The 143839-nt window shown below is 42.8% G+C and overlaps 1 protein-coding gene across 2 annotated transcripts; it reads right to left on the bottom strand.

Moving 5' to 3' along the window:
- Positions 1-39734: 39734 nt before the first annotated feature.
- ARK2N (arkadia (RNF111) N-terminal like PKA signaling regulator 2N) lies at positions 39735-125229 on the bottom strand. 2 transcript variants are annotated; one of them, XM_047827914.1, is made up of 5 exons: positions 124952-125229; positions 86915-87699; positions 65208-65390; positions 52396-52522; positions 39735-43979 (listed from the first exon to the last, which is right to left on the bottom strand). In XM_047827914.1, the coding sequence occupies exons 2-5, from the start codon at positions 87627-87629 to the stop codon at positions 43790-43792; spliced, it is 1215 nt and encodes a 404-aa protein (XP_047683870.1). In that variant the 5' UTR covers positions 87630-87699; positions 124952-125229; the 3' UTR covers positions 39735-43789. The 2 variants fall into 2 exon arrangements, with proteins under 2 accessions (XP_047683870.1, XP_047683871.1); XM_047827915.1 differs by lacking the exon at positions 65208-65390.
- Positions 125230-143839: the final 18610 nt, after the last annotated feature.

The raw sequence follows: 143839 nt of genomic DNA, 5'->3' as shown, positions 1-143839 counted from the left end.
AAATGTCAGCATCTTTCCAGCGCATGGTCCATCCTCCTTGCCATCCACAGCATCCGGCCACGTGGACACAAAGACAACTGTGCTGCCCACCCAGGCCGATGGGTTGGGTCATCCTTGGCTGTGCCTGGCTGGACTCCATCCCTTCTCAGCAAAGTAATACCCACTAGCCCATGCTTCCCTCCCTCTGAGCTCTCTGTGAAGGGTCTGCAGGTGTGGGGGCTCTGAGAGACCAGAGAGGTTGGGGCTCTGGGGCTCTGTCCCACAGGCACCTGTCTCTGCCTCCTAGCTGCAGCAATTTGAGAAGCAGCTGGTGGGGGCCTGGCCGAACTGCCAGGAGGCAGAGAGATGAAGTCAGCAGGACAGAGCCTCTGCAAGGAACGGATAGACCGGTTATAGCATAGTGACAGAGCAGGTAAAATGGCAGATTGAACATGCACATCCAGGTTTTCTCCCTTCCAAAACTCACTAAAACTAGTAAAAAGATTTTTTTTTAAAACATAAACCTACAAGGACAGAAATGACAAGAGAGGAGAGTGCAGTGACAAGTCTGGAAGTGTTGGACGGGGACAAGTGGTAACTGGACATGAGCAGGCACAAGGGAGTGAAGTCCTAAATCAGTTGGTGGGGGGCGGGGGGGGGTGCTCAGAATGGATCCAATTCCACCGCAGAGTTCTCAGTGCACTCAAGAGCTAACGCTGGGGTGCCTTTGGTAAGGGGGCTGGTAGAGATTGGGAGACCTGTGAAGAAGCAGGTCCCCCAGGCCCCTCCCCAGCTCCGCAGTGCTGGGTACCTGCCTTCTCCTTCAGGGCAGGGCTGGAGCTTTCTTCTCTGCAGAAGGTAAAGCAGAGAAGAAAGTCTGCAGGCAGGGATTCATTCTCATCCCACCTGCTCTCGGGGTCTCCTTTCCAACCCAACCCCCTCAGGACCGGCACCAGTCTCGCTCCTGAGGCAGATCAGAAGACAGCTCTCTGGGCATTTGACCATCCAAAAGGAAAGCCCTAAACGAAGACATTGACCCAGAGGTTTCCCAACAGAAGGTCCACCAAGATCACCCTACAGTGGGGACTCAAAGTGCCCCCAGTTTCCAATCAGCGTTTTGGTTCCTCCCCACTCACCACTATACTTAATTACAAGCAGACAACCAAAGGTTCCCAGACTGCCTAGAAAAACCCCTAATAAGGAATCCAGAGGCCAAATGACCTGAGGCAGCCAAAAAGAGAAAAAGAACGATTTTTAAAAGATCATTAATCTCCCCAGAGAAATAAGAGATGTTGCATCCCAAGAACAGAATTTTTTTTTTTTTAATGGCCAGAGAACAACAACAACAAAATACTTCTTGGAAATCAAAAACATGTGAACAGACATGGGAAACCCAATGGAAGCACCTGAATCTCCCATGAGTCCCCAGAAAGGAGTGCTGGGGTCGGGGTGCAGCTGGGATGTAGTGTAGGTCTGGTTCCAGGGGAGGGATCTCATCATCACTGGGAGTGCCCCTGCTACAGGCAACTGGAGGGAATCAGCTTTGCCAAGGGAGTAGTAATAGGCTATTGGGCACCAGGCAGACTGGATTCAGTGTTCCCGAGGTTTGCAGCTGCTGGGGAACACCAGCTGCTTTACATCTGGTGACCTTGGAGTCTGTGGAGATTTATAGGTCTACCTCCAGACCTCCACTGCAGAAGTAGGGGAGAGAAAGCTATTGGTCCTAAAAGAAGCTAAGCTTTGGTGTAGCTCCTCCTACCCAGACCTTGGTTTAGGTCTAGGCAACCCAGAGTTAGGTTTCCAGGGTCTTCTTAATAGTTCTGCACCACAAAGACTGAATAGCCCACTGATCTTCCAGCATAGTGGCTAAAAACAATCCCAATTCCAATGCACATCACTGGGAATTTTCAGAACACTGAGGACAGGAGAAAATCTTGTCTACTTCCAGGGAGAAAATTATGGGTCACACAGGAGGGGGTCAGTGCTTCTAATGGATTTGAGCCTCTCATCAGCCAGGCCATACTGGCAAAGAAGATAATGAAGCAAGACCCTCAGGTAGGAGAGGAGTATTTTTCAGCCATGCAAAGTCTCCAAAAATCACTAGTCCAAACCCCTTCTCAGGAAGCTATTAGAAGTTGTTCACCACTAAAACCAAAAAAGACAGATGCAGGAAACAAGAGATCCAACCAAAAGAAAAGTCAAAGGCATTTCCTGGAAAGCAATGGAGGGAGACGCTGGAGGGCAGCCAGACCAGACTGGAGCAGTCATTATCATGCCCTCTCCTGCTATACACATCGTTCACAAGATAAGGTGCATTACCAGAGCAAGAGAGTGAAAACCAAGCAAGAGAAAGCCATGAGATCCAGGCACACAGACCCCCAATTCCAGAGAGAGGCAAAGGGAATTTTAAGGATGAAAGCAAAAGAAAATCCCAAGACAACAACTGATGGGCAACCCTAGAGAAGAGCAAGTCCAAACTGAAGGAAAATGAAGGTCTCCAGGAAGGACAGCTCTGGAGAAAAAACTGAAAATGATAGATTACCTCCTATGATTGACCTTATGGATCAGTGTACTGTGTCTGATTTGTAAACACTGTACAAAGACTCACGTGTATACACTACTGTAAAGAAAGTTAAGCAAATCGAAACAACAAAGCAATTATTAACTTTGGGAAAAACAAAAACCAAAAAACCAGAAAGAAAACAATAGCATGAATTACAAAGCTCAGTTGTGAATAATTTTTGCATAGGCTTGAATGATACTGTAGACTCTGAATGTTGACTTAAGGAAAAATTGTAAATTAATCATATTGGAAGAATGGGGGAGGGGAGGAGAGAGGATATTAGTGTCAGAGCATTAAACCTCATCTATCATAATGAGCAATCAATCGATAATACCTATAATTAAGTAATTGAAAGATAGCAGCATAGGCATATTCTTTAGACATATAGAAATGGGTGAATTCCAGAAGAAATAGGTAACAGAGTTTGGTGGTTGCCTTTAAGGAAGAGAACAGGGAAAGTGGGGAAGGGTGGAACAGGAAACCACCACACTGTCATAAGCCTTTTTAGCACTGTTTGACTTTCCAAATGTGTGTATACATCATATTGGCTTTCCATATTAATTAAACAAATAAAAGTACAGCAATATTGGAAGGCTCTGACTTGGAAATTGTTCCAATGTCTGATTTGTAAACACTGCACAAAGACTCACACGTTTGCTCTTACTTAATAGCTTTGGGTCTGAGCTTCTTCCCAAGATGGTGAATATTTCCAAGATATACAATAAGCATTTGTGGAGTGAACAAATGCACCAGCAGATGAGCTAACAAGCCAGACAGCCACCAGAAGTAAAGCAGAACACACAAGAACTCATAAGATACCGGTGTCGTGTGGATGGATGCCATCTGCGAGGGGTCATGGCAAAGATGGCTGCGCACAACCAGGCAGCCTCTGGGTGAGGGATCCCCATTCTCCACAGGAGGCCTGGGGGTCCCAATCCCAGACACACATGGGACAACTAACCCCATGGCCTGGGCGCCTGTGTCCACAGGAGCTTGGGTTTTGTTAGTAGGACTCCTTTGGTAGAAAGAAATCAAGACTCACCTAAACCACCTTCAGAAAGGAAGACATAATGGTCAGAAAAAGGGACGACTGAATTGGAACAGGACAGGGCAAACTGGGAAGGTCACCAGAGTCAGCCCTGGGGACCTGCTCCTCTCTGGTGCCACTTCTCCCTCCACGTTCTTCCCTCTCCATTTCTCTCGCTTCTCTGGGAAGCCGACACCGTTGAATGTTCTGGCTAGGTCTGGGGGCATGTCCACCCTTGTGAACGCTCCTCCCCACTGCTGAGCCCAGAAACCTGACCTCTGCAGCCTCCTGGCAATAAAGCTCCAGGCAAGTGACCTAGACTCCATATTGAGGTCTCACCCACACCAGACTTGGACCAGACATGAGCACTGGAAGAAGAAAGTGCCACATGGCACAGGCATCTAGCTTTGGGACAGTGGCACCGTCTTCTCCTAGGCAGGGGCCATCCTTCCTGGGAGCTGAGCTTCAAGCCTGGTTCCCAGTTCTCCAGATGATTCTGTGTGGCTCTTGGCTTACATTCCCCCAGGGTAGACAATGGTTGAAATATTCAAGTGTAACTATTGGGGTTGAGGGTGGGGGGGAGTCCCAGGAAACACTGGTAGAAGAGGGGAAGAGAGGGAAGGAAGCTAACTCAGTATGTGCTACCGGGTGTGGTGGGCTATTTCATGGCCCCCATTCCTCCCCTCCAGTATCCAGTACCCATGCTCCCTGGGAATGTGACTTTACCATGCTTCCCATTCAGGTGGGGAGTGTATTTCTGCACCCCGTGGATCTGCCCAGGCTTGGGCCTTGTTTGGCCCAAGAGAATAGAGATAGAAGTGGCATTGAGTGAGTTCTGGAGCCTAACAAAGCCCTGCAGCTTCTGCCTGTGTCCTTTCAGAACACTGCCCTGAGACCGCCTCACAAGGAAGCTGGTCTAGCCTGCTGGAGGATGAGGGGTCACTTGGAGGGAAACTGAGGCACGCAGCCAACTGCCAGACATGTGAGAGGGGCTATCTTGGACTTTCTTTCCTGCTGAATGCAGCTGCTCGAGATGACACCTGCATTAGAGTCGCCATCCAACCCACGTGAGAAACAATTCATCATTACTGTTTTATGCCACACAAGTTTTGGATGGTTTGCTCCACAGCAATAGATAACTGTTGTATCAAGCCAGTTGCCAGTCAGGACACCTGGAGTTCAATCCTGCTGGGGAGCTCTGGGAGACAGTGGCGAACAGGCCTCAGAGTTAGCTCCGTTGAAGGAAGGGGGTGTTTTTTGACCTACACCTCATCTGTCATTGGTTCAGGCTGCTTCCAGGGACATGAACTGGCCAGCACTTCTGGTTTGCCTGGCACACAGGCCAAGCGTGCTCCCTGCGGTCAGAGATCTTGTACGGTGTCACAGTAAGTAGACTTGGCGTGTGGCAGTGAACGCAAGGGGGCCTGGGCAGGGCACTGGCAGGGCCTGCTATAGTGGGTATCCCAACGTGCTTTTCAGAAACTTCTTTTCTGATTTAATCAGCTAGAGCCAGTGTCTGATGTTGCATCCTGGAGCCCTCCTGACTGATGAATGTGTGTCTCCATTCCAGTCCTTCCTGGCTACCAGCTGACCTCATCCCTCTCTAATTCATAGTCCAAATTCTGGAGGCAGCCAAGTGGATTGGCTCTGCGCACCTCCACGGCCCCTGATGGACAGAGTTCTTCCAGCCAGATGGTCACCAAGTGACCTGCACGTGGGCCGCCTTCAGTCAGGGGCCCGCCTGGACCAGTCAGGGTTCAGTTACTTCCCTGAGCAGGGCCATTGAGTATGTGCAGGCACCATGACTGATCTGCTCCAACAAGGTGGGGACAGCCATTTGTGTCTGAATTCCTGCCCCTGCCCTATCTCACTGCAGGGACATGGCCCATTGTTCTGCAATTCAGAACTTCTGGGGCATGGAGCTCTCTGTCTACTGTGGAGGGAAAATTAAGGACTCCCTGGTGCCCAAAATACTTGCCACCACCCCCCCCCCGGCCCCTTGATGCCACTTAGAAGTAAGATGCACGTCTGCATTCCCAACTGGAACCTGAAATGCATTTTCTCACCATACCAAGACCGTCAAAGGTGACCGAGGGCAGTTAACGTTGTACTGTTAATGATAAACTTCAGGAACACTATGAGTTAAAGAGAAATTTGTGGACTGGAGTGAAAAACCAACCACCATTTATAACTTGGTTTCTATGGGAAAAATGCATTCTGAGTTTCCAAACAACTGGCTCACATGGAGATTTCTGGAACATAGCCTGGTCCCAACGTTGGGAACTGTAGGTGGCTTCTCAGTATTCTCCATTAATGTGGTCACTGTGGGTAGTTTGTAGCGGGCTCTTGTGCCAGGCTCAGAGAGCCCAGAGGAAAGCTGTGGGATACTCCGGACAACCTTGTGGAGCACCCAAACCTGTCCTTCTGAAGCTGGACAGGACCTCTGAGCTGACAGGGACAGCAGAGGGCATCTGATCCCACATGCTCCCCAGGGTCACATTCCTGACAGTCTCTGCTTACATGCTTACTGCTACACAGGGATCTTGTAGGGCCAACTGTCACTGGTCAACAGCTCTTTCTTCTATTGAGCTGAAATCTGCCCTCCCACCCCGATTCCACCACTGCAATTTCTGCTCAGCCTTCAAGCCTTTCTCAGATTTTAACGTCTCTGTGAAGCCTTCCCTAACCCCTCATCGTCCTGCACATTAGTTAGAGCACTACTAGCTGCGACAACGAACAAACCTGAAACACTGTGGAATATATCACCCCTTATCAAATAGTGAGTGTCTTAGCTCGGGCCGTTCTAACAAAATACCATAGACAAACACCTATTTCTCACAGTTCTGGGGCTACAAGGTCCTGCAATCTAGGTGCCGGCAGCTTCAGTGTCTGGTGAAGACCTGCTTTTCGGTTCCTGGATAGCCATTGTCCCGCTGTGTGCTCACATGGCAAAGAGAGATGGTCTGTCTCGGTTCTTTACTTGGAAGGCCACTAATCCCGTTCGTGAGAGCCCCACCCACCTTCATGACCTACTTACCTCCCAAAGGACCCACCTCCAGCTACCATCACTTTGGAGATCAGGGCTTCAACATATGAATATAGGGGTGGGGGACACAAACATTCAGTTCACAGCAGTGGTGCTCCTGGCTGGCAAGCAGGCAGTATTTCCCATTTGGTGATTTAGAGTCCCGGGCTCCCGTCACCCTGCCAGCCTGCCGTCGGCAGGTAGGAAGGAGAGCGGTGAGAAGTCATACCTGCTTCTTAACAGCCGACACTTCTTGTCTTGGAATTGATCCATCACTTCGACTCAGTGCCTTTGGCAAGGATTAGGCACATGGCCCCACCCAGATGAAGACAGAGGAGAGGCCGAGAAATGTCATCCATAGTTGGACAGGCATTTGTAGTGACAGCTCTAGACAGAGGAAGCAGAAGCACAAAGATAGACATGGAGTTCAATCCCTCTCTCTCTCTTTCTCTCTCTCTCTCTCTCTCTCTCTCACACACACACACACACACACACACACACACACACACACTCCAAGCCTGTCCTCAGCTGGTACATGATTCCCAGCTAATCTGCATGTGTTAAGCAATACACTGAGCTCAGTCTTATTGAAGCAAAAGACAGGACCAATCCCCCTGCCCTAAACTCATCCATGTGTCCCCTGAGGTCACAGGACACCAAGGGGGTTAGAAGGCAATGCTCAGAGAAATCCTTCCTCCAGCTGGAGACATAATGGGAATGGAAGCCCGTCTGACTGGGGCTGGGCCTCCCTGCACATGTACTGACTCAAGAGAGGCTACAGTCCCCTGTGGGCAGATGCCAGCAATATTGCCATCTGAGCAGTAGGCCTGAGGCCTAAGGCACTTTTCCGGGAAGATAGGCAACTGAAAGCAATAGCTCACATTTCTTGGGCACTTAGTACGTACCAGCATTGTTCTGAGAACTTGACACTGTAACTCAACTTTCTTTCATGCTGTTACTGAGTTCTATTATTATGCTGTATATTACAGACAGGCATGTTGAGGCACTGAAGCTGTCACTTACCCAAGGTCACAGAACTAGAATGTGGTGGAACTAAGCCACAGTCCCAAACTCCGGCTGCAGAGCCAGGTTCTAGGAACCACTGACCCTACTGCCCAGCTCCAACAGTGTAGGGGTCCCTGTCCCCAGCTCCCGGGGCTTTTGCACTTCTTTATAAAGCCAGCCCACCTCCCTTCTGTTAAGGGCAAGGTGGAGAGGGAAGGGATCATGAAGACTCCAGGCTAGAGGCTAGGATGAGTTCCTCCTTCGGTCCTCCCCACCCCCACCCCCTACCCCCTGGGTTGGGGGGGTGGGCAAGAGCCCCAGCCTGCCACCTGTCACCCCCAGCACTGCAGAGCAGCTGTGCCCAGGAGGCGGGCTCCTGACCTCGCAGCTGGGAGGCTCCAGGGGAGGGGGGGGGGGCAGGGAGGAGAGGCGGCCAGGACCCTTCGTGGACTTTTCTGCTGGGCTTGCAGCAAATCTGTTGCCCAAGCTCTTTACAGGGAGAAGTTCCCTTTCCCAGCCCGGGCCCCTACCCTCCTTCCCGCACCCCTCCACCCCCACCCCAGGATCCTCCTTCCCAGTCCTGCAGCAGCCCCAGGTGGCTGGGAGGCCAGGGCTGGGGTAAGAGACTGCAGGAGCCTAGTTCCCACTGTCCCAACGGTGGGAGGACCCCCAAGGAAGCCACCTCCCAGAGACAACTCCTCACACATGTGGTGAAAGCTGGGAACCCTTGCATTTCAGTCTCCTCTGTCAATAAGTGGAAAATAGCTTACAGGACATATCCCCATTTGGAGTCTTAGTTTCCTCATCTATTAAATGGGCTTAGTACCCTCACTCATTGCCTTCCTGGGGCTTTGCAGGGTGTCAGGTCCTTACTGAACTGGTGCCCCCGTGGCAGGCACCCTTAAAATGGTTTGCTTCTCTAACAAAAAAAAAAAAAAAAATTCCCATGGGTGATATTCTGCAGCCATGAAAATGAATGTCAAAGAAAAAATGCTTCATATCATATCTGTTGTGTCCGTTTCCATCAGATGGGGGTCCCCAAATGTGGAGCAACAAGAGGTGGAAGCTGGCAGCCTGGGGCAGGGTGTGCGGGGGTGGATTCACCCAAGGCTGAACAAAGAAGATAGAAGTTTATTGAATATACCGCAAGAGGCAAAGGATCTGTCTGCCGGAGGCCTGGATGGGCGCTGTTATTAAAAGGGGAAGGTGAGGAGGTATGTGGACAATGGAATCTTCCCTTTTTTGGTAGTTGTGCCTGGTAGCAAGCAGCCCACTGGTCAGGTAGGGCCTATGGGAATTTGGAGGCGGGTGCCTGATGGACCCGTCTGGATTCAGTCAGGTGTTCGCTGTGGGCCCTTTTGCCTTGATGAAGTTTCCATCGCTCGAGCCTGTTGTCTAAAAGTGGCCTCTACAACATCTATACCTAAAAATGAGAAGCCACCATAATGCTAATAATGTGGAATAATTATGGGGAAGTTTTAATTTTGGGGTGTGTGTGTGTGCGTGTGCTTTCAGCTTTTTAAAACCCACTTTCTATGAGTATTTGCTACCAGATCAAATTTTTTTTTCAGGTACCTAAAGCCCTAATTTTACTTGTTCATTCCCCTATCACTGAAGGCTCTTTCCAGCCCACATAATACGGTCAGTGAGAGACTCTTCATGCTAGAAGCATCTGGGGCAGTGATTTTTAACTCTTCGAAAGCCACACATCTCTTAGAGAGTCTGATGGAAGTTGTGGGCCAGTCTCAAACATGCACACACACACACACACACACACACACACACACATAGATGCAACTCTTATGTGATTTGGCAGGATGTTCTTGGACTCCATGAAGTCTGTCCCTGAACTTCAGGTTAGAAGCTTCTGATTTGACTAAATTCCCAGGCTTAAGGGGTCCCCGAGGAAATTCCCAGGCCGAGGGGTCCCCAGGCCAGGGGAGAGGCTTACTGAAGGTTACCATAGGCTAGTGGTACAGTCTGGGTTTTAAGGCCTCCCCAGTCTGGCTCCTGGCAGCCTTCCCAGCTATGGCTCCACTAGGCCCCCACACAGACAAGCTGGCCTCCACTCATGCTTGGCCTTCTCCAGGCTCTCCTCCAGCCACCGCTCTCCACCCCTCTGCTGAATGCCCAAGTCTTCTTCATCAGTTTGCAGATTGCCTTTAGCTGCGTGTAAATGACCCCCAGGTCCCCACAGGAAGAGTGGCTCAAACACCCTAGGGTATACTCTATCTGGGCAAAGTCTAAAGGTGAGCAATCCACGGCGGGTATGCTAACTCCACAGAGGCATCAGGAACACAGGCTCCTTCCACCTTTTTCGCTCTGCCATCCTCAGAGTGCAGAGTCCACGCCCAAGGTTGTCCCATGGACCAAGACATATACCAGGAAGCAGAAGGAAGGAAGGTGGAAGGAGCAATAAAGGCACACCTCCCACAAGAGTCGTTTTCCTCTGAGGAGTCTTCTAGAAAGTCCTGCATACCACCTCTGCTGCATCTCACTGATAGGGGGAGGCTCCTTGGCCACAGTCCACTGCAAAGGAGGCTGGGAAATGGAGCCTTTGCAACGAGGCCCTCTGCTCAGGGTTTGGTTACTAGGGAAGAAGGGTGGAGTGGATACTGGCCAGGCAAGCTTCAGCTTCTTCTGTGTCATGTCTACAGCCCACTGCCAACTGCCAGGGTCTCAGCTTCCTGTGCAACCTTCTGGTCTATGTCTAAGCCTGTTAGTTTCCAAGTCCCATCTCCAGATATTTTTTTTTAATTATTTTTAATGTTTATTTATTTTTGAGACAGAGAGAGACGCAGCATGAGCAGGGGAGGGTCAGAGAGAGGGAGACACAGAATCTGAAACAGGCTCCAGGCTCTGAGCTGTCAGCACAGAACCTGACGCAGGGCTCGAACTCACGAACTGTGAGATCATGACCTGAGCCGAAGTCAGACGCTTAACCGACTGAGCCACCCAGGCGCCCCTCCAGATATTATTTAAATATGTCATTGCTATCAAATTGGGGGGGGGGGGGTTGCTACATTATAAATATGACTTACTTTTGTAACAATGATACAATTCTTTTTTTAAACCAAAATCTATATTCCAGTTTGATCAGTTGGCTCGATAATATTCTTTACACCACTACAAAAAGCAAACTTACGAAGAGATCAAGACTTATTTCTGGTTCTTTTTCTCTGTAGATTGAAGGACAAACGACTGTGTTTAAAACATTACACAGATTAGGGGCGCCTGGGTGACTCGGTGGGTGAAGCGTCCAACTCTTGATTTCAACTGAGGTCATGATCTCACGGTTCGTGAGTTCAAGCCCTGCTTCAGCTCCGCACTGACAGGTGGCAGCTGCTTGGGATTCTCTCTCTGTATCTCTGCCACTCTCTCTCTCTCTCTCTCTCTCTCAAAATAAATAAATAGGGGCGCCTAGGTGGCTCAGTCAGTTGAGCGTCCGACTTCAGCCCAGGTCATGATCTCACGGTTTGTGAGTTTGAGCCCCGCATCGGGCTCTGTGCTGACAGCTCAGAGCCTGGAGACTGCTTTGGATTCTGTGTCTCCCTTTCTCTCTGTCCCTCCCCTCCTCATGCTCATGCTCTCTTTCTGTCTCTCAATACTAAATAAACTTAAAAAAAATTTTTTTAATAAATAAATAAACTTAAAAAATATTACATGGATTCCTCGTTTTTTCTTTCAGTATGGCTATTTTGCTCCTATGAAATATGGTTGAATTCATTTATTTCCATCTGAACACAACTTTAGGGGTCACTCTCATCCTTGCTGACCTAATATTCAGTTTTAAATATATAATATATTGACATAATTCTAAAAGTCAAAACTACATAAAAATGTATGCTCAGAGAAGTGTTGCTCTTATAAACCTTCCCCAGCCTCCTTCCCCCTGAGCCCCTCATGTATAACCAATTTCTTTAGTTTCCAGTCTAATCCCTTCTCCTATGCTTCTTTTGGAAATAAGCAGATATACATGTGTTTTCTTATTTTCTCTTCTTTCTCATATAAAAGATAATATGTACAGTACATGTTCCTTTTTGCATTTTTTTGCATTTTTCATTTAACAGCGTATCCTGAAAGTCACGTCGTATCAGTTCAAAGAGATCATCCTCATTGATTTCATAGATGCACAGTATTCCCCAGGGTGGGGATGTTCCCCGGTTTATTCAACCAGCCCCTTGTGCTGTGACACGTAGGCAATTTCCCACGTTTTGCAATCACAAGTTATGCTGCCATGAACCATGTGTGCTTACGTATTTCCATCCTGTTGAGGTACGTCTTCAGGGTAAGCCCCTGCAGCAGGTTACCAAGTGGAAGGGTAAATGTGTCCATGGCTTTGTTAGGTCTTGACGAGGTCTTCTCCAAGGATTGTGCCAGTTTGCACTCCCACCAGCAGCGTGCAAGATGGCCTATTTCTCCACAGCCATGCCAACAGAGAGGATTGCCAAGCAATTGAATTTTTGCCAGTCTGCTGAGTGAGAAATGGTATTTCAGGGTAGTTTTGTTTGTTTTTAAGTAGGCTCCACGCCCAGCACAGAACCCAACTGTGGGGCTTGAACTCACAAGCCTGAGATCAAAACCTGAGCTGAGATCAAGAGTCAAACACTTAACTGACCGAGCCACCCAGGCGCCCCTAGCTGTAATTTTAATTAGCATTTTTCTTCATATTTTGATATTTGAGGGCTATTTTATATTGTGTTTTATGTATGAATTTTCTTCTCATATCTTTTGTCCATTCTGTAAAGTTTTAAATGTTTTTTTCCTTCAATTTTTAAATATTCTTTCTTAATAGTAGGGATATCTCATATTATTATTATTGGGTGACATCTACTTCCTCTGCGTGAGGCACCACGCTGGGGACTAGGGATCGTATACCTAGGGCAGTGATAGTTTAGAAAAAGAGAAGAATTCCACACAATGTCCTGCGAGTTGTAATAGAAACAAGAAAAAGATGGAAGGAACTTCGGTGCCTGATGGAATCTGGGAAGACTTCACAGAGAAGGTGACTTTTAGAAAGCTATCAAAACTATAAAAACATAGAAAGGCAAACAGATACAAGTGAGGAAAGGGTAGGGGAGAGGAGGGCATGGCCTGGACTCCAGGGCCCTTTCCGGCACCTTCTGACCCCTAGACTTGGAGGTGGAGCTCTGACCGCTCCACTCATCCCTCTTCCTGGACCATCCCAGGGTCCTTCCACGGAGTCATAGTTCTGCCTGGTCAAGCTCTCCAGCTGTCATAGCTCCCCTCACTTACCTTAGATGGTTAGACTAGTGGGGGGCAGTGGGTTCTGTTCTCTCTTACCGTGGACTCAACGGCTCAGCTGTTTCAGGCACAAGTGGCCTTGTGGTCTTGTTTGTGGGCCTGAAAACGTGTGTGTGTGTGTGTGTGTGAGAGAGAGAGAGAGAGAGAGAGAGAGAGAGAATGCACAGCGCATGGGGCACATGCCCAGGAACACCCAGGAGAAATGCAATCCATTACCGAGAGGAGAGGTCGTGTTTCCCACATATGCCTACAACCTGTGGGTTTGGTTAAAATTAGCACTCGCTGTCCCTGTGCCACCTGAGACTGCCATCCCCAGCTATCTCCCCACCTGCCCAGCCAGGAAAGGAAGGGACAGAGCTCTCAGAGGCCTGGCCTCAGGGGCTCAGGGAGGGCCTCCAGGCAGACATGGGGTGTGAACTAGACTGTGAACGTTGCGGGGGAGGGGGGCGGGAATTCAAAGAAGGTGGAGGCCAGTGGGGAGTGTGAGCAACCCAAGGAGAAGACAAGGATCCCGCACCCAGCCCGGCTCACACATCCTGGAGTGTCTGTGGAGCAGCCATGGAGATGTTAGTGAAGACAGACCCAACAGGGGTAAAGAGGCGTGTGTGCGCAAGCCTGGTAACACGGGGAGGGTTACCAGGGAAGGTGCTGTGATATAGAGAGGCTTGATCACAATAGAAATCCATGTCTCAGGTTTTAGGCCAAGGCACAATCCCAAGCCTGGTCAGAGGACAGCCCTCTTTCACGTAGAGGTTCAGGTACCCAGGCCCATTCCCTTCAGTGTCTCTGCCATCCCAGCCCTAAGGCAGTGTTGTCTGCAGCTGCCTGGTGTAAGCAGACCTTGGAGGAGGTGTGCCCACTCCTCCAAAGCCCCAGCCAGAAGTGACACCCATCATCTCCCTTCATACCCTGGGAGGGGTGGCCACTTCTCCAGGTACTTGGGACCCTGAGCCCTTTTCCTTTAATAGGCCCTGCTGGAGTGAGAGACCCCAGGCCCCTCCCCAGCTGACCATGGCCTCTGCAAACCTGAGCCTGCTCTCCTGTGTCCCCGTCCTGGGATCTGCTGGCCTGGTTCTCCATGTTCTCTGGTGACCTAAACTGCAGCCTTGGGCTCTCTTTGCTGGATGAGTTTGGACCCTGACACCTCCTGTGCACATGTGTGCGTGCACACGCATACACACGTGCCGGCCTTGCCAGCTCAACAGGAAGCCCCAGCCTGCCCTCAACACTTGTCCCTAGAGAAGCCTCCAAAGGGGATCTGACACCCACAGAGCGTGAAGAATGATGCCCAGCTCCAGGTTCAGACTGAGCCCTTGGCCTCATACCCTTTCAAAGGTACTAAGAAAGGCTAATTAAGAGAGTGTGCCTGGGAAGATGGTCTCCATTGTCTCCTTGCAGATCAAGGGGTCCAAATCAGCCATCCTTGCTTCCAGAGTCCAGCCAGATCAGCCTCTGGCTTCTAGTACTCACCTCCTCCGGGGAGCCTCCTGGATTAACACTCCTACTACAACCTAACCATGCAAAGCCTCAGTGAAGGTTCATATATTTGACCACATTCGATCTGATCTGTGATCAGAGTCATTTAGGCTACGAAAACCCTCTCCCTCATTATAGTTCTCTGGAGCAGATGTACACAATTCTCCATTCTCGTTTCTTCTTTTTTCCACCTGGTTCAGGTTCCACTATTCTGTACCTGCACATGTTCAAAGTCTAAATCTCACTAGTAGGACTTGTAAATGCCACTGATACCAGTGGTCCCGACAGGCTCCTCGATGAACCATTCCCTCCATTTACCCAGAGAGATGCTTCTTTTTCTGTTTTAAACTACATTTTAAAGACAACATTGTACCTGTCCTTTGTCCTTTGTTCTGCAAGCTTTAAAATGGCTTTTGGACAAAAGGGGGGAAAAGTATGTCCTTAAGAAATTATAAATCAAGGGGCGCCTGGGTGGCGCAGTCGGTTAAGCGTCCGACTTCAGCCAGGTCACGATCTCGCGGTCCGGGAGTTCGAGCCCCGCGTCAGGCTCTGGGCTGATGGCTCAGAGCCTGGAGCCTGTTTCCGATTCTGTGTCTCCCTCTCTCTCTGCCCCTCCCCTGTTCATGCTCTGTCTCTCTCTGTCCCAAAAATAAATAAACGTTGAAAAAAAAATTAAAAAAAAAAAAGAAATTATAAATCAATGCATTTCCCATTTTTGAAAATGGAACAGGCTTAATGTTTTTACATGGAAAAATATGCATGTTAAGTAAATCCAAACTTTATTCCCAGAAAAAAACATTTAGAGGTGATTTGTAAAGAGTGTTCCTTCCCCCCCTTCCCTCTCTCCCTCCCTCCTTCTGCCTCCTTCCTTCCCTGCCTCCCTCTCCTTATCTCCCTTTTCTCCTTCCCTCTCCTTCCCTCCCCCTCCCTCCCTCTCTTCATCCTTCCCTTCCTCCCTTTCCTTCTATCTCCCTGCCTCCCTTCCTCCCCTCTCTGTTCTCCCATCTCCTGTGGGCCCCACTCCCTCATCTTTCTTCTTTTTTCCACCTGGTTCAGGTGGAACCTGAAGGGCCCCTTCCTAACAGGTTTCGTAGTTTTGACACATGTACGTTCTTGTTTGGGCCACATGTAATTTTAATTAATGTAACTGGGTTGTGTTACAGATCTCATTCTGACTTCTTTTCTCTTGGCTCTGTTTTAAGCTCCTCCATTTGGTCATATGTACATCAAATCTGTTTCTTCTGACTGCTTGCAAGGAGCCATCAGACAGACCTGAGGGGAGAGCAAGAGAATACCGCAAGCAGGACTGTTTGGGTCCAATGGCTTAAATTACCGGAAGGGGCTCAGCCAGGGCCTTCAAACTTTGGATTTGTTTGATCTAATCTTGGGCAGGGCCATCTTCTTAGCGGCACTTACCAGATGGCTGCTGTGGTGGCCCTGTGTCCCATCCAGTTAGGCTGGGATTAATTTCAGAGGTGCTGGCCTCTGTCAGGAGTGGGGGCAGCATGGGGAGATGCCTAGGGGGCATTCCACTGGAAGAGAGGGAGGGAGTGAGGGTAGGGACATCATCAGCTCCCTCATCAGCTCAGTGGGGCTCTGGGAGCTGCCTCAAAAGCACTCCCTGTGTATCCTGATCCCTGGGCTGGGGAAGTAGGAGAGCTGGGGTCAGACTTTCATCTTTGTTCCCATCCCCCCAGCTCCCAGGACCAGAGAACAAAAACTTCCAGAGAAGGAGCCCAGGGTTTGGTGCAGACAGGCTGTGGCGCTCAGCCCTTGCCCAAGCATCCTGGAGGGCCCCGCAGGCCAGAAGCCTGCCTGGTGGTGTGGGCTTCGAGGAAGGCCCTTCCCCAGTCCCCACTGCCCATTTGCCAAGAGCCTAATAGGAGTTGGAGGACAGAGTACTGAGTTCTAGTGCTGACTCTGCCTTGACTGGCTTCAGGAGGAAAAGGCTGTAGACCAAGCCTCCAGCTGAGGAAGCCCTCCCTTGTTGAATGGCTGGGCTTCTTGAACAGGCTTCCCTGGCCCTGACGGCCACAGGGGTCCTTGAGGAGGAGGCGAAGACCTCAGCCTCTCTCCAGTCTGAGCCTGAGCACTTTGTAAGAACGTTTGAAGAAAGTCACTATAGGGCATTGCCCTGAAATGAAATGCGTTCGGTCCTCAAAACCTTCATGAGAGTGAGTTTACTAGTAGTGTGAGGGCCTGAGCACCTTGGGGATTGGGGTGGCCAGAGAGGAGGGAAAGGGGAGGCCAGGGAGCCTGAGGAGAATGGCCTCCTTCACAGCAGTGCTATCCCAGGCCCCAGCCCTTCCCTGTCCTTGGCTAGTCCTGCCCACCTGTTCCTGCTGAAAAAGCAAGCTGGTCTGCAGGCTCCCTCCTTCCCAGGACAACCCTCCCCCCATCCCCCCAGCTGCCTGAAGAAGGGGCTGGGAATGGGGATACCAGAGACTATTTCCCCAAACCGGTCTCCCCAGCCCCAGACAAAAGAGGGTGGTCTGGGCTGCCGGGCTGCTGAGCCAAAAGGAGATACTGCTGGCCTGGGCTGGATTTCAGGATGAGTCCCCGGGGTTTGGCGGCTGGCCTCCAGCCTCCTCCGTGTGGAGGAGGGAAGGAAGCCTGTCACCAGCTCGGGCCTTGGATAAGGGAACACTGTCTACCTCTCCCTTCCCGCTTGGTTGATGTCAGTGTAGGAAGTAACCACGGTAGCTGACATTTCTGAGCCATATGCGTCAATTCTGTGCTAGGGGCATCACCCGCATGGTCACATCTCAGGTAAGATGCGCCCCAGTTATTTCCGTATCACAGAGAAGCAGGCAGATTCCAGGGTCAAGTGACTTGCCAGGGTCAAAAGACTAGGGTGGGTCAGGGACTCAGCCCAGGAAGTCTGGCTCCGCGCGTACAGCGGTGAGCAGACCTGGGCCTCCGTGGGCTCCTGGTTACTTTCACGAGCCCCTCTGGCCTCGTTCCCATCCTGAAATTGGGTGGGTATCAGATTTGCCTGGAAGTTTCCCAAACGTGCCTGTCCTGTCTGTCCTCCAGCTGGTATCAGAATAGGCTGGGAGAGGTGCACAGAACATGACTGGGGAGAGAACTCCCCCAGTGATTCTGATGCCGCCCCTGCCAGCCCCCAGGCCTGCCTTCCAGGAGGAAGGAGGCCCCAGGAGAGGTAGCCGAGGTCCCATTTCATGTTCTGAGGCTGTTCCAGCCCGGCCCCGCCCGTGGGTTGGACGCTCTGCCCATCTTCCAGCCTGGCGGAAGGGTGCGGACATGACCACATAATCATAGTGTCAAACATCCTCAAGAAGCATGGGGGCAGCATGGAGAAAGGATTCGGACTGCAGAGACTTATCTTCTGGCTCCTCCATTGCCCAGCCCAGAGCCACCAGACCTCACCAAGCCTGCCCTAGAGGCTGTGGTTATGTCACCTATTTTCGTGTAAATTTCAACATTCCCATCATTAAAAGAGTGTTTTTTTTTCCCCTCATGGTTTGCAGTAAGGATCAAATGTAATAACGGATGCTTTGCCTCTCTGCAGGCAGGAGGGATGATGGCAGGATTAACCAGCTCACCTCTAATACTCCTTGGAAGAAAGGCTGGTGGAAGGTCAGGGGACCAACCCTGACTGGGAGGAAAGACACAGAGGCCCAAAGACAGTGAGCGAGTCATAGAGGCGCAGGACAGGGACAGAGGGGCCTGAAGCTTATACTGCGTTTGGGGTGGGGGTGGGGGGGTGGAAGCAGGGTGAGGTGGGCAGGGACTATGTAAGAAGAATACAAGCAGAGGCGGGTATAGCTCAGGGGTAGAGCATTTGACTGAAGAAGAAGAATACAAAATGACAAACACAAAATTAGTCCAAATCTGAATATCTACAAAGAGATAAGAAAGCACAGCAAATTACAAATGTTAAAAAGCTAAGAAATACCAAATATATCACAAAGTCCAGAAAAATAACATAACACCTTAATGAATGTGGAGCCCAACCCACCTTTACTGTATTTTTCTTCTATATATTTTTTGGCTGCATACTCTTTGATTACCTCCACTTGGGACAGTTCTGTGATGTTTTTCCATAGAGAAAATGGAAGACTATTCTAGTATTTCCTCTAATACAGTTGATCCAAATTTGTTTCTCTATTATGGTTAGTTTAGAAAATGTTCCCGGTCATAAATTACTATTGCTATTGTCATGTAAATGTTTAGGATTGTTGGGAAATCCGGGAAAATTTCTATCAGTTTCTTTTTGTACGTGAGCTATGAAAATTCAAGGCATCACAAGTTTTCTTGTTCAAATCGGCGAGAAACATAAACACAAAAATTCTAATAAATTCAGTTTCATGGGACTCCCACTTTAATACAAAAGTACAGTGTGTATTATGTTAAAAAGATTAGGGGTGCCTATGTGGCTCAGTTGGTTAAGCATCTGACTCTTTTTGGCTCAGGTCATGATCTCATGGTTCATGAGATTCATGAGTCTCACATCAGTGAACTCAAGCTCTGCTTCAGGTGAGCTTGAGCCCTGCATCAGGTAAACCCTGTTCCTCTCTCTGTCTTTCTCTATCCCCCTCTTTCTCTCTCCTTCCCTCTGCCCCTCCTGGGATTCTCTCTCTTTCTCTGCCTTTTGCCCACTTGTGCCCTCTCTCTCTCTAAAAAGGGGGTTTTACAGTGGGGTTCTGTAGTAGAGGAGATAGATCGAGCAGGATGAGGGACAGTGAGTGGAAAATCATTCAGAGGAAACATCAAGGGTGAGAAGGGATTCTGGCTAAGCTGACCTCACAGGACTTGCTGAGGGCAGGCCAGGGTGATCAGACATCACCTGGGTGCTAGCAGATGATGAGGGCGACCAGATCTGCAGGCTGGGGCATTCTGGCTCAATAGACTAAGCAGGATTCTTGCTAAAATTGGACCATGCAAAGAAAAACATAGAAGCTCAAAAGTCAGGGCCCCATTGAGGCTGAGTAGAGTTCGAGCAAGGAGAGAACTTTGTCAATTATAGGATTGCAATTCCACTTTGAATAGGAATTAATAAAACCAAAAAGTTTCTAATTTTATGTATTTGATGACCAGAAGAACTCATCGTTTCAAACCTTATTTCTCCTGAATTACCCACACGTGCATAAGCCAGCTTCAGAGGACAGGCTCATATTGCAATACCACCTCGGGTCCTGTACCCACGTGTCTTGATGCTCATAGCGAGCCATTTCTACACGAACTAGAGTGTAAGTGGCTGCAAATCACATAAATAAATCCCACTTAATCCTAACTAAATGCACCTTCAACTCGACTTCCCCTTAGCTAGATCCCCAAATGCCCAGAGCCACTCCAACACCATCCATCATGAGAAGGAGTGACAGAGGGGGCTCAGAAAGGGAAGAGATAGTAGACTTAAGTAATTACATTGAAAATTATCTTACCTCTGCAAATTTTATAAAAACGTATGGCCTTGTGCCTACATTGCTAGGGCCTCCCCCAGGGCCCCATAACTCTCAAATTCACACTGACGGCAAGAGGCCAAGGAGACTGGTCGCGGGATCTAGTGTCCCAACTCCAAATTCCCAGGAAGAACTCTGAGTGGTCCAGTTTGGTCACAGTCCATCCCTGGACCAATCAACTCCAGCCTGATGGGCAGATATGTATGTCTTGTTGCAATTTAGATGGGGGTAGAGCAGTTCTGAGAGAAGGGCAAGACCGGTTCAGCACCAGCCCTACAGATTTGTACGGCTGCCCTATAGGGATGGACAGAAGTAAATGCATTCATAAAGCAGGCTGAGAAGGACCTTGCCATTCCTGGACTGTACCTTGTACCTTAATATTTTTCCATATGCTAGGAATTCCTTCCACTCCATTCTCACCCGGACCATCCTGGAACTCAAATGCCATTTCCTCTTTAGTAGTGCCTTTGACTAATTAGCTTCTAATTATGCCTAAAGGTACTAATTATACCTTTATCTAGATTCACCTTATATTGGTCTCATATAAGCACTTTCACTGGTTACAGTTGTGTCTCTCTCCCCAGTCAGACTGTCACGTTGTGAATTCCTCTAGGATGAAAACTATGTCTCGGGGCACCCGAGTAGCTCACTTATAGTGTGGAGCCTGCTTGGGATTCTCTCTCTTCCTCTTTCTGCCCCTCCCGTGCTCTTGTGAGCTCTCTCTCTCTCAAAAGAAATAAATAAACTTAAAAAAAAAAACCAACTATGTCTCATCTTGGCAGCTTCAGCTCAGAGCAGTAGGGCTGGCACATGGTCAACATTCAGGGTATACTTACTGCAATGAAGAGTTTGCAAAGTCAATAAATAAATAACTATCCATCGTCTGGGGTTCGGTTCAAGCCCTCCTCCCACCATAGTAACATTCCCTCCTGTTAACTACCAAATGTCTGTTGAGTGCCTCCTGTGTTCTCTGCCCTGTTTAGGGTGCTGAAAAAGACCCATAGTGCAACTGTGAAGCAAGCAAAGACACTCTGGAAATACCACTGGAATTTCCATTCTCACCACTCCTATTTCTGAGACTCAGAGCCTCTCACCTGGATGTGCTGGGACCCACCAACTGGCCATTTTACCTTCATCTTGTGGCATGTCCTATACCCAGCTCCCCTAAAGACCCGCTTGCCTCAGGTACACAGCACAGTGTGCCATATGGCAAGAGCTTAAGAAATGTCACACAACTAAATGAATGAATGAATGAATGAGCGAGCAAATGAATGCCAATCCCTTGAGAATCCTGTGAGTCTCCCTGTTGTAACACTGATTCTGCAGGAATGCTGCATCTTTGATTACAGTATTGTGTCCTCTTGGCCCCACAAATATGCTGTTATCTGTCAGATTATCAGTCCTGAGTTTGGGTCAGCAAATAAGGTCACTCTCATTGCTATTGCAATGGGTAAACCAACCTAAACAGTTCCTCCTGACCTTCAATTCCTCCACAATCAACCCCACCCTACATAGCTGTCTAGACGATGCTCCAACCCCCCCCCCCCCCAACTCCCTGGTCTATTGATTCAGTAAAAAAAAGTATCCTCACTCGCAAGACACATTTACTTTACTATGACATTAATTGGATTTTAAAATAAGTCAATTGTAGAAAAGTTGGAAAAATCAAAAGAGCCTAAAAGATGAAAAGCATCTCCCACAGGAGCTTTAATATTTTCTTGCCATTACTTTTCAATGAATTTATGCTTAACTGTATACTTCTAACAAAATTGAGAGCACGCTGTTTTGCAACATGCTCGTTTCCCTTGGCAGTGACTGAATGCACTTCTTTTTGCCTCCACGTCTGCACAGCCAGATACATGAATCTTTGAGTGGAAAGGAACCATAGCAGGGCAGGGGGCGTCTTCAGTCACATTCGGAGAGGAGAGGAAACAGGCTAAGAACCAGCTTGCCCTCCAACGCTCCAGGTGAATGGGAGCCCCTCCCCTCCAGGGCTGGGAGTCCGTCGGTGGGCGGAGCTACTTCCTTCCCGGGGAGCTAAGATCCACCCGCAGGGCCTCTGAGCGCTGGCTCTACTGCCTGAGCAACGTGGGCCAGCCTCCAGTCTTCCTGACAGCCTGTCCACCTGGCAAAGACTGATACAGCACAAACCCTTTTCTAGGTGCGACAGTCCTGAACTGACCATCTTAAACATCACCCAAATTCCATTCTCATCCTTCTCCTTGCTCACGCTATTAAACTGTGCCATTCGGGGAGAAGTACAGGTGTCTCTTAGTTACTTCTTTATGGTCTTTTATGTTTTCCAAGTTTTCTACCATAAGTTTATTTTACTTCCATTGTAAGAAAAAAAAATTTACTGTATGACTTCCCTGCTATCCTATTATGTTTTGCTCTTAATTTTTTTTAATGTTTATTCATTTTTGAGAGAGAGAGACAGAGAGTGAGCAGGGGAGGGGCAGAGAGAGAGGGAGACACAGAATCCAAAGCAGGCTCCAGGCCCTGAGCTGTCCACACAGAGCCTGATGGGGGCTCAAACCCACGAACCGCGAGATCATGACCTGGGCCCAGTCGGACGCTTTACCGACTGAGCTCCTCGGGCGCCCCGATTATGTTTTGCTCTTAATTAGCTGAATCCTGAAGTGCCAGCTATGTACTCTATCGGCCCATCCTCCCCACCGTGTGTGCCTCTGACACTTCAGTGACTGGACGAGAGTCCTGGGGCCTGCCAGCCGGGCCAGCTCTCCAGGGTGATGTCCAGCCACTCATCCAGCTCTTGGGGGAAAATGTTCATATCGCTATAGACCTCACTAACCAGCCACCACCCTGCTCACATTCCTCTCTCGTGTCCACATGGAAAGCATGGGAAACCTCATTCAGTGCCTTGCCAAGATATGCTGTGCTTTTCCTAACAGGCTGACAATAAATATGTTGAGTGAATGAAAAAAAAAAGAATCCTTTGGTAATTAAAGTCACTGAGAGTTTGGTTTGACGTGATTTAATGAATTAGCTCTGGAAAAGCATGGTTTTTTGTAAAGTGCTCCCAACCCATCTGTTTAATAATTCAAGAATGCTGCTGAGTGACATTAAACTTACATCCCAACAACCACGTTCCTTTCTTTTAGACAATCAGAACATTTTGCTCCCTCCCGCTGGTTAGTCCTTCCTCTCTCTTGGCTAACCCATCCTCCGAGTCCCATCTCAGGCCATTCGGGATCATTCAGTGGATTCACCTTTTCCTGAATTATAACCATTCACGACCAAGCAAATCAGCAGCAATAGTAACAGTTTCCACCTCTTAGAGCTTGCTCTGTGCCAGACGCTTTGCTAAAGGACTCTACATACTTCATCACTTATATCACTTAATCACTGTATCATATATTTGAATCTATGTAACTGAAGTTTTTTTTTTTTAATTTTTTTTTAACGTTTATTTATTTTTGAGACAGAGAGAGACAGAGCATGAACGGGGGAGGGTCAGAGAGAGAGGGAGACACAGAATTTGAAACAGGTTCCAGGCTCTGAGCAGTCAGCACAGAGCCCGAGGCGGGGCTCGAATTCACAGACCGTGAGATCCTGACCTGAGCCGAAGTCGGACGCTTAACTGACAGAGCCACCCAGGCGCCCCTATAACTGAAGTTTTAATCACTTGAGTAACAGGTACTATTGTGACCCCACTTAGCAGATGAGGAAACTGAGATCTAGAGAGGTTCAGTTGCCTGCATTGCTCACTACCCTCAGCTGGTGAACAAACCTGGGGTTTGTCTGGGTCTGAGCTCTCAGTCCTTATGGCCCCACCCCCACCCCCAGGCATTAGCATCTGTGTGACACAATTCAGTCCTCCTATTGCTTCTGGGGCTTTCATCTTGATATTTCTGGTGCCTCTTGGGCAGCACCCCATGACCCCAGGCACACAGCCTCCTTAGAGGCTAAGTGGTCTTACTTGAGCTGCCCCTGGTCCTGCCCTTCACTCGGTGCTGGCCGCTCTTTCACCTTCACCACCAGGTGCTGGGAGAAGCCGTCTCAGCAGGCCTGGGCAAGGGTGCAGACAGCGCCCCACTGTCACCACCCCTCACTGCAGGATGAAGGAGGGATCCCATCAAAGAAAGGAGAGGGATGCACCTAACCCCCTTGAGACCCCAGGGGGGTCGACACTGTGAGAAGTTTCCGCCCTCTGTTTTCGCCCACTGAACCCCCTCAGGGGCCCAGGCCCCAGCTGACAATTCTGATCGTCTAATTCTCAGATTGAATTCAGTGTTTCCCTCCCAACCCAATGAGGGAGGCTTACCCCCCATATCTTCTCGGCCAAACACTGGGCCAGGCATCCTGGGAGGGGCAGAGGCATGGAGACCCTCTTCAGCCTCCTTGGGAGCTCGTATTTCAGCTGCTACAGTACGGCTCAGCACTGATGACAGAGTGAGTAAACCGCCGTCCTTCCCAGGACAGTAGCTGTGGTCAGGACGCTTCAAGCAGGCGAGGCTTGGAGTGTGTGTGTGGAGAAGGGGGTGGATGGAAGGCAGAATTCTGAGAGATGGGAGAAAGGTGGAGGCGTGGGCAAGGCCTGGAGGGGGGAACACGCATGACACATTTGACTGCAAGGAGTGCGCCTCCCTGGATGGGCCTTCAAGGCCCTCAACCAAGCAATGGCTCCAAAATGCAAACCGCTGAGCTATTCCCAGGAAGAGTGCGCTTGTGGGGAAGGGGGCGGTGGGAAGAGGAGCAGGGAAAGGCCCCCCTCAGGACCCCTCACCCACCAGGTCTACAGAATGACAAGAAAACCTGGGGCTGGAGCTGGGTGTGAAGAGGGGGGTGCCCCAACTCAGCACACAGACCACCCACTTTGGCCCAGAATGGGACACGTCCTCACCTCCAGGTCCGTTTCACCATCTCGGTAGCCCCCCCTATTGCCCCTCTCTGCCAGGCAGGCCACCATCACTCTGACCTGCCTCAGGGTGACGCGCCCCCTCCCTGCCCACACTCCTCTAGCCATGCTGTTCTCCAGTACATTCCCCACACACATCTCCACATGGCTCCCCAGAGCCTTCAGACCCAGAGTGTGGAGGTAAAGCCCCCGTGGCTTTGTCCCCAACTCTCTAGTGTCCTCTCCTGAGATACTCTGGCTCGTGTCTGGGCCTCTAGCTCAACTTATAGCCCCATCCCAACAGTAATAAGGAACTTTTCTTGTGTTTGTTTTTTTATAAGGAACATTTCTTATATGTGTGCTTAATCCTCACAAAACCCCATGTGGATAAGGTACAGCGAGGTTAAAGGACTTGTCTGCAGCCCCACTAGAGAGTCTGGGTGCAGCATGATTCACACCCAGATGGCTTGCGTCCAGAGCCCAGCTTCTACAGCACTAGATTAAAGTCCTTTAGAACCTTCTGTGGGCACCAGCAACCCCCTCCCCCTCCACATTCCCCTCTAACCCATGTTGGCTCACAGCCCCCATTGCATTTAAAGTTTCTGCTTCTCTGACACCACCTCCAGGAAGTTTTCTCAGATGCCCCCTCCTCCGCCCTCCACCCAGGTGTGGCTTGGGGCAGTGGTTCCCCTACTTTGCTGCACCCTGGAATCATCTGGGAATCTTTTTAAAAACTTGTGATGCCTGGCTCCCACTCCCAGCCATTGTGGTGACACTGGTAGTGGGTGTCCCCAGACAACTCTCAAGTGCAGCAGTCTGGTAGTTGCTGGCAGTCATTCTCAAACTGGGTGGGCACCAGCATCACTGGGAGGGCTTATTAAAACAGATAGCCAGGGGATCCAGTGGGGTGGGGAGCACCTGGGTGGCTCAGCTGGTTAAGCGTCCAACTTCGGCTCAGGTCACGATCTCACGGTTCGTGGGTTCAAGCCCCTCATCAGGCTCTGTGCTAGGAGCCTGGAGCCCGCTTCAGGTTCTGTGTCTCCCCCCCCCCCTTTTTCCCCTCCCCCGCTCACGTTCTGTCTCTCAAAAATGAATGAACATTTTAAAAAATGTTTTTAATTAAAAAAAATAGCCGGGCCCACCTTCAGTTTCTGATTTTATACACCTGGGCTAAGGCCCAAGACTTTGCATTTCTTTGTTTGTTTATTTTTGAGAGAGATACAGCACAAGTGGGGGTGGGGGCAGAGGATCCAAGTGGGCTTTGCACCGTGGGGCTTGAACTGGAACGCCTCATGACCTGAGGCGAAGTCAGACGTTCAACCAACTGAGCCACCCGGGTGCCCTGGAGACTTTGCATTTCTAACAAGTTTCCAGAAGTTTCCAGGTTCTGTTGCTGCTGATGCTGCTGAAGCTGCCGCCGCCGGTCTGGGGACCATAATTGGCGGGCTGCTGAGCTAAGGAGTCCTCTGGGTACCCATGTGCTCCCAGAGGGCACGGCACTAATCACCACCTACGCCCTTGTCACATCTGTTGTAACCGGCTGTGTGCTTCTCAACCACCTCTGCCAGGCCCGGAGCCTTCTGCTCAGTTATCTTCAGTAACCCGTGTCAACACATGTTGGGTGACTGAATCCACCAGACGCTAAAAACATCCTTGTTTCCGCATGGATAAGGAGCTGTGATTATAACAGGAGCTGTCCTTTACTGAGCACCGAGGGGTGGAGTATGTGGTCCTGGTCACAGATGGAAAGGGCAGAGCTGGGATTCCACGCGGCAGCCTGGCTCCCAAACCCACACCTTTAACCACTGTACTGAGAGATCCTATCCTAGGGGTCCCCAAATCTCCCCCATCCCATCCCCACTCCCCAGGCTTAGCCTCCCCGTGGGTCTCAGAGTACAGATCTCCATCTATTGGTGGGTGTGAGCAGCATTTTTAAAATGACCAAATCTCCAGCAGAACTGAACAAACTAGAAATAGATCAGAGTGCACCCATGTAGTAAGGGGAAGTATTGCTTAGCAAATTATACATGTGTGCAACCCTATACTGATGTAAAAACGCATGGCCAACGTGGGTCACGGTCAAGAGTCTGCCAAACCCTAGAAATCTCCAGGCAGCAGCCAGCCCTTCACCACCAAGCCGGAGACGGAGAAGAGCTAGGCTGCCCCCTGCTGGGAGCTTCCAAAATTGCACCAGGAGCCCTAAAATCGTCCCTTTGGTGAGAGAGGGTCTGGCCCTGATTGGTGTGTGGGTTGCGGGGAGGCAGCAGCAATTTCCTCGTAACAGATAAAAATACAAAAAAGTTTGTTGATGAAATATGAATTCATTTTAACTTCCAAAATAAATACAGACCGCATGGCGAGGGACGGTACAGGCTGCGGACTGACCGACCAGCACCAAAGGAACTACGGAGGGCCACCAAACGTTTCACTGATTCTGAGCACCCAGACAAGAATCAAGACTCACATCTTTTTCTTGTTGCAGAAGTGGAGGGAATGTGGCATCCAGAACAGTAGCTACTCTGAGGCACGTATTCACAGATCCTCTTTCATTAAATCTGTTGCTCCCTCATTCTCCTTGAGAACATGGAGGCCGAAGATCACAAGGTTGACAAGCAGAGGAACAAGTCCCAGCCGCCGGGCCTTCTGACCTCTCAGCTGGCCCTCAGGAGACAAAATGAGGAGGGGGTGGGTTGGGACACTGTCCCAGTTGGGCCTTCTATACACCTCTAGCTTAACTCTGCCTTTTCGCTCCTCCCCACACTCTCCCTGGAGGAGCTAATACCTTGCAAGGTGAGTCTATGACCTCAGAGAGGGGGGCCTTCTGGTTTCTAGTGAGTAGCTGCACCAGGTTTGTGCACCCAAACCCTAGCTGCTGAATCTGTATCTTATGGGAAAAGCACATTTTCACGCAGTTCAACCAGAACCACCTTCTGTTAGAGGATGAATCTAACAGAAAGCCTTCTTGTCTGCGGTGCACCATCACGGTCTGGGTCAGGGGTGGGGAGCTTGGGGGAGTAAACAGGGGGAGGATGCGGACGATTTGCAGGGAACACATGAGGGGCAGGGAAGGGAAGAGGAAGAGGGCTCACAACATGGCTCGAGGGTAGGCACTGCATGACCCCAGGCCCGGCCACAAGCCAAACATTTGGCGTGAGGTGGTTCCGCAGAACTGAGAGAAGGGCTTCACGTCCAAGTTTGAAGCCGTGGCAGAGAGAGCCCATACAGACACAGAAACCAGGAGGCAGAGGTGACCCCAACGCTTAAATGCCCCAAGTCCACAAACCTCTCGGGAGAGAACTCTGGATCTCCGCAGGCATTCTGCAGAGGAGTGGCCGCTAATGTCTCAGGGGAGACCTGAGTGTCCACAATAGCCTCAGGAACACACCAGGCAATAAAAAGGACAGACTTCCCAAAGAGTCTCTTTCGGGAGAGCAGAGCGATACCAATCGCAATACGATCAACAACCATACATAATCTATCATCAGGGAGTCCTTAAAAAGTTCCCACCCTGCACCTCTCCCCTCACACCCCGCAGACAGCTTTTCCTAGACTTTGGAAGAACCGAAAGGCCCGGGGTTAACCCCTGGACAGTCTACACTCTCTCCCCCACAGCTGCCTGTGTAACTGCTCCCATGCCCTCCCGCGTCCAGCTTCAGAGGAAGGTTTTCCTTACCTGACCTGAGTTGGTGCGCCTGTGTTCTGGGGTTTGGCAGCACGGATGTCCAGGGGCTCTATCTACCATCAGTTGTCCCCGTCCCTATGTCTCCATGGTTCCTGATCATCAAATACAGATGACGTTTGTCTTTCCAGGATCTTTTCAAACTCTTCCTCCACTCTACTGCTCCTTCCAGCCAGTCTCAGCAGCCCTTCCTTTCGTTCACCTCCGAGCTCCTGAGGAAGGTCCGTCCTTGTCCTCACTGCCTTTCCCTCATGCCTTCCTCCACACCAACAGACTTGTGCACCTCGGCTGAGGAAACTGCCTGGACGAAGGTCCTATCTAAACTAGATAGGCAATTATTGGTCCCTCCCTCCCCTGACCGCCTGCAGCATTGGCCGGCTGGCCCTTCTAGCCCCCGTGCAACTCTGGCTGTCACCACTCCCTCCCAGTTTTCTTTCTGCTACTTCGGCTGCTCCTTTGCAATCTCCTTAGAACACTATTGACAACTGGGGCTGGGTCGTTCTTTGTTATGAGGACTTGACTTGTACATTGTTGGATGTTTAGCAGCATCCCTGACCTCTACTCACTAAATGCCTGGAGCAGCATCTGACTTCTCTCTACCCCTCCCCACCCATCATTGTGACAACCAAAACGTCCTCGGGCTTTGTCAAATGGCCCCTATGGGCAAAATGGCCCTGGCTGAAAACCACTGCCTTAAAAGGGTGCTTCTCTTCCACTGGTCACTTTAGACGTGGGTTTTCTATATAAATCTACATCTCCAATAGTCATGTGGTCACTGCCTAGAAACAAAATGTCTCTTCAGCCTGTTAAGTGCAGAGTGAACTCTAGACTCTCTTCTGGTCTTAGTTTGGATTCTCCCAGAAGCAGAGCGTGAGACAAGGACTCAGGTGCAGGTGGTTTAACTGGGAGGTGGTCTCAGGAAATAGGAATGAGGAACGGAGGACTGTGAGAGAGCAAAGGAGGAAAATCAATATGAGGTCCAACATCAAAGTCACCGTTGTGAGCAGTGGGGGCTCCCTTACACTAGGAATCTCCTGAGAGGCACAGGGAATGCCTCCCAGAATTGTCCAACCAAAAGATGTAAGGCTGGGCATTTATCCCTCGGGTAGAGCACGTGCGGTGGGGGCATCTGTCCAATGACTCCCCATCCTTCATTGTTGAGGATTGTCCCAGGGCCATTAAACTCCCCTAACTTTGGGCTGCATTTGAGCCATGCAAGCCAAACAGACCTCTGTGGCTTTGAAGAAGGCCCTAGAAAAGACATCAGGATGATGCACTCCCTGTGCTGCAATTGGGGGTGCCGTCAAAATGAGTCAAAGCTCACAAAGAACATCTCCCATGGCTGCAGCTGAAATCAGAGGGTGACAAGGAGGATGCGACGCAGGGCACCCAAATAGTCTACCCTGGTCTGCCCCTTGCACCTCTCCAACCCACTTCTGCCCCACAGTAAGTCCATTCTGTCACAGTCTTCAAGGTAGTGGCCAGCCGTGAGCTAGTGAAAGGACACAGGACAGAGGCATGAGCCACCACCCTTCACCGGTACAGCAAGTCGAGGCTGAAATTACTGCTCGTTACCTTCCTTCTCCACCACCTATTCTAGATTTTCCTGCTGGCTAGTCTAGGTTGTGTGCCTGATGGGTTGAGTCAGACCCACATCCGAGGGCTCTGGGCCCTCAGTTGACTTGGCCTTGTCAGGCGACGGTTGCTGCAAGGGCCCATTTTCTGACATAGCCAGGCTTGAGTTCCAGACCTCCTCTCACCTGATGCGAGGGGAGCACTGAGAGTGGTGGTCAAAGGGACTGAGCCCACACACCCCCCCTTGATTCCTGTGTATTCCAGCAACTGGGGACACAGCACCACAGGTCAGCTACATTCCGGTGACCGCGCCCAGCCTGGGCATCATCCTCGAGCTGGGGCCTTAGCTGAGCTTTTGCAAAGCAACCCATCATTCTATGAAGCCGGATGCTTCCCGCGATTTGGTACATGTCAGACCAGTGGGTCCCATTGTCACGCACCCAATGTTGCAGCACTTCCTTTGCCGTAAAACGGGCCTCTTGATCTGAGGTGATGTTACGAGGCAGCCCACGTAAATACATCAGGCACTCTGTAAACCCTCAGATTAACACTAGAGTAGGGAAAAAGCCCCAGAGGGAGGATTCACTCCTCCTTCCAGCATGGGGGGGGGGGGGGGGCGGCAATGTAATCAACTTCTGGCCAGCAGCTGGCTGGTCAAGGGCTCAGGGCCTGTATCAGTCAGCAGTGGCAGTGGCCAGACCGTCCCGAGAGGGAGCTCGCGCTGGTGGGCCCCTGCCTAGCCTCCGTCCGTCACCACGGCTACCCTGCGCAGGCGCTCACCATGCAAGCCCCGGGATGGCTGAGGACGTGGCTGACCTCCACAGGGCATCATGCTGTCCACCTGGTTGTCAAGTGTATCCTCTGTGGTGGGTGCTGACAAGCATGAGCGTGAACATAAAAGACCCACACATTTTGCGTCCACTCCCATAAAACAATCCGCACGCCCCTAGCTCAGGCCTCCCTTGTTTCCCTTCTTCTTAGCATTTTCTTTTCAGGCACCTGACCAACCAAATCCCTGGCCGGTGCACAAGATACATATTCTTATAAAATACACACATCTCCCACTGAACCATGTTGACTTAAGGTGTAGCGCCTGAAGTTCTGCTCATGGAGAGGGACTAACCACTAGGCACTGTCTTTCAGGGCTACCTCACCTGGGGCTTTAGTGACACCAGCAGTCTGGCTACTTCCTCCCTCGGCTGATCACAAGAAAATGCTTGGCGAGAACTGAGGGAGAGTCATCGATGCAACAGCGGGGATGCCTTGGAGGTCTGGGGAAGAGGCTCGTGCCGTGAGTCTATTTGTGCAGCTTGCTTGTGCCCCCGGGCCCTGCTAACGCCCGATCCTAGATGTTGCCACTTCCATCTTAGAGCCGACTGCTACGGGGCCTGCCTGGATTTGTGACACGAACAGTACAAAACCCAGCTCATGATGAGAAGTTCTGAGGTCTTGGCCAAATGATGTCCCGTAGTCAGGACCCAAGAGCATTCTGGCAGCTGCTTTTCAAATGGGGACTAGAAAGCATAGTCCTGTTCCCAAACCCATAGGGTCCACGATGCACCTCTCCTACTGGGGCTTGCCAGACTCCATGCTGCATCCTTACCCACCATGAATATCTCTAGCACCACTGCACTTGCTGGCCACGTGGTCCACGCAGAGTCAGATCATTCAATGGACGGACTGGAGCAGTTATTTCCCAATATGCTAGGTATTGTGTCCCAAAGCCAAAGAGGTCCATCAAGTGCTATGTCTCCTTCCTAACGGCAGAGAGTACAAAGGGCAGTAACGTGTCCTCATTTTAGAGGAGTGACATGGTACGCCCCAAAGCCTCTGCTACATTCTCCAAACTTGACCCCTTTTCTGCATTTCCCACTCAGTGTACAATAACCTGAGTCCCTCTCTTCCTTTCTTCCTCACTCACGTGCTCTGCACCCTTTAACCCTCTGTTGCCAAGTCCTAAAGAATCAACCGCTTACATTTATTTCTTCGTTCAGGTCTCGCTTCCCTGCTCTCCTTCCCACCAATTTGATGCAGCCTTCTTCATTTACCTGTTCAACTCCCACAGGAGCTTCCTAATTGAACTCCCCATTTCCAATCTCAATTCTCTTCTACCTCATTCACCCATTTTACCGCAAGGGAGAGCTGCTCTCATTCTGCCCCTCCACACAATACCTTGGTGCTCCCATCATTTCAGACATCCGTCTTTATTGCACTGATGCCTTTAAGTGCAGGCTTGTTGAGGGTAACGTGCATGTTCTACTGGTCGAGACCAATATCCAGAAGTGTCTGTGGGATGTTAGTGAGGTGTTCAAGGCTGTTCGCCGCAAGGCCACGGACCTCTGGCTTACTCCCCAGCACTCACCCCATTTCTCCCAACCAGCAGCTCATTATTAAACCACACTTGTTCTTTCTCCCTTTCACGCTTCACCTGAGCTTTGTGCCTGGAACGACACCCACCACACCCTCCACTCTACTTCCTCTGACCCCACAGTCCCTACCCGTCCTGTGAACTTAGCTCAGCTGTCACCTACAGGAGCTCTTCCCTTACTTGTTCATTCCACCCCAACACTGGCCTAGGGAGCATTCCTTCTGTTCCCACTGCACAGAGCTCTGTCTTAGCACTTGTCAGACTTCGTGACAATGATTTGTTACACCACAGCAAGTTACTTCAGAATGAGGACTGGCCTCCAGTCACCTTCATGTCTCTGGGGACTGGCGCAGTGCTTAGCATAAAGCAAGTATGTACTTAGTGTTTGCTGAACCAGGGAAATTTGCATGGTTTGGGGGTAGCAAACTGGCAGCCTACAGGCTAAATCACACCTGCAGACAAGTTCTCTTTGGCCCACACACTTCCTGGCTGAGTGAGGTCAATTAGGACTGATCCAGGTTATGGGGCTGATGACATGGAATTGGCCTCTACTCCCTTTGGCTGACCATCTGGCCAACCAGACATGTATGCAACCATGGAATTGGCCTCTACTCCCTTTGGCTGACCATCTTGGCCAACCAGACCAAGAATGCAAACGACCACAGCCCCCTAGGGTGCAGTGTCCCTTACAGCTTGAAAAGTCTATGCAACCTGTACAGAATGAGGATCAGAGCACCTGACTTACCCTGACTCACTGCTTTTTATCCCAGGCCAAAAGGACGGGAGGGGGAGGCAGGAAGAGTGGGAGAGGTGGGTGTGGGGCAGACCCACCGTACTTTTAGTTCTTCCTGTACCAACACATCTACTCAGGTTGTCTATTCACCAGGTCTGACCATGGCCACTCAAGAACATACACAAATCAGAAATGTCACATTTACATTTTAAAAACCCAGATTCCCTTTTTCTCTTGAAGAAAATCCATAGATCCGGCGACATCAAGCCTGCACTCTCATGACAAGAGATGTGGCTTTCCCCTCAAAGCACAGGCTCCTTGCTCTCGGCCACAGGCCCCACTTGTCTGGCCCAATGCACAGCTTCCATTACCAGCCCTGCTTTGTCGCCATTCTGAAGTGCTCTGAATCATCCCATACTGTTATCTTATTTGACTGCTGCCCCTCCCTGCCCCATGGTGTGCACACAAGTCCCCTCCTTTCACGGATGCAGAGGCTGAGATCCAGGGATATGGCTGATGTTGGCAGGTCACACAGCTCTTTAGCAGTGAAGGCGGGACTCAAACCCAGATCTTGGGACTTTATTTTTCACCGCCCCACGCCAGTTATCACACGCTGGAACTGTTGCTTAAGTACTTCACTTGTTTCAAGAATATGCTGAAGATTTAGCCTTGCTGCTATGACACTGTTAGTGGCCTACAGGCTTGTTTTATTTGATCTACACACTTCCTGGCTCAGTTAACCAGACAGCTGGGGCAGTGCTGACAAGACGGAGGGCCCGGCTTGGCCTTCATTCACTTACTCCTCATGACAAGCCCCTACAGCAGGTACTATTGTCCCCATTTTATGGGTGGCACAGAGAGGTCAGGTGAATGCAAGACTGATATTCTGACGATACACTGGTTTGGTTCTATCCATTGTTTAAATGCCATGCTTCAATTATATTTGGCCGACTGCCCCTGCCCTGAGCCACCTGAGTGCCTCCCCCACTGCCCTGGCCACTTTGTGGGGATCTGCAGATTAGCAATGATCCCACATGTGGCACAGCAGTCAGTGGCCATCGTACTTCCAGAGCTGACAGGCTGGTGCCTAGGCCAAAAGGATTCGGACTACTTCATGACAGTGGGTTCACGTTTAGTGTCACAAACTAATGTGCTCTGCCAAGAGCCCAAAGAGCCCACTGGTAGAATTTAGCCATCCACTATGGGGTGCAGAAGACTACTAAAGGGATGAAAGAGGACAGGTACTATCCAGCACAGCCTAAAAGCCAAGGTCCCAACACATGTTCTGCCTCAACCCCTCTAGGGAACACCAGACTCTCAGCCGAACAGTCACAGAGACTCGGAGCAGGTCACAACCAGGAGGGGTGGGGACTGCTGCAGCAGGATCTCTGGGGTCAGGGACATGTTATGGGTAGTGAGAAACTGCCCCTACCCCCCAGCTCCGGCCCTGCGGCTCACTGCCCAAAGGACGCAGCTGCGGCCACTGGGGCAGAGTGTCAGAAATGGTGTCTTAAGGTGGCCGTCAATTTTATGGTCCACGCAGGCTACCGTCCTGACCTTGCCCCAGGAGCAAGCACTCGTATTTCAGTGGGGGAACAACTGGTTTCTTTCACGATAACCTTCACCCCCTGGTGGCAGATTTGACCTACACAGAAATCTCACCAAATCTCACCAACTCGCTCCAGAGGGCAGGTCTCTCTTCCTAAAGTTGCTCTCAGGGACAGGAAAGCCTGCACTCAGTGAGAAAGCTGGGCATGCTTGCCTTTGATTCCTGTCACGTTGGTCTCCTAAGTCCCAGTTTCCTAACTGGGTTGCAACTTACCTAAATTTGCCCATTCTGGATATTTCCTGTAAATTAAAGAATATGTGAGCTTTTGTGACTGGCTTTTGTAACTTCTTTCATTTGACAGGTCGTCAAGGTTCATCCACATAGGACACTGCATCAGGGCTTCATTCCTATTTATGGCTGAATAATACTCAACTGTACAGCTAGATGACACTTTGCTTATCCATTCATCTGCTGGTGGCCATTTGGATTGTTGCCCTTTTGGCTACTATGGACAATGGTGCTGTTAATACTTGGGTACCAGTTTTCGTGTGAACCTAGGTGTTCATTTCTTTCAGGTGTATACTTAGCATAGGAGTGGCTGAGTCATGTGACAACTTTTAACAGTCAACCCATTTTCCAAAGTGGATGCACCACTTTACATTCCTACCAGCAATGTAGGAGAGTTCTGATTTCTCTGCATCCTCACCATGTTATTATTATTTTTTTAATGATTATTTTGAGGGGGGGGGGGGGGAGAGGGCAGAGAGAGAATACCAAGCAGGCTCTGTGCTGCCAGCATGAAGCCCGACACAGGGCTTGATCTCCTGAACTGTGAGATCATGACCTGAGCCAAAGCCAGATGCTCAACCAACTGAGCCATCCAGATGTCCCTCTCACTATGGTTTTGAGGTGCATTTCCCTGATGATTAATGATATTTAACATGTTTTCATGTGTTAATGAACCAACTATATGTCTCTCTTGGAGACATATCTATCCAGATCCTTTGTCCATTTATTAATTTGTTTCTCTTTATATTATTGACTTGTAAGAGCTCTTTATTTATTCTAGATACAAGTCCCTTACCAGATAAAGGTTTGCAAATATTTTCTCCCATTCTGTGAATTGCTGTTTTGCTTTCTTGATGGTGTCCTTTGAAGCATAACATTTACCAGTTTTATTTTTTTGTTGTTGCTTGTACTTTTGGTGACATATACAAAAAGTGTTGAGAGGAAAAAAAAAAAGTGTTGAGGACATCTAAAAGGAATTCAGCTTCAGATCTTACCCATGCCCAATAGTATCATCTGGGAAGTCATAAAAAGCTTTTGTTCTTTCTACTTGAGACAAAGAAAATTTAATTTTATTATGAAATATTTAAGATATACATAAAAGTGTAAAGAACATATATATACCTGTGTTCCCCCCCTTACCCAACTTAAGAAATTTTGCCCATAAAGTTGAAGTCCCTGTGTCCCCTCCTTCCCTTCCGGCAGTAACCATTACCCTGAATTTGGTATTTATTATTCTCATGAATTTCTTTATACTCTTACTGCACGTGTATGTATCTTTTATCAAAATATGGTATTTTTTAAGCTTCATATAAGCAGCATCATGTAACACATATTCTGAAATTTGCTTTTTCTCCACTCCACACTGATTTAACTATGTTGATAAAACTGCTATATGAATAGAGATCTAGTTCATTAATTTCCACAGTGGCTAAACATTGTATAAATACACTGTTTGTCCATCCCATAGATGAACATCCATGTTGAAATAGCCAAAAACTGGGGAAAATGACACTAAAAAATTTTTGAACACATGAAATAGCTTCTCTAGAACCATGGCTTTCCTTATCTTTTTGACTGCAACCCACAGTAAAAGAAATACATTTTATATCTTGACCCCATGCAGACATATATTTGTGTGTAGGTGTGATCAGCATGTAACAAAAGCTTCATATAACAATACTATTTGTTAACTGCTGTGTTGTTATATTCCCTTAAATAAACAAAAGATGGCTTACAGACACTAAATTGATTTCATGACTTCCCTGTATAGGTTTTCAACATGGTTTAAAACCTGTTCAAGAGAATTAGCCCAAGGAGTGAATTTTGTGGGTCCTGACATGTCTTAGCTCAGGATGCTATAGCAAAATACTATAGAGTGGGTGGCTTAAATAACAAACATTTTTTCTCACAGTTTGGAGCCTGGACATCCAAGACCAGGGTACTAAACATGGTCAGATTCAGCTAAGAGCCTTCTTCCTGCATACAGACAGCTAGCTGCCTTCTTACTGTGTCCTCTAGCATGCAAAGCTCAGGTCTCCTGTCTTCTTAAAAGAGCACTAATCCTATCATGGGCACTTCCCTGTTATCTAAACTTAATTACTGCCCAAGGGCTCCATCTCCAAACATCAGACTGGGGAGCAGGGTTTCAACATATGAATTGGGGGGTGGGGGGAAGAACACAAACATTCAGTCCATACATGAGGTATACACATATTCAGCTTTACTAGACAACTCCACTGTTTTCCAAAGTAGCCGTAGCAAATTATGCTTGCACAAAAAGACAGGTTGTCACTGTTCTGCCTCCTGGTTGGATTTAAATGTACTCCTGATTTGCCTACATGAAATAGCATCCTGTAAAGTTTGTGTTTCCATAATTAGTGGTGCGCCCAAGCATCTTTCCTGTTTACTGGCCATCTGTATTTTCCTGTTCCACCAACTATGAGACAGGGAATCTATCCATGGAAAGCGAATCAATCAAACATTACCTTCTCAGGAAAACTTCCAATTCTTCTCAGGCCAGAGCAAAGTAGAATCAACAGCAAAAAGAATAAAGGAAAACTAGGTGGAGAAAAGACGTTTTGTTTTTCTTAGAGCTAAAAGCCCTAATTTGGCCCACAAGAAAAACCTGCTCTTGCAAAGTCTAGCCATGCAAATCTGGGTAAGTTGTTATTCTTCTGTTCTCAGTCTTCCAATCTGCAAAATTAGGATAACAATCTGTACCACTTCTTACTCCCATGTGGAAATTCTGAACTAAACATTCTTTTAAAACTTTGAAAACTAAGAGTTTGTAGAAAGTCAAGGTTCTATGGTGTTAGTCATCCAGTGCCTTCCAAAAGCCTCAGGAAGATGATGGAACCATAGTCCTTTGAACAGCTTCCTAGAATGAGCTGCTGCCCTGAATTCCTGCCTGAGAAGCCCGACAATTCCACAGAATATCAAATGATTACCTAAAATAATACAGTCCTACCTTTCAGTCTCAGAAAAGAGATCTAAAAAATTCTTCATTTTATAGGTGCGGAAGTTAACTCCCCTTGGTCAGATGGCCTTTCTGGGGTCTCCTAGTCTCTGGTTCAGGCTTTTCATACACTAGCCACCACACCCTCTGGTCGAATGGCCCTTGTGCTGCAGATGCCAAGATCCGTCCTACCGTCGGACTTGCCTGCTTGCGTCAGACTCCATTACAGGAGTAAGGGTTCAACAGTGAACAATACTCCACACCTTCCTGCTCTCAGGAGGGAGCCATCATGGAAAGGAAACAGAAATCTGAGGTGTCAATTATCAAAAGCACAAAAGAAAAAGCTGGGTATCATATAGCTTCTTTCACCAAAGAATAAGAAGCTGGACCAATACAATTTACAAGCAAGGGGCCATGATCTATGAGATCACATGGATTGTTGCTGCCATATCCCCCTTCTGAGGTTTGACTCCACAGCCGGCACTCGTTCTGACCCTTCACTCACCCACCCCACACCAAATGGGATCTCAAGGCTAGGCGGAAACAAAGAAACAGTGAATGCTCTTCACAACAGCAGTGCTGAACTGAACAGCAAATGGGTGCTCTTTCCACATCACTATAATGCATACAATCATCACTTGCATCTTTGTCTGAGCTAACTGTTCCTTCCAGTATTTTCGATTGCCGCCTTCTGCTCCAAGTGGATTCTCCCAGCCAAAGCTCCACGGTAGCCCAGGAACTTCTCAGATTCTGTGACTCGGTGCTCTCAAACGTGGAGTCAAGGAAGTCAAGAAAATCATACCTACCAATGATCCAGGAAGATCACTCCTTCATAGATCAGTAATATAGTTAAGACAAGTCCTAGAAGAAATTCACTTTACTTCGGCTGCAAAATTGGAGCTGAAGAGAGATATGCATATATTTGATCAAAGACTTATCTAGAATTTTTCTCCAGAGTGAAGTTATAAATAGCTGCCATCTACCATGAAAAACATACCAATAAGGCAAGGCAAGGCAAGGCCAAAAGCTAGCCAAGAACAAAAGGAGGAAGGCAGAATAAGAGTAAGTACTTAGCCACAAATTATTTTACCTACTCATTCTACAAATGCAGCATCGAAGGGCAAAAAGGTTAAAAGCAAGGGCCTAGATAAACAATTTTCTTCTAGAGTCCAAGAAAAGAAGAGTTTCTCACAGGCACTACTACATCTAAGTCTCAGATACAAGGTAGTACAACAGAACCATTCCAAAAACCTGAAAACATTTCCCCAACTGTTCACAGTGTATTTTCTAATTGTTACCAGGCCCCTTTCCGGTGCAAGTAGAACTAAAAAAATTCTTGAGGAACAATAAGAGATCCAGAAGTGGTATTTTAGGAAATACAGGCCTCACTGTCCCCACCTCCCCATCCCCCTTTACATGAAGATAAGTTACAAAAGTCATGAGATGCTAATATGGAAGTTCCTCTCATTTGTAGAACCAAATAATAAAACCAGAAAGTAGAATCAAATTAAAAGAAAAGTTCTTTAGGTTGTTTTTGAAACACCATACATTTGATTCAATGTTCGACCACGTGCCAAGTACACACAGTCACGGCGCCCTGTCCTGGTGCACTGGTCTCTGAGAAGTTAACTGTCAGCTGACTTTCAGTTCCCAGGAGCAAAGGTGCCTAGCACTAGGACGCTTTCTGCTCTCTTTAGAATCTCACTGGTCCTAGCTGGAAAGGGATGCAGGGGCTACAGGACAGCCAGAGCAAAGCTACTTTTATCAAGACCTAACACCAACGATCACTTGCAAAATATTTTGGGAGTAGGGCACAGCTACTGCTTGGAAAAAGTTGGCACATCGGTAAGATCTGTTAACAAAATATAATCCGCTTTCACATCCAAAAGCTAACTTAGGAGCTGCTCCAGGCACCATCTAATTAACTGAAGCAGATAGAAAAAAAATCCTCAGAAATTATGATTGTTTAAATACACTCTATTTTATTTTGTCTTAAAATAGTTTAACCTTTATGCTACAGACTTATTTCAAAAAACAGAAAATCTTATCTTGCACCAAAAAATATATATATAACACTCTGTTTTATTATTATTTTTTCTCCAAAGACCATTAAATACTAAATGGAAACAAAAACTAAATAATGAATGTAAAGAAGAACCAAATTTTGTTTTAAAAACTAGAGTTGCACATTTTAAAACATTAATTCTAAGCAATGATTTGTCGTCACTGCATCAAGTCCACACTCACACTCCAGCAACAGCAGATCTGTTAACCACCAAGTGCATTGGTTCCTAGCCATACAATGGCTAACATTTCATTTTCATGGTAAGAGGAGCAAAAGGCTTCATATGACCTTTGTACTCTTTAAAAAACAAAACAAAACAAAACAACAACAAAAATATTTCCTAGTTATCCAGTGATTTCTCTTTTAAGATCACTACCCTTTAAAATTTGTTAAAAGAATAAGAAGTATGTAGTGTTTTAAATAAAATGAAAAATACAACAGCAATGGACTAAAATACGTGATTATTTTAAACAAACAGTGCACAATCTGAGGAAGTTTGGTTAGGGCGCAATCATTTTTATATATACATGGAAGTCACATCATACACATACTGGAAAACAGAGATTAGGGGGCTCGTTGCATTTTAAAAAAAAGTTTAAACTAAAAGACAACATTGTGTCCCCAGCTCTTTCAAAAACTTTGTGACACAGTATAAAAAGCAGGCAACAAATTCATTTTGAAGTTACCTATGGTGGTGCTATTCTGCTAAAAGGAACAGTGAACAATGGACTAAGTTAGAAAATCAGACAGTTCATATTCACAACTGATGATAATAAAAGCAGAATTTATGCAATGCTCAACTGTAATAAATCCTGGAGTCCACTCAGTCTGGCCCCTTCCATCAGAATGGAAAGACAACTACTGGTGAGTAGATGTATACGCTCTAGGGCAGCCAGGATGATCTGAGAGCTAGTTACTGCTCTGTGGTTTCACACTGGAGGGGAGGGGAGGGAGGAGCTTAACTAAATTGGTGCCACAATCCAAGCCGTGACCCAAGTGCACCACTTGAGCAGAGACACTACTTTGAATAATGTTCTGTGGAGCATAAAGAAGTACTGATGCTACCAAATGCCAACACTTTAGTTAAAAAACAATTCCTTTAAAAGAAATTTCAAATGTCATTGGACTTGTTTCCCACAGAATTCTATCAGTAAAACACCTTGCCAGAAGCCACACCCTCACTCTTCTGGATCTGGCAATGAAAGAAGAGCTCAAACAGTCTCTCTACAGTTAGTAGGTGGAAAAATCCCAACCCTGTAGGGGGAAAAAAGCTGAGTGTTTCTACCATCCCTCCCTCTCCCCTTTTTGCATGTTAACTTCTAAATCGCTGTTCTGGCAACCAGTCGGGTAGTCAGGATGCTGAAACAGGGGCAGGTGTGGGAAAAGTGCAACCTGGTGTAAAAACACAAGGCCACAGCGCTCTGCTCCCAATCCACTGTGCATATAGCACACCAGAAGAATTCTCTTTAGAAGATGACTACTGGGGGCTAAAGAAAGTGTGTCATGGGAAATCACCTGCTGTGTGGAATCAAACAAAACACACTATTAACATAAGAATAGGTAATGCGAAAACATTCTTTAAAATGGGGCTCTGCCCTGATACTGGGGAAAAAATAAGCTGCAAAAACTTCAAGTCATATAATCCACTCTATTCTTGTCCCAATGATTTTCCTGGAAAACACAGACCAGAAATTGTACATTTCTGCTTTGTCTAGCATTTTAATTCAAGTCAAAAACAATGTGTAACAGTAAAATTCAATAAATTAATCCTAAAGTAAAATGTGAAGGTCCAAGGATACACCAGTAGTGAATCTGCAGAAGGTCCTATTTAGCTCTGGCCTCTGGATCTTTGGTTTTTGTCTAGAACTGTGGCCATGTGAGAGATCTGATATATGAGGTGCTAAAACTTGAGGTTCATGATCTTTTAAAAGCCTGATTAAAACTAGATTGGCAGAAAAATACTAGTTGATGAAGAACAGAGGCCAGATCAAATGAGATGCTACCAGAGAAGACCAAAGAACACATGCTCATACCCACTCCCATGGAAGAGGTATATGGAATAACTAAAGCAGCAGGAAGAAGGGTAAAGGGATAAATGAGTCTTTATAGAAAAACTGGAGAGGGGCGCCTGGGTGGCGCAGTCGGTTAAGCGGCCGACTTCAGCCAGGTCACGATCTTGCGGTCTGTGAGTTCGAGCCCCGCGTCAGGCTCTGGGCTGATGGCTCAGAGCCTGGAGCCTGTTTCCGATGCTGTGTCTCCCTCTCTCTCTGCCCCTCCCCCATTCATGCTCTGTCTCTCTCTGTCCCAAAAATAAATAAAAACATTGAAAAAAAATAGAAAAACTGGAGAAAAGGCCAGGCAGGTGGAGCCAGGCAGACTCTGACGCATGCACTCGCAAGGGTGTCCCATTTGTCTCGGTGGCCATGCCACACCTACCCTGCACAGTACCATGTGCAGAACAGGCGCTTGGTACATTTAGTATGTCCACTAAATGACAACTGAAAATGGTATTTCTCATGCTCTTAAGATAAGGAAGAGCCACCAAGGCATTTGGGGAGGGAGGCAAGGGCTACAGCAATGTTATATGGTAAATATGGAAACAACAACAACAAAAAGCAAACAAAAACCACGGAAAAACAAAAAGATGAGGTCTTCTAAGCCAATAGTACTTCACTCCTCCCCGTGCACAGTACATAGTGTTCTAACTAGGTATTGCTTGTAAAAGAATTCACTAGTAACTACAACATGTTATAGGAAAAAAGGTAGTAACTAATGCCACAAAACTCCAACACTGGCATTTCCTGAATTCCCTGAAGCTCCTAACCACCCTTTGCTTATTTAGATACTGTAAAACCTACAGTGTCATTTATGTGCTTTGCATCTGGTTTCTTATGGTTCATTTTGATTTTTCCACTTTTAGATGGTAGAGGAGAAAGATACCCAAATATAGCATCAGGTCTATTTCAGCTCAAGCGTTACTTAAAACAGTTGTTGTACATCCTTTACAGAGAGACCAGCTATGAAAGAAGGCACTGCCTTCTCAGACTTGTAAGTGCCCACAGTCTTAGAGACGAAGACAACTTTTCATATTCTACTTAAGTAATAGGTTTCTGTGTTCTCCTGTTATGTAAACAAACCAGGAAAAAAAAAGCTGAGGGACAAAGATTTTCTTACTGATCTCTCAATGCTCTCCTTACATGCCCAGAAAACCTCATGGGTATCTAACTGAAATGCCTCTGCCCCAAAAGGAGACATTTTCCAAAAAATTATGAATTATTGCAACAAGGAGACCAACTAAGTCACCTTAGCAGTATTTATAAACACAAAGGGGCATATCAATTATTTGTGCTGTGGGAAATCAGCCAGGAGCAAAGTCAGGAAAGAAGGCAGAAGACTCAAGCTAAAAGAAAAGTAATACTTCTGTCTTCTATTTTTAAGGACAGGTTTTCAAATGCACATGCCCTACTAGGTGCCAATAAGGACCTGACTAAATGTGTGCAAATGCCCTAAGGTAGGAGTGCCAATGGGTGGGCTGACAGTGGTCAAGGCTAGATATTAATTTTATTACACAGAAAAATAAATACAAGATTCAAAAACTGAAATCCATTTCACCTGGTAGTTAAAATATTATTCTAAAAGGAAGGCAGAGTTTCCTAAGATTGAAAGTCACCAAGTAAAATGAAGTTGTCTAAGTTGTCTAATAAAATTCATCATTCTCCTATTCCTACTGAGGGAAAGAAGAAATTCTTTTCTCTGTGCTAAGTTATTTTCCTAAGTGACTTCTTTTAATTAAAAAAAAAAAAAAAAAGGAAGGGGGGGCAATTTTCCATGAGTTTGGATTATACAAATGCCACAAACAGCTTCTGAGGCTGAAGCTATGACAATGAACTTCCATGTCACAAAGAGGAGGAAAAGGAAGGGAACAGTGCAGAGGAGACACAGTGACATTGTATTACAGTAGGTATTTACGTCTGCTATCCTCATCCAAGGTAAGATCAACAACCTCCGCAGGTGAAGCCCAAGTCTGCTGGGGAGTCACAGCAGTCCATGACTGTGTTTGCCTGGTGCTGACATACTGCGTGCCCGAGCCATGCTTCCACGAAGAAACACTCTGAATCACACCTCCTCGAGGATGAACACACCTGCAATTGAGACGAAGAATAAAAGTATAAGCACGGTTAATCCCACTGTAGGAAAAATATAAGGCAATATGGCTTCACTAGCACTGAATGATACCTTCACAAAGATAAGCCTATATGAGTCTGTGAAATGTGAGTCTGTGAAACTTCCAACCAATATCCTTCCCTTTTTCCTATTTGTCTCCCTCCTTGCCTTTTGTCAAGTTTAGTCTAAAAGTGTCAGAAACTCCTGAGTTATGTCTAGATCTGTTACTGACAATGCATAGGTAACATGATGTTTCTCTGAACACATTTAAACCTCTGGGGTCTTCAGGACAGGGCAGAATACGAATCCAGAGCAAAACTGGGATACCCAAACAATCTTAATCTAACCAAACGACATGGTAAGAAATGTAAGTACAAGCTGTTTTAAAATAAGTCCTATGCCATACTGGGAAGAATACCTTCAAAGACAGTAATAGTAATACTCTTTTACAGATTGGATTTCTAGAAGTCTGTAAGTACTAGGTCATGCATAAAGGATCAATTTTCCTTATCCTGAAGGTCACAACAGAACACTTGGCTCATTCATCTGAAGTGCTTATGTGCTTTAGTTCAGTGAAAGTAGCAAGGTTGAACTACTCAGTTAAGGTTCTTTAAAAGTGCTTCATCAGAGGGACAGAACTGCCTTGGTGATAAATCTCACCAAAAGTTCACTGGAAGAAAAAGGTTTCGAAACACTGACATAATGAATTCCACATTCCAGTCAAATGATAAAACTGAGCCTCCAGGATGAATCACTGAGTAACTGGATTCAGATGAGAGGAAGGCAGGCACTCAAGCTATCATTGCTACTTTTGTTCTCACATCCATCACATCCCTATGTAATATATGTAAGAAGTGACAGCTGGCAGGATTCTAGTCACATTAACTACTACAGTGGATCTTGAACAGCTGTTTAACAACCTGTGTACAATAAGTGATGCTGGGTCACTTGAGAATTCCAGCTTTGATACACTGCTACCTGCACTGCCAGGTTCAAAAGAACATTAGGGTAACAATGGACAAATTTTAGCTACAGAACTGACCAAGGACCCCTAAGCTCCTGGAAAGAGGTCCTGTTCTTACAAAGGTAGCTTGAAAACTACTCCCTTACCAAGTGAGGTGCCGAAAAACAGATCCCTGAGGGCCAGAGCAGAGCAGGGGGCAGAAGGTAGATTTGTTACTGTACCAGAGGCCCATCATTTGTTGAGAATGGGCTAAGCAGCTACTAGCCCAGAGGCTACTATGTTTTCAAAGATTAGCCAGTGAAAAGCATTAAAATAGGAGACATAAAGTCCAAAGGCTAATCCAGATCTGTCCAACGCATTAAGTACACTCAGATGGAAGTGATCATGTAATCACGGAAGAATGTCAGCCAAAGGAATCCATTCAATGTTTACAGAAACAGTTTTGATGACTGATGGCACTAGAATACTGTTTCTTAAGCAGTCTCACCTCATTGGACAATCCCAACAGACCTATGAGGTAGATGTGGAAGTTACTACCCATACTCAATCGAAAGCAAAACGGAGGGTTAAAGCGGTTACATGATTTGCCCAGGGTCACACTGCATGAAAGTGGTGGGCCAAGGAGCTTCAAGCCAGGTCTGATGTGGAGTCCAATGCTTTTCACAACATCACGCTGTCACTTCACAAATGTGTATGTTAAGTTAGGTAAGGTAAAACACAGTGAGAGTCAGCAGAGTGCAAAGATAGGCCCAGATTAACGACTTAAAAATATAAAGTTCTTCAATAATTCAAAAGCTCATCTGTACAAGTACTAATTAAAGTAATCGTAGCTAAAAATTTAGTAGAATTCAGGGAATGAATGACTACAGAGAGAATCGATGTCATCTTTGGCAGAATTCCTACAAATACTTCTGAAATAAAAGAGGTATTTAGTCCCAACTGTTACTCTACACTGCTCCCTAAGTAATCATACAAGGGATTGACTTTAAAAGGGATCTGAGCCAATCTGCTCATTTTACAGAAGAGAAAACCAAGGCCAAAAGGCAACTGTCCAGGGTCTGAAGCAAGGTAAGCACAGAACCCAAACAAAACGAGGTCTCCGGCAGGGAGTTTATTTTCCACTAAGTAACTATGCCTTCCTCAGACTACAGCTGAAGTACTGTACTGTGTCTGGTTGTAAGGAGCACTGCTTAGCCCATGGGAGTCATTACAGCAAAGCAGATTCTAGAAGGTACTGATACTATACAAGAGTGAGAGGTGTAGAGCCACTATTTACTACTGAGGAATGATGGATAGAGGGAGAATAAGGAGATGAGGCACTTCAACTATCTAAATTGGATCACTTCTGTAGTTATGTTACAAATGATTCCAGTTACTGGAAACTACTTTAAGTACTGGACTACTGTAAGCAAAAAACAGAATTTGTTGGAAAGACCCTTGAGGACCTCAAAGAACCTAAGAATGATGGGATAACTAGGCCTCATTCACTGGACTCAAGCCCCAACCTCTCAATCTGTTTCTCTTATTTCAAAATTTTAGATTCTCTGGAGAATGTGATGATTCCATCTTTAGTCAAAAGTTCTCCTGGCTCCTATTTAACTGTAACTAGAAGGTCAATTCCCAAAGAAGGGAGAATCGCCATGGAAGAAGGTGGCTACTCCATCTTGTACAGAGATCTCAAGAGCAGACTAACAACCATCAATCAGTTTACAGAGGGAAGCTTTAGGTGATCACGACTATGCAACAATTACAACTACTATCAAATGGAAACAACTTCCTTTTACGCTTTCAAGCAAGTGCTGGGACATCTATCAGGAATACGAAAGTATTCTAAGAAGACTTCTAAGGTTATCATTGAGTTTAAAATTTTTAAGAATACAGGCAAAACTCTCCTTTTAGAAGTCACGGGGTGCAGTGGTGGGAAGGCTCTGACAAGAAGATGGTGCAAGAGGGACTTCTGTTTTTTGTTTTTGTTGTGTTGTTTTGTTTTGAGAGAGAGCAAGCAAGCCAGACAGCAAGCACAAGTGGGGAAGTGGGGTAGGAGGGGCAGAGAGAGGGAGACAGATGATCCCAAGCACGCTCTGCCCTGAGCACAGAGCCCCATGCGGGACTCGAACTCACAAACCGTGAGATCATGACCTGAGCAGAAATCAAGAGTTAGCTGCTTAACTGACTGAAATACCTACGTACCCCGAGACTTCTGTTTCTTGATCAGAGTGCTAGTTACCGGAGTATGGGCAGTTTATAAAAACTAAAGTGTACATTTATGACTTTTCTAAGTGTGTTAAAGTCAATAAAACACTCAAAAAATTTTTTATGATTTAATGACCTCAATCATCTTAAATAAAATGGTAGCTAAGAGATGCATGAGGCCAGAACAAGGCTTTTAACACATTCCCTTTTTAAATACACAACAAAAGGACTCGTGCTGGTAAACAAAGAGTGCTGGAGAAACATTTCAACTATTTTATAAGACAGTGTACATTATAGATCAACTTATACCAGATAGGGAAAGGTTTCAGGAGGAAAAGGGACCAGAACAATTGTTATAAGCCCTACAGAAATGCCCTATAAAAACAGAAGTGAGAGACTCAAAATTTTGTTAATCTATGCACATAAAATATACAGTTTCAGGTATTAACACATACCCTTTCCCTGTATGATGAAAGACATGGAGTGGGAACGTACTCAGCTGTTTTTAAGTTTGTTTGTTTATTTTGAGAGACAGTGAGCAAACAAGCGGGAGAGGGGCAGAGAGAAGGGGAGGGAGAGAGAAACCCAAGCAAGATCCATGCTATCAGTGCAGAGCCCAATGCAGAGCTCAACCCCATGAACTGTGAGATCATGACCCAGGCAGAAATAAAAAGTTGAATGCTTAACCCACTGAGCCACGCAGGAGTCCCATACTCAGCTGTTTTTTTAATTCATCCAAACTAATTCTAGTGTAGATACAGGCTTTGTTTTCACAAAGCATTTAATCTGCATATGATTGACAATAGGTACAAAACATAATCTAGAGTCATATTTTGAGTCCTATATTCAAGAAAATGCTTAGGACTCACTTCCCCCCAAAAAACCTACTTTATAAACAGTAAGTTTTGATAGAATAATTTCCTGCTCTTCATATACTGAAACCAATAAAGGAGAGACTTCACAGTGGAAAAGAAAAAACAGAGAAAGAGGGCAGGCTCTCATGGTCAGCTTTAATACAGTTCATTTACTGTCCTACGAAAACAACATTAAATATTAATCATTTTTGCTCTCATTTACAGAGCCTGAACATGACCTTTTAGATAACATTCCTACTTATTTTTCCTAGCTAAAGATGAAGTGAATCTTCATGGCTTCAGAGAAAATGCCTGTCTGTCTCCCCTGCTTTTTTAGGGTTAATGTTTACAATTAGTTCTAGGAAGCAATCCGTCTTAAATGCAAAACGCTTCTAGCATCAACTCTTCTGTTGTGGGATGAACCAACATTAAGACAAATGAACACAGGACCAAAGACTACAGTGAGTGAGGTTAGGATCTGATTATTCCCAAAAGCCTCAGAGGACAGGTATCAAAGAAACTGTTCTAACAGTTCCATAACAGAAAGATCTGTGCTATATCCATTTATCTTCCTAGGGCAATTACCAATGAAGCTGGTAGAAGAAAAGGAAAAAGGAAAAAGAAAAGTATCGGCATGAGGGCCATAAATTAAAAGTTCTGGCAAAATTATGTGGGCACAGAGGAGCTAGAGGTGCTGTAAAAGTCTCTATAATTTGCAAAGAACATCTTGTGAAAATGGACTGTCCAAAAATTAACTCCTAGAAATGATAACATTTAGGTAACACAGCGAGTTAATTACAACAATACAAGGCAGCCATAAAAGATGCATTCAAACCATTAGTTCAGAAGGCATGCTTTCTAGTCTATGATTAGAAAAAACACAGAAGCTAAAGGAACATATCAAATCTAAATTAAAAGAACAGGTAAAGATATTAACATGCAAGAAAAGAAAAACTTAAAAAAAAAAAAAAGACACACTGTAACTAAAATTACTGAGTGCAATGTCAAACAAAATTCTTCCAATAAGGAAAAACGGCAATGCAATGCAAATCAGAGCATTCCCAAAGAGAAAAGCTCAAGAACCAATTCTGAGTTTTTAAAAACTCTCAGCCCACAACAAGGTAGAATACCAAAAAGAAAAAATAAGAACAGGACAACTAAATCCAAACAAAACATCTATGCATGCAAATCAAATTAGAACAAAAAGATGTGGATCAAAACCTAAAACCTTTTTCCAAGCGATAACCCTGCCAGAAGCCCATCAATACTTCATAACTGCAACCCTAGACCTGTAAAAGAAATAAATTCCAGATGAGATACAGGCAGCCAAAAGAGTAACTCTGAAGCAACCAACAAGAAAACTTCTCCCCCCACCTGCTCCTCAGCTTTTAATCTCAATTATTTGGAAGATTATCATGCTTCCTCTAAAGAAAGTGCTAGAAAATGTTCAGAAAGACACAAAAGAGCCAGTAAGACTCTATTCAGTCCTCAACCCAAAGACCAAAATAAAAGACCCTCTCAGAATGACACAAGCGTCAGCTCAAAGTACTCTAACAAAACTTCTCAACGCCAACATTCTATTGTATGGGCAGCATTAACCACCACTGAGATTTCATAATACATTTGTCACCTCTAAGACTGTATTTCCACAGGATTCAAACCAAAGTATCAGAATACATCTTTATGCTTCAGAGCCTGTAAGGAAAAAGTCCTTGAAAGTAATGTTATGTACTGTATGTTATTTAAAATGTAGTCAGCCACTTGACTTAGTTCAAGAGTGGAACAAACATATCTATAGAGTAAAGTGACAATCTGGATAAAAGACCTAATAAGTATGGAGAAGGGTGTAGTAGACAAAGTGTGTGTGTGTGTGTGTGTGTGTGTGTGTGTGTGTGTGTGTGTGTGTGTGTTGGGAGTGGGTAGGAACTTAAAATTTAAATTTCTGAGTTTTAAGAGAAATATAATGATAATTTTAACTCCGGATACCAAAAATATTGGTAGAAAAAAAGAAGCTAAGGAGTTCATGATGGAAGAAAAGTTGAACAAAGAAGCCAAGAAGAAGGGTGGCTCACTCTGTAACATTTGTAGGCACAAGTAAACAGTAAAGAAGGGAGACTTGATATAATAGAGAACTGAACCAAGTAACATGTTTCGAGAGAGAAAGAGATTAAGTAATAAGCAACACAGGTTATTACCCACTCTTTGCTACTTCAGTAGGAACACATGACTAACAGTGAATTAAAATTTGAAATGTAACTCAAGACAAAATTGGTGAATGGATAATGTGCAAACTGAAGATAATTTACCTGTATCAATCTGTTAATAGGCAAGGTAAGGTTTACAGTAGGGAATAAAAGGATACTCATGTCTTCTTTATTGCAAGGAACAATGGTGAAATAAATAATGGCAAACACATGCTAAAGTAAAGGAAAAAACCAGAAAGTCTATAGTCTTTCATCTAAAGAGGTAAGTCAACATGAAAGGAACAGATTAAAAAAAAGAGAGAACAGGAAAAAGTATTTGATTAAGGCAGAAAAAAAAAAGGAAAAAGAATGAGATTAAGGAAAGACAGAAGAACGAAAATTCTTTCCCACCAGAAAAGGGGAAATAATCATTAAACACAGGAAAGACAAAAGGAAGCAGCTATGCAGGAATACTTCTGGCATAAACACAGGACAGAAGATGGAAGTGGTTAGGTCTGATAAAGTGAACTGGCCGCTTTTGGGGAGAAGACATGTTAAACTATGACATAATTCTACAACCTTAAAGTCCCAACAGGTATGACCTGAAAAATGCTCTCAGAAAGTAGAATCAGTTCTAAGACAAAGGTACCTTCGATTTGTACGCATGTGTATTTTGCCTGCACTCTCTCCTGCTAAGTTCACTTTCTACATAAACAACAGAAGAAATGCTGGTGAATGTTTTCCTTTCTAACCAAAGAGTAAAATCAGATCTAAGAGCCAGGTAATGTAGATATTGTGTAGATATATGTATCTACTTGGGGAAATCAGGAAAGAAATCACAACTTAACTCTTGCAGCATAGAAGAAAAGTTGTTTGCTATATAGAACACAGATTTTCTGGAGTCTAAATTTTTGTTTTCTATATAAGTGTGTGTGTGTGTGTGTGTGTGTGTGTTAAATGTTCCTCAGGAATACCTCTGAGAGGACTATAACCAATTCTAAGGCACACTATCTAAAGCAAGAATCAGCAAATGTTTTTCTACATGGGGCTAGACAGTTAATTACCTTAGGCTTTGAGGGCTATCAGGTGTCTGTTGAAACTTCTTCTCAACTCTGCCACTGGAATGCAACAGCAGCCACAAACGATACGTAAATGAACAAGCATGGCTCCATCCCAATAAAATTTTATTTATGGATAAATATACTGTATTTATGTGAATTTCATAAAACTTCCACAAGTCATAAAACATCATTCTTCTTTTGATCCTGTCCCCCCTCAACCATTTCACAATGTAAACTAGGGGCGCCTGGGTGGCTCAGTGGGTTAAGCATCTGACTCCAGCTCAGGTCATGATCTTGCAGTCTGGGAGTTCGAGCCATGCGTCCAGCTCTGTGCTGACAGCTCAGAGCCTGGAGCCTGCTTCGGATTCTGTGTCTCCCTCTTTCTGCCCCTCCCCTGCTCACACTCTGTCTCTCTCTCAAAATATTAAATACTAAAAAAAAAAAAAAATTTTTTTTTTAATTGAAAAGTAAACTAGTCTTAGCACAAGGTCCATATAAAAACAGGCAGCAGACCAGTGGGCTATAGTTTGCTCACTCCTATCTTAAAGAATGACAAACTTCAAAAGTTATTTTCATAACTCTAGACAAATTTGATGTCTTGTGGCTTTTAATCCTAAAAATAGGACTGCCTGAGTCACATGAACATCACTAGAAATATACTATGTTAGGAACAGACCAAAGTAACTCGCAGGTTTTAATGAACGACAAGAAGAGGTGCTTTAGGAAACAAGCAATACAGGTATGATGTCAGATGTATATTTCCCAATTGTTTGCTCCCAACACATTTCAAGATAAAGTGAAAGGCGAGAAAATATGAATGACAGGGGGAAAGGTAGGATGACACTATGCCATAAGAGAAAAATCTGTCAAGGTATCTAGACATTTGCTAAAAATATGAGGAAAACATCAGTTCTATTTCACATGCATATATGGTTGAGATGTTCTTGATAGAAGATGCAACACATTCTCAAGCTCATTATCATGTCTAATCAAAAAGCATTTTCTAAGCCACAGGAAGCTACAAGGTAGCTCCCACCATTCATGCCAGCCATGCCGTGAGGACTACCACTTTCTTCTCACTTTATGGTTAAAATCAAATTCACATTTAAAATATCAGAATGCTCCACTGAATGTCCTACCTTGCATGTTCCTGAACTCCCACAATCTCCACTTCACTATCTGAAGAGGCAATATTAATTTCTTCATTGAGTGGTACATTGCCAGCCGAAGTCTTGTCACTTGCTAGGAATCCTGGATCCAAATGACCTGAGAGAGAAGGGGGGCAAAATAAGCACTACAGTCTGACTTCTTACAAGCAGCATGAAACACTCATTGACAGATTTCCCATCCAGGTTAATCACAGAAACAGAACTGCCACATGAGAGCTTGGCAGAGTGAAACTGTCAAGTCTCTCATTCTCTATTCATTAGGAGGAAAAAAAACTAAGTACTTTAGTAAATAGGTATATATAAACTATGATAATACTCTAGTATATTTTATTCCGTAATGCTTTTTGCATTCAACTCTAGTCTCCTTTTAAATGACCTGTATAACAGGTTTGTCACCACCTAGAGGGCAATAAGGTTCTCTACTGCTTACTGGTAAATTTTATTATTTATTTATTTATTTATTTATTTACTTACTTATTTATTTTTAAGTAGGCTCCACAACCATTGTGGGGCTTGAACTCATGACCCTGATATCAGGAATCACAACTCTTCTGACTGAGCCAACCAGGCACCACCACCACCACCACCACCACCACCCTCCCCACCCCAGGGTAAATTTTAACAGAACAAAATTCTAAAGCAGAAAAGCTCAAAGGCATAAATAGAATAAATAACAGAGGTACTCATTAATATCATATTTACACTGGGATGCTTTATGAAAGTTTTAACAAACTTCTTTTAAACAACTTTAACAGTTTTTCTCAAAAGGAATGTAGAATTGACAAAATCTGACCCCAAACCACATCTAAAAGAAAAGGCTAGAGGCAGATCACAATTTTTGTTCTGAACAACTAAAACATAACCTGTACGTTGCTGACAGCTCTTATTAGAAAGAAACCACATATTCTGAAAAAGCATGACAATTTGTGGCAGTGGGACATATAAGAACTTTTCCACAAGGGGCTTCACAAAGCATCTATTACACGGTAGAATATAACATTCTCCCAACTCACAGAAAACATGAGCTTCACAGAACTCTCTCTCAACAAAGACTAAGAGCATAACATCAAAGTACACAGCCATATAAACAATTCTAACAAGAGTTAAAATAGTTCAGCTTATGTATCCAGCTCTTAAATGTTCTGACCTTTATGAAATAGAATATCTAGGAGTCAACATGAAATAAACCAAGTTGCAACAGGCACAAATTTTCAATTACTCTTTAAAGGGTGTTTTTATTTAAATATATTATCATCTGATACAATACTGTTCCTCCGTATTTAAAAAAAAAAATCCTTGGTGACACTTCATATAAACGAAGCACGTATCAGTAAGATTTTACACATACAACTCTCCCTTCTTCCTCCATCACCTTCACATCATTCATACCAATGTTTCAAGGTCACTGAGAAACCTTGTACTTCCATACTCCTGCGAAATTTTAGTATAACCCTCTTGGAAAATGATACACAGTCACAAAGCAAAAGTCTTACAATTTCTATACCCTCTGACCTTGTAATCCCATCTCTGAGAATTTAATTTAGTCCAAGGGAAAAAACTTTAAATAAGCAAAATGTTATGAGGTCCAAAGATAGTGACTACAGTCTATGTAGAAACTTGGGGAAACATATGCATAACACAGAAAGTGTCACGTACAACACTTTAAAAATATTTTGGTGCTGGGTAAAAGTTGTAAAAAGCAATCAAGCTTGACTTGGACTGTGGGTCTTTTTTACAATTCTTTAATATTACTTTTACTTTTTTCTTCAACTGAACATGACACTGATGAGAAAAAAGACTAAAAAGCTTAAAATGGCTTCCAGATACAACAGGTAATTGAGATATTACAGTTTGCAAGAGCTTGTTAAACTTTCTGTATTAACGAATAGCCTAAATAGGATTCTACACACTGGCAGTGGGTAAGTATCTTTGAACGTCACAAGCAAATGAAAGGTGGCATTCACCAGATAAAGCCCAGTTTTGTTAAATCTGGGTTGGTTGCTTAAATGAAGTATGGTTAAATCTTGATTTGGTAAACTCAGATTCTTGCTCTGATGCCAATACCTTGTTTGTGGCCAAGTCTTTTGTCTAATTTCTAGTTCAATGTTGAAGTTAGAACTATCATCATATACACTATTCCTATTACACTTCTAGGAAAGAATACAAATTGATAGTCTCTTTTTTCAAACCTTCAACTTGTCCACGTTCAATCTTTTCAGCAGCCTTGCTTTGTGCAACTATAACAATTTGCTTCTTCTATTTGTTCCTACAATAAATACTTATTTATGACATGCTATGCACTAGGTGCTAAGAATACTATAGAGATCAAAGACAGGAGGTGCAGTGCCTATGCTCAACTCAACGAGCTCACGATATACTTGGGGATTCGAAAAAGCAGTACATTATACTATGGCTTGAAAATTGCTGGGGGGTCTGAGGGGCTCAGTTGGTTCAATGTCCAACTCTTGATTTCAGCTCAGGTCATGATCTCAGGGTCGTGGGATCGAACCCCGCTTTAGACTCTGCACCGAGCATGGAGCCTGAGATTCTCTCCCTCTGCAGCTCGTTCTCTCTCTCTCTCTCAAAGTAAAAGGGGATGGCTCAGTCTGTTAAGTGTCCATCTCTTGATTTTGGCTCAGGTCATAATCTCACAGTTTGTGAGTTTGCACCCCGCATCGGGCTCCATGCTGACAGTGCACAGCCTGCTTAGGATTCTCTCTCTCCCTCTTTCTCTGCCTCTCCCCTGCTCACTTTCACTATCAAAATAAATAAACTTTTTTAAAAAGTTTAAAAAAGAAAAAGAAAAAAAAAGAAAATTGCTCAGTCAGAGAGCAATTTAAAGATATGGAAAAGGGAGGGAGTACCTGTGTGGCTCAGTCAATTAAGGGTCTGACTCTTGATTTCAGCTCAGATCATGATCTCATGGTTCATGGGTTTGAGTCCAGCATTAGGCTCTGCACTAACAGTGTGAGGCTCTGCACTAACAGTGTGAAGCCTTCTTGGGATTCTCTTTCCCTCTCTCTCTCTGCCCTGCCCCCACTCACCCTCCCACCCTCTCTCGTACAAACATTTTCAATGCTTTTTTTTTTTTAATGTTTATTTATTTTTGACACAGAGAGAGACAGAGCATGAACGGGGGGAGGAGCAGAGAGAGAGAGGGAGACACAGAATTGCAAACAGGCTCCAGGCTCTGAGCTGTCAGCACAGAGCCCGACGCGGGGCTCAAACCCACGGACCGTGAGATTGTGACCTGAGCCGAAGTCGGATGCTTAACCGACTGAGCCACCCAGGCGCCCCTAAACAAACATTTTCAAAAAAATAAAAAAGACATAGAAAAGGGAAATTTCCCAGACTTAAGAATAATCAAAGACACAAAGCTCTCAGGAAACAGTAGGCACAAATGAGAGGAAGTAGCAATACGGAACACTGTTGCCCTTTAGGGTATAAAAGTTCAGTGAGATGTGGGGTAATATAGCAAAAGCAGTAATGGGAAACAAGGCTGGCAAAGTCAACAGAGTTCAGATCATAGTAAGAAGTCTGGAACTTGACCTTGCGAAGTAGGAAACCACTGACGAATTTAAGCACTGACATGATCTGATTTTCCATTTTTAAAAATTGCTTTTTGGCGTGTAGAAATGGAACTAATATCAAAGCAGGGAATATTAGAGGCAAGAAAACCAGTTAGACTGCTATCCTGGATGAGAAAGGACTATGGCTGAACTAGAAAAGAAACAAAATGGGGAACAGTCTGTGTGCGTGTATACACAGACAGTTAGTAATGGTGGGCAATTCAAAGTAAAAAATGATGGCTAGGTTTCTGATTTAGGTAACCAGATAGAGTAACAGTGCCCTTTGGTGCACCAATGAACAGCTGAGGATGGCTGCTTAGGACGTGATAAGGACATGCGTCTGAGATGTCCACGGGGCAGCTGGAGGTACTGTTCTAAAAACTCATGTCAGAGGTCGAGGGAGAAATAAAGAGTCCTCAGCAACAGCTGGGAAGGTAAAAGTTAACAAGAGGAACGAAGAGGGCCTAGAGCAGAATGCTGACGGACACCAATAATTAAGGGTGGGCGCATGAAGGGCAGCTCACCAGGTTAAGTGAGAGGTAGTAAGAAAACCTTAAGATGTGAAGCCAGGACAGCCAGGAATGATCATTTCTAGGAAGAAGTGCTTATCAATGCCCAACAGAGAGGTTCAGTGAGAAGAGGGACTAAGTAGAGTCCACTAGAATCAGTAGTGAGATGACTACACATATACCTTGGCAAGAAGAGCCTCAGGAGCGATAGGTATAAAGCCAATGTGGCAAGGCAAGCTGAATGATAATGCAAAGTCAGGAAGAGCAGACACATTTAAACAGTTATGCTATGAAAGATAAGGCAACAGGATAGTACTGAGAAAGAAAAAAATGCGTTTGAGGGAGGGGAATGCATGTGTATGAATAATCTTAAAAGATGGGAAAGATCTGGCCAAATTTGGGGGGGAAAGGCAGAGAACAAACAGATGTGATGGCAGAAGGCTGAGGCAATCTGCATCTGTGAAGAATGCGGGAAGGCCATGTGCAGAGCACAGGTATGGGTAGGGTAGCAGGGTGGGGGTTCAGAAAAGTGAAGGAACACTATGAAGAAAGAACACTGCCTAAGGAAAGACAGGATCTGCTGGGCAGCACTGAGAGCAGGCTGCAGATTAGGAAGTTAAACTCAACCCTCAGCTCTGCAGCTATGTGATTTTCTCCCAGCTACGTGACACAGGCTCCTAAGCAGCGTGTCCTAAGCAGCGTGACACAGGCTCCAAGTGTACGTACGGGGATCTGACTTTGCCAGCTGGGTACACCAGGAAAGCTGGGGAGCTGGCGAAGGAGAGGTGAGCTTAAACATGCTAGAGTGGGTAAGAAGTGAAGCCAGCAGGGGGCTGGCAAAGGACCGGGTGGCAGGTCAGTGAGGCAGAAGAGCAGTGCAAAGGAAGTAACAGCATGAGAGGACAGAAGAGGCCCCGGTGGAAAAGGAGAAAGCAAGAGCAAGAATAGGAGGAAAACCAGAGGTTAGGGGAAGTAAACACCGTAATTCAACCCTCTTGGCTACCCACAAACACAAGCCTCTGGGACCCATCCATTGCTCTACAGTCTGGTCCTCTACTCGGCTGCTACTCTCCCTCGCTCCATCCAGCCACCCACTACTTACCTTCCTACAACCTTTCCACTGCCCTCTGGAATGTCAGCTCCATGGAAAACTGCACTGAGCTTTTCCTTTCACCTCCCCTGTGGAAACTGAACTCCTGAAAATGCCACCTAGCCTGACTGCTGCTAGGTAGTTGCTCCTACACCTGACTTTCAGGACCAGAATCACTGACAAATCCTGTTGTCCATCCTCATGTACCAACACCAGCAGCCCCTATCTCCCAGGGCACTTCCCTTGACTGCCACATACCAACTCCACGACGGTTTCACTCATCCATGAAACATTACTGGCACCTCACTTAGTCTCTATTTTATGTCCCGCTATCATGATTCCTTATTCTTATATGAGTGCTTATTATTTATGTGGACAACCACCCTAAAATTCTCCATGCCTACTCTCTAAGCAGCTGAGCCCCAAGAGGCACTTAAAACTCCCTGTAGTAGGGGCACCTGGGTGGCTCAGTTGGATAAGCGTCCAACTTCGGCTGAGGCCATGATCTTGCAGTTTGTGGGTTTGAGCCCTGCATGACGCTCTGTGCTGACAGCTCAGAGCCTGGATCCTGCTTGGGATTCTGCATCTCTCTCTCTCTCTCTCTCCCTGCCCCTCTCCCGCTTGTACTCTGTCTCTCTCTCTCTCTCTCAAAAATAAACAAACTTTAAAAAAACACACAAAACAAACCTCCCTGTGGTAGACTCACAGCAAAGGGCTCAGCCCTTACCATCCCCAAAATAAACAAGATAACTGAATTAAACCAAACTAAAAAAGCAGGTTGTGGGAGTCATGGTTTCTATAACTATAGTTATTACTATAATTGTAACTAAAATATAGTTATATTTGATTACCCAAATCTTTTCAACAGTAATTAAGAAAACACGACAAGAATACGACAGAATTAGTTCTTAGTGCCTCTGTGCCCAGTTCTATCTCCATAGTTCTTTTTAAATTTTTTTTTTTTGGGGGGGGGGCAGAGAGAGACAGAGCATGAACGGGGGAGGGGCAGAGAGAGAGGGAGACACAGAATCGGAAACAGGCTCCAGGCTCTGAGCCATCAGCCCAGAGCCTGACGCGGGGCTCGAACTCACGGACCGCGAGATCGTGACCTGGCTGAAGTCGGACGCTTAACCGACTGCGCCACCCAGGCGCCCCTAAATTTTTTTTAATCTGAGGGTAGCCCGCAATTCTAATTTATGATTCCAACTTGTGAAATGTTCTGCCCCAGTCATCAATATTTCTAAATAACCGGTCTTCACTGATTAGGTCCCTCATTATTATAACCATATCACCTACAGAACCTCATTTCAGATCTAGAAATATCATCACTCTTTTTTAAAGAAAGGGGAAGAAATGAAAATTACTATGCTACTTTTGCTCACAATTTTATTACAATATCTTAAGAAAAACAAGGTAACTGTCACCAATATTTAAAATTCTTCTAACTTTATTCATTCATTATGGATCTAGAAACTAGTAATTTACATACTGACTTCACATTAGAGCAATTCAAATCATTCTGGTGGTGCAATTTGGGCCATAAAAATTGTAATCCAACCTTGCTGGTATTTACAGAACTTGTGCGATGTTCTAAAATTGATCACTTAATATCAGGTTCTCTGATAACCAGTATCTTTACTGCTTAGTCTAAAAATCGGTATCAAATAGGAGCTCCTGGGTGGCTCAGTTGATTAAGCATCCGGCTTCCGCTCAGGTCAGGATCTCGCGGTTTGTGAGTTCGAGCCCCGCATCAGGCTCTGTGCTGATGCTCAGAGCCTGAAGCCTGCTTCAGATTCTGTGTCTCCCCTTCTCTCTGCCCCTCTCCTGCTCATGCTCTGTCTCTGTTTTTCAATAATAAACAAGAAAAATATTTTTTTTAAATCAGTATCAAAAAAAATAAGTAAGGGATACTGAGGAAAGTGATAGGGACTAAATACAAATTTCTTGGTGAATATTAACTCTAGACTAATGGTGTGAGAGTTGTGCCACATTTCCTGTCAGAGCCATTAGATAAAATGTGCCATTCAGATAACAAGTCAGCTGAGACCCCACCAAGTCTATGGGATGCCATGCTCTACAAGAGACACCAAGGCTTTCTCCAACGGCCAGGAATACATCCCCTCTTCTATCTATTTCAGACCCAGGACTATTAGTCCTTTTCTCTCAGCGTAACACTCTTCAGAATGCCATACATTCCTCTGGGAGCTCCTGTGCAGGGCTTAGTTCTCTGGCCCCTGGGCCATCCTCCACTGTCATCCCTCCAACTCGTGACCTCATAGGAATCCAATGACAGAGCAATGGCCAAAGCATACACAAAAGTGAGTCTCAAAGATGCTATGGAGTTCTCAAACTGTCAATGGCAATTAATCTTTCCTGTTTCAGGATAAGAATAAGCCCTGTAGAGAAAGTGTAAATACCACAATTACCATATATTAAACTGAAAGTAAATCACAGGACTTATATTTTATTGGGGCAGGAGGCCCTCTCTATGCAGCTCTTTGCCTGTGTGGCTCTTTGGAAAGATAACTTCACGTACTCTCTAAGAAAATTCTAAATTTTCGTCCTCCCACTACAGACCTTTTCAACACACAAGTCAGAAAGAAACAGCATAAAAAAGTAACTAAATCATCAATGCAAACATTTTTTTTCTTTTTGTCTTCAAAGAAATAATGTAGCTACTTTTTTCTTAAGGACAAATCATTTTACTTTTTATTTTTTAGAGAAAGTGTGCACACATAAGTGGGGAGGGTGGGGGGGAGGGAGGAGGGAGAAGGGAGGAGAAGGGAGGAGAAGGGAGGAGAAGGGAGGAGAAGGGAGGAGAAGGGAGGAGAAGGGAGGAGAAGGGAGGAGAAGGGAGAAGGGAAAAGAGAGAAGAGAGAAGGGAGAAGGGGGGAGAAGGGAGAGGGAATATCTTAAGCAGGCTCCACACTCAGCACGGAGCCTGATCCCATGACTGTGGGATCATGACCTGAGCCGAAATCAAGATTCAGACTCTCAACCAACTGAGCCACCGAGGCACCCCAATGTAGTTATTTTTTAAATCACAAATCTACTGAGGAAGAACTAGTCCTGAACTGATTTGCAGCACATTAAAGGAAATTATTACATACCAGATGACAACAGCCTATTAAGTATAAAAAAGGTTAATATCTCAAGTCACTATTCACTTAGTTTTAAACCAAGTAGTAAATTATTACCTCGTATTTAGTTTTTTCAGTAAGAATGTTTTAAGAAAGCTTTAAAAAGTAGGGGAAGAAGGGGGCCTGGGTGGCTCAGTTGGTTGAGCATCTGATTCTTGACTTCGGCTCAAGTCATGATCCCAAGGTTGTGGGATCAAGCCCCACGTGAAGTGCTGAGCGTGGAGCCTGCTTAGGATTCTCTCTCTCCCTCCTTCTGTCCCTCCCCTCACTCATGTACCCTCACTTTCTCTCTAAAATAATAAAATGAAAAAAATTTTTTTTTAAAGTTGGGGAAGAGAGGGTCAGAAATCTAAAATCATATATAGTCCATACAAAACAGGTAAAAATAAGTGGAACCTGAACAAATTTATCTCCTTCACAAGACTGCTACATTGACTTTAAAGTGCTAATAAGAGAAACATGGCCAATCTAGCCTAAATATAAAAAGCCCTACACTAAGAACAGGAAACAAGATTTGTTTCTCTGCACTACAACTAGTGTTATGGACAAATCAAGATTATCATCTGTATTTCAGGGATGGGAACATGTTCAATAACCTACCTTCTTGACAAAAAGGCCGATGGGAAAAAAACTATCATTTCTGTATTAGTTTTAATTTCCTTGGGGGCCGGGGGAACACTCTAATTCAGTTTATCACAATTACAAGCTTTCTACACCAAGAGTACTTCAGACTTCTGCTGGTCTTAGCTTCATCTGCATTTACGTTCACAGTGAGCTATTACTAGCAATATATAAAAATTAAGCCATTTTCAGATCTACTGATAGTTTCCTAAACATGTCCAATGCAAGAGTTACCTGGAGGTGATTACCAAAAACAGGTTTTTCAGACCCCATACCAGATCTACTTACAGAATCTTCAGGGAGAAATCTAGGATTCTGAATTTTTATCAGCACCCTGGGTAATTTTGACACCCAGGTCAAGTATCGGACATTCCTGTAGCCAGAGCAACTCATTCCAGGGGAGGACAGTAAATTAGAAATTCACAGATTAGGTCCATTAGTCACCTGCTTCCTTACTCAGCCTACTTCAGCATGAATATATTAGCATAATGCCCGCTAGCATTCCTGAAGGCCTGTGTGCTATATTCTGTACTAAGTACAAACAATAATCTTTCGGGGTGTATACTAGTTTTATTCCAGTTCCACAGACAGGGAAACAACTGTCATTTATTGGAGTTCACACAGTATGTGAGTGGCTGCTGCTTCAAAACAAGATGCTTGCTGGCAGCAAGCTGCCACCTACAACATTATGCGATTCCAGCACCAACCAAGAGAAAAGTAAACACATGGCAAGAGTTGAAATGGAAAGTTGAGATCTTCTGTTGACCAGTGGCTTTCTTAATTTCAATTCTTTTTCTTGGTTAAAACTAAAACTAAAGAGTAAAAACTCTTTTGCATACTGGAACATCACATAATTGCTTAAGGATCCTAAACAGAGTGGGGCTGCGGACATCATCTGAGATGCTGCTACTGATTAACCCCTGAATAGTCAGTTCAGTGACTGGGTTTTTATTTTGTTGGGAGGGACAGTAGGATAACTCAGATTAACCATCAGAACATTTATCTTAAACTAAAACCACAAGAATAACATCTCATTGATGCTAACAGTTCAAATCTCAAAACTATAAAATTGGCAAACAAGCATAAATTCTGTTAACATTTTGTTGTGGCACTGTAAGTATATTCAAAATCTGCAAGATGGGTTCCCATTATGACAATTATATCAAGACTAGAGAATATTAGCAGTTTTCTTTATTATTCACATACCTGCATTGTCAGATTTAGAAAAAAGGACTTTCATGAGCCAATAAATGGCTTCATAAGAAAATGTCATAGGGATCTGTTGAACAGTGATGACCATGTCTTATGATATACAAAAATCTACACACAATTTATGGCCCAATACATACATATGTTCTCTATATATTATATCCTAGAGAAATTAATCACACACATGTATCAAGAGACATACAAGAAATGTTAATGGTAGCATCATTAGGAACAGCACTCTAAATGTCCAAAAAGAGAATGGGTAAGTCAACTGTGATACATTCATACAGTGAATACTAAATAGTAAAAAATGAATGAACCAAAGCCATACTTATCAACGAGAATAAAACTTGAAATGTTGAAAAAAGTTACAAATGATTACCTTCTATGTAACAGCAATTAATATTAAAACATGCTTGTTTACAGATATGTAACAAATGCAGTAAAAATATAAATACATACACAGGAATACCAATATCAAATAACAAATTCAAGACAGCTTTGGAGTGGAGAGGGAAAAGGAAGGGGAACAGAGTTGAAGCCATGGGTGTTCCCCCTCACATATTTTTGTCACATTTCATTTCTTAAGAATGGTGGTAAATACCTGAGTGACATACTCTTAAAATTTTGTATAACTGAGGGGTATCTGGGTGGCTCAGTTAGTTAAGAGGTTAAGTGGTTAAGCTTAAGCGTCCAACTCTTGATTTCAGCGCAGGTCATGTTCTCACAGTTTGTGAGTTCGACCCCCATACTGAGCTCCATGCTGACAGTGCTCACACACTCACTCTCACTCTCTCTCTCTCTCTCTCTCTCTCTCTGCCTCTCCCCTGCTCACACACTCAGGCGCGCGCGCGCGCTCTCTCTCTCTCTCTCTCAAAATAAACTTAAAAAACATTTTTTTTGTGTTACTGAAATTCAAAAACACAACCAAAAATAGAATTAAGTACACAAAGGCTAGTGATGTTTTAAACAACCAAGCTAACAATTACTTGAATCTTAAAATGTGATGCTATCCCCAATGCTGGTAACTTTAAGGACACTTTAAGACCCCACAACCTGCATTATTAGGTTGAAATATCTGAAACTGCTGGGTTATAGGTCAAAAAGTCAAATATTAACAATTCCATGTGGTTTAAACTAACATTAAAACTCTCTCTATAAAAAACAAAAGTTAAATTTTGATGTGTTCTCCAAGAACTTACTATGCAGTGCTCTACATTTTAATGGAAAGACTAAGAAACAAGGAAATAAAACTGAAATAGAATGGACCATGTGTCAATGGATAAAATATGAAGATAAATTTCCCAGTATACAGAACAAATATATAACTTAGAAACACATATTGCACAAAATGTGGTCAACCTACTGTCCTTTGATATAAAATATTACTGCTTAATTTTTAAAACTACTTACACATAATAAATCCTTAAAAGATCCTTGTTGAGCAAAGCAAGTCTTTATACATATAAAAATTGAAGTCCAGAGGAGAAACACCTTGTCCAAGGTCAAGGTCAAATAGTTAGCAGTCTAAACCTACTTAAAACTAAATCTAGGTCCTGCTCCAAAATTAGTCACTATAAATTAATCAGAAGTTCAACCAGAGATTTTTATTTTGTTCCAATCAAAGATTATGAAAGGAAGAATTAAGGACAAATGATCTGTGGAGTTCTGTCTTCTTTTTTATTTCTTAACAATTTCAGTATAACAAGTTCTAAGCCCATTATTATTTTTGCAAAACTCATTTGCCATAAACATATTTTAGGTAGTGATTTACAGGATTAGCTCATAAAAGCCAAGGCTATTTATAATTTAACTATAAAACTATATTCCTTCTGTAGCACTAAAGAAAATACACACTACAAAAGTAGTCTCTCCATCCCCTCACCCTCTTTTCTCAAACTTAAGAACTAGTGCTTTAAGAAAAAGGTTTAAATGAGAAAGAATGCTGAAAAAGTACTGAGGAACACACTGCAGGACAGTTGGAGTTGGAGGGAAGGTTTTTAAAAGTAATGCAATGTTTTTTTTTTTAGTGAATAAATATCACTCTTCAGAATTATTATAGAGCCCAGATAAATTATGCAAGACAGGGATAGAGATTTTCCTGAGATACGAGAAGCAGAAACTGAAAGAAAAGGGTTGGAAAAGACAAACATGAGAACTACTGGAGAGGAATGGACAGGGACAGGGACACTGGCACCCCTAGAAGCAGAAGAAACAGTACAGCCCTTCTTAGGAACAGCCCCAGGGGGCAGGTGTAATCAGCTCCCTCCCCGTACTGCAAGGTTGCTATACAGATTAAGTGAGGGAAAGCCCTGGAGAAGGGGAGGGTGGGGGAGTATTAAGGTCATCTGAGTAGTTAACGTATGTTAAGCATTTTTAACCCAAGAAATAGGTATACTAAAATCTACCTGTGCCTACAATTAATTCTCATTTTTGCTTTCTTCTTATTAGGAAAGATGAATGACAGACATGCTACCCACATCTCCTCTTCAGTTGTAAAGGGCACCCTGGATAGTCACAATCATCGAAAGCCAGATGTCTCTAGTTGGCCTGCTCTCCTCGGCAAGGTCCACTACAAGGAAAACAGCTGCCAGGACACATGCACAGTACACCATTAGAGAAGGGGAAGGGGAGGGAGACCAACCTGCCTCCGCATTCAGCTCCTCTAGAAGCCCGCTGGTCCTCCAGGTAGCTCCTGTGTCCTGGCCTCCTACAGAATTACTGTGCTCTTGAACTACCGCAGCCGCCAATAAATTGTCCACATTTACCACTTCTGGGTCAGAGCTGGTGTCAGACATATCATAATGAGCTACAACTGGAGGTCCATCTAGGGAGGAAAGAAAATGTATACTTGTATCTAACTTGTGGGGTGAAAAATACTTCTGCATCTAAGAGCCCTCTAAATGCCAGTTGCCTTTATCTTATTACTCTACCTGGTCAGAAAAGCTGCACTTTATACATCTAATATTTTGTACATGATGTGAAAGTGGAAAAGATAACCCAAGCTTCTAAGATGAGGGACACGTTTGAAAAGGAGAAAAGGAGTGTTATTATGAAGAACAGAAGACAAGACTGTACTGAACAAAGTTACACTGAATTCTCGTCACATTCCTATAGAGCAAAAGACTATGAAAAAGGAGAAGACTCCACAGAGAAAGTAAAACTGATTTTTTAAGGAAAAAAAACTGATGCAAACTATTAAAAGTCAATTTATAGTTTTTCAGAGAATGAATCTAGTTCTTTCTCTTAGTAACTAATACTTAAAAAGTCACTGTTAGATTCAAAGAAGAAAGTCAAATACATATTTTTCTATTCTAAAGAAATAAGGTTAACATTAGGAGCTCTACTTGACTATATCCAATAAAGCCCTTTAAAAATACCAGGGATCAGGGCACCCGGGTGGCTCAGTCGGTTAAGCACCCGACTCTTGGTTTCGACTCAGGTCATAATCTCACGGTTCATGGGATCGAGCCCCACATCGGGCTCCACGCTGAGCAGGAGCCTGCTTGCGATTCTCTCGCCCTCTCTCTCTGCTCCTCTCCCACTTGTGCTCGCCCTCTCTCTCTCTCTCTCAAAATAAACTTTAAAAAATAAAAATATCAGGGGTGTTATGCATTTTATAACAAAAAGACAATACTCTTTTCTACAAAAAGAAACACTTTTTCTACAAAAAGAAATACTTTTTCTACAAAAAGACAATACTCACAAAATCCACCTTCAGGATTTTGCTTGGGATGTCTTGTTAGGAATATCTAAATTTTCTTTTCCCTGAGAAAGACAACCAGCTCACATTCCAAGGCAACGATACGCAACCTTATGGGTTACTTTAGAGGAAGATATTAAAGTTCTAACTGGAAAAAAAAAAAAAAAAAAGATCCCTTCTACCTCCAAATCACCCTAACTAGCCGAAAAAGGCAGCTGATTTCCAAAGAAATTAAACCGCAGTGATTCATGCTAAAATAATTCAATAATCATGCTTGTAGAATAGATACATGCTTTAAATGCTAATGCTACCCTTTTTCTCATAGCAAAAAACAAAGAGTTTTCATTCAATTATGAGATACATCCCTTACTACCATCTTCATTTTAGAATAAAGCAGAAATAAAGGAATGCAGTTTCTCCCCCCAACAGCTATTTATAAAGTGCAGGCAAATTATTTATTTCCATAAAGATTTTTTAATATCAAGACTGTTTTACATTCAACACACCTATTTTATGAAACTCTGGACTATGAAGGAATACATATGCCAATGACTCATTAAAAGAGAACACAATGAAAGATTAGTTTTAATACAAGCATCCATTGTGTGAATTGTGACTGAACAAAACATGAAACACATCTGGGATATTTATCCCTTAAAGCAAAGGTCCCAAACCAAAAGTTTATGTAGCAACATTTTTAAAATAAAAATGACCAAATAAAAGCAAACGAGTTGTTAAGTGCCACTGTATAAGAACAGACATGTCACAATATGAAATTCTGACGATCATTACAATTTCAGTTGACTACTTAAAGATAATTTTCAATTCCCCCAAAAGGGTAAATCAAGTTCAGAAAATTCGATAGTGTAGCCTCAGTATCAGTTGGTAATGGATTTCAGCTCAAATAGCAAAAAATTAGTTTATGTTTGACGTTTTTCTTTTCTAAAAAAGAAAAGAAAGCTCTATTATTTATGGAGTTCTCGTCAGAGTTCAAAATGATTATTATGGAATCAAGATACTGTGTGATGTCCAAATACTTGGGTGCAGAAGATATGAGGGTCAAGTACAATATTGACTATTTGACCAAATGTTCTATTTTTAAAAGGGCTTTAGTTAAGTGTTGTTTTGCAAAAAATTAAAGATTTATTTTAAAATTTACACCACTAGTACCATTCACCACCTCTTGCTCTCACATCCCCCCCCCCCCCCAACCACCAAATTGAGGCATCAGGTCAACAGTCAAGTCAAAATTGTACCACTCCTACATGTAGAATCATGCAAAGAGTAGAGTTGTATATGTACATGCAGAGTTAACATCACCTACCCATGGAAATAACTTGTCTGAAAGTCTTCATCAGTAGGAAATACAAGCATAAACTTGTTATCTGGCTTCATTCTTGTATCTTCCATATTTCCAAACAGCACACCTTATAGCTTAGCTTAAATTTAGTATTCATCATAAACAAAGACAGTGATATTTTCATATTTTAATTATACTTAAAAGTTAAATTATTATCAGTGTCATTTCTCATTTCCAGTCTATCCAAAACAATGACAAGTCAGTACTATACAAACTTTAATAAAGGAATGGATGCCTTTCCATCTTTCTTCCAACTTGAAACCAAAATTAAGGATCTTATGTTCCAAGGTTATGTTACACTTATCATTAGCAAACCAAGATGAAATAAAGTAGGTTTAAAGCACTCAGCATTAGGGTTTGAACTTTAAACCACTAAGTAAATACGAGCTACCTGATGGTGATAATTTGTGATATTCTTTTAAAAGTGATTCTTGCTGCACAGCAGAAGTAAGAGACAGGTTAAGATCCTGTAGTAACTGTATCTGTCTTTTAAAAGAAAGAAAAGAAAAAAAAAGCTACTGAGGAGGAGCTGGGAAAATTCAGCACATTAATAAGAGAAGCAGCAACTATTCTTCCAATTTGACTCTAACAATTCATTACAGGATGGAATAAACATGGAGACACTGTCCTCTCTCCCACTTGATTTTTCTCTATACTGTGAGAACAAATGTACTGCTACTAAGATTACTTTGGCTTTCAAAAGCATCAAAATCGTCACTTCAAGTTACACATGGAAACATTTCCAATTTAAAAATTAATCATTAATGTAAGCACATTCCATGTTACATTTAAGGATTAGCCAAACTACACATTCTCCCATCGCTAAACTTGATGTCTGTCACAATCTTAAAACATAAATTTATAATAATGACTTCCTAGTTTTTCTATAATCCTTAATAGCATATCTCTATAAAGGTAAATGTTAACACAATTAGTTAATAACTAATTGGCCTGTGGTTAATCAAAGTGCTGTCTCTCCTCCTGATCGCAAGATTTTGAAAATTTTGCTGCTCATTACAATTACAAGGCAAAAAGTTAAAAGTCAAGCAATCCACTGACTTATGAACATCGATTCGTCCATTTTATGCTAGAAATAGGTTTGTACCCTCTCAACTATATCCTAGCCTACACACAGGTTCTAACTTTTCAAATAATAAAATACAGATGTATCTGTGTCATCACACATTTCTGACATTGTGAAGTTTACTCTTTTATGGTTAACCTTCTCTACTACTGTCATCAAGTGTTTAATTTTATGAATTAGTTTTCTTTCAACCTATTATTTTCTTCTTTAAAAAATGTTCTTTAAATCTCACTGAGAGAATGTGAAACAAAACAAAGAAGCAAAACAAAACCAACATCCTTTACTGCATTTATCCCTGACAAACCCCTTTTAGAATTTCACTACCAAAAGCACAAAATTTTTAAAAATGATGTAAGGTAATACATAATTTACCACTCTTGTTTTACAGATGAGAGATCTGAGTCCTAATTAGGTGGAACCAGAAATATACAAGACGGAACAGCATAGGAAGTACGTACAGATTTTTGGCAGCCAACATACAGGTTGAAGTCCTGCCTACTACTACTTAGCTCTAGGACTCATTTCTTCACAGAGTTATGTCAAAAGTTAAAGATGACATACCAGCAGAATACTGGACCACTGCCCCATCTTTCCACTATAATTAGCACCTGCCCTATTTTATTTGTTTGCTTATCTTTACATGTGAATTCTACTCTACAGGGCCTGCATGCAAGAAGCTTTGAGAAAAGGGGCACCTGGGTGGCTTAGTCAGTCATGTGTCTGAATCTTGATTTTAGCTCCGGTCATGATCTCATGGTTCATGAGATCGAGCCCCACGCTGGGCTCTGTGCTGACAGGGCGAAGCCTGCTTGGGATTCTCTCTCTCTGCCCCTCCCCCTTCTTTCTATCAAAATAAACAAACTTTATTTTAAAAAAAAAAAAAAAGCAGGAGCAGCTATGAGAAAACATCCCTGCCTGGGTTGGTGCCTCACACTGGTCATAGATTAACCCCACTTATTAAGCAAATGCTTTCCTGGGATTACTGAGATCTTCACAAATGGGCTTTTGTACGTTTCTTTTTGTCTGAAGTGTAATGTCAGCTTGGGTGTGTTCATATAAAAGTGTTTCATACCCAAACAGAGATCATTTTTGGATTATTTCATATTTTGCACCATCCTAGCCTACAGAGCCTCCCACTAACACAAGTGTCAGTCTCCCAGTATGAGGTCTAATTAGATCTGAGAGATGGGAATTCCTCTAGTATCTCAGACACCCTAGAAACGCACTCCTCCTTCTCTCTCTATTGGTTAAGTCTTGGGCCCAAGGAAAGGTGGGGCAATGGCCCAAGACACACTTTGCCCCTTCAACTCCCATTTCTATAACTATAGTAATATACAACAAAGCTCAGAGAAAATTCCTTCTGTCCTCCCCAGTGTAGCCAATCTCCTGAAACCCCTCACTAGGAGAGAAAAAAATCCATCTTGTTACTGCGAAATGATCCCATATAAGCTCTACTGCCACAGTCATTAAAGGGCCTATGCCCAGGGCCATTATCTATCTACAACATCATGAGAAAGGTGGAAATCACACTTGGCCTCAATCCAGATAGTCAGATTCAAAAAAGCTACACCTGAAAGAAGCATTCTTAGGAATTACCTAGCCAAGGGGTCTAAGAAGGGAGAGTATATGTGGCAGTGGGCAAGTGAGAGAATGCAGTGTGGGGGGAATAAGGAATTGAGGGGAAGGACAAACCTGAAGAGCTGCAGGAGGAAATTTGCATTTTGGCGGAAACTACTCAAGAAAAAAGGCATTTTCATTCCATACCAAAATACTTACCTAGGTGAAAATCTGTATTTGCGAATATAAGAGAAAACTTACTTGAGAATACTTATGCTGTATTTTTATTACTATCAAAAATATATATGCACACATAGAACAATGTGAAAAAATTAAAAGCAGTCATTTTCAAAGCAGCTGTTGAAAAAGACAAATAATTACATCTACCAGAAAAAAAACAAAAAGCTACACAGAAAAGTGCCATCTCTAAAAAAACAGCTTTAAATACCAAAATCTGTGTGTGTCTATTTTCTCCAGAATAATATCAAATGCTATTTCAGTAAAAAGAAAAATGTCTGAGAAAACAGAGCTAAATGGAAATCAAATGCAATATACAATGAAATTTTATGTTCAGGCATTAAATCATTTTCACTTTTTTAAATTTTTACTGATTTGTTTTTTAAGTAATCTCTACACCCAATATGGGGCTTGAACTCAATATCAAGAGTCGCATGCTCCACTGAGCCAGCCAGCCAGCCAGGCACCTGGCATTATGTCATTTCCAAAATAAAACTGTTTTTGTACTTTTTTCATTCTACTCATCTCAATTATTAAAATTTTAGACATTATAAAGTTTGCAAGGTGGGAATAAAGTTTTAAGGACTACATCTGTCCTTATATCATACTAGTAAATGACAGGTCATTTTGTTCACCCAGGAAAGTTACCTATGATACTGATTAAGAGTTAATTTTGAGAGGATCAAAGATGAGGTAAAAGCAAATATTCAAGATTATCAGAGTAGTTAGAAAGTTGATCTCAAGAAAGAAAATTTCATTTTAACATTTCACCACTAACTACAAAGTTGGGAAAATTGGGAGGTTATTCATAAGATAACTCGGGTCACGTATCTGGATATTCAACAAAAACTAAAAGTTCGGAAAACAGGGCACCTGAAGAGGTCACCATCTTTCAATTTATCTTCCTATTTCAGAAACAAACTCATGACCTACTGCTTTGAGGATTCAGAGAACAAAACTGAAATATCTGTACCATGTACACAAAGAACACAAAAATTAGATATGATTTTAGCCACATCTCCATCTCTATGATCCCTGTTAAAGATATCTCCATTCCAGCTTTCTGATTACTCCCTGAAGCAGTCTAAACTCCATTTTCCAAATATTCCTCAATTTTTAATAGGATAACTCAGTAGAACATGTAAAGAAAAAGAATCTCAACCTTTGATGTTAACACTGGTATTATTACCTTTTTCAATATAGCAATTACAAAAAAACCTGAAAATCATCTCAAAAACATCATGTAAAATCTATTAATTATTCTGACCACAAACTAATATTGCATAATGGAAAAGCAGGTTTCTTGACTCCCAAACACCTAATGTGAATTAACTGGTAGACAATCACTAATATAACAACCAATGCTATCCTCAATAGAGTAACAAGAAACATTTCTTTTTTGAAACTTTTATTTATCTAGATTAATTGTTACACTTCAAATGCAGTTAGATAAAATATATAAAGAAAGTGCAATAAAATAAAAATCAGTTATTTAATAACATTCTTTCCAAATCTCAAAGTTGTAAGAGTTTATTACCAAAGAATACACTTCCTCATAGATTATTACTCCTTCATTTTTTAGGATGTCTTCTATTTTATGTTGTAGTAAATTTAATATAAGATCTACTCAATGCCAGTAATAATAGTTTGTTTTCAATCCCCACCAACCTTCCTAAAATTCAGAGAAATTAAAAACAGAAATTAAAAAAAAAAAATGAAAAGTGTAGAAACTCCGAAGTTATTCACGTTGTGTACAATCCATGTATCATACAACTGTTCTGGACAAATTAAAAAAACAAATTTCTTATCTGTACACTGATTAAGGACATAGATGCCATTTATGGAGAGGATTTTGAGAAGAATTTTTCTTCGAGAACAATTTTTACTGAACAATTTTCATAGTAAAAAAATTTTAAGTTTAATAAATTTGCTCAAATTGTTTTGATGCTGTATTTTCTAACATGTGGCATTCCACAAAATCTCTTTCACTGTGCTCTCACTGTATCATTTAAATCAAACTGGAGAGGGAAATAAATATAAGCTAAACAAAATGTAACAGGTACAATTACTTTAAAAGGTCACCTTCTATGAGACAGCTTGCCTATAATCTGTTATTCTAAACAAATGATGACAGGAAGAAGCCTGTTCACCATCTTACCTACAACTTTCATGTAGCTGTATCATTAGGCAAATTCAGCTGTATATTAAAAATGAAAATTATCAGTGATATCAATTTGGGTGCTTTATTTGCTCAACAAAAGGATTCACTACAGCATTTCTTCCATTAACAAGCAGATTTAATCGTTTAAAATTATTTCATTTCTAATATTCTGACTTGCACACAAATTTTAAGTAATAAATCTTATGTAAATTGAGATATACCTAGACTCAGAGACCTGGGTCTCTGCTGTTAAATCTACATAACACTGTAGAATGACAAAAGCAATGAAGCAAAATTATTCTTTTACTCAGTCTGCTAGTGAAATACACAAGAGATCAAAAACCTTTACATGACAAAAACAAAATCCATAAAGTAACTTTTTTCTCCAATTTTATCACCCCAACTAGGTTTATATGTGGGCAACTCTTACATACATGAATGGATATTATATTAATAAAAATCCCTGTAGACTATTCCATTGTTTTCTGTCTCCAACAACTTGTCAAATGTAACAATAAAAAAACACAAAAATTAGTTATTTCAGAAGTGGGCATATGTGCACACGTGCAGACACACACACACAGACCAGACCCCTCGAGATAAGGCTCAATCCTCTGACTTGGTAACAAGAAAAAAGGTTTTTTCTCTTGGAGCCCCAAAATGATAGAATCCTTTATTCTAAGTTAAAAAAAAAAAAAAAAAACACTTTATACAAGATATTAAATCTTAAGATTTTCATTGTGTTGTGTTCTAAATTGAAATTTTATTTGGGCTTTTATTACACTCATTTTTAATGATGCGCACAAAATATGCATCAATACAAGTAAGACAGTTATTACCTAACAAGTGGCTCAAATAACCAGATCGTTCTAATCTGGTTAAATACTCTTAAGATGATTAAAAATCTAATATCCTACAACACTGAGTTAGTACAAACTAGGCAGAAAGTAGTCTGTAGACAGATTATCAGAAAACACATTTATCTTTAGTGAGGGGATAATGCCCCCTTTTAAATATCATCACCTAATTTCATGTGTACATATTAGAGAAATGGGATTTTATTCTTAAATAGAAAGTATTTCAACGACATCTAGATTAATGTTTTAGGTTGAAAGAAGTTTCTTCCAGCATTAGCCCTTTATATACTACAAAGAGGTCCAAACAGGATACACTCCTTAACCTTCTTAAAATTCTAGGAAAATTAAAGGAATTCAAAAGAAAGAAATTAGGGAAGACCACTAGGCACTTCTCAAACAATACATACACGTACATAAAAATGCCACCACATAATCCATAAGTGATTCCCACTTCTTCGTTTTAGTACTTAAACGTACAACAGTCTCCCTTTAACCACGGTTTCACTGCCATGATTTCAGTTACCATCAGTCAACAATGGTCCGGAAACAGATGATCTTCCTCCTGACAAACGGTCAGAAGGTCAAAAGTAGCCTAACACTACATCACAGTGCCTGTATCATTCACCTCACTACTTCTCCTCACATACGCATTTTATCACCTCACATCATCACAAAAAGGGTAAGTGCAGTACAATAAAATATTCTGAGAGACCACATTCGCATAATTTTTATTACGATATATTGTTATAATTGTTGTATTTTATTATTGTTGCTCATCTCTTACTGTGCCTAATTTATAGATTAAACCTTATCATACATATGTTTGTATACGAAAAAACAATTTATAGGGTTCAGTACTATCTGTGGTTTCACGCATCCACTGGGGTCTTGAAACATAACCCCCACAGATGAGGGGGTATAATCTTAGGGATAGAGGCTTTGCCTCACTGAAGGAGAATTCAATAATCCAAAACAGCAGTTATTTTTTAAAAGTTCAATACTGGATATTTCTGTAAATATATGTAATACAGAAACAAAATTTTTTGAAAGAGGAATTTTTAAATTGTGCAATCTGGACAAGGTGTAACCATTGAATGCACAACTCATATAAAAACTTACTGTTTTTCAAAATAATATTTCCTGTAACAGCTCACATTTTAATTTTCAAGGCACTGTGAGAAACTAAAAATCAGGATAAAATTTGTACGTATGTTTCTGCTTCAAAATTATTAAGGTTAAGCACTCCAAACCACAAAATTTCAGATTTTACTTTAGAATAAGTTTTAATATTTGAAACATATTCTACGAATTAAATCAATACATCCTGGTTTCCTTTTTCTACCAAAACCTCTTTCCACTTCTTTATCCAAAATTATGTAGAAAGGTGTCCCAAATTATTAATGTTTAACACCTTCTCAAATATCCTAAATATCATTCTTACCTAGAATATCAATTATTATAACCTATGTTTGAGGAACGCCTGGGTAGATCAGTTGGTTAAGTGTCTGACTCGAGTTCGGCTCAGGTCATGATCTTGCGGTTCCTGGGTTTGAGCCCTGTGTCAGCGTGTGGAACCTGCTTGGGATTCTCTGTCTCCTTCCTCTCTCTGGCCCTCCTCCCACACAAAATAAACAAATAAAACCTATGTTTGATAGTTCTAGTCCACTAAAACTTTTTCATTTTTCTCTTAAAGGCAAAAAGTATATCTATAGACTTTTTGCTCAATTATCTAATAACAAAAACTAGAATATATTCGGTCAATACTAGGAATAATTTGTGTTCTTAAAAGATGAATTATTTTAAAAATAAAAAGCATCATTACATCCTTAATATATCAAATATTAAATCATGAAACAAAAAAGAAACCTGCTAAGTACTTGAAACAGTTTATACATGCATTAAAAAGTAGTCATGTTAACATGCTGAAATTAACTTTTTAAATTTATTTTTTTAAGTAGGTTCCATGCCCAATGGGGGGTTTGAACTCATAGCTCTGAGATCAAGAGTCACGTGCTCTACCGACTGAGCCAGCCAGGCACCCCTATATTGACATTTTTTATGCCTAAAACTCCATGTCTAGCAAAATCAGTGATCTCAGGAAGAAACTGAAGACAGAACTTCCCTGAAAATATCTCAAATTCAAATAGTGACCGCAGATTAGTTAAAATCTAGTCAGTCATCCCAAACCAATGTTCTTCCTGTTGATATAAAACTTAATCTAAAAATAATACTAGCTGAAGTAATTTACAAATGTTGTATTATCATTTCAGAGAAAAATACATCAGTTATAATTAACTCCTATCATAGTTTATGTTGAAAATTCATACTAATGTTATGTAAGAGCTTAGCTGATGTTAAGAAATTTATTGCAAGTTGCACTGGTGTTTCCAAACTTACTCCTATTTGTCAAATATCAAGTTCAGGAAATCTGACCATCATTACACAATTAAGAGACTTCTAGTCTTTTTCATCAATTCCTATATACATTCTTCAAAGAGACCTGAGAACATTAACGCCTCCCGCAAAGTTAACTCCCAATTCTTACCCATCAGGTTCTAAAACGAAAAAACCAAATCACACAGTTTATTTTTCAATTCAAAACTAGAAAAGGAAAAAAAAAGTTGGCTCGGTCTATTACAGTTAATTTAAAAATTGCAAATATTTGGATAAAGAACTAAATAGAAAATATACTAATAATTTTCTAAGTTACTGATAAATTCTTAAAATACTGACCATTTTCTGAGTAAAGTTCCTGATAAATTATTAAAATAAAGGTCTTCATTGTTATATAAACCACCTATCCTTCCTCTTACAAAACAGAATTAGTTTTTCCAACGTTGCAACTTCATTAAGTATTAAAATAATTAATCTGTTTCATATTGAGAAGTTATGAAATTATAAATTTGAAGGGAAAAACCAATAAATTTTTATTGTAAGGAAATCCAGTAGAAAGCAAAATTTGAAACAAAAACAGTATTAGCAAAGTTACATATTCCTACTACAAAATTTCATCCTAATTTAGTGGCTTCTCACCAACCCAGAAAACATAAAATACCAGTATTTCCCAATCTCAGGCCACACATAAAAACAGCTATCATACTGCAAGACTTTCAATCCTGTGATATTTTCTCCCCTTTGACATACTCTGTGGGCCCTTTAACATGCCAAAGGGCCATTTATTTTCAGTCCGGGGATTAAAAACAAAATTAAATTGGTAGTACATTAGCTAATACAGTTAGTCACTAGTAACTTAAAAACCCATTTAATACATACGCTTAACAGAGTGACCATTTCATCTATTTCCTCTAGAGGTACTCTTTACATCAAGGTACCAGACAATTTCACTGAATGATGTCTGCCAGGTTACTGCCTCAGGCAGTGAGCTTTAAGTTAATGCTCAAGATAAAAATTCATCTATGTAGCAATGAAAAGTCCTCATGCAAGCAATCAAACTCTGTTCTTATCTGCTTTCTCTACAATATCTTGCATAGTAGGTACAGAGTGTATATATCCTCAAAAATTAATTCATTCTTCCTACATACAAATGTTACTGAAAGTTGTAATTCATTAAAGACTAGCAACAAATGCATTCATTAAATGACATATGGAAGAATGACATAAAAATGTTCATGCAGTGCATTCATCATTTATGATCTTCAGAGTGGGATTAATTACATGATTCCCTCCTTTGGAATCAGAAGAGAGTCAACAATGTTTGGGGAGAATAAATGTTAAGAGATTCTCAAAGAATTCACTACTTACCTATCTGGATTCACTAACATTCCCTATCTTATATCTTATTTATGTTTTTGGCATGAAAAAAACATAAAGATGAGGATCACTCCTATTATCGTATAAATGTGGTTCTATGTTCCAACCATATGTAATGAAACACAAGCTAAAATTATCCAACTCTGCTGTTTTGAATATCTATTTTTTAAAAGGAACTGTTTACTATTGTAATTTTTAAAACACCATCAAAAGAAACTTACAATAGCCAAAAGCATATTCCTTCTTACACAATCCAAAAAGCAGATAGTTAACACAATTGATTTCTGTGATAGATTCAAAGCTTGTTCTGTAATATTCCCATTTTTGGTCAAGTTAACTGGAAAATGTTGTCTTTGGGAATTCTACTGTACTGTCAACATTTAAACAAGTTGCATAAGAACCAAAGGGCTGCTGTGATAGTTCTTGGAAATCAGGCATCTGCATGCCCCAGACTGGGTGAGAAGGGTAATTCTTTGGATGACTAGTTGCATTTTAAGTTCCCTGGGTTCGACAGCTGCTTGTTCTCTTCACCAGTGTCAAGGTGAGTTAGCTCTTCCATCCACACGCAAAATTTCTCCTCTGTCTGCCTCTTGGAAAAACAGCCCATGGTCTCTTCTAGGATGCTGCCTATGCAATTCCTATCATACACAGCATCCCTGTCAAATAATCCTGGAATTTCCCTGGGCGCTCCTTCTGTTCCCCCAGCATGACTGAAGTCAGCTTTAAAGACATTGAGGCCATTTGATAAAACATCATTAATTCAGAAAATTGTATTTTTATTAAGACAAGCTTATTCAGGAAAATGACTTGAGCATTACTAAGAAGAGCTATATAAAGCACTGATAAGCAGCACTTAAATTAACTAAAGTAAAGTAATTCTGAGAAAAATTAAGTAACACTACCATTTTTCACAGCTTCAATATTATTTGCCCAGTAAAACTTGTATTCTGTTACTATACAACTAATCATTAATCTGTAACAGTGGTTTTCAACCTTTGCTGCACATAAAAACCTGAAGTGGTTTAACAAATACCAAAACCTAGGGCTCCCAGGCATTGAAGGTTTGTTTTATTTTGTTTTAAGCTCTCCATGTGATTTTATTGTGTACAACCTCAGTTGAGAACCACTGTATCCTTGAGTATTTTCACGGTCTAGACTTCAAAATTCTAAAAGCTATTTTCACAGCTGACCCCTAATAAATCAGTATACAATTAATTCTCAACTGATTCTTATCAAATGCTCCTACATGATGTTAAAAAATATTCCTTATAGAAAACCATGCAAAGGATATACACAATCCATGTATATACCTCTGGGTCAGCTTTTGTTACAAACCCTGGTCTATGCAAGGTGCTAAATTTATGCCTTTAAAAAACAAAACAACAACAACAAAAAAAGGTTCTGTGTTTAAGTTTAGGATATGCTACAAATCATATCCTCCCCCTCTTAAAAACACATTAATGTCTCTGAGTTGTACTGCAGTAAAGAAACCTGTTTCCACATGGTCCAGTACTTTTCCAAATGTGTGAAGAGTCTACAGCTATTAATATCCAGTAAGAAGTCATTTCATGGTATTCCAGTTTAGGATACGCAGTTTTACATAGTTTTATCCTTGAACTAAGTAAGGTTATCTTTGGTCTGGACTGATCCCATAGAATTTGGGTTCCCAATAAAACTAATTATGCTGATGGGGCGCCTGGGTGGCTCAGTTGGTCGGGCATCTGACTTCGGCTCATGTCATGATCTCACAGTACATGAGTTCCAGCCCCACGTCAAGTTCTGTGCTGACAGCTCAGAGCCTGAAGCCTGCTTCGGATTCTGTCTCTCTCTCTCTCTCTCTCTCTCTCTCTCTCCCCTTCCCCCCTCACTTAACATCAACACTTAACTGAGTAGCTCAGTCTGTCTCACACTCTGTCTCTCAAAAATGAATAAACCTTAAAAAAAAAATTAAAACTAATTATGCTGAACTCTTCATTTCTTTAGGGAGCTACTAAAAATGTTACCTCTTCAAAAAATAAGTAAATAAAAAATAAAAATGTTACCTCTTCAGACCACTCGGGACTACTGTACTATCTAAAATAGCTTTTTGACCCCATTCCTAGTCAATCTTTATCTCTTATATCCTGCTTTATTATTTGTAGTGTATATTCTGACAGCATATGATGAATTTACTTATTATCTGTCTGCTCAAAAAAGATGAAGTTTCATGAGAGCAGAGACTTTTCATTCACTACTGCACTCACATGCTGCAAAGCAGGTGCTCATATATTTGCTGAATAAATGAATGATGGAATCAATCAACCTTGGCCTTATACCATCTACTTATAGCAAGAAGTCTTACAAAGAACAGCCCTATGAAATGCTCTGTAGTATTTACTCCAGGGTATTTCTGAAAATATGGTTCACTTTATGTCATAGTGGCTTTTTATGAAGATGCAAAAGAAAAATTTCCCAGGTCTCAGTATCAAGAATAGCAGTGTTTCTCCTAGAAAATGAGAACTATTTAATCAGCTTTGCCACCTCTTCACAATGCCTAAAAGGCTATGGAAAAATTTCTGGCCCATACTTAGCAAATAAAAACCTCATGTAGTTTATTATTCTCTAAGTTCATATTATTCCTTTCCCCCTGACTACTCCATCCCTTGTCCTCACGTTTTAAAAAAAATCTTGTTTACACAAAACATCCTCAAGAGGAACATACCTTTCCCCAAAATTTGTATTTGGCTTATGGAAACACTAAATGGAATTTTTTTTTAATTTTTTTTTTAAACGTTTATTTTTGAGACAGAGAGAGACAGAGCATGAACAGGGGAGGGGCAGAGAGAGAGGGAGACACAGAATCTGAAACAGGCTCCAGGCTCTGAGCAGTCAGCACAGAGCCCGACGCGGGGCTCGAACTCACAGACCGCGAGATCATGACCTGAGCCGAAGTCAGACGCTTAACCGACCAAACCACCCAGGCGCCTCTAAATGGAATTTAAAGAATATGAAACTTTCTTTAAGCAGTTTATCCATTATAAATGCTGGGGGAATTTAAATATATAGGACAGGAAATTAAGATGGCTACTTGGATCTGTTTCAGATTCTGGCACTTAGTTTTCAACAAACACTGAAAAATGGGTATTTAAAAGCTAAATTCAGAACATTGTGTAAGATTGCTTATGCTAGGGACAGTGAGATAAGTTGTGGCCTTGTAGAGATGACTATCAGCAATAAACACTGGTAAATAAGACATTTTAAAGTCTTAAAATCAAGGACCAATTAATTATACATTTGTCAAGACCCACAGAATGTACAACACCAAGAGTGAACCCTGATGTAACTATGGACTCTAAGTGATAATGATGTCAATGTAGGTTCATCACTACCTCTGGCAGGGGATGCTGAAAAGGAGGAGTCTGTATGTATGTGTTGGCAGGGAACATATGGTAAATCTCTGTACCTTCTTAGTTTTACTGTCAACCTAAAACTGCTCTAAAAAATAAAGTCTATTTTAAAAAAAAACAGGGACCATATTATAACTTTAAACACATGTATGTCCTTTTATTAATACTAAGATATATCCTATTTTGAGAAAAAGACTTACTGAAAGCAAAGCTTATGCTTTTGCATATACAAAGTTAATATAGGCACTCAACTTTAAGGAGTTAGGAAAAGCAGGTGGAAAATAATACCTTAGTGCTTTAACATGAGATTACCAAAGGACACCCACCAGTAAAACTTCAAAGCTGCCAAATTTAAGATCACATTATCCAAACACTGTACCGAGAAACAATGCATGCTTTTAAAACAATCACTTAAATGGAATAAAAGAAAAAAGTGCTTATACTTGTTAAATTAATACAGAACTGTGCTATAGATTTTATAACTAATAGGATTTTTAAAAACTAGAGTCCACTGTTCAGAACTTGATACCCATTAACAATAACGCAACTCAATTGAGACAGATAACCAGTTTCACAATGACTTTTAACTATGTAGGAGACTTAACATCAACACTTAACTGAGTAGCTCTCAGCCCTGGCTGTTCACTGTAATCATCTAGGGAGCTTTAAAAATGCAAGATCTCAGGGTACCTGGGTGGCTCAGTCGGTTGAGCATCCAACACTTGATTTCAGCTCAGGTCAGGATCCCAGGATTGTGGGATCGATCCCTATGTCGGGCTCCATTCTGAGCATGGAGCCTGCTTAGGAGTCTTTTTCTCTCTCTCCCTCTGCCCCTCTCCCCAGTGCTTGCTCGCTCGTGTGCTCAAATTAAAAAAAAAAAAAAAAAAAATGCAGGGCACCTGAGTGGTTCAGTCAGTTAAGTGTCTGACTTTGGCTCAGGGCATGATCTCAGGGTTCATGAGTTCAAGCCCTGCATCAGGCTCTGTGCTGACAGCTCGGAGCCTGGAGCCTGCTTTAGATTCGTGTCTTCCTCGCTCATGTGCGCGCGCGCTCTCTCTCTCTCTCTCTCTCTCTCTCAAAAGAAAATAAACATTAAAAAAAAAAATTTAATGTGTTATCACATATATACATAAAATCTAAAATAACCAAACTCATGAAGTAGATTGTGGCTGAATAGGGAGATGGGTGAAGGTGATCAAAGGGTATAAACTTCCAGTTATAAGATGAATAAATTCTGAGGATGTAAAGTACAGCACGGTGACTACAGTTAAGAATGCTGTATTGTATATTTGAAAGTTGCTAAGACGGCAGATCTTAAAAGTTCTCAACATACATATTATAACTACGTGAAATAACAGAAGTGTTAACTAAGCTTACTGTACTAATTATTTTGCAATTTATACATACACCAAAGCATCACATTGTACATCTTAAACTTACATGATGTTGTAGGTCAACTGTATCTCAAAAAAGCTGGGAAAAAATGCTGATGCCTTGGGTAAGACCCAGAGATTCTGATTTAATTGGTCTGGAGTGGGGCCTGGGCATCATTAGTTTTAAATGCTCCCAAGTGAGTCTAACATATTGTTAGGTTGAAAACTGCATGGATTTTACCTGCACTGATTGCATTTACTAAGCTGAAAATAGGCAGTTTTCACCTGATTGCTACATCTCGGTATTTTGTTATCAGTGTATTTAGTGAGTGTCCAAAATAGCTACCAAAATACAGTAAGATTACAAGAGGCTTAAAATGGGAAAGTAGGGCTTTTACCCACTTAATATGCAATCTAGGAAAAAGGTTATGGGACTGCTTATGTGGGTTTGGGGTCATCTCCGTGAATTCCCAATACTTAAATCAATATAAACAATTTTCCAAGTAATTCAATCCCCAATAGGCTAAGAACCCTCGCAAATCAACAAGAAAAACAAATGTGGCAGGAGGAAAATGTGCAAAGAACATGAACAGAACGTCTGCTGAAATAACAAATGACCAAACAGAATTTTTCAGCCTCACTAGTGATCAAAGAAATGCAAATTAACACTAAGATACAATTCTTCCATGAAATCAGCAAGACTTTTTAAAATATATTCAACAGAAAGAATATAATGCAACGAATACACAAACTCCTGAACGCAATAAACAATATATTTTAAAAAGCAGTTTGGCAATTATGTGTCAAGAGCCTTTAAGTATTCATACCCTTCCCTAATAGCAAAATAAAAACAGCCCAAAGGACCAACACTGGGGAATTTATTTTATGGTTAGCTAAATAATTCAAAATCCATACACTGTAGGGAGAATATTATATTTTGTTAAAAAGTTCAAAACCCAACTTTAAGAGAGAAAGGAAGATGGACATATACATATTGTGATAGTTTTGTTACATATTATGGGAAGGCAACATACTCAAATGTTAACAAAAGTAGAATTGTGACTTTAATCTTCTACTTCACATTTTTTCTATTTTCAAAATTTTCTACAAGGCATTTACTACTTAAAAAAAAATTCTTTTTCATTTCCAAGCATGAGTTAATTGATCAAGCCTAAGTCTTTACCTCAGAAAAACTGTGAGCTAAGATGACAGTGTATCATGATGCATTTCAGTGCATAAATGTGTATGGTGAGTAAGGGGTACTGAGATCCTGGCTTCACTGGGGCTGAGCCTGGCCACATGGACTGAGAATTCAGGTGATCTTAGCCAGTTGTCCTCAACAGCCCTCCTCCTCCCCCCAACATTCTCCAAAATAGATCAATTAGATTTTCTAAATGCAAACCTGCCAAGACAACTGACCCTTAGCTACAAAGGCAGATACTATTTTGGTACCTCAGTCTGAAAAGGCATTTATATGGTAGACTATTAAACCACACAAAAGCAGATCATTATAGCCAAGACAAGATGAAGCCACCCTGAGGTTTAGTCTATGCTAAATATTTATCAAAAATAAGTTACTAGGAAAAACTTTTCCTTGCTGTCCACGTACACTGATGGACACAAGTTAGTCTGTTCAGAGAACTAATTTCTTGAACTTAATGAAGTCTGATGTCCATTACTCATATTCACTAAAATCAAAATTCCCTGCAAGAGCATACTTTACAGAACTAGTCTCAACTTAGAGTGATTTTACAGAGAAGTGACATTCTGTCCCATCCCTTCCCCCATCACCAGAAGAAATAATGCTCTCACCATAAAACTGCAAAGAGTGATCAAGAGTACAAAAAGGTCATCTATAAAGATAAATGAGACATTTGATTAAAAGCCTCAAATACTCAAGACTACCATGAAGCATTTTCACATTAATATTCACTACAAATACTCTTTGTTTGCTCATCTCTAAGTTCCTCACATGCAAGAACTGCCCGAATTATCTTGATATGGTATCTCCAAACAGATTCTTAAAACAGCAATATGGGGGCGCCTGGGTGGCTCAGTCTAGGTTAAGCGTCCGACTTCGGCTCAGGTCATGATCTTGTGGTCCGTGAGTTTGAGCCCCGCGTCGGGCTCTGTGCTGACTGCTCAGAGCCTGGAGCCTGTTTCAGATTCTGTGTCTCCCTCTCTCTCTGACCCTCCCCCGTTCATGCTCTCTCTGTCTCAAAAATAAATAAATGTTAAAAAAAAAAAAAATTTAAAAAAAAAGAAAAAAAAACAGCAATATGTTCTCAAAGACTTCAAGGAGAGAATGACTTAGTGTGGATGCTACGCTGCCTGTCAGTTAACTAAAAACCAAAAATCCTCATAAACCTCTGTTTCCAAATATCAAACTCAATTACTAATAAGCATGATCAGACACTGTACAAGTCTGCATCGTTATCTTCACTCTTTAAAAGAAAATGCATTAATTGTAAATTATTTGGCATAAGAGAACATTTAGCATAATTCCTTCAATATTTATCCTAACAAAGCTTATAAATGAAGCATTTTCTGAATTACTAAATCAGTTGTACCTTGATGAAAAAGTATAACAAGAATCTCAGTTTCTACTTTTCTTCTGGATTTTCATTCTGTGTAAACAGCTTATTCAAATTTCAAAATCTAAGAGATTCCATCAGGTACATCCAGTTTAAGTTCACCTGAATGTCCATGTTGCTGCCCTCAAGTCAGTTCATAATTTATCCTAGCTTTACAATTTATATAACTCTTCAACAACTGCCCTAGCTATAAGGTTGAGTATATCCCCTTCCTGAAGTCATAATGTGACTCAGGAAACTGAGGGGTACATTATTATTACATTACAAATGCACGCTGTCACAATTTTTTAGGGGTAGCAATATAGACAGTTGAAATGAACTTCCTAATATTTAAACTTAGGCTGTTCCCTCTTTTGCGCTTTGCATACCCACCTATATGAACAGTACCTCCTGAAACACGTGGTGTGCAGTGTAGGCAGTCATATACAGTGGCCCAGCACCTTACCTACCATTTGATTCTCTGGGATTACCTTAGAAAATTCCACAAACTTTCAAAAGCCACAAACTTACTAAGTGGTGTAAGCAAAAGAAATTAAATCATAGATTCAGATAATTTACTTTGGTGTTTTGGTTTGCATACACTTCAGAACAGACAAGAAACAGACTGGTGTTTTAAAGTTTTACACACTGGTGAAAGCAGTCATTAACCAAGGAAGTTTGGATAATATACACAAAGCATACCTAATCTACGTAAGCCAAACAGGGGGAGTGCCCATAAAGACATTTCTCATGCCACTTCCATAACTGGATCTATTGTCAAAAAGAATTCTGTTCACCTGCATTCTTTTCCCTTTCCATAAGGAGGTAAAATATTGGTGTGGTACCTAAAACTCTGTTCGGTGAGTGAAATTAAGCACTGTATTGAAGATTCATTATGATCTTAATTAATAGATTAGAACACAGGACATGAGAATGCATGAATAAACAATTTTACAGGTGTTAATCAAGCTTTCTTAAACGCATTATTAAATGTAAAACTGAAATATACCTAGAACCTGCCGGAGAACAACCCCAAAATCTGCTCTCTCGTGCTTTCAACTGATGAACGTCAATTAAATCCCCTCCCCAGCAATTTTAACACAGAGAACTACCAAAGGAATTCAAAAGATATTAAAACAGTAAGCATTTCTAATTGTTAAAAACTCATATTTAATGTACTATAAGGATGAGACTTTTATTATGAGATGAACACCTATAAAATCATTGTTACTGAGTTTATAGAAGTTTGGTTGGCTATAGGTTTAATTAACCAATATGATTTTTCTTGAAATATTCTTTGTATTATCAGCAATATGCTGTCTTCATGTGTAGAAACAAACATTCCAGAAAACTAGGAGGAAAAAACAATCACCCATAAAATTTTAAAAACCAAAACCTCCCCCTCTTTAATGTAGCAATAAACAGTGCTGTCATTATCTATTAAATGCCACGTAGTTTATAAAATGTTCCTAATCATAAGAGTCTCTTCAATAATGAGAATTCGCCAATTAAGAACTGCTCAGACTTCGTCTTTCTTCCACCTTGAACTCTCAAGACTGCCTTTGTAGTACACAGTACCAAATATGGTAATATGGAGAAAACAGGTATGTCAAACATGTAATAAATTACAGACGCTTACACCAATAAGAGCTAGAATAAACAGATTTCTGACAAACTTCTTAAAGCTTGGGGGATAAAGGGGGGAATTCTGCAAAAAGCATTCTTTTCAATGCAAGTGACAACTTAGAATAGAAAAATGTGCCACAAGGATAACTATCTTATCATGCGCTGAACTGGAGGGAAACGCCTAAAACTACGGTTTTTGGAGGAACAGTTATTAGAAAACTTTAACGGAAGATAGAACGTGTTATTTCAGACACCATAAGCTCGAGTACAGTGGCTATATAATAAAGCAAGGTGCCTATTCCTGAGGAGGATTTACTTAGTAATAATGCTAATCAGTAAGTATTAAATCTAAGCAGTGCTAAAAAGGCAATGATGGGAGTTCAGGTAATGGGTTACAGAGAAAGGAAATTCCATTACTTAAAAATAATCTTGTACCTATTATTAACCATTCAAATATTTTTTTTTTGCTGATGTGCAAAAGTGCACTGGAAACCTCAGAACAGGTTTTTAAACTGGCCATGTCTTGTTAATACACTGCAGTCTTCAAATTTACACAGAGCTGCAGGTCTCCTGGATTTTTTCAAGTGTCACTCATCTAACTCGGCCTGACAGCTTAGAAATGCCATCGGTTGCTCTACAGTCAGTTTAAAAAACATCCTCTACCTGGTATCTCTGCAGTGATTGTCTTGCTGCTCCCTGAAACCTCTTCATCATCATCTGATGAGCTCGTGCTTGAGTCACAAGTCAGGTCACTATCACTGGTACTACTGTCCTGCAATAGGTTATATTTCTTCCGCGCAGCAGCTTCCCTTTTCTGTCTCAGTAGCCTGATTCTCTCCTTGTGCTTTTGGCTCCGATGACCTTTAACCTTGGCGACTCGGCCATTCTGTTTATCACTGGATTGCCGGTTTTTCTTGGCAGCCATAGTAGATGTTTCACTTTCAGATCGGGACCGCCGAGATTTGCGCCCAACAGTGGCACCAGACACTCCAGAAGGGTCTCCTTCCACTGCTGTTTCTGCCTGGGAGGGCTCATTCTCTTCTGCAGAAGACAAGGTATCTGAATCAGCCAGGTGACCACTAGAGGAAGGGGAAAGCATGCAGTGATTAGAGGAGTCACTCTCATAAACTCGGCCAGTTGTTGGCTTGTCACTCTCTGTGGATGCTAACTGAGACTCAGAAGAGTCCCTTCTCAGTTCCATCAACAAGCAGGGCATTGAAGAAAGAACTGTAGAATCCACTACCCCATCTTTCTGAACTTGAGATTCCAGTTCTACAGATCCATCTTCCTCCTTAGCTGTCTCTTGTTCAGATGGTTTCGGTGGGACTTCAGACTCAATGAGTTCTTCGACTTTTCCCACTGCCTCCTCCATCTTCATTTCAGACTTTCAAGTTCAATCATGGAGCAGAGTCTAGGAAACTAGGTCAAAGATGCAACAGGAAAGCAACCTGTACAAAAACACACAAAATCAATAAACAGAAATAGTAGATTATTTAATGAATACCTTTCTAAATGGGTAGCAAAAATTACCATCACACAGGCCTTTAAAATATATGTTTATCTGCCTGATTAAGTCAAATTCAAAGGACTTATTAGTATTACCAAAACACTAGCATACACAATTACTAATAATGGCATGATATTAATCCTTAATTACTGAACTTGCAAGCCCAGCACAAGCATCCAAAGATTTTCAACTTTAAAACCTTATTTAAAATGGTCCAAAAAGGGAGCCTCAAAACTCTGATAGTTAAATATGTACGTTCTGACTTAAACATAAAGGAAAAAGAATGCTTCAAAAAAAAATCTGGGAACGAGATTTTTCAAAAGTCTCAGAAACAAGTTAACTATACTCAATAATTTTATACTCAAATCCTCAAAGAGAAGAAGCTACAGTGGAGTAACATCAAATGTACACTTGTGTTTAAAATTTTTTTTGAACATTTATTTATTTTTGAAAGACAGAGACAGAGCATGAGTGGGGGGGGGCGGGTGGCGTGCAGAGAGAGAGAAGGAGACACAGAATCTGAAGCAGGCTCCAGGCTCTGAGCAAGCTGTCAGCACAGAGCCTGATGCGGGGCTCGAACTCACAAATTGTGAGATCATGACCTGAGCCAAAGTCGGATGCTCAACCGACTGAACCACCCAGGTGCCCCCAAATGTACACTTGTGTTTAAAAAAACCTTCAACCACATGCATTTGGCAAATGAGCACCCAAAGTAACTCTGCACCAAACGTATTTGCTATTCCTCTCAGGAAGAGTTGCTCTACAGGGGTATTAAGATGCCAGGCCTGGAATGCCTGGGTGGCTAAGCTAGCTAAGTGTCCAACTCTTGATTTCAGCTCAGGTCGTGATCTCACGGTTTGTGGAATCGAGCCCTGTGTCATGCTCCATACTAGAAGTGTGATTCTCTCTCCTTTAGATTCTCTCTCTCTCTGCCCCCCTCCCTGGATTGCACTGTCTCTCTCTCACTCAAAATAAATAAATAAACTTAAAAAAAAAAAATGCCAGGCCTGATGATACTGTTTCCTCATGGTCCTTCCTAGTTCCCACATGCCTCTCATCAGGCTGAATGTGAGCCTAGTGTTTCAACATGCTTTATTTCATAAACAATAGCCACTAAATACAGATCAACTACTTTGTGAACCTAGTACACACTAGTCTATGAATGACTTAAGGGGTTAAACAGAAAACACCCTACATACATTTTCCACCTTTATATACTAACTTTAGAACCTAACATCCTTCCCCCATTGAATGTGCTACAACTCCACTTACTCATGGAGACACAGGACATAATCTTTAACGGCAAGATTTGTGACCTATACAGTCTTCATTAACTGGTGGTTTGGTTTTAAAAGGATGATGCTAAGAATGTACAAGGCAAGTAAATACCTCACTCTGTACATGTGATGTTATAGAAAGCAGTTACCATGATGTCCCACTGGTAACAGACACAAATACTAAGCTACATGTACTCATCAGGAGCTGTAAGACAGCTCTGCTGCTTCACTCCATCAAGTTACTTGACAGTTCAACATATGGTAGACAGCAACTAGAAGATACTTGGAAAATCCTTTTTTTAATCTAACATGCCAAGGCTGCTTTTTCCCTTACCATAAACATGAACAATCTGTATTACTATCTTTTGTTTTTCATGGCCTTGTTCTCAGCTGCTGATAAAACAGACATTCTGATGAAGATTCCTCAACATATTCAAGAAAACCAGAACATTCACAGCCACTGGAAACATTAATTTAAAACAATCTCATATGCAGCCTATTTCATAAGCATATTTGCATCATTACTAATTTTTTGAGTTAAATAAAAATGTAAGCATAAATGTTATTCCTGACACCATTCCAAAAGGAATGCAACACCTCTGAAAGCCAACAGAGGGAGTAAAAGTTAAACCAGAAAACTGCCAGTGTCATAACTAAAGCATGCTGGCAATGTAACAGGAAATAAAATATTCATACATATGAAATACCCCATATATGAGGAATAAACCAAGATTTTTCTAGCAAAATAAAAATGAGAGTTGATTCTTCTGCATAGAATGAAGTTAATATTTCTGGAATAAAAAATTTTCTTATAGCTGAAATATTTGAGAAACATACTCAAGTGAAATTAATGTCAGCCATAAAGCACAAGAATCAAAAGTCTCAAATTAATTTTTGAAAGCAGAAGGTACTGGACCTTTTAAAGTATATAACATCAGGTTGAAAAGTAAATATGGGGGCGCCTAGGTGGCTTGGTCGGTTGAGTGTCTGACTTCAGCTCGGGTCATGATTTCGCTGTTTGTGAGTTCAAGCCCCGCATCGGGCTCTGTGCTGTCAGCTTGGAGCCTGCAGCCTGCCCCGGATTCTGTCTCCTTCTCTCTCTGCCCCTCCCCAACTTGTGCTCTGTCTCTGTCTCTCAAAAATAAATACATGTAAAAAATTTTTTAAAAAAATTAAATACGTTAACATGACCATAAAAATCTGGTTTCTTCAGTAGTGTAGGTAAGACAAATAAATCTAAACTGCTTTTCTTTGTAGGAAAACATAACATTATCAGTATTTTCAATATGACAAATCAATCAAATGATTATCTTTCATTTCAAGATCCTTATATCTAAGAGTTAATTGAAATTTACAATACACCAGTCAGAATAGGTAAAAATTAACAACTCAGGCAACAACAGACGTTGGTGAGGATGCAGAAAAAGAGGATCTCTTTTGCACTGTGGTGGGAATGCAACTGGTGCAGCCACTCCGGAAAACAGTATGGAGGTTCCTCAAAAAGTTAAAAATAGAACTACCTACAACCCAGCAATTGCACTACTATGTATATATCTAAGGGATACAGGCGTGCTGTTTCGAAGGGTCACGTGCACCCCAATGTTTATAGCAGGCTATTGACAATAGCCAAAGTATGGAAAGAACCCAAATGTCCATATGTATGTGTGTGTTTATACACACACACACAATGCACACACACAATGGAGTATTACACAGCAATCAAAAAGAATGAAATCTTGCCATCTGCAACGTGGGTGGAACTAAAGAGCATTACGCTAAATGAAACAAGTCAGAGAAATGTATGATTTCCCTCATATGTGGAATTTAAGATACAAAACAGATGAACAAAAGGGAAGGGAAGCAAAAATAATATAAAAACAGGGAGGGGGACAAAACAAGAGACTCTTAAATACAGAAAATAAACTGAGGGTTGCTGGAGGGGTTGTGGGAGGGGGGAGAGGCTAAATGAGTAAGGGGCATTAAGGAAGACACTGTTTTGGGATGAGCACTGGGTGTTATACATAGGGGATGAATCACTGGAATCTACTCCTGAAAATATTATTGCACTATACGCTAACTTGTATGAAAGAAAGAAAGAAAGAAAGAAAGAAAGAAAGAAAGAAAGAAAGAAAGAAAGGCTTTTACTGCCTAAAAAAGCAATTTTAATCACAAACACTAGCATCATTAATAGGACACCAGTTAGCTCACAGTGGTATGTCCATACGATGTGGCCATGAAGGATGAAAAGGTTCTTTAATACACTAATATAAGCAATTTTCAATACATAATGTTAAATGAACAAAAAAGGTACATTATACCATTTGTGTAAACAAAGAACAAAATTATATTTATATGTGAGTTTGTCTGTAAATGTACAGAATCTCTGGGAGGATACTTAAGAAAATGGTAACACCAGCTACTCTGGCAAGGAAAGAGAGCAAATGAGGGGAACAGGAGTCAAAAGACCTTTCTACTGCACGAAGTCTTTACCTCTTGAATTTACTATCATGTACAAGTTATTATCTATTCAAAAATCCACTCTAACATAAAAGTCTACTGAAGAGTCTTCTGAAGAAAAGGGGACTTGTGCCTTTTCTGCTCATGACACCAACTATTTAACTGTTCGGGTCAAATTTAGTCCGTGAAGTGTAATAGTTGCCCCCTGCAGTGGAATTTTGTTATAATTCATAAAACACAAGGAAAAAAGTCACAGAAAGTGAAAACAGAAGTTCTGACAAAACTCCCTGCATTAGAATAAAAATGAAGTACTCTAAACACAGGGGGAAAAGATGTCATATGTATAGAAAATAATAATCTTCCCAAAGAACCAGAGTATTTACTGCATGTTGTTTTTGGTCAGGGAAAATATATGTATTTTCCTGACAGAGGTAATCAAAAGTAGCTGGCAGCAGAAATGATAAAACTATCAAATGATAGCTGCATCTTATAAATGGGATAAAAGGCTCTCAACCACCTGATTTAACATTCAGTGAATTTACAATGATGTATTAAATAAACAACAGAGAGCATTTATTTAGTTATTTTTATTTCTTTTCCACCATGCTGTTCTAATCTCCACTCTAAAGGTGGTCCCCTTCTACCTGGATATTACAGTTAATCCCCCCTCATCTCCCTAGAGCCCTTGTTGATTATTCTTCAGCATTCATTAACCTCTCACTCAAATGAGATAACTCAAATGGATTATCCAACCATCCATCCACTCATTCATTTGAAAAAATCTTCCTCCTACTTAACCTCCTCAATCTCACATCTCCTCCTCCAATTACCATTCTCTTCTTTCATGGCCAACCTCATTAAAAGAGTTGTCTAAATTCCCTCCAATTTCTTTACTTCTCATACTCCTCCAACCCAATCCCATCTGACACCTGCTTTTATCACACCTGAAGAACAGTTCTTATTAAGGTCATTAATGATCCCCATAACTTTAAATCCAACAAACATAGTTTGGCCCTCATCTTACTTAATGTCTAAGCAGCATTCTATATCCACTCCCTCTCCCCCTTAAACTAGTGTTTTTCTGTAGCTTCCAGGCTTCCTTCTTCTGATTGCTCCTTCTCAGCCTACTTTATAGACTTAACTTCCTCTACCAAACCTCAGGCATTAGTCCAAGGGTAGATCCTTTTCACACCCATCAAAGTAATCTTTTCTACCAATCTTTCCAATACCATCCCTATACTAGTAATTGTCTCTCCATCTCAGCTCTTTTCCAAGCTCTATACCAGTCTACACAAATAGCCACCTGACATCTGCATTTAGATTTCATAAAGGCCAAACTACAATCTCTTCATGCCCAAAACCAAATTACCCATCTCTGAACTACCCCCTCTCTGCTGCTTCTCTAGCTTTCCCTTGTTCAGTAAAAAAAGCATCACTGCTTACTTCAGTTACTCGTATCAAAAACCTGAGGGTTATCCTTGACAATGCCTTCTCCTTTACTTATTGCATCCCATTATTCACTAATTCCCATCGGTCCTACCTCCTTATATTTCCAGCCTACTATTTTCTATCTCCACTGTCAATCACTTTAAGCACAACCTCCATTATTTATTTTTCCATGGAACCACTGACAATCATCTCTTCTTTCCATATTCAGTCTTGCTCCTGGACCACCAACCTGAGCTCCATACAGCAGGCAGAACAATATTTTTGCAAGGCAAATATGACATGTTTATATGAGAAATTTTTCTTTTTTAGATTCCACATAAAGTATTTTTTTTAATGTCTTACAAGGTTGGAATGGGGCAACGAACAAGAGGAGAGTATCAAGGCAACCTGAGTTTTATGGGAGTTCTCTCGCCCCTTTATAAAGGATTATATGCAATTATTTTAAAAACCTGGGTTCTGGACAATCAAAATGCAGCATGTATTAGTCCTGCGTTCATTAAGAAACTAAGATGACAAAAGAGGAGGACAGGAAAGAGAGTTAAACCATGGAAAGGAAGCAATATACTGCCCCTCTAAGACAGAGAAGAGAAAGTATTAAGAAAAAGGAGTGGAAATAACAAAGTATAAGGCTAAATGAGGCTACTATGAACATCTGGAGGAGTTTCTTTCATACTAGACCTCATTCTTGGTCAGCAAAACTTAATACAAGGTGAAATAGCAGGTTTTGAAATTTGTGAAAATGGAAAAGGGTTCAAACTTTTGCTACAGAAAATCTGAGGAGAATAAAAATGCTAAGCACAGTAATTTACACAGTGTCAAAAAGAATAATTCGCAATACTACTTACTCAATTCCCACACTATGTAGGGACCGCTAACACAAACTTAAGGGATGCGGGTAGGAGGGCAGTGTGTGATTGCTCTTCCCTGCTCAAAACCTCTGCCCACCATCTCCAGTTTCATCTTGGGTCACTCACACCCTAGCTCCCTCTAGCTACAAAGAATGTTAGACGAACAGGTTTTTTTTTTTTTTTCCTCTTTTCTTTTTTTTTTTTCAGATCTCTGGCCTTTTACTTATTTTGTGCCAGCCCTCTTGCTGGCTACTCTTCACATATATCAGAGTAAGTATCACTTCCTTGGGGTTGCTTTTGGTACCTATTAATAGGATCCCTGTTATATACAGATCATAAGCCTATTTTCTTTCATAGTATTTTGCATAATTGTTGTTAATTTTATTTAATGTCCATCTACCATATAAAGGGACTTATATAAATTTAAAGAAATAAAAAATTATATAAATGAAAAATTATATAACCCTCAGCTGACTTATCTCTATGATTAATACGTAAAATAGACCTTAAGGCAAAAATTATTGTCAAGACAAAAGGTGTCATTCTAATTTTCATAGCCCAGTGATAAACAGAATGGGAATCTGTGGAAGTTCTTTCTGACCACAACAAGGCAGTAGAAACCAAGGTCATTGTTAAAAGGGAAGACCAATGAGGTGGTGTTGAGGTTGACCACAGGACCAGGTGTGAAAAAGTAGTGAGGAAGTGAAGACACTAGGGAAATACAGTGTAGGATTTCCAGGCAATAACAAGGGCCCACTTTAAGGGCTGGAGTATGAATTTCAAGTGAGACTGGCACATGTGGTTATGTTTTTCTCCTCTGAAGTTCAGCTACGTAAGTCAAGCACAGAAGAGGAAGAAATTTAACCAGAATTCTAGTTTCACCAAGCAAGCAGAACAGTACAAGAAAGAAGTAAGAGTGCATGCAAGGAAATGATTGTAATTATCACATCCAGAAAGTACAGGGCAGTGAAAATGTCCAATGGAATGGACATCCCAGTGGAGTTAAGGATGGAAGGGTTACATTTATTGGTAACTGCCAAGATCTAAAATAGTGCTATACTAAAAATGTTGTTCTTCAAGGACTATCTTATAGAAATTAAGAGTAACTGACTAGAAACTTTGAGCCATTTGATACTGTCATGACAACCAAACAGCATTTCAATTTCCTAGTAGTTAGCTGACCGTATTTTACAAAACAAAAATCTACCAATTTGGATTGGAAATAAAAATACACTGGTCCAGGGGTGTCTGGGTGGCTCAGTCAATTAATAATGTGACTCTTGATTGTGACTCAGGTCATGATCTCAAAGTTTCATGAGTTTGGGGCCCCGTGTGGGACTCTGCACTGACCACGTAGAGCTTGCTTGGGATTCTCCCCTTCTCTCTGCCCCTCCTCTGCATCCTCTCTGTCTCTCTCAAAATAAATAAATCAACTTAAAAAAAAAAATACAATGGTCCTTCGCAACAGATAGTTTGAGAAACATTGGTTAAAGTATGACTGTGGAAATAAGTGGCTAAGGTAGAGAACAAAATCATTACAGGTGAGTTCACAGAACTGAGTGGGCAGTGTCAGAAGGATCATCTGTGTATACTGAAATCACCAAGAATTAACAGTAATAATGGACAAAATGACACTAAGCAAGGAACAAAAATCATCACAGCATAACGGGTCAGTGGTCAAAAGATGACAGCAATTATCTGAAAAGTGGCAATGAGGAACAAGGAAATCCAAGGCAGAGGATAAGGACTGCAGGAGGAAAAAAGCACAGCCACTCCCTTGCAAGGTAAAGCAGTGCCCTCAGTGGAAAGCCATGTTGCTATTAGTGCAAGAAGGTAAAGGGGAAGTTCAGAGAGGAAGTTAAGAATATTGGTGATTGTGCTGATGATGAACTAAAGTAGAAATGAGCTGGAGAAGGAGGGGAAGGAAAAGAACAGGGACTGCGTGGTGCTTTCTGAAGATTAGACTGCAGGAAATAAGGGGTGACTTAGGAGTTTGGAGCTTCCTGTGGTAACATTCGTGAAACAAAAACCTATGTCAAGTACGTACTCAGATGTTTTCTTTTTCATTCTATACACTGAAAAAATTTAGTGTTGGTCATGACTCAGTCAACTGATTTCACAACCCAGTAGGTGGTGACCTAAAACTTGAAAAACACTGTCTAGAGAAACACATGGGTCACAGCAGCTCTGTTTCTGAGACAGACAAAACAAAAACAAAACATCTACTAACACAGTGGAATGGAAAAATAAATTGTGGTACATTCTACATTGTGGTACAATAAAGTAGCATATAGCAGTGGAAACAAAAGACAACTACATCAACATGGATAAAACAATAAAAACGATGGTAAATAAAACAAAAAAAAAAGGCAAGCTAACTGCAAAAAAACCTGTGTCATTCAATGTATACAAAGTCCAAACTAAGACAAAATAAAACTACTTTAAAAAGCAAAAGAATGGTTACCAAAATGTCAGGATAGTGGTTACTATTAGGATAGTTCTTCAGGAACTGAAGAAGAGGGGACAGATTATGAGTATGCAGGGTTTCGTAAGTATTGGTAGGTAGGGCAGGACTTCGGGCTACGAGCAAGGGATGGGGTCAGCAAAACTCCCCAAAATGTAATTATAAGGCATGACAAAATTAATCAAAACCACCATTTCAGAGCTCTAGGAATCTGTCAAAAGTATACACAAAACATACTGATGTTTAAAAACCTGCAGGATTTTTATTAAGAATAGTGGGGGTCTGTGGTGTTCCTTGCCTGGGGCTGCTCCCATTCCTCCCCCAAGTCCATGGAGCTCAATAGGTTCAGCCTAACTCCATGCAGCAGGCCAAGAGGATGTGAGGGTCAGCTTTTGCACTTACAAAGAGGCCTCACTCAATCTGGACCGGCTAGCCACACCTACGTCCCAAGGGCATTATAGGGGCAAGTGACAATCTCAGCAAGCAAGCAGGGAGGCCAAGGGTTCCACTAGCCTGAGGATGTGATCATGAATGGGTCAAGCATATTCTTGGCTGAGGCTGCAGGATTATGCAGAGAAAATGCCAAACGGCCCAAGAGAGTTAAAAAAAAAAAAAGAAGAAGAAAAAAAGAAAAAAAAAAAAAAAAAAAGCCAGCAGACTTGAAAATGGCCTGAACTTTAAAATGCTCTCATCCATCCATGTACAGATCCATCAATACAGAACAAGAATCCTTATTGATGGGAGGTATTTGAGCAAAATTTCTGTACAAGTACTGGCTGATTAGTAAACCGTGTTGGAAAGGACAAGAGCAACCATTAGCCAGGTTTAAAATTTAAAATAGGAAAAATAAAAAATAAAAAACTGAGCAGAGACATAAGCAACAACACACTGCAGGAGAGACAGATTTCAGATTTACCCATTACCTAAACAAAAAAAGAGCAACACGTTCAAAGGGAAAAATAGTAAGAATCCAAATATATTTGGATATATTTGCAATATATTATCTAAAATGTCCAGTTTTCAAGAAAAAATTAAGAGACCTTAAAAAAATAGGAAATGTGACTCATACACAGAAGATAAAGGCAGTCACTAGAAAAACAAGTGTCCTCAGATGGGCTTCACAAAGATTTCAAAAGAACTATTTTAAATACGTTCAAAGTACTAAAGAAAGATACGATTTAAAAATTAAAGTATAGCAACAATGAATGAACAAGTAGATAATCTCAATAAGGAAACAAATTATCAAGAGAACCAAATGGACATTCTCCACTTAAGAAATATAAAAATTGATGGGGCGCCTGGTTGGCTCAGTCGGTTGAGCGTCTGACTGCAGCTCAGGTCATGATCTTGCAGTTCATTGAGCTCGAGCCCACATCGGGCTCTGTGCTGTCAGCTCAGAGCCTGGAGCCTGTTTCAGATTCTGTGTTTCCCTCTCTCTCTGCGCCTCCCCTGCTTGCGCTCTGTCTCTCAAAAATAAATAAAAACTTCAAAAAGAAAAAAAAAAAGAAATATAAAAATTGAAAAGAAATTTCACTACTAGGGCTCAACGACATGTTCAAGATGACAGAATAGAGAAATCAGTGAACAAAATGATAAGAGAAACTGTGCAATCGGAAGAATAGAAAGAAAAAGAGTGAAGAAAAATGACCAGGGCCTCTGAAACACAAGGGACAATGTCAAGAATATCAACATGTGTGGGGTGCCTGGGTGGCTCAGCAGTTAAGCTTCCGACTCTTGGTTTCAGCTCAGGTCATGATCTCACGGTTTGTGGGTCTGAACCCCACATCAGCCTATGCGCTGACATTGCAGATGGAGCCTGCTTGGAATTATTCTCTCTCCTTCTCTCTCTGCCCCTCTCTCCCTCTCTCAAAATAAATAAACTTTTAAAAAAAGAAGAAGAAGAAGAAAAAAAAGAAACACTAGAGGCCAGAAAGTAGAATGACATTCAAAGTGCTGAGGGGAGGGACCGCCTGGGAGGGAGGCTCAGTAGGCTGAGTGTCCTTTCAGTTTGGCTCAGGTCCTGATCCTGGGGTTGTGGGACCAAGCCCCGTGTTGGGCTCCATGCTGATGTGGAGTCTGCTTGTCTCTCCCTCTGTGCCTCCCACTCCCTACTGCTGGAGCTCTCTCTCTAAAAGAAAAAAACAAACAAAAAAGAGAGAAAAAGAGCGAGAGGGAGAGAGAGACAGAGAGAAAAAGGAACAGAGAACAAAGTGCTGAGGAGAAAAACTAAGAATGCTATAACCAACAAAAATATTCTTTCAAAATGAAGACAAAAAGGGGCACCTGGTTAGGCAGTGTGTATAGAGCATGTGACTTTTTATCTTGGGGTCTTAAGTCTGAGCTCCGCATTGGGTGGAGAGACTACTTTAAAAACAAAAGAATTTTTTCAGGGGTGCCTGGGTGGCTCAGTCAGTTGAGCGTCCAACTTCGGCTCAGGTCATGATCTCGTGGTTCGTGAGTTCAAGCTCCGCATCGGGTTCTGTGCTGACAGCTTGGAGTCTGGACCCTGCTTCAGAGTCTGTGTCTCCCTCTCTATCTGCCCCTCCCCCACTCACATTCTCTCTTTCTCTCTCTCTCTCTCTCTCTCAAAAATAAACATTAAAAAGATTTTTTTAAAAAAAGAAAAACAAAAGAATTTTTAAAAATGGGGTGCCTGGCTGGCTCAGTTGGAAGAGTATGTGACTCCTGATCTCAGGGTCATAGGTTCAAGTCCCACATTGAATGTAGAGATTACTAAAAAAATAAATAAAATGAAGGGAAGAAAAAAAAAAAAAAACAGGCACCTGGGTGGCAGAGTCAGTTAAGAGCCGGACTTTGCCTCAGGTCATGCTCTTGTAGTTCATGGGTTTGAGCCCTGCATCAGGCTCTCTGTCAGCACAGAGCCCGCTTCAAATCCTGTCTTTCTCTCTCAAAAATAAACATTTAAAAAAATAAAAATAAAAGATTTACAAAAGAAAGAAAGAAAGAAAGAAAGAAAGAAAGAAAGAAAGAAAGAAATATTCCCAGATAAACAGACTAAGAAATTTCATTAGTAGCAGACCTGCTTTACAAGAAATAATAAAGGAAATTCTTTAAGCTAAAAGGAAAGAATTTGTGACTCAAATCCACAAAATGAAATGCAGACAACAAAAAATGCTAAATATGTATGTTAGCATAAAAGACGCTATAAATGATTCTTATTTCTTCTCTTAAAAAATAAAAGACTACACAGAGCAGTAATTATAACACTGTATTGCAAGGTTTACAATACACACAGCTGTTATAATATACAAAAGTAATACTATAAAAAGGAAGGAGGAGATGGAGCCTTTCCCTACTGGTAAAATGTTTCTATATTTTATTGAAATTAAATAAACACTAATTTGAAGACAACTGTGACAAATGAAGATACAGATGTAATCTCCATAGCAACCACTAAAATGAATAATACACACACACATATGTATCTCCCAAGACAGTAAAGAAGGTACACAGTAACAACAATAAGACATTAGAAAATAAAATGGCAGGGGCGCCTGGGTGGCTCAGTTGGTTAAGTATCCGACTCTTGGTTTCAGCTCAGGTCATGATCTCACAGTTCATGAGTTCAAGACCCTCGTTGGGCTCTGTGCTGACAGCTCAGAGCCTACAGCCTGGAGCCTGCTTCAGATTCTGTGTCTCCCTCACTCCTTCTCTGCCTTCCCCACTTGCACTCAGTCTCTCTCTCTCAAAAATAAACAAACATTAAAAAAAATTTTAAATATTTAAAAAAATAAAACAGCAAATGTAAATCCAACTAAATTAAAAATTACATTAAATGTAAATGGCCTAAATGCTCCAATCAAAAGACACAGATTATCAGAATAAATAAAAAAGACCCAATTGTATATAGTCTAAGAAACATACCTTAGATTCAAAGATAAAACAGGTTGAGGGAAAATAATGGAAAAAGATATAGTATGCAGAGACCAACAACAGGAGAGCTAATGTTTATATAAACATGAGATAAAAATAGACTAAGACAAAAAATGTTACTAGAGACAAAGAGGGACATTTCATAATGATACAAAAGCTAATGTATCAGGAAAATATAAAAATCAAAATACTAACAAAATGGAAAGGAGAGAATTCAACACCAAAAGTTGCAGATTTCCAGTCCTCAACGGATAAAACTAGACAGAAAGTCAGCAAAAATTTAGAAGACTTGAACATTATCAACCAGTTCAACCCACAGGACAATATGGAACACTCCACTCCTTGGATAGTTATTGGTATTTGCAACTAGGTACAGGGTAACCCCAAACTAAGATATGGACTACTGGAAAGTAAAAAGAAACAACCAACTTTAATTTGAACTAGATTAATGCTTAGGAATATAGGTCTCAAAGGAAAAAAATAAAGATTTTTTATTTGGACATTATCCATACAAGATGAGGTGGTAGATGAATACAGATGAATGGTAGATGAATCAAATTAGAAAAAGCATAAAATAGAGGAGAGACTCTAAACAGACTTTTTAAAAAATGTGTATCTGTTGCTTTAGCATACAAACTGATAGGTAACAAATTATACTTGGACCAAAAAAAGATATAAAAGCATTAATAAAACACACACATATAAGAAAGTCTTCCTTCTCACAATACATTTTTAGATGTTTAAGAACTTCCTGTGAACTTAGAATTGTGAGAATAGACAATGATTAACGGGGTCTTATCTAAGACCAACCACTATAGGAAACCCTCCTGAGAGTTTTGACATAGCAGAGTATACAAAATCATTAAACACTCAACATAGGAAAGGTTTGCCTTTTACACTGCTCGATTTTACTCCTTTTGGGCTACAATCACTAACCATCCTTTAACACCATTATAAAGACATAAAATGAATGAATGAATAAACTAAAACAGTATTGTTGTTCCTAATGTGACAAATGCAAACTGAAGTCATCTGCTGTTAGAAGTTTACTGTTGCTACAGGCACTTTTCCGTTGAAACCACAAGCTGACACAATCACAGCCCATTATGTGAAACTGCTTCTAGGCAAGATTTTCTCTACAGTCAAGGTAAAATGGGGCATTCTAATTGCTAGCATGCCTACATATCACCACCTTAGACCTGTAAGAAAAATAAGCAGCTAATGCCTCAAACATGATATATACCGATTAACCCATTAATTTACACTGCTTCCCCAAACGTACAAGCCATATTATTAGATAATTCTTGAATTCCAACACTGCTCTCTTATATAAAACAATACTCTGCAGTAAATATGGCTACTTAGACACAAAAGCAACTTTAAAGATGGTCAACATTTTAATGACAAAATAACAATGCTCCTGATCACTAGAGTACAAGATATAATATTTCCTGTGGTCACAAAAAGTTAAAAAAAAAAAATCCTTACAGGCACCTGGGTGGCCCAGTTGGTTGAGTGTCCGACTTCTGACATCATGATCGCACAGTTCAAAAGTTCGAGCCCCGCATCGGGCTCTGTGCTGACAGCTCAGAGCCTGGAGCCTGCTTTGGATTCTGTGTCTCCCTCTCTCTTTCTGCCCCTCCCCCGCTTGCACTCTCTCTCTCTCAAAATAAATATTTTTTTTAAAAATTTTTTAAATCCTTACAAGTGATCCTATTTCCTTGCAATAATGGGGAACTGTTCCAAACAGGACGCCTTCTACTGTTCTGTCTAATCTAGCATCAAATACCAAGTAATAGGGCTTACACCAACCACCCTTGGGAAGACACTATGTTTCAAATAGAATTCATGACCTAATTTTTTCCCAAGATTTAGTCTACTTCGGTCCGTCATTTTGTTTAAAATTGATACTAAAAAAGTTCTCTCTGTATCTGTGACCATAAACCATTCAACATAAAAACAATCTATAAGAAACCCCAAAACCTTTCATATAAGTCTACTCTTATTTTCAATATTTAAATTCTTTACCTACTTCCTTCCTCACAAAAAATCTATACCCACAAAATTTCAAAGCTACTAAGTATTAAGACCACTAAAACACAAATTTGGGTTCCAAGTTTTCTGCTCTTTAATCAAAACAGTCAGACTCTCTCCTCTAAGTTTTTTTTTTCTTTTTTTCTTTTTTTTTTTTTTTTAACATTTATTTTTGAGACAGAGAGAGACAGAGCATGAGCAGGGGAGGGGCAGAGAGAGAGGGAGACACAGAATCTGAAACAGGCTCCAGGCTCCGAGCTGTCAGCACAGAGCCCGACGCGGGGCTCGAACTCACGGACCGTGAGATCGTGACCTGAGCCGAAGTCGGACGCTTAACTAACCGAGCCACCCAGGTGCCCCTTTTTTTTTCTTTTTTAATAAATATTGAAAATAGGGGCACATGGGTGGCTTAGTCAGTTAAGCATCTGACTTTGGCTTAGATGATGATCGCTCAGTTTGAGAGTTTGAGACCTACACAGGGCTCTCAGCTGTCAGTATAGAACTCATTTCGGATCCTCTTTCCCCCTCTCCCTATGTCCCCTCTCCTACTTGCAGTCTCCCTCAAAAAAAAAAAATTTTTTTTTTTTTGAAAATTTTACCAAAGAAGTGTACACATTGTTAAGTATACAACTTGATGATTTTTACAAAATAAACATATCCGTATAATGACCACATAGATAACAGAACACTCCCCAAATCCCAAAAGCCTCCTCCATGCCCTAATCATTACCTGCCCCTCCCCCAAAAGTAACCATCTTTTGGACCTTTATCACCACAGATCAAAGTTGTCTATTCTTAACTTTTAAGATGATGTAAAGAAATAGGGGAATAGTCTGTATCCATAGTTTGGAAGACTCATTATTGTTGAGATGTCAATTTTTCCCAATCTGATCCAGATTCGATATATTCCCAATCAAAACCCCAAGCTATTTTGTAGATATCGACATACAGATTCCAAAGTTTATATGGAAAAGCAAAAGACCCAGAATAGTCAACATGGTACAGAAGGTTGAAGGACTGACATTACTCAGTTTCAAGACTCACTATAAAAGCTACAGTAATGTCGTACCGTACGACAATGTCGTACGAGCCAAAAGGCAGACACACAGATAAATGGAACAGAATATAGAGAGCCCAGAACACATTTAACTAACCACTGATGAAAGAGCAATAAAAGCAATTCAATGGATAAATAATTCTATTGAACAAATGGTACTGGAACAACTGGACATTCACATGAAAAAAAAATCACCTAGGGGGTGGTGGTGGAATAATCAATAATCACCTAGACACAGACCTTACACATTTCACAAAACTTAACTCAAAATGGATGAGACACATAAATGTAAAATGCAAAACTATAAAAATTCTAGTGGAAACAGGAGAATATTTAAGTGAACTTAGGTTTGGCAATGAATTTTCATTTCTTTTAATGTTATTTTTTGAGAGAAAGACAGGGAGAGTGTGAATCCCAAGCAAGCTCTGCCCTATCAGCACAGAGCCCCCTATGCAGGGCTCAATCTTACCAACTGTGAGATCATGACCCACCAAAATCAAGAGTCGCTTAACTGACTGAGCCACCTAAGTGCCTTTGGCAATAAAGTTTTTAAAATTTTTTTTAATGCTTTATTTTTGTTTTTGAGAGAGAGAAAGAGAGCGCGAGCAAGGGAGAGGCAGAGAGAGGGAGATACAGATTCCAAAGCAGGATCCAGGCTCCGAGCTGTCAGCACAGAGCCCGACACAGGGCTCGAACCCGTGAACCACCAGATCATAACCAGAGCCAAAGTCAGACACTCAACCAACTGAGCCACCCAGGCGCCCCTTGGCAATGAATTTTTAAATGTAATGCCCAAAGCACAACCCATGAAAGAAAAAATAGACTATTAAAATTAAAAATTTCTGCTCTGCAAAGACACTGTGAAGGGAACGAAATGTTTGAAAAGTATGTCCACGTCTCACTTTAAAAGAAACAAAAACAAAGGCACACATCTTCCTTGCTCTTTCACCTCAACTACCAAACTTTAGGATCCAACAGCATCTCTAATTCCTTTTTTTCCCAGTGTTTATTCATTTTTGAAAGAGAGAGAAAGAGCACGTGCACATGTGCGATTGGGAGAGAGGCAGGGGGGACAGAGGATCCAAAGTGAGCTCTACACTGATAGCAGAAACAGAAGAGAGCCCTATATAGGGCTCGAACTCACAAACCACGAAATCATGACCCAAGCAAAAGTCAGGTGCTTAACTGACTGAGCCACTCAGTGCCTCAGCATCTCTAACTCCTGATCTTTCGCTGCTTAACCCAATGCAATCTAATCTCTGTTTCCATTATTCTACCTGAAGTTTGCTAAGACTACCTTTATCTCATGTTATTAAATCCAAGAGACATGTTTAGTCTTCATTCCTTACCTCTGAGCAGTATCTGATGCTGTTAACCATATTTCCTCCTTCTTGAAAATCCCTTTCCACAGACTTCTATACCATCACACTATTCTGGTTTTTCCTCCTTTCTCTCCAATTCAACCAACTTATATCTCCTTTGTTGACTCATTCTCATCTCTCTAAATGTAGTTATTTTTTTTAAGAATTGTTTTCCCATTTAATCTGCCATGTTTCATCCCAGTGAAGTCTCAGCTCACATAAGATCATTTAAGTACCAATTCATTAGGAATGGTTAAGACCATTGAGAGAAACCAGGATACATACAACCAAATATTCCATCATCTGTCAACTGGCTTGGTAAGGACTACTTCCAATGTGAGGTGCCAGAATGATGTTCTTCAACTTCAACAAAGAATTATCTTTGACAGGGGCTCTGGGCGCATCATGTCCAAAGTAGCCACTTTAATAACCTACGGGAAGAGTTTCCACCAGGTCATCTTGATTGAATAATTGACATATTCCAGTTTAAAGGATATGAATCAACAACCAGATGAAGAGGCACATGGGGAAGTATGTGGAGCTTCCATGCTCTCTCCAGGCACACCACTCTCCCCAATCTCCCAGTGTTCACCAACCTGGAACTCCAAATTTAGTTCTTCATGGCCCAGAGTTGGGCCCTCTTTTCTCTTGTTGTAATTCAAGGTGGTATGATCAACACCCTTAGCTCCCAAATTCACAACTTTAGACCAAAGGGCTCTTCCAAAGATCTCCAAAAACCCGGTGATCAATCGCCTCCTTGACATTCTAGTTAAATTATCTTAAAGATACTGCAAATTTCGTGTTTAAAAAAAAAAAAAACAAAAAAAAACAAAAACCCAAACCTGCCTTTCCTCTAGCAAGCACTTAATGTGTAATTAATTCTGTATCATTATCAAATCCAAAAGGGATACCCCCCAAATTCCATTTTAACACCACATCCTATCAATTTGGCCACCCAAATATCCTTCAGGCATTTTCATTTCCCTACTGCCTGGACTACTATAATAATCATAGTGGTCTCCTCATACCCACTCTTGATTGCTACAAATGCAACCAGAATTATTTTGTTTAAAAACTAAAATCTGATCTTGTTATATGTCTCTTCAAACTCTTCAAAATATTAAAACCATTTTTAAAAGAAAAACTAGGGCAGAGGATATTTAATTCAACTAATATGTATCAAATACCTATTATGTCAAGCAACGTGGTAGGTCTGGGCTTACAAAAATGAATAAATCACAGTACTCACACTGAGATATAACCAGAAACAAATCTGTGGCTTGAGAACCTACTATTTAAGTGTTTCAGAGCAGTTAAGGACAGTAAGCAGCTCACACAAATGAACTGGATGAATGTAACAAGTAGTGCAAAATTAAGGAAGTGCTACAGGAGAGGTATAAACAACTCCAGACATTCACCAGATCAGAACCAGGAAAACTATCTATGAAGAAGATAATAAAATATGGGTTTGGAAAGGTAAGAATGATTTTAATAAATGAAAGCAAGGATAAAATGGGCTACCACAGAATCTTGAAACTCTATACCAAGAGAGACATGAGAAAAAACATTAAAAGCAAGAAAGGTCAGAGGCACTGGACTCAAAACCCAAGATGGGATTTCAAAGTTTCATTTGAGATAACTTAAAATTGATTAGATTAATATGAAGAGGTCTATGTTAGCAAAGACAATAATCCTGCATAAATAAAACTGCTGTCAGTCACTTTTCATCAATGTTACTCTCAGCATTCATACAATATGGTAGTAACACTAATTCAATACAGTGGTAGCCATGAGATATGGTGATCCACACCTTTCCAACAAGAGAACAAAAGTTCCTAAGAACATCATTCCTGATGCAAGAAAAGAAAGTTAATTTGAAGCACCATGTATCCACTGACAAATTATTGATGTTCTCTAAGCCACAATTTCCTTGTTTCTAAAACTTCAGTCCTTGGCAGGACAAAATGAGTAACACATGCAAAGCACCTAGTACACAACTTCAAAGTCAAATTTCAAGAAACAGTATTTTTTTTAAACCTTTCTATTCTCTCTTCTTCCTCTTCACTTCAAGTTCCTCACAGAACGACCATTGTAACATGTCTACAATGTTATCTTAATCCATTCATGTATTAGGCACATATTTATTGAGTACTTGCGCCAGGCACTGGGAAATATGCAGTACTTCCCTGACAGTAAAGTCTAAGAAAGAGACAAATGAATAATCACACAACTGAATAATCACACAAACATGAAATTTACTACTGTGGTAAGTATGTCAGAGAGAAGATATATTGGCACCATAAAAAGAGAAAAAGAAAGAGGAATGTAACATAGCCAAAAGTAAATAGGAACCCACTATTACAAAGAGAGGAAGGAGACATAGATTTAAGTTGATTTGTACACTCTGGCTGCATCGTGGAGACAGGATGGAAAAGGAGACAAGTAAATGTCAGTAGAACAATTCAAAGGCAAGGTAAAAAAAAAAATTACAGTAGCTCTGGACTAATGGTTCTGGCAACAGAAAGATGTGGATGGATGGGAGATCATGGAGCAAACATGCGGAGTGAGAAAGGCACGTGTCAAGGGCAAGTCTTTGGTTTCTGGATTCTGCAACTAGACTGACAGTAGAACCAATCACTAAGAGAACATGAAAGGACCTGTGTAGTGAATGGAAGAGAAAAGGACATCAAGAGTTTGGTTTTAGGCTTACGGATTCTAAAGTGCCTTTGAGACATCCAAAGAAATGTTGGAGAAGCACTAGATATTTCATATTGAGGTCTAAGCTCAGCAGAGGTTGGGGAGGGATTTTCCTGCCAAGAATATTAAAGTATTCTTGGCACTCTTAAGATCAAATAAAACAATGAACTGGAAAAAATCTAATCTTTGACAATCGGCTACCATTTTCTCTATTTTTCTCTGTGTGCACCTCTCACTGTATGTGTAAGTAATGACATGAAGAAGAAAGAAAGCAGGGCGCCTGGGTGGCTCAGCTGGTTGGGCATCTGACTCTTGATTTTGGCTCATGTCATGATTCTAGGGTCGTGGGATTAAGCCTCACTTTGGGCTCTGCACGGAACATGGAGCCTGCTTGAGATTCTCTTTGACCCTCTCCTCAATTCATGCTTGCTCTTTCTTAAAAGAGAAAGAAAAGAAAAGAAAAGAAAAGAAAAGAAAAGAAAAGAAAAGAAAAGAAAAGAAAAGAAAGAAAAGAAAAGAAAAGAAAAGAAAAGAAAAGAAAAGAAAAGAAAAAAAGAAATGCAGCAAAGTAGAGAAGAAAAAAATAATTTAGGTAGGAGTCAGGAACTTGGGTTCTAATCTTCATTCTGCCACTAACTGTATAACCTAGGATGAGTCTCAACCTTTGTTCTTCAGTTCCTAATCTGTAAAATTTAAAAAGGAGTAGGAAGTAGAAATACACATTCTGAAGGTTAAAAGAAACACGTGCATATATGAAACAACATAATGCTTTAAAAAGTCTAAAGCATAGGGGCACCTGGGTGGCTCAGTTGATTGCGTGTCTGACTTCGGCTCAGGTCATGATCTCACGGTTCATGAGTTTGAGCCCTGTGTCAGGCTCTGGGCTAACAGCTCAGAGCTTGGAGCCTGCTTCAGATTCTGTGTCTCCCTCTCTCTCTGCCCCACCCCTGCTCACACTCTGTCTTTCTCGCTCTCAAAAATAAATAAACATTAAAAAGTCTAAAGCATAAACTGCCCAAGCACACTACTTAGACACTTCTCAATACATAGCATTTATGTAGGAAAGAAGAGTAGTTTTAGTAGTATTTTAGTGCTAATCTTACATTTTTGTAAAAATAACTGCAAATTATCCAGCCTTTGGATGACTGCATGGAACTGTTTGATGCCCAAGGATACACTACATCTGTTCATATGTATAAAAACAGTAACACTATTAAAGTCAAGCACTCTTTAATCTCCAGAAAACTGCTAAGCATTTAAATGCATTAACCCACCCCCAACAACTCCATAAGGTAAATACTATTATTCTATTTTACAGATAGAAGCAAAGTTAAGGAATTTGCACAAACTCACAAAGTTAATACTGGAGTCAGGATTTTCTCAGAAGCAACTCCAGAGTCCAAGTTCTTTATCAGTCATCATCACTCCACAGTACATCCCACCTAGCACTATATCTTAAAACAACGAGCCACTCAATAAATATTTGCTATTGACAACCCTCAATCCATCACTCTTAATTTATGATAAACAATTAGGTGATAGTTTTGCTAAACCATAAAGCGTAAGGGCTTTGGAGTCAGAGAAACAAATAGAGATTACACAGAGGAGTTAATATAGAGAATCTGTAGATTCTGAACCACTTAGATACAATATTTAACTGGTGCTCCCTCCCCCCAAAAATGTTAGGATTAAGTAAAAGGAGAGCAAAGTGCCATGCAAAACCCAGAAAATTTACAGTAATATGACCTTTGTTTTTATCTGAAGCCTATGTGACTTTGGACAAGTCATGTAACCTCACTAAGCACATTTTCCAGCTACAAAATGATACTACAGTTAAGTACTAAACTAAGAATGTTATTTTGAGTATTAATTTCACTTACAATTTACTGATTGTAAACCAGTCAATGTTAGATTAACAATGGAGAAACATTTAATCTGCATTTTACAGATTAACAATGGAGAAACATTTTAATCTGCATCTGTTTTTAAAATAGAACTATTCTTATCTTAGCCTAGGAGAAAAATCTCTAACACTTGCCATCTTTTGAAAAGCTAATAATAAAACCCTTACAGGGGGAAACCACCTGGGGGGGGGGGAGATAAATATTTGCTATAGATGACAGTAATAAAGTCAAGAAAAAGAATGCTTTCAATATTGTGTTTTCAGTCAAAAATGCTACAGGCTAGGTGCAAAAATTGGAAACGACCAAGACATCCTTCAGCAGGTGACCAAGTAAACTATGGTACATCCCCACAATGGAATATTATTCGGTACTAAAAAGAAATGGGCTATTAAGCCATGAAAAGACCTGAAGAAAACTTAAATGTATGTGACTAAGTAAAAGAAGCCAATCTGAAAAGGCTATATACTCTATAATTCAAACTATATGGCATTCTAGAAAAGGCAAAACTATACAGACAGTAAAAAGATCAGTGGTTGCCAGAGGCTCAGAGGAAGGAAAGATGAACAGGTGGACCACAGAGGATGTTTAGGGCAGTGAAAACTACTCTGTGTGATACTACAATGGTGGATACACATTATGTGTCCAAAACCAGAAATTATACAACACCAAGAGTTAGCTCTAATGTTAACTATGGACTCTGGGTGATGATGTGTCAATGGAGGTCCCTCAGTTGTTAGAAATGTACCACCCTGATTAAGGATATTGATAACGGGGCAGACCAAGCATGTATGGGACCAAGGGGTACATGGAAAACTCTCTGTACTTTCCATTCAATTTTGCTGTGAACCTTAAACTACTTTAAAAAAAAAAAAAGGCCTATTAAAATAAATTGCCAAAAAAAAAAAAAAATTCATGGTTGCCAAAGAGGAATGGAGAAGGGGAAGGAATAGTAAGTGAAGCAAAGGAAATCTTTAGGGCGGTGAAACTATTCTGCTGGATACCACAATGACCAACAGGCATTAGGCATCTGTCAAAATCCACAGAACTGTTATTCTGTGTTATGGTATCTGTTTTTCAACACAAAAAGTGGGGCCTAACTAATGTAAACATGGACTTTAGTAATGTATCAATATTAGCTCATCAATTGTAACAAATGTACCAAACTAGGGGTGCCTGGGTGGCTCAGTCGGTTGAGCGTCCGACTTCAGCTCAGGTCACGATCTCACGGTCTGTGAGTTCGAGCACCGCGTCGGGCTCTGGGCTGATGGCTCAGAGCCTGGAGCCTGCTTCTGATTCTGTGTCTCCCTCTCTCTCTGTCCCTCCCCCATTCATGCTCTGTCTCTCTCTGTCTCAAAAATAAATAAAAACGTTAAAAAAAAAAAATTCAGGGGCGCCTGGGTGGCGCAGTCGGTTAAGCGTCCGACTTCAGCCAGGTCACAATCTTGCGGTCCGTGAGTTCGAGCCCCGCGTCCGGCTCTGGGCTGATGGCTCAGAGCCTGGAGCCTGTTTCCGATTCTGTGTCTCCCTCTCTCTCTGCCCTTCCCCTGTTCATGCTCTGTCTCTCTCTGTCCCAAAAATAAATAAACGTTGAAAAAAAAAATTAAAAAAAAAAATTCAAATGTACCAACCTAATGCAAGATGTTATTCAACAGGAAACTGAAGAGGGGGTATGCAGGAATTCTGTACTTTCTGCTCAATTTTTTAGCAAATCTAAAACTACTGTGAAATATAAATTCTATTAATTTTTTCTAAATGCTGAGGAAACTGTTAGCTTGGAGCTGTTGGAAAACCAATTTTGCCCTCATAAAAGAAAAGTCTGGCTAAAAATGAAGCCCACAAAGAAAAGTAGTAGAAAGCCAGTATACAAAGAGAAAAATAGTGCCCAGATGATATCAAATGAGTTTCTAGCCCCAAATAGGCTAGAGGCCAGTTGTACCTTGGATTTATCAAAGTTAAATGAACCTATCAGATCTCATTTTTGCTTTCTAAAAATGCATGTGGTGCTACAGTACACATATGGTAAACATTATTGCAGGAGCTAGGGGTCACTGTATACAGAAAACAGATCTACTTGCAGACTTCATTGAAAAGTCAACACGAGAGCAATCTGCATTACCCTGGCCCTTGTATCTTGGCGTCCTAGTGCCTCCAAGCACTGCTACTAGTGACTATAGTCAATTTCAGACACAGCATAAAATTCGACCATGTAATTAGCCAAGACCTCAATGTTTCAAAAAGGCTCAAGGAACATTTTAAAAAGAAATGATATGTAGGCAATTTCAACTGAAAAACCTACTAAAAGAGTGCTTCAGTCACTATTTTAAAAAAGAAATTGATGAGGAATGCCTGAAGTGGCTCAGTCAGTTAAGCCTCCAAGTCTTCATTTAGGCTCAGGTCATGATCTCACAGTTTGTGGGATCAAGCCCCGCACTGGGCTCTGTGCTGACAGCTCAGAGCCTGCTTGGGATTCTCCCTTTCCCTCTCTCCCTGCCCCTCTCCCATTGGTACACTTGCATGCTCTCTCTCTCAAAATAAACTTAAAAAAGAAAAGAAGAAGAAACTGATCAATGTTTTATTGCTTATCTGTAGACCCTTTATAAAGCTGTAATTTAGAAAGATACAAAGAATAAGTGGTCTGCCCACACTGACAACTTCCTAAACAATTCCATTTAGGTTTCCAGAACATTTTAATTATTTTTATTAATTATTGCTCATAGTTAACCTGAAATGTATAATCCTCATTTCTAAGAAAAGAATATGTAGGTCAATGGCCAAGATATATTTAGATAGAATCAGATAGATATATTTAGTAGAACAGTTTCTGAATTTCCAACCTGCTTCTTAACCTAAGACTAGACTGTGCTACCCAAGTAGCCTCCTTCAACCAAAATGAAAGTTCTGAACATCTGGATCTTTACAAAAGATAATTTAGGTTATATATTTTTAAAATAAGGCTTTCATACAGGCTCCTCAAAATAAGTTTTCGTAATGTATTTGAGGTTTAATATTTAAAATTTGGGGTTTCCCCACAAATATACAAGAATATATCTCCTGAGTGAATAAAAGTATATCTACGTTGTACACTGAAGAAGGTAAACAAGACTGCTCCTTGCTTAGACTTACAGTTTCTTTTACATACATTTCCTTACAATTAAAATAAAACTTTTTAGGCCTACGAGGCATGTACTGCTTTAGTCTCACTTCAGCATCATTTTGTTTCATTAGGATCCAGATTTTTCAACATGTAAATAAGATCTTTTCTGACTCAAGGGGTTCTGCATTTGCTGTTCCCACTACCAGGAAAGCACGTTCCTTCACTCTTTTGAAGGCAGGATAGCTCCTGTATTTCAGGTCTCAATTCAAACTCACCTAAAAAAAGGCCTTCCATAAATATACTAAACACCTCTCACCCATACCCCATTATTCTCCATTTTTTAAAAGGGATCTAAAGTTACCTTGCTCATTTGTGTATTTATAGTTTATTTTCTGTCTGTTTCATAGAATACAAGAGGGCACAAGACTTGTCTTACTGTAGCATCTAGAAAAACACCCAACAGAGCAGACATTTAATATCTGTTGAACAACATATACTTATATTCAGTATTTATTAAGTAAAAGATATTTTGCTAGGGCCTGTAGATATAATGTTTAAAAAACAAGTTTCATTAAAATAAAATCTTGAGGACATTTTGCTTTTTCAAAAACTGACCATTTTAAAATCCTTTATTTTTAATAATTTCCCATCCACTTAAAAATTTTAAGGACAGAGGCACCTGGGTGGCTCAGTTACTTAAATGTCTGACTCTTGATTTCAGCTCAGAGTCAAGCTGGGTTCTGCACTGACAAAGCAGAGCCTGCTTGGGATTCTGTCTCCCTCTCTGCTCTCCCTCCCCCTGCTCACACGCACTCTCTCAAAAATAAACATTTAAAAATAAATAAATAGGGGGCGCCCGGGTGGCCCAGTCGATTAAGCGTCGACTTCAGCTCAGGGCATGAACTCACGGTTGGAGAGTTGGAGCCCCGCATCAGGCTCTGTGCTGAGAGCTCGGAGCCTGGAGCCTGCTTCGGATTCTATGTCTCCCTCTCTCTCTGCCCCTCCCCTGCTCGTGCTCTGTCTCTCAAAAATAAATAAATGTTAAAAAAAATTTTTTTTACATAAATAAATACAGGTGCATGGGTAGCTCAGTGGGTTAAGCCGCTCACTTCAGCTCAGGTCACAATCTCCAGCCCCTGTCGGGCTCAGTGCTGACAACTCGGGCCTGGAACCTGCTTCAGATTCTGTGTCTCCCTCTCTCTCTGCCCCTCCCCCACAAGTGCTCTGTCTCTTTGTCTCTCTCTCTCTCTCTCTCAAAAATAAACATTTAAAAAAATGTTTTCAATAAATGAATGAATAAATAAATATTTTAAGGGCAAACTCTGCTACAAGTGTAGTTGCCCTTTAGCACTGGCTTTATCTACAAATGCATCATAGCTTAGCACATGCCTTTCAGATATGCGTAATAATGATACAAGACTTAAGAAACTAATTATTTTTTCAAAATTGCAGCCACAGGAAAAGCAAATGGCATGACATTTTTCCTTCCTTTTATCTATGTCTCAACTAATACAAACTATCAATGTTTAAATAAATACTAAACCACTTCATAATTTGGTTTTGCCACAATTATACAAGAATACATCTTTTGTGGGCACCCAGCTGGCTCAGTCAGAAGAGCATGTGACTCTTAATCTTAGGGTCATGGGTTCAAGCCCCACTTTGGATGTAGAGATTGCTAGATAGGTATACATGTATATGTATGTCTATGGGGTGCATGGGTGGCTCAGTCAGCTAAGCGTCCAGCTCTTGTTTTCAGCTCAGATCATGATCTCATAGTTCGTGGGTTTGAGCCCCACATCCGGCTGGGTGCTGGCAGTTGCAGAGCCTGATTGGGATTCTCTGTCTCCCTCTCTCTCTGTCCCTTCCCTGCTGGCTCTCTCTCTCTCAAAATAAATAAATAAACATTTTTTAAAGTAAGTAAATTTTGGGGCGCCTGGGTGGCGCAGTCGGTTAAGCGTCCGACTTCAGCCAGGTCACGATCTCGCGGTCCGGGAGTTCGAGCCCCGCGTCGGGCTCTGGGCTGATGGCTCGGAGCCTGGAGCCTGTTTCCGATTCTGTGTCTCCCTCTCTCTCTGCCCCTCCCCCATTCATGCTCTGTCTCTCTCTGTCCCAAAAATAAATAAACGTTAAAGTAAGTAAATTTTTTTTTTTCCAACGTTTATTTTTGGGACAGAGAGAGAAAAGTAAGTAAATTTTAACCAAAAAAAATCTTATTTCATGTAAATCAAAGTATATCTACCTTTTACATTTAAGAGGTAAACAAGGCTACTCCTTTGATAACTTTCCCTAAAAACAAATATCCATTGTTTTTACTTTGTAGAAACCCCCAAACCACCATTTCTTTAGTATATTTATATTTGAAAAAAAAAAATAGATATACTTTTCTATACCGCACTTACTTAAAATTATGCCCACGGCATACCAATTAACCAATAAAAGTAAAAACTATGACATATTAATAGGGAAGAAGTTTATTAAGCAAGGGAATTGCAGTCTAAATAGCTTCACAACAGGGGCGCCTGGATGGCTCAGTCGGTGAAGCATGCAACTCTTGATCTCAGGGCTGTGAGTTCGAGCCCCATGTTGGGTGTAGAGATTACTTAAAAAGAATAAAATCTTTAAATTTTTTTAATGTTTATTTATTTTGACACAGAGAGAGAGAGAGAGAGAGACAGACAGAGCATGAGAGGGGGAGGGGCAAAGAGAGAGGGAGACACGGAATCGGAAGCAGGCTCCAGGCTCTGAGCTGTCACACAGAGCCCAACACGGGGCTCAAACTCACAGTCTGCGAGATCATGACCTGAGCCGAAGTCGGATGCTCAACCGACTGAGCCACCCAGGCGCCACAAGAATAAAATCTTAAAAAATGAATAAATAAATAGTCTCACAGCAGTCTAAACAAATATTTTAAAGTTATTTTTTTAATAGGCTTGCCTTCAAAATTCAAAAATTGTGGGGTTTCTTTACAGTTTAAATATTCAACTGTGTTTATTACTGAAACTATGATTCAAAAATGATGCACCCTCCTAGCACTGAAAACCAAAGCAACTAGACTACTTCTACACTGTTGTAAAAATACTTCTTACATTAATGGAACTTAAAAAAAAATCATGAGACTACCACCAACGAGAGAAGTTTCTGCCTCCAAGACAGTTATGATATAAAATAGATTATAGTTTGTATCTACTGCTCTTTTTTTAAGTAAGAATAGCTTTCCTAATAATTGGGACCGAAGTTAAAAAAAAAAAAAAATCCATGACAATCAGTTGTGAGTCTTTAAAACCATTTTCTAAGCTCTTTGTCAAACTCTGACTACCCTGCACCTAAAAACTTTAAAAAAAAACAAAAAAACAGAGCCCAAGTTAAGGTGTTTTGAAGTTTTGCTTTTTTTTTTTAATTAAAAAAAATTTTTTTTTTAATGTTGGTTCCTTTTGAGAGAGAGCATGAGCGGGATAGGAGCAGAGAGAGAGGGAGACACAGAATCTGAATGAAACAGGCTCCAGGCTCTGAGCTGTGAGTACAAAGCCCGACATGGGGCTCGAACCCATGCAAGATCATGACTTGAGCCATAGTCAGACGCTTAACCAATTGAGCCACCCAGGTGCCCCTTTAATTTTTTTCTTCTAACGTTTATTTGTTTTTGAGAGACAGAGAGAGACAGAGCCTGAGTGGGTAAAGGACAGAGAGAGAGGGAGATACAGCATCTGAATGAAGCAGGCTCCAGGCTCTGAGCTGACAGCACAGAGCCCAACGCGGGGCTCAGAACTTGTGAACTGTGAGATCACGACCCGAGCCAAAGTGGAACACCTAACCAACTGAGCCACCCAGGCGCCCTAATACATAATATTTAATAAATATTTGTTAAATTGATGAACTGAAGAATCATTTTAAAAAATCACCATGACTAATAATGAAACACCTTAACAGTACTATCAACTTGGATATAAAAATAAATCAAAAAGAAGCCCCCTCTTCCTAGATGTTCAGTTCTAGGAAGAGATTCCATTATGTCCCTAATGGTGGTGTTGCCAAATCCTTTGAAGTAGTAGAAAAATTAACCTTGTTTCTAATTTTTATATATAAACACTAACTTACTTTAATGACAATAGTACCCTTATCTTAAGTAAGCACTAACCTCAAAACAAATACTGCTTTTCAAAGATTTCTTTTGATTATTTGTTGCATTTGGGATTAGTTTTCCACTGAGAAGTTGTAGCATGGATAAAATGGGCAATGCAGTAATCAAAGATCAGGATTGAAATAAAAACTCCTACAAAACTATAATATAGTTGAAATAGCCCTCTTCTCCACAGCAATCCATCCCTTCCCTTCCCTCAGATCTCAAACGGAAGAGGTCGAAGAGGCTATAAACAAGGTACAGTATAAAAGGCTAGAACTGGGAATGATGAAGGGCATTCAGAGTGAGGAGTTATGAGTAATTAAGTAATGGAGTTCAGCAGTGATTATCAAGAGCTGCTAATACCACAGAGAACCAAACATTAAGTGCCTCCTAATGCAAGTACTCAACATCACCTATAAAATATTTTCCCCCCTCAAAGAAAAAGGAGAGACTACACATTATAGAAACTGAATCTGATCAAGCCTCTAAACCTAAAGCCAAATAACAAGAAACCAAAGGGACAGAGGAACACGTTTAATACCACCATCGGAATATAACTGGCAAATTCAAACTGGGAAAATTTTCTTCAACAAATAATTTGCCAGGGGAAAAAAACAAAGTGGGGGACCTTTAAATTACAAAACATTACAGACCTTATTTGACTCAATCTGAGTTAAGTATAAAAATACATTTATGAGACAACAGAGCAATCTGAATACTAAATATTATATGATAGTAAAGAATTATTGCTAATTATTCTCAGTGTGGGAATAGTTGTTTGGGTTTTTTCCTTAAGAGTGAAGTTGATGGGGCACCTGGGTGGCTCAGTCGGTTGAGCGGCCGACTTCGGCTCAGGTCATGATCTCGAGTTCCGTGAGTTCGACACACTGTCAGCTGTGCTGACAGCTCAGAGCCTGGAGCCTGTTTCAGATTCTGTGTCTCCCTCTCTCTGACCCTCCCCCGTTCATGCTCTGTCTCTCTCTGTCTCAAAAATAAATAAACGTTAAAAAAAAATTTTTTTTTTAATAAAAATTAAAAAAAAAGTGAAGTTGACTAAGAAACTGCAGTGCTAAAAGATTGGAGTACTGAAAAGGAATGTTAAAAATGAATGCAGTTGAACGGATTTGGCCTATCCAAACTGAAATATAAATTGAGAGATTGCAACCACGGGAAGAGAACAACTTTGCTTGCTTGCCAGCCAACCTTTTCTCCACTGATATAAGCTCTATAAATAGGCCAAGAGTGATAATGGCTGCTCAAATCACTTCATGTTACAGATACTACCACTACTGACATGCATCTGGCCCAGCCCCAGGCTGTGAATAAACCAGCATCGAGAGCCAAGGAAGTTACCAAATGCAGAGAATGCACCATGGCTAATGAGAGACCCTCTACTCAAAAGCAACATTGGTGTAAATTAAGGATAAAGAACAGGTTCTAGATTTTCTCCAAGATTTCTGCTCTGGCCATTTCTATCTCCCTCAGAATACAGAACACATAAAGATGGGTCACCACATGGTGGGATCTGAGGTCCCCAAGATAAATGATACCAAAAACTTACCAGAGCAAATCATTTAGGGAACTGCAATGGAGTAAAATAATAGGAAACCCTTGATGATAAAGTGTTGATGTAAGAATAAACTATGCTTCTATGTTAGATTAAAACGAAGGCAGCCAGGGGTGCTGGAGTGGCTCAGTTGGTTAAGCATCTGACTCTTGGTCTTGGCTTGGGTCATGATCTCACGGTGGTGGGTTTGAGCCAGGGCCCCCCCCACCCCCCACGGGGTCCAGCTCTGCCCTGACAGCACAGAGTCTGCTTGGGATTCTGTCTCCCTCTCTCTCTGCCTCTCTCTCCCCTACTTGCTCTCTATCTCTCTCTCAAAGATAAATAAAAATAAACTTAAAAATTTTTTTAAACTAAGGCAGACAGGATACTGCTTAAAATCTTAACCACATGAGGTTTTTGTTCTTAACACAGAAAGGAAAACAGTTCTGTTTTCCCAGAGTTTTAGTCCACACCCAACTTCCCTATCCCCAACAATACCTTTCTCTAATTATAAGGCATCTAGCAAAATGCTGACTCAGAACATCATAAAAGTTACTTTTTTTAACCAGACAACTCAATAAAAAATAACTTCTAAACACTTTGGTCCATATCTTGTTTCCCTAATGTTTGCCATGCTAATGAAAACTTAAATTTTTTAATTTTTTTTTTTAGCTTATTTATTTTGAGAGAGAGAGAGAGAGAGGGTACAGGCAGGGAAGGGCTAGAGAGAGAGAGAATCCCAAGCAGGCTCTGCACTGACAGCGCAGAGCCCGATGTGGGGCTCAAACTCAGGAACCATGAGATGGTGACCTGAGCCAAAACCAAGTGTCGGATGCTTAACCGACTGAGCCCCCAGGTGCCCCGAAAACTTAATATTCTAAATTACTTAAGCACAACCCTAATTTATCCGCATTCTTGGATATGACTGCTATAAGTTTCAACAGATTTAATTTTGGTAATCTTTGAACAAATGACCAGAACTTACTAATACTTGGACTTGAAATCCAGGCAGAGGAAAAAGTATTTTGTAAACGAACTGGCAGTACAAAAAAGAACACTCAAGTCCGCATTTTCTTCTACACTTAGAGACCCATTTAAGAAAAATGTCATTTAAAAACAAAAACAAAAGAGGGGCACCTAGGTGGCTCAGGGGGTTGACCATCAGACTCTTGGTTTTGGCTCAGGTCATGATCTCATAGTTTGAATTGGAGCCCCGCATCGGGCTCCACGCTGGCAGTGCAGAGCCTGCTTGGGATTCGCTCTACTCCCTCTGCCCCTTCCCCACCTGTGCACACACTCTCTCTCAGACAAATAAACTTTAAAAAATAAATCAGTAAAACAAATTGATTTTATAAAGGAAAAGACTAATTCCACACTATAATTATTTTGTTTTACAGTACCGTTTTCTCCTATAGCCCACTATTCTTCACATTAAAAACTTTTTTTTAATGTTTGTTTCTTTTTAAGAGAAAGACAACACAAGCAGGGGACAGACAGAGAGAGAAACACAGAATCTGAAGCAGGCTCCAGGCTCTGAGCTGTCAGCACAGAGCCCAACACGGGGCTTGAACCATGAGATCATGACCTGAGCCGAAGTAGGACGCTCAGCCGACTGAGCCACCCAGGCATCCCAAAACTTTACTGTTTTTTTAAAAATGTTTTTATTCAATTTTTGACAGAGAAAAAAGTGGATGAGAGGCAAAGAGAGAGGGAGACAGAGGATCCAAAGCGGGCTCTGTGCTGACAGCAGAGAGCCTAATGCAGATCCCACGAACCTCAAAATTGTGACCTGGGCCGAAGTCAGATGTTTAACCAACTAAGCCACCAGGCACCCAACTTTTCTTCACATTTTAGAGCAGGAAAGAAACTCAGAAGTCATCTGGTTCACTAGATTTGAGTACCTTAGGCAGAAATGGTTTCTTTCATCTTTCCACCCATTCCCACCTGTCACCTACTCAGTAAATGGGATTTTAATTTAATCAGGTATAAACAACCCCACATACACATACACGTAAGTCAATTCTTTGGTTGGTTTCTACTTTTAATTAATCTTCAGTTAACTATAAAATACTCATCTAGGTAGTTTTTAAATTGAATAAATTCAAACTAGTAAGTTAGGGTTTATACCATGTATCTTTTTGCTATTAAATTACAGAGGCTGAAATCCTTGTTTTGAATAGGGACATGAAAGAGAACAAAATCAAAACTGACAATGAGCACCATAAAGCCACAAAACCTAAAAAAGACACTCATCAAATGTGAGTCACATTGGTTATTTTATGGTATTTTTAAACCACGTCTACTATTATCATCTGCTAACATTATGAAAAATATGTATAATATATATAACACACATTTCCTCCCTTAGTTCAGAAATATAGAAGGAATATGAAATACTTCTTAGTTTCACCCTGCTCCTTCCTTTCACCACAAGGACCTGTAGGCTGAGTGTGAAAACTGACTGAACAGCAATCCCACTTGTGCTGAGAAGCTGCCCACACAGAAGCAGAAAACTGTTTATTTCCCCTAAGTTCAATCATGAGCCCTGAAAGAGTAAGGAATATAGGTACAATTAAAGATAAATGCTAAAAGATTTAGAAAAGTTTCAAAACAACAGTCAAATTTAAATTTAAGACTAGAATTTAAAAACTAAAGAAAAATAACTATCAAATTACTTCAGTCTGACAAATAACAATCAACCCAAAATAAAGAAAACCAGCAACATTTCTACTCATTGAACGTAAGGATGAAGAAAATCTTTTAAAAGGAATGCCTATTGCATCCTTCATATTCCACCTGAACCTTTTTTCCCTAAAAGAAGAAAATAATTTATTAGCAGACTAAGGTACCTTCACAACATAACCCTCTGTAAATTGAAGGCACTGGTCACACTTAACCAGTCAAGATTATTGACACTCATGACTTTTGCATAGGCTGTTACCTAGCCTAGAACGCCCACCTGGAAACCCATCCCAACTCCGGTTTAAATAAATTTTTTTAATGTTTGTTTTATTTTTGAGGGGCAGTGGGGGTGGGGGGGAGAAGGGAGGAAGAGAAGGGGGGGAGGGGGGAAATGGGTAGAGAGAAGACAGAAACACCGAATCCAAAGCAGGCTCCAGACTCAGTTGTCAGCACAGAGCCTGACGCAGGGCTCAAACCCATGAGTTGTGAGATCATGACCTGAGCCAAAGTCAGACCTACTGAGCCACCCAGGTGCCCCACAAATGCCGGTTTAAATGGTTAAGTTCCTTTAGCATCAGGACCTGGTCAATCCTATTCACCAAGCATAGCTCTAGCAACTAGAGCACTACTGGCACAAAGTAATCAATAAATAAGTGTCCTGTTTGTCCTGTTTTCTCAATAGCTCTTCCCCCTTTCTACAGTCAGCTTTTTACTCATTTATTACTATTTCATTTTTACTACAGCTATCCAAGAAAATTTATTTGACCCCAGATTCTTTCTTAAAATAATACAGAATACCAAAATCAGTAGGGTTCAAAAGAAAACACATTAATGGCACGTTTTTAGGAACGCCTGGTTGATTCAATCACTACAGCACATGACTCCTGATCTTGGGGTCATGAGTTCAAGCCCCACGTTTGGTGCAGAGTTTACTTAAAAAAAAAAAAAAAAAAAGTAAAAATTTAAAAAGTAGCATTTTTAAAAATATTTATTTATTTTTGAGAGAAAAACAGACACAGAGCACACAAGCGGAGGAAGGGCAGAAAGAGAGGGCAAGACAAAGAACCTGAAGCAGGCTCCAGGCCGTCAGCACAGAAACTTATGTGAAGACAAACCCACGAGCCGTGAGATCATACTCTTACCAAAGTCAGATGATCAACTGACTGAGCCACCCAGGCACCCCAAAAGTAGCATATTTATTTTACAGGTTCTCTCAAGTACTGTCAATTATAAGCATGTAAACATGAACATACATGTGTTTTCACATCCCTAGTTACATGCAGGAAAATCAGAAAGGTCTAAGATGGTTTGTCAAAATTACAAACGTAGGGTTTGGGTGTCTAGTACATACCAGTTCCAAACTTTAAAAGGAAACAAAACAAAACAAAAAACATTCTAATTGCCCATACATCAAATTTATTCATGCACATGTCAGAACAAAACTGTAAAACTGAATATCCCAGCAAAACAATTCTTTGAATGAGTTTACAAGTTACATAAAAGTTACTAGTCATATAGTAAGGAGCCTTAAAATACCAATGTCACTATCAAATAAAATCTTTGAAGGACATACAGTGAACACTCAGTTCCAACAGAATCTAAAGCTGAATTTATCCTTAATATACAGATCTGGGATTAATCATGAAAAGTATAAAACAAAGAGCCTTATGGCACTCATTCATAAATGCATTTAAGAGTAATATACACTAAATTAGTGAGGAATTTAACAACTACACTGTGAATGTAATATGAAGCTAGCAATGGGGAAAGTTTCCAGCTCCAAAATCCAGGCCACTCATTTTCCACAAAAAAATGTCAGAAAAAATTGTTTCATTAAGAAACCATTTAGCTGATGCTTCAGGTATAATTACCTTGCAGCTTCTCTCTGCTTTTCATGTTGTCTACACCTGTATTGACGTTTACATCTACATGTTAACATTATGAAAAAATATATGGCTTGAAGTTTCAAAAGTATGGGGCGCCTGGGTGGCTCAGCCAGTTGAGCATCCGACTTCGACTCAGGTCATGATCTCACCACTCATGAGTTCCAGCCCTGCATTGGCTCTGTGCTAACAGCTGAGAGCCTGGAGCCTGCTTCAGATTCTGTCTCTCTCTCTCTCTCTCTCTCTCTCTCTCTCTCTCTGTCCCTTCCCTGCTCATACTCTCATACCCTTCCCTGCTCATACATTAAAAAAAAAAAAAAGTACAGTCATACTGAAAAGCGTTCTGATTTAAAAATGGCTAAAGGGGTGCCTGGGTGGCTCAGCTGGTTAAGCATTAGACTTCGGCTCAGGTCATGATCTAACAATTCACAAGTTTGAGCCCAGCATTAGGCTCTGTGCTGACAGCTCAGAGCCTGGAGCTTGCTTCAGATTCTGTGTCTCCCTCTCTCTCTGCCCCTTCCCCCCACTTGTGCTCTTGCGCATGCTATGTCTCTGTCTCTCTCCCAAAAATAAATAAAAACATTTTAAAAATTTACCAAAAAATGGCTAAAAATATTATTTCTCAATGGAACTGCGTGAAATTTCATTGAGATCCTTTTCAAAGTAGCATAGGTCACTGCAGTAAATTCCATTTTAGTTTCCTGAACTAACTTCTATTAAAAATTTAACTCAGTTTTATATTTACTAAGCACCTACTGTGCATAAAGCACTAAATGAGGCATCATATTTGCCAGATTAGACAACTAAAATATTACACTTCGTAGTAATTAGACAACCAAAATATCACACTTCCTACTAACAAACGGTTAGCGTTATGACTCCTCGGGACATCAGGTAATAACTACCAATTGTAGGCCTCTAAAAATGCTTGTTAAACCAAAAGGCAATGCTCTTGCTGGAGGAATCCAGATTGCCTAGATCAGCAAAACTACATTAGAAAGTTAATAGCCTCCATCCTTAAAATATCCCTGGAGAAGAAAGGGAGTGATTCAAACTGTTAGCATGTGCCCAACTACACTACACAATAATAGGCTAGGCAAAACTGCCAGATGTATTTGTAATTAAGAGGTCCAACCTTGACAAAGCATCACCAGTGGGATTTTCATCCTACTGGCTGGAAGGATTCAGAAAGCAAAAGCTCAGTCAAGAAGTGAAAAGCACATCTAAGCATAAACTGCTCGGGCAGTTCAAGCTAGAACAAGTACCCACAGACGTTCATTCTTTCAACCTGAGAGACTCTATTCTGACACAGCAGAGAGGACGATTTAAATGAGAAAATAAGGAGCACCTGCGTGGCTCAGTCCCTTAAGCGTGGGATTTTCGCTCAGGTCATGATCTCAAGCCCTCCTTGGGGCTCTGCGCTGACAGCGGGAAGCCTACTTGGGATCCTCTCTCCCCTTCTCTCTCTCTCAGAATAAGTAAAATAAAATTAAAGGAAAGTAAATTAATGAGAGAATGCATAGCCTGCTGTTCTCGTGGGGGCTGCTGCCCCAACAATAAACTGAGGTCGGTGCTATAAGAAATTAATTACAAAGTAGGAAGCGCTACTGCGGAGAAGTGAAAATTCTCTGGAAAGAACCAGAGAAGACAATGATCTTTGACTTGGGATCCGTCAGTTTAACATTTGCGCCGATTTTCCAAAGAAAGTTGACAAACTCTCCACCAGACGTCAATTCTGGAGGCTGACACATCCCTCCATCGACTGGAGGCGTCTGCCGACCCAAGGTAGTGGAAGCGCCGAGAGGCAGGCGGCGCCAGCCAAAGGAAGCTTTTTCTCCCTCTCCTAGGCCGCGGCAGCCGCGGCGCTGGGGCGGCTGCCTGGGCTCCCGGGAGCAGGGGCAGGTGTCGGCGCCAGATCCCCGCTCGCGGAGCTGGCAGAGTTGGCAGAGCTGCCGCCGCCGCTTCCCCGGCGGGCCGGGACGCAGGAAAGTTGCGTGAAGACAACTCCAGGCCGAAAAGCGGCTCCCCCGCGCAGCCCGCGGGCTGCGGCATCTCTAGTCTCCTCTCAGCCCCCGGGGACAGGGACCCGCGGCCCGCGCGGAACAGGAGAGGGAGCTCCGCCCGCCAGCTGGGCGAAGCCGGGAGGACCCGAGGGTCACTGCCGGGCGGGCGGGCGAACAAGGCGTCGGGCGACTCCGCTCCTCTCGGGAGCCCCCACCCGGGCCGCGCCTCCCGCCAAGTCCGGGCGCGAACACTAGGCGCCCGCCGGCCGGGCCCGTCACGACCCCGGCGCCCGGGCGCCGCAGATCCCACACCCGCGGCCCGAACCCCTCCGACTCAACACGACCCCTCCCCGGGACGCAGCCCGGTCCCACGGCTCGACCCGCAGCCGGGCCGCGGCCCTGCGCACCTTCCCGCCTCACCTGCGCTCCGCGGCAGCTCTGCACCTCCTCGCCCGCTCCGCGCGCCCCGTCGGGGCACGCACCGACCCCCCGGCCGGGACTCCCCCGGCCGCGGTGACTCGGGACGCGACGTCCACCGCCGCCTTCTCCTCCTCAGCACAAGCCCCGGCGGCGAGCAGAGGGTCGCAGTCAAAGCCCCGCCGGGGCTAAGGCGAATCTCGCCACCTCCACAGCCTCCACCACCAAGTCCCTTCACTCGTCCGCGCCGCCCGGAGAAAATGTCACCAGAGGCCGTTCCGCTCGGCGCCTCACTTCCGCCCGGAACCACAGAGGCCGCGCCGGTCGGCTAGAGCGGCCGCTGCGGCGGCGGCCTCCAGGGACTGGCTCGGGAAGCCGAGGGAAAGCCAGACAGCGCCATCTAGCGGACAGGAAAACGCAATCCTCCAGCTGCAGAGCGCCAAGCGTGCGGAAACCAGCTTCCCCGGCTCCTTTCCCGCGCTCCATCCATCTGATGAGGCAGCTCCCTTCCGGAAATGTCCTTCCCAGAGGGTCGGAAATCAGCCAATGCAAGTCAAGGATAATGCCCTAAAAGAAGGACAGTGCTCCCTTTTCAGTGCACTTCTCACTATTCACCCCTTCTGAAGCCTTCCCTCAGGGAGCTCCTAGTGTCTGAATCTTTGAGTGACTCTTCCCCGCTCCTTTCGTGGCAGCAAAGTTCCCTGGCCCCCAAAAACTGATTTTCTCTAAGTTGGCTACAGCAATTTGAGAATCAAGGCCGGGGGGGGGGGGGGGGGGGCGGATGGACAGGAATGAAAAGGAAAGCCGGTAAGAGCAAATAAAAAGGGCCAGCCTGATGTCTGAGCCTGGACTCCCTTCCGTGCTTTTGGCTTCTGTAATCTTGCTTGCCTCTTCCTTCCTTGCCTGCTCCAGCCAGCAACCAGGAACCAGAAGCTTGACTGTACTGGTCCTGCCCAACCCAGAAGCACACATGTATAAAGGATCAATAAAACCCAAGCTGGGTGCTCAGCCTTTGGAGGTGATTCTGCTGGGCCAGCACTGGTGCAAAATAAAGTATTTTCTGATTTCTTGAGTGCATGTCGCTTGTGTCTTCCTGAACGCCTAGTATTTCCTGTAACATTTTCTCCCCACTTTTTTGCAGATGGTGACAGCTTGGCTGGTGAAAATTCGGCTGTGCTCTTCTCTTGCAGTAGCATCAACATCCCATTGGAGTTTTCTGGTCAGGAACCCTACAGGCCTGGCATATAGACCGCCACCTGCTGGTGAAACCCGATCAGCCAGGGAGACCCTGCTCTCCCCTATGGGCTGCAGACGCCCCAAATTCCACCTCTTCAGAGTCACTGCTCTCATTTGCACTTCAGCGTGGGAGGGGTGATGCATCTGTGCATTCTATGAGTTTTTGAGACCTTTTCTTGACGTCTGTGATTGAAAGAAATGTGCTATACGTGGAACCTGGAGGAAAGGTGAAGTGGGTGCTGGCTACCTGGCTGGTATAGGACTTAGAAGGAGAGAGAAGAGGTACTGAGAACAAACTTTATAACTCAAGATCTAGCCAAGGACTGGCACTCCCAAAGGCAGGGTTCTGAAAAATGAATAAGTAAGAGCTTAAGGAGAACATGTAAAAGGTCTTTACTTTTTCAGGAACCAAGCTGGAAGCTGGGGTGACCACTACCCAAGAGGAGATTATGAAAATCACAGCGCTGGCCCCACATTCCCCTTAACATCAGTGTCCCCATCAGATCAGGTGCTTCAGCTGCCCCAGTTCACTCATGTATGTTGACTGCGCACAAGCATGAGAATTTTCCATCCACGGCTAAACTAATAAATTGATAATCATTTTATATTAATAGCTAACTTTTTTTTAATACCCGCTATGTGCCAGGCACTGTGCTGTGCAGTTTGTGTGTGTGTGTGCGCCGTGAGTTTAAATGGATTCAGTCATTTAATCCTCACAACAACCCTATGAGTTTGGTACTACTACCAACCCCAGGTGACAAAAAGGGAAAGTGAGGCACAGAACGGCAAGGTCACACATCAGTACTGGACTCCAACACAAACAATCCAAGTCCAGAGCTTGCTTTCTCAACCACTACCACCAGCTACCTCTTTGAGACTGAGAACATACTGTGTGCCAGATACACGTCTTGTCTATGTATGATATTTCACTTATTCATGCATTCGTTTATTCATTGATTTCCCTGCTACCTTAGTCCCCAAAGAACTTGAGAAGTTGGGGGTAGTGATAAGAGCCCAAGCTCTTTCAGAAGAAGAGGAGAAAATTTAATTACCAAGATCACAGCTGTCAGTCTTGAAGTGAAAGTGTAAATGTGGACTAATACTGTCTAGTTTTTCTTTGACAATCTTTTTTTTTAATGTTTATTTACTTATTTTGAGAAATGGGGAAGGGGCATAGAGGGAGAGAGAAAGAATCCCAAGCAGGCTCCATGTTGTCAGCACAGAGCTGACAATCCCATAAACCGTGAGATCATGACCTGAACTGGAAAATCAAGAGTCAGAGGCTTAACTGACTGAGCTACCCAGGCAGCACCATGGTTTTTCTTTGACATTCTTATCAGTGCTGTAGATACTGAAATGTCTCCCAGAATCTCATGTGCGTGCCATGCTCAGCTCTGCAAGCTCCTGAAATCCCATCTCCATAAAACCAGTCCAGTCCAGCCACCATCCATATCACTAGCAACTCTCTCCATCCCATTGTCTCTACAGAAATTTGTCAAGAAACCTCTGTTCACAGACCCTGTCCTACAAACACGTCCATCCCTTAGCCTACCTGCAATGTTATTACTGAATCATAGCAATGGTTCTCTCAACTTCTGTCGTAAGCCTTGGAGGCCAGGGCCAGGCTTGTCTGAACCACTCCTCAGCATTATTGTTGCACCTGATGCATCACCTGCACTGGGGCTGGGCCTGCAGTAGGTTCCTGTTAGAAATGGCCTCGGGGCACCTGGGTGGCTCAGTTGGTTGAGTGTCTGACCTCAGATCAGGTCATGATCTCATGGTTCATCGGTTCAAGGCCGGCATTGGGCTCTGTGCTGACAGCTTGGAGCCTACTTCAGATTCCATGTCTCCCTCTCTCTCTGCCCCTCCAACGCTTGTACTCTGTCTCTCAAAAATGAATAAACGTTAAAAAAATTTTTTTAGGGGCGCCTGGGTGGCTCAGTTGGTTAAGCGTCTGACTTCAGCTCAGGTCATGATCTCGTGGTCAGTGAGTTCGAATCCTGCATTGGGCTCTGTGCTGCCAATTCAGAGCCTGGAGCCTGCTTCAGATTCTGTGTCTCCTTCTCTCTCTGCTCCTCCCCCGCTCATGCTCTGTCTGTCTCTGTCTCTCAAAAATGAATAAATGTTAAACAAATGGTGGCCTGAACAGTAGCATCGAAGTGTGGCTGGCCTTGCTTGGACTATAGTCTGTTCCCTCCCGACCAAGCACATTACTTCTGCTGTTTCCCCTGAAAGGTGGATGTTATTATTAGAACCACTCTCTAGATGATGAAAATGGGAGATCTGAGAGACAGAACTCTCATCTCTGGTGTCTGGGCTGCCCCTACTCTTCTCAGATTGCTAAGAGCTGGGCTACCCCCCTCCCAGTGTAACCACCCACCCATCTGCCCTCCACCCCCAGCATAACCAGCATTCACTCCAATCTCCCAGCACCTGCTATACAGGGAAGGCTGAACCTCTGCAGTTGGTGGCCACATAACCTCAAACAAGCCACCACTTCCAGAGTTAACACTACCTGCTTTGCCTTGGAGCATTATTTCACAGAATTAAATTACGTCCTCCACGTGGAAGGCCATCTAGAACATTCTAAGGATTCCAAGTGGCAAAAGGTCACATGGTCATCAGCACCAGGGGCTCTGGAGTCTGGCAGGTCTGAATTTGGATACAGGTCTGCCTCCCTCTAGCCGTGACCTCTGGGCAGTTGAGCAATCCTGTCAAGCATAAACATCCTCACCTGTTCAACACGGAGGACTCCTGATACTACATTGTAGGCTCTCCTGGGGGTTAAGTGAAGTGACTGGTGTGTGTAAAGTTATCAGCATAATTCATGGCTCAGAGAGAACACTCCGTAAAGGGGGTCCTTGTTCTGATGGCAACAGTCCAGGCCAGCACCTCACTGGTTAGTACAGGCACAGACTCGCACTGCTTTACAATGATGTTGCCACCTCAACCGCCAAGTCCGCATGGAACCAGAATGGAACAGGGCAGAAGATGTCATGCAAGTGGAGCCATCTGCAGCTAAGAGTGGCTGAGAGGGGACACCTCCTTCAGCTCCCTTGTTCGCTGGGGTGGCTGAGCGAGGCTCCTCTGTCTCGGGCTCCCCGTCCCTCTTTCCAATCAGGTGACCCCCTTGATATCCCTTCTATATGGAAAATCTGTAACTTAAATTGTTGTAAACGTTTATTCATTTTTTGAGACCGAGACAGAGAGAGAGAGAAACAGAGCACAAGTGGGGGAGGGGCAGAGAGAGAGGGAGACACAGAATCCGAAGCAGGCTCCAGGCTCCAAGCTGTCAGCACAGAGCCCGACGTGGGGCTCGAACCCACAGACCGTGAGATCATGACCTGAACTGAAGTCGAATGCTTAACCGACTGAGCCACCCAGGCGCCCCAGGAAAGTCTATAACTTGTATTAAAACATGAAAATAAATGCAAAAGATAGTTTAAATTTTTTCAACAAATGTGTGTTGCCCTCTCATTTTTTTCCTGTAAGGACTAGCTCTGAATGACACAGCACCCGACCTTGCGGGGCCTCCAGGCTGGAAGCTACAATCTTCTACTCCACTGCCCATCACAGGAGCAGCTTGTTCCCTCTGTAACATCTGCCCTCCCAGGTGCCTGTGGTGCATGCTCCTCTTCCTCACCCATCTGAGTCACCGGAGAGCACGGGGCCCTGCTCTGGGAGAGACACTCGTTCGTGGGTGTGAATGGAGGAAGTCCACCTGAGGATCTGCCTAGGGAGATACAGAAACCGGAAAGGATGTCAAGACAAGGAAGTGGTGCGAGAGGCTGGGAGGAGGCAGGCAACAAGTCGAGGGCAACGAGAGATGCCTGAGGGAACCTGGAGCCCGCTCCACCTCTGTTACAAAGGAGGAGAGTCAGCGCCGAGGGCAAAGCCCATTGCCTCTCTTTCTCCAAGCCCCCTTGGGTGTCCAGCACAGAGCCTGGCAGACAGGACAATCCAATAAATATATGTGACGGGAGAAAAGAGTATGCAGAGAAGCTGACCTTGGGGGAAAAGGGGCAAGAGGTGAAAAAGTCCCTGGGATGTTTGGAGGACAACAACCCCAGGGCCAGACTGCCTGTGGCTGCACAGCGAGGGGCGAGGAGAGGGAAGGCCTGAAGGGAGGTGGGGGGCTGGATGTGAGCTTAAGGAGTCTGGGCCTGCTGGGCTGAGTTCCTTAAGCGCCAGTAGGAAAGCAGGATGTGACATCTCCACCTCTACTGAGTGTTATGAGCAGGACCACAGACAGCAGATCCTCTCTGCCCACAAACAAGCTGGCAAGGCATTGACCCCACGCTGATCACACTGGGGGGCAGGTAGGGCTCTGGGATGGGAGAGGCTAAATCTGGTTACTGTCGAAGGAGAGGGGAGGAAAGCATTAGGAAAGAAGGGAAGGGCCTGAAGCCCTAGGGACCTTCCTTGGGCAGGCGGGGGAGGGGCGTGTAGATAAGGGAGTTCCAAAGATACACCGTGATTTGAAAAAAAAAAAAAAACTCAAGGACTTCAGAGCAACTGAAACACCAGCCTTATGGAGAAGGTCCCCTGTCCCCCACCTTCCCCTCTCCAGCTCTGAAAACTATGGTATTTAAGAGCAACATCAGGGGATCTGTGGCCTAATTAAAACTATAAGGTCTTTGTCCTCAGTTCCTGGCACCAAGCTCCTAAAAGCCTTGGAATTTCCTAAGTGCTAAGAGAGCCTTTTGTCATTCTTAAGAAAGCCCTTTCAGACACTTCAGAGTTTGTGTTAATGAGGGGAGTCTTGGTGGGCCCGCAGGTAGCTTCAGATTGGGGGCTGGTTGCCAGAGGGACAGACCTCTGGAGGAGAAGGTTAGAATTTTCAGCCCCACCCCCATCCCAGGAAGGGGAGAAAGGCTGGAGATTGAGTTCAGTCACGAACGGCCACTCATTTAATTAGTTGTGCCTACATCCTGAAACTTCAATAAAAACCCCTAAACAACGGTATTCGCAGAGCCCCCATGCTGGCAGAGCACATTGAGACGCTGGGAGAGTGGCGCTCTGGGGGAGGGTACGGAAACTCTGCCCCAGCCCCCAGCCCCCCTTCCACCATGATTCTTTTCCATTTGGCTCTTCCCGAGTTGTATCCTTTATAGAAAGCCAGTAATCATACTTGTACTCTCCTGAGTGCCGAGACTTTCTAGCGAATTACCGAATTTATGGGAGAGTCATGGGGACCCCCAAATCTGTAGTCTGCCTGGCATAAGTGTGGGTAGCCTGGGGACTTTTCTTGTGCTGGCACCCGAAGTGGGGGCCCTCTTGTGGGGTCTAGGCTAACTCTGGGTAGTTAGTGTCAGAAGTGAACTGAATTGTTGAACATCTAACTGTTGTCAGAGAATTGGCGTCAGGAAAAAACCACTCGGGATCCTAAAAACTTGGACTGAAAATTAATATACTTGGTTGTATTTTTTTTTTTAGTTTATTTAGTTATTTATTGAGAAGAGAGAGAGAGAGAGAGAGAGAGAGAGAGAGAGAGGATCCCGAGCAGGCCCCGCGCTGTCAGCACTAAGCCCTACATGGGGCTAACGATGAGATCATGACCTGAGTTGAAATCAAGGGTCAGAGGCTTAGCCTACTGAGTGACCCAGGTGTCCCTTAATATATGTCTTAAATAAACAAGTTATTTTTAGCAAGACCAATCCTACCAAATCTCTCTTCAGACTCCTCACCTCCCTTTCCCTGTGGTGTCTCTACTTTTTCACCGGTGGCCAATGCTGCCAGCACCTAAGACCCCAGGAGGTAGAGTAGTTGGATGCTTTGCCTTTCCCGGTGGTACTGAAACATAAAGGAGTGACTTTGAGGAGGAATTAATCTTTCATGGTGATATTTCAGGTACCAAATCCTGTGGGGAGATGGTCCCAACATTCCTCAATGGCACCTATTTTTTTTAAGTTTGTTTCTTTGTTTATTAATTAATTAATTTACTTACTGAGAGAGAGAGAGAGAGAGAGAGAGAGAGAATGAGCCAGGGAGGGGCAGAGAGAGGGAGAAAGAGGATCAGAAGAGGGCTCTGTATTGACAGCAGACAGCCCGATACGGGACTTGAACTCACGAACCCCGAGATCATGACCTGAGCCAAAGCCGGACCCATAACCGACTGAGCCACCCAGGCCCCCCCCCCCTCACTGGCACCCCTTAAGCGGTCATCTACTCCACGTGTGTCTTAGGAGTGCCCAAAGAAGTATGCGTACATGCCCTTCAATTTTATTTAAAAGACATCTATTGCAAGCCCGGCCACTAAAAGCAAGGCACACGGTGTTAGGCCCTTCATATGTGGTATTTCATTTATCCTCACCACAGTCAGCAAGGGCAGGTAGGTTTTACAGAAGGAGACTGAGGCTCAGAGAAGACAATGCACCTGACCAAGGTTACATGAGCTGAAGGGGCAGAGCCAGGATTCCTGGAAAAGAACAGCCCATACCTCCTTCCACAACACTGGTGTCTGTCTAGTAATAGGGCTCATTTTAGAAACAAATCACAGTAGTTCACGGATGGAACACAGCAATCCCCAAAGCAGGGGAAGAGCATGTGGAGGGAGAAATTAATTCCCGAGAGCAAGAAGGACTTTGTGGAAGAGGAAGCTTTTGACCAGTGCCTTGGAGAAAGCAGGGCTTCCAAGGATAGAGATGAAGAGAGAGCTATCCCAGGCAAAGTCTGGCTTGAGGAAAGCCTGGGATCCAAAAATACAGGGCAGAGACAGTCCAGAATAGTTGTATTTCTCATACAAGTGATGTATCAACTGCTGTGATTTGGGCCCTCACCTCCCTCTCCTCCAATTTTGTGTTCATCTTTTTTTTTTAATATTTATTTATTTTTGAGACAGAGAGACAGAGCACAAACGGGGGAGGGGCAGAGAGAGAGGGAGACACAGAATCCGAAGCAGGCTCCAGGCTCCAAGCTGTCAGCACAGAGCCCGACGTGGGGCTCGAACTCATGGACCCTGAGATTGTGACCTGAGCCGAAGTCAGACGCTTAACCAACTGAACCCCCCAGGCGCCCCTTGTGTTCATCTTTTTGCCGAAACAACATATGTATGTGCAGTTTACCTTGAACACTATGATTTCATTAGCTCTTCTTTTTTTTTAATTTTTTAACGTTTATTTATTTTTGAGACAGAGAGAGACAGAGCATGAACAAGGGAGGGTCAGAAAGAGGGAGACACAGAATCTGAAACAGGTTCCAGGCTCGGAGCTGTCAGCACGGAGCCTGACACGGGGCTCGAACTCACGGTCTGCGAGATCATGACCTGAGCGGAAGTCGGCCACTTAACCGACTGAGCCACCCAGGCGCCCCTCATTAGCTCTTCTAAACAGTCAGGAAAGGTACCAGGAAAGTAAGAGCAGGTATTATTAACATTTTGCAGAGATTATATGACACAAGGAGATAATGAATAATTGCTCATCACACATTCAGTAATGAGTGAGTGAGTGAGTGAATGAATGAATGAATGAATGACTTGCCTCAGGTCACCAGCACTGGACAGGAGAGTCAGGACCAAACCCAGCTCTGCTGCCCCAGACTCTTCACCACCGCACATATCTGGGGGCCTTAGTGATGCCATTGTGTGTGTGTGTGCGCGCGCGTGTGTGTTGGGGGGGGGTGGGAATTAGACTCATTATTGTGTTTTATAATGTGCTGATCACTTGAAAAAGGCTCCAGCCTGAGAACAATACGAGCATTCATTAAAGTACTTCAATAGACTGACAGCAGCAACAATAACCTAAAATTAAATGAAGCAGAGGATCTCATGTGACTCCTCTCTTGAGGAGTCAGTGCAAAGGCACCGGGCTTTGGGAAACAGGACGGGCCCCTGGGGGAAAGACAAAGCAGAGGTTTACCGAACCCATGTAGGGGAGCAGGCTGGGAGGGCCCTCGCCAGCCAGACGGGCCAGACCCAGGGATGCAGGAAACCAGGCAGCTTCCAAAGGACTCCCTCCTCTGGAGCAACTGTCATTTACTGGGAACCACGAGTAACCACCGGGGCCAAGAAGGGGGCCTGAGAGAGCACCCTTTTATTTTGCAGAAAACAGGCTTTGGTTTCTGTTTTACTAATTTTGCTTTTTGGAGAAATGTGTCCCTTAATGCACTTAGTAGAGCTGCTCCGGCTTTTAATTCCACTTGTGGTTTTTGCCATGAGTCCTTCAAGTCCCCAGAAGAGCAAAAGACCAACTCCCCGGGGAGGCAGCTCAAGATCCCTCCCTGGGGTGATGGGGAGGCCTCACTGAGTGAACTATGTGTGCACAGCTGGCTCCATTCTGTCACCTAAGAGAACACACACCCATGTATTGTGGGTCAGTCTGAAGGATGTACAAGATATACACCGGCCAGTCCCTGCCTTCAGAGACCTAAGACCTTGCTTATGGGATGTACAAGGTGGCCTTACCTAAGGCAAACTGTAAAATCAGTTTCTCTTTGGTGTGTCTTTTCTCACTACATCCAGGACTCTCCTTTACCCAGTCAGTGCTGTCACCTGTCACCACTCAAGGCCCCAGGACCGTAGCCTTCTTTGCCTCTCTCTTCCCCACCTCTGACACCCAAAACATCCTGGCCTAGGACTCAATTTCTAAGGCTTCTAGTCTCCACATCGTAACAAAAATTAATTAAGCAACCCAATTCTTACTAGGGTGATAGCTGACTAACACACTGCCTCTCCCAGGTGATGGCATTTTGTCCAACTAAAATAAACACTTCTCTAGAAGTCATCGGGGAATGACATAAAAGATAGGAATTTCAGACATGTAGGCAGGTCAGCTGGGAGGAGGGAGATATTCTTGGTTAGCCAGGTTCTTCAGAATTCTCAAGTCACAACAATCTGACAGCCTGGGAGGACCAATCTAACACACATTCATCTATGTGTTCTGACCAAGCCCCAGCCCCAACTGTTTTCTCAGTCCTCGTATACCAGGAACCAAGAAGCTCTAGCATTTACAATTAAAGAAGACAATAATAACTCAAAGGGAAAGAATATTAAGAAGAGAGTTGAGAGATAAATCTGGGCTATTGATTATTCATACTAAAACAAGTCAGAGAGGGAAAGGTCAGTATTGTATGGGGAGAGTCCCGCTCTGCGGTGGGCTGACAGTGGGCGCACAGTGTAAACAGAATACAAATATAGGATGTTTCAGGCCTTTGTAAACCTCAGAAGCTTCAAGAGCCTATTTCCTCACCCAACTCTTTGGAGTAAGGGTGGCAACCGTACCCCAAACTGCATTTCCTATTGCCACAGGGACTGCAGGAAGCTTGCCTTCATTCTGGCAGGTGACGATCCTTTTGTATAACCATATGCCATTAATCTGCCTCTTGGGAGACGTGTGTTTTCAGCCAGAAATCCTAAGTCTATGTTGTTGAACTAGAAGAGCCAGAAACACTAAGAAGGCAGCTTATCTTCCTGGAAGGCCCCAAAGAGGTTGCCCCTGGCTACCAGGGGGTGGGGATGTCCCATCACCGCCAAGGCTCCCCTGTGCCTGCCAGCCAGCCTGTCAGATTCTAGTGGCAGACAAGGCAGTGACACTGAGGGTTCACCCCCCCCAATATCAGGAGCTCTGCAGAGGGTCCCCAGATGCTCAAGGGTGCCCCTGCTGGGCTTATATCTCTCGCCCAAACAGGGACCAATCACATTTGTCTTGTCTTCCCCTCCCCACCGCTGTTCCCTCTTTTCTTTCCTCCCTCCAGTCTTTGGCTGCATCTTCTTTACCCTCCGCTCCTGCGTTGTGTCCCAGCTCACATCTTCTTGGCCCACATTTCTGCTTCGGCTGCATGCCTCTTCCGCTTCCCTCCTGTCCTCAGACACAGGACTCTGGATGAACCTGGAGGAAAGAAGGAATCAACAGTCCACGGGGTGACACTCAGCTAGCAGAGGCCAAAACTGGTAGATGAGTGTCCTGTCTTCTTTCCCTCGGGTGGACAACTCTATGGCCCCTTCTGCAGTGCTCCTCAGAGGCGACCAGCAGGACCATACTCCGTTCAGCCTCCACGGAGACCAATGTGGTAGCATTCCCCCGGAAGGGCTCTCCCTCCTTCCACATGCTACTCTTCCCAGTCCCTCCCTCCTCTACCCAAGGAGCTTCCCAAGTCAACTACCTATGTGCAAGCTCTTGTCTCAGACTCTGCTTTTGGGGGAACTTCAACCCAAGCTCTCCTTCCTCCCTCTGTCCCTCCCCCCCGCCACCCAGTCCCCACTCAGTTTCCCCTCTTCTCTTTGCTGGTCTGTTCTCCTCCTCTCAACATATATTCTCCTCCCCAGTCTACCTCAGAGATAGATGTTGTGTCCCCAGGCTGAAGGAGCATGAGAAAGTCAGACATTCTGTCACCACACCATTCCTCGGGAGCTTTGGCTCTGCATCAAGGTGGAGGGGGACAGCAGGCACAAGAGAGAGGCTGGAGATGGGATAGAGATACTTGTGCTTTCTAAGAGGTCTTTAGTAGAGTGGAGGTGACCAGTGGGTCTGAGAGAGAGAGAGAGAGAGAGAGAGAGAGAGAGAGAGAGAACTCTATAGATCTCCTGGCATGCTTGGGCACGTTGCTCCCAATGGCCCAGTGCTGGCTAGAGGAATCCTTCCTATCCCACACAGACTCACCCCCACCCCCACCCCCACCCACCTGGGTTCATTTTCCTGTGGAGCTTCTTCTCTGGTCTCCCTGGGTTCCTCACCCTCTCATGCCCGGGGCTTGGCCTTGAACAACACTTCTATTCTCCATCTTCCTTGAGCGAAGGATACAGTTTGCCTTACTGGGGACTTCAGTGTCTGGAAGGGGACGTCTGGTGGCTGAAGAATTCCCCTTCTGGGGCTGTGCCAGGCTGCCATGAGGACAGGTCACCATCCAGTCTTGAGAATGATAAAACATTCTCCAAATGGCCACACTACAGGCAAAAGATGAGGGGATGAGGGGCTAAATTCTGGACCAGTTCAAGTCTTGGCAAAATTTGGGGGGCAGAAGAGGGGAATGGGGAGCAACATTTCAGGACTTAAAGGCTCCAGAATTCATTCCTAGTGGATGATAATTTATCCTCCAACTCAAGTATGCAAGAAATACCACCTTTTTTTATGTCCTATGAATTTTTTCAAGATTTTTCAAGATTTACTTATTTTGAGAGAGAGAGAGCACACACGTGCATGCGTGCACATGCGTGAGCAGGGTGGAGGTGGGGAGACAGAAAGAAAGGGAGAGAGAGAATCCCAAGTAGTCTCTGTGCTGTCAGCCTGGGAGCCTGATGTGAGTCTTGATCCCACAAACTATGGGATCATGACCTGAGCTGAAAAGCAGAGCTGGATGCTTAACCCACTGAGTCACCCAGGCACCCCTAAGATTTTATTTTTTAAGTAATCTCTGCACCCAAGGTGGGGCTCAAACCTATGACCCCAAGATCAAAAGTCACTTGCTCTACCAACTGTGCCAGCCCTGTGCCCCTCTTTATGTCCTATAAATAAATTTAATTAAAAAATTTTTATATTATTTTTTATTTTAGAGAGAGAGAAAGCACACAAGCTGGGGAGAGGGAGAGAGAGACAGACAGAGAGACAGAGACAGGGAGAGAATTTTAAGCAGGCTCCACACTCAGCCTGGAGCCTGACATGGGGCTCAATCCCATGATCCTGGGATCATGAGCTGAGCTGAAATCAAGAGTCAGACACAACCAACTGAGCCACCCAGGCACCCCTACATCAATTTAATTTCTACTCCAAGGCCCCAGTTGGCAAGAAAGTCCATGTCGGTCATTCCTGAAGCTTCATTTCCCTTCCCCACTTAGGACCCTCAGATCTCAAGTGCCCAGAAAGGTAGGGTGGGGTCTTGTCTTTCATCCAATGTAGATACATCATTTGCCAAACCCCAGTGATGGGCAGTAGCTGACTCTGTTTTCATGTCATTTTGGAGAGCAAAAATCTTTGCTGGCCACCTCCATCAAGGGTAAGGGCACCCACAACTCTCTCCCCCTTTCTAGACCTTCATTTCTTCTTTCTCAAAGGTCATCTCCCTCTTTACCCCTACCCTTCCCCCACAATGTACAGAAAACCCGCTGAGTTTAGATTCGTTCAAAGGACAGGAAGTCATTGAACTCATGCTCGTCTGCTTTGCACCAAGTCCAAATTAAGGAATTACCAACTGGCCAGTATACTTAAAATGGAAGGGGTGGGGTGGAAAACTATGAGAAACACACAGATTAATATGTCAAAATGTCATCCTGCCACTCATTCATACTCCAGCCCTTTATGGACACCTGCTTTGGAGCCAAGCACCATGCGAGCCCTGGGCACACAGATGTGACCAGAGGAAGTCCTTCCAGGTACAGCACTCAGTCTAGTCTGTCCTAGTAGAGAACACGGACATGAAGTCACCTAACATTAGGACTGTGTGACAAAATAATAGAAATATGCACCCAGAGTCATAAGAGCTGACATGAGAAGCTCCAAGTGTGACCTGGGCCCCGAGGAGGACTCAGCTAGGAGGAGGCCTCTGAGCCAAGACTCAGAGAATGAAGAGAATCTTGCAGCACAGAGAAGAGGAAAGATGTTCTAGGTGGGCATCCCAGTGGAATCTAACAACCAGGCCATCCTGGGAATGAGTGGTCCTGGACGGAAAGCACCCATTTGGGCGTGGTAAGGGCATCAGTTAAGAGACGGGTTTGGGAAAAAGAACAAAGTCCCCTGGAAAGGGCGCCTGGATGACTCAGTTGGTTAAGCGTCCGACTTTGGCTCAGGTCATGATCTCACAGTTCATGACTTCAAGCCCCGAGTGAGTTTGAACTCTGAGTCAGGCTCGCTGCTGTCAGTGTGTAGAGCCTGCTTCAGATCCTCTGTCTCCCTCTCTCTCTCTCTCTCTCTCTCTCTCTCTCTCTCTGCCGCTCCCCTGCACACCTGTGTGCATGCGCCGCACTCTCTCTCTCAAAAATAAAATAAACTTAAAAAAAAAATCCCTGGGGAAAACTAATATGTAACATGGGCTACAGTACTTTTTCCTTTTTTCCTTTCCTGGAGGAGGTGGGAGGGGATGTGCAATAAACAACCCTGTCCCAGTTCCTCCTCTAGTTTGGAACCGATTGAGAAGACAGACACAGGAAATAGACGAACATTTATATGTCAACTTTACAGTAGATGAAAGCCAGATTGGAGGACATGGGGCACATGTGCTGCCCCCAGGGACTTCCTAATATGTCCCAGCCACTGCAGACAGACATTCACCTAGCAGCAGACAGACCTGACAGACTCAGTCCTCCCCCAGAAAGTAGGTTTTCTGTACGATGAGCAGTCCTGAATATACACCCTCTGTAGGCAGGCAAGTCACAAAGAAAATCGTGTATTCGTCAGCCAGGGCTGCCATAGTGAAGTATCACAGGGGACTTAAACAACAGAAAGTTATTTCTTCACTGTTTTGGAGGCTGGAAGTCCAAGATCAAGGTGGCAGAGGGTTAGTTTCTTCTAAGGTCTCCTTGGCTTGCAGATGGCCTCCTTCCTACAACGACCTCACAGGACCTCTCTTCAGTCTGTATGGACTGTGTCCTAATCTCCCAAGGATGTGAGCTGTAGTGGATCCAGGCGCACCCTAACAACTCCATTTTGTTTGTTTGTTTGTTTGTTTGTTTGTTTCTTCTTAATTTGTATTTATTTTTGAGAGAACGAGAGACAGAGCATGAGCAGGGGAGGGGCAGAGAGAAAAGGAGACACAGAATGCAAAGCAGGCTCCAGGCTCCAGCTGTCAGCCCAGAGCCTGATGTGGGGCTCGAACCCACGAACTGCGAGTTCATGCCCTGAGCCGAAGTCATACGCCTAACCAACTGAGCCACCCAGGCGCCCCAAACAACTCCATTTTAACTTAATTACCTCTTGAAAGGCCCTGTCTCCAAATACAGCCACATTCTGAGGTGGCTGGGCATGTGGATTCAGGAAGCTGGTCTTAGTGAAGCAGGCTCTCAGTTCCTTCCTTCAAACTTCCCAGTCAGATGTCTTTCCCGCAGAGAGGGCAAGAGACAGAGACAGAAACCAGGGAGACTTCAGAAATGTGGCTCAGTGGAGCCACCTCCAGATTGGAACACAAGAAGCAGGGAATAAAGGTTCCATGTCACGCCCCATACCCACTCCGTGGGTGCTCACGTTACTACTGTCTTCTGAAATAAAGGAGTACCCTACATTTCTATAGAAATTAAACTTGTCTCAGCACTGCACATTCATGAAACAAAGGATAGAAAGTAAGGTAAGAGAGTTTCCAGGAATCAAGAATCACCTAATCCTCCTTGTTCCTTTGCAGGTGAAGGAAGCCAGGCCCAGAAGTTCAAGAGTCCAGCCAGGGGCCACTCGACTAATTAGCGGCCACCTGTCTTCCAGCTGTACCAAATGTCACACGTTCACTTGATGTTAAGGTCCCCTCCACAAAACCTTCTTCCATCTTTATGCCCTCTTTCTGTGAAGTGCCCATCCTGAAGATCAGCAAAACTGTTTGAACAGGGAATTGAAGTAAAACATTCTGAGAGCCGTTAACTGCTTAGGAAGGTCTGGAGCACCCTGGGCCACGCAGGGTGCTTATTTATATTCACGTCCCCTGTGTCCAGCACGGGGGCCGATCCACAGTGGGCACCCAGTTCACATTAGCCCATCATGACTGAAGAGCTAGAAAACTGGACATGGGAAACATTTTTTCAGAAGTGGGTGAAGAAGGAAGGGTTCCTTAAACAATAGAGCTGTGAGCTCGGCATCGATCTGAGGCCTCTGCTGGGTTTGTTTGCTGGCACATCTCCCCAGTTCTCCAGAGATCTTTCAAGGTCATCTTGAGCACTTTCCTCTCCTTTGTCCTCATATCAAATTGGTCTCCAAGTCCTCTCACATCTCCTTCTTTTCCATCTCTGTTGCCACATCCTGGCCTGGGCCCTTATCACTTCGTGCTGGTCTGGACTCATGTGTCGAGCAGGGTTGAGCACAGAGGCCTGGGAGGGAGCTACGAGGCTATCTTGGCAGATCAGGCTGCAGTGTGCATTTGTTCTGTCTCCCCTCCCCCTCCACGGCCTGCGTCTTCCTTCTTATCGGTCCCCTTCGTATGGACCCCCTGCCTCCTCCTTGCACCAGCTCCCAGCTCCTCACTCCGCCAGTCTACACTGGCCACCCGCTCACCACCTCACCCATGCCTACCCCTCCCCCATCCCCTACTTCAGGTTTCAATTAACTAGCCGACCATAGAAAGATTCCAGCAAATTTATTCTCCCTGAAATAGAAGTGACCCATAACAAGGCTTAATGAGGTCATCCTCCAAGGAATTTAATAAGGGACAATCACTTCAGCCAGTCAAATGAGCATGTGAGCTGTGTCTGAGGGAGTATTTGGGGGAGGGAAGGCAGAGGGTTGATGTATCACCTCTGGGGCTTGTTGGTGGTCTGGGTTCCCTGTGACAGGCGGTACGAGTGGGGAAAGCAAGGGGACGTGATGGATTGGCCTGGTGGGAGAACACGGAAGCACACCCTCACCCACTTCAGAGAGTTGCCAAGAGCTCACAGGAAACCTGATGCCCTCCCTGACTCAGCTCCCCCTGAGTTCCCCAGGTCAGTTCCCGAGGTCACCAGCCCAAGAGCTTTAGGTGTCTGGAGATGAAGACTGTGAGAGGGGAATCTTCTGCCCCTTCCTAAGCTACAGAGATGGGGGCGGGTGCCCAGCGTGGTAAAGCGTCCCTTCCAGAGCAGGGAAAAGAGGATGCTTGTTTTTCCTGCTTCTGAAAGATGATCGCTCCTGCAGCCAGGAGCAATGCCAGCTGTGGTCAGTGTCCAGCCTGGCAGCCGAGTCACTGGGGACTCAGGGTGAGTCTTCAGCTGGCTGCATTTTTCTCTGCCTGTGCACCAGCTGCCTCAGTGACACCCTTCCTGCATCTGCTTACCCACTGAGAGAACTAGTCTCCCCCCAGCTCCTAACTCAAAAGCACCCAGCAAATGCCCCGTACGTAGAGTCTCCAAAAGCTGGAGCTGGAAAGACTCCTATGTGTGCCCACTTCCCCAGTTTGCAGATGAACAACTGGAGCCCAGGGAGGTTAAGGGAGGTCTCTGACATGCCGGTTCTCTATGTTGCATAACCAATGACCACAATCTAGTGGATTAAAACAACACACACTTATTAGGTCAGTTTCCACGGATCAGGATCCTGGGTTTGGCTTAGCTGGGTCCACTGCTTCTGAGTTTTGCTATGTTGGAATCCAGGTATCAGTTGGAGCTGCTGTCTCATCAGAGTCTCAAGTGGGGAAAGATCTGTTTCCAGGCCCCTTCGAGTTGCTGGCAGCATTTCCTCCTTCGTGAATTCATCTTATGGTTGCAGGACTGAGATCTCGATTTCTTGCTGGTGGTCAGGTGCATGTTTTCTGTGACTAATGCCTGCCCATAGTTCCCTGCCAAATGGGCCTCTCCCGACGCCCTCTAACAGCACCTCAGCTCCTCCAAAGCCAACAACTGACAGAGTCTCTGATCTCAGGGAGGGCCTAGTCTCTCTTTTAAAGGCTTTTGCCTGATTAAGTCAGGTTCACTCAGTATAATCTGCCCTTTGATTAAATAAAAATCAATTGATTTGAGATTTTAATTACATCTTCAAAATCTCTTCACCTTTGCCAGATTCTAGTTACTTAGAAGCAAGTCACAGGTCCTGCCCACTCTCAAAGGGAGGGGCTTATACAGGGCATGCATGATGCAGGAGACATGAATCTTTGGGCCATCCTAGGGTCTGTCTACCACATTTAATATCACATAGCTAGATAATAGAAGCGATATGATATAGAACCTAGATTTCACATAGAAAGAGGTCCTGGGGACCAGTTATGTTTTAGAACTGAGAATGTTCGATTTTGGAAAGACAATCAAGTGCTTACACCATAGACTCACAACACACACAGTGGAGTCTGGGACAACACCCTGTGATCAAATACTGTAGGAATACATGAGTACTCCCACCAAGTGGTCCACATACACCAAAATCAGTGGTGTTGTGTTCGGGTGAGGTTTTGTTGCCAAATGAATTCACGGCAGATAAGTTTTGCCAAACGAATTATGAAAGACCTTTGGGTTTCTAAAGCTTTGGAAATTCTAGCAAGGGATTGTGGACCTATAATAACTAACACTCATCAAGTTCTTGCCCTATGCCAGACTCAGGCTAAGTCCTGTGCAGTCTCACAGACCTGTGGAAGGAGAGTATTTTCGAGATATTAACCATTTCCCTCCCTTTCCCTCTTCTCATTCAGGTGGGCTGTGCATTCATTGATGTGGGAGTGGGAGGAGGCTGAGTAGGAAAGAGCTTGAAAGTCTCTGTTGCTTATGGGTTCCCAAAGCTGCTCAAGCCCCAGATTGAGAAGGGGATGTGCAGTTCTGATAAAACACGTGGTACAAGCAAAAACCAAACCAAAACAAAAAACTGGACATAGATCCCTCACCCTAGGATAGGAAAGAGAAGGCCTGGGTTTTCTGGAAGCACAACCTTCACTGGCAGGACCCCGAGGATAAGGGCTGCATGCTGCATCTGGAGAGGCTACTGTCTTGGGTGGCCTCCTGCATGCTTCTCCTGGAACAGAGAGGAGGGGCATCCTAACTGGACGCTCTTGGCCGTGGGGCTGTCCTTCCTGCCTTCTCATAGTATTGTGCAAGTGAGACCCCTCTTTGGAGCCAGAACAAGTCTATTTTTCCCT

This window comes from Prionailurus viverrinus, chromosome D3 (genome assembly GCF_022837055.1).
Source record: "Prionailurus viverrinus isolate Anna chromosome D3, UM_Priviv_1.0, whole genome shotgun sequence".
Lineage (NCBI taxonomy): Eukaryota > Metazoa > Chordata > Mammalia > Carnivora > Felidae > Prionailurus > Prionailurus viverrinus.
This window is presented reverse-complemented; position numbering and strand designations above follow the sequence as displayed.

Bases quoted from the DNA above. Each gene is read 5' to 3' on its own strand.
- ARK2N (XM_047827914.1), bottom strand. From the start codon at position 87,629: ATGAAGATGGAGGAGGCAGTGGGAAAAGTCGAAGAACTCATTGAGTCT. The intron at 65,391-86,914 runs GTAGAGGATGTT...TTTCCTCCCTAG, and splicing joins AATCACTGCAGAGATACCAG to ATGGACCTCCAGTTGTAGCT. The intron at 52,523-65,207 runs GTTGGTCTCCCT...CTTCTCTCTCAG, and splicing joins GGAGCTGAATGCGGAGGCAG to GTCATTTGGATCCAGGATTC.